A 126,458-nucleotide genomic window follows, 5' to 3' on the forward strand; every position below is an offset into this window, starting at 1 on the left:
TCTTTGGCTGTTACAAAGTTAATTTATTATCCCCTCCTGGTAAAAAAGTGAAAAGCTACACTCTGTTAGACCAGTAAGATACAGAATGACTCCAGCTCTTTGGAGGTTCTTAGATACAACTTTGAAGCACATTATTCCACAAAGGAACAGCAAGTACCTTTCTTAAGAAAGGAAACTCTATAATGGGTCAGCCTTCTCTTTAAAGCAGAAGATGTAGCCATTACAGGACTCCCTTTCTGTCCAGGTGACTCCTGTGAAACGCCCTAACATCCTCCAGCAGCACATACAGTATCCTAAGGAGAGAGGTATACCTTAAACAAGTGACTTCAAGGAAACAAGTGCAAGTTCCTTTTCCATCTGCTTTATAAGAAGGATACCAATGTACATTTTAAGAGTTTTATTTCCATCTTCCCCAAGGGGGAACCAAAGGCAGAGAGGTGTTGTGAGATACATCACGCTGTTTTTATGGGTAAATCAATCTGCAGAAGTTACTTTACCACTCTACAAAAATACACCCAGGAGTGTGAGGGAAGCAGAGTAGTTCAGAGTGGCTGCCATGGAACAAATATGTTAAACACAATCAGGTTGGGTTTCCCCTTCCCTCCCCTAAAAATTGTGGCTCTTTTGTGTTCCATAAAACCAAAGTCTTCAGTAGCCACATGCCACAGGAACAGAAATGTAAGTGGTAGCTTCCTTTGAGCATGTGTACACGAGAGGGTTAGTAAAGAACTGCACCCACGGGACCGGGCAGCAGACGGGAGCGACAAAGCCCCACCCACGGAAAGCAGATATGCATTCGGTTTTATTGTCTCAGCCTCCCATCCAAGCTCCTGTAAACTGGTTCCACACCACTCAGGCATCTCTGATAAAAGTCTGTAAGTTCTATAAAAAGAAGTCACGCTGTGAGATCAAGATATTTACCCTGTATGTGTTATGTGAGCACGGAGGGGAACAACCTTCCCATTTCTCAAGACACATCCAAGCAATCTGTCAGTGACCCAGTTACTTCCTCTGTCCATCTCTGCTGTGGGAAACTCAGTTAAGTGCCTCTTCACAGGTAGAGACAGTTTGCTTTTAAAAATATTAAGGACACATTTTGTTTTAATCTTTTAAGAACTTTCTGGAAAGTTACTGTGGAAAATGAAAGTGCTCCCGTGGTGAGACCAATGTGCAAAGCTCTACAGACTCCTGTCCTTGCTGCTTTCTCAGGATTCCTTCTCTCAGCAGAGTCGTGTTAAGATGAGGCTCAATACATTGCAACGAGACCATCACCCACCTGGAACAAGCAGGTAGACACTGGAAAATGTTTTATGCTTAATCATAAAACGTGGAATAAGCCAAAAAAAACCCAACTGTTCAGATATGAGAGGTATGGTCTCTTGAGGGGGATTATATACCAATGGCCTGTAAGACTCGCTTTTCATTCTCATTGAGATGGTCTGAAAACATTGCATAGCAGGGCTGCTGTGCAAACTGACAGAGGAAGTCAGTCAGATAGGCCTGAAAGGGAGACAGAAAGACCCAGTTAGTATCACATCCCTTTGCAAAAGCTGTTTCTTGCATGTATCCAAAGCTAAACCTCATGCACCAAATGAGACAGAAGGACTGCAGGGAACAGAGAGGGGATGCAGCAGTGGAGGGGAAGGGCTGCAGGTGGCAAAGAGCAGGAGCAAAGTGTCCTACAGGGACCAACTGGATGGCAGCATCTCCAATTGGGAATGACACTCCCTGTCACGTTCAGGCTCCAATCTACAGCAAATAGCTCTGAAACTCATGGGTAGAAGTTTTGTTCATTCACATTTCCAAGTTTCAGGTGTTGATTCAATAAAGGGAAAACAGCTCCAGGGCTCCTTGGGATACCCAGCACTTCTCAAAGTGATTTCAGTGAACTGAGTACCTCTGGATAACAAGCAATAACTGGTGTTCCCAGTGGCTTACAGTTTTGTTAAAGAACAATGCACAAAGATTTCAAGTTCATAAAGAATGATCAGAATTTGATTAAACACCCTCCCCCAACATTCTAGAGCATCACCTGGAGATCTATTTGGTAAAGAGGGTCCTTTAATGCATCTGGATCATCCTCTTCATCATCTTCATAGTAATCCTCATCTGTCAGAAGCAAATCAGCACATTTTAACATCTGAGCCAGATATCTCAGGAAGTATTCTATTAGACTATTGTTGATATTCAAGGACCCAAAGATAACCAGGTTCAGCACTGCTGGGTAAAAACCCCAGAACTGTATCCAGAATATTCACTCCTTAAGTTCACATGATGAGAAAACACTAAACCCTACAAGTTGACTGGCCATAGTGGGAGTCTCAAGGAGCAGGCAGGTGAGCTGAGCATGTGAGGATCCCAGACAAGCAGCTTTGGTAGCTGCTGTCTTACACCTTGATCTTATTTCAGTGACACATTTGCACCCACTCCACTTCCTTATTTCCCAAGGTCACTCCACAAACAAGCTCATCCACTTTCCAAGGTTACACCTACATCTTTGAACATCAATTTTCTCTTCAGAAGAAGAACCTGCACAGACCTCACAGCAGTGTGAAGTGTTAACACTTGACCTCTCAGGTGAAAAATGCAGGTTTTTAGTCATTGTATTACTCAGACACATCTCTCTTACAGAAAAAGGTCTTTATTCCAAATCCCTGTGTGCTATTTCCTTCCCCTTGCCTGCAGCCTCAGTTGATTAGGATGGTCATCTACTCTATTTTCACTTTGAGCAAGCACTTTTAAAGCTGTTGCTTACCATACTTGTTTGTGGAAAGAATATCTGATAACAACTGTCCTGCTAAGCCTTCATCTTCATCCTCATCCTCATCCTGATCCTCCCACATGTCATTTGAATCATCTGTTAAGAAAAACAAATTCTAGAAACAATCAAAATCCCAGAGGTCCCATCTGCTGATCACTCCCCAGGGGACTGGAGGCTTTAGGCAAACATCCCTGCTTGTACAAAGACATGAAGGGAAACATGTTTAAGATCCTTTTGGAACGAGTGACTTGAGAACCAGAGCTCAGCAAACAGCAGGAATGGATGCCTGAAGTAAGGAGCAAGAAAGGCAAAACCAGGTAACACCACGAGAGGACAACGTTACTGGCATATGGTCAGATCCCATCTTCCAAACTAATCCAAAATCATTTTCAGGTGTAAGGATACACAATGCTGATCTTATCCTTTGGATCCCTATTGAAGCCTTTGTAATTGCAGGTACACTGTTCTACTATTAGGAGTCTTTTTGGACTGTAACTGCCTCTGAAGAGATCACAAAGTAGATTGAAGCCATGCAAAAGGGGAAAAGCAAAGCCAGTGTTTTACCTTGGCTCCAGTCTGCAGCTGTCTGTCTAGATGCATTTGCTTCCATTGCATTAGAGAGTTCATTTATTATTAATTTTAAGATTTTGACTAACAAAGGAATGTTTGTCCAACGTTCAGGATCTGGAAGAGAAGAAAAAGAAATATTTACACTGTTTTTAATAAAATACTGTTTAAAAAAGGCCTTTTTGTTGTGGTGGGGTTTTGTTTGTTTGTTTTAAACTTTACCAGACATTTCAGAAGTTCAGATACAAGCAAAACTTCCAGGTTAGGAAGAAAATGGAACTGACAGAACCCCCCTGAATGTTCTTTCTGTACACCTTCACAGGTAGATTTCCAAAGATCTTAGCTGTAATATCAGAACTTGCACATTCTGAATGAAGGCATGGTTAAAATCCTCACAGTTGAATGAATCTGTGAGCCTGCTCAATGAAATCATAGTTACAGATGTCTTCATTAAGCATTCTTGTCCAAGTGCTTTCAATAAAACTCGACCCTGAGACACTGTAAGTTCCAACTTTTCCCCACCAGTGCTCCTGCAGGGTTAATTACCCCATAGGGATCAACAGACAGTATATTTGTCCTTAATTACAAATGATCCTATCAAATAAAAACCCTAGCAGCACAAGTTTTAACTCTTATTGATATTAGTATTCACCTTAGTTTAATACAGCAATCTCCAAATATGACAAGTGTTATGCAGGAGACTGGCTGAGCTTTCCCTAAAGGGCATCTCTGGCTTGCTGATGCCTGTGAAAGTCTGTCTCCTTGCAAAAAATACTTAAAAAGCAAACCTCTGCATTCACTAAACAGACTTTTCTCTCAGAGAAGCTTCTACACACTGTGAAATGAGCAATTCTATCTCAATTCTCTCAGGCTAACAGGGTGACACAAACCAGTAGTGAATAACTCCCTATCCCATAATCCCAAAGCAATCTTTGGAGAATTAAAGCAAATAATGGATACATTAAGTACAAGATGTATGGATTGGCTCTAGCAAACAAGAGGCAACTTCTGTAGGGAATGTCTCCCATGGCTTTGTGTGATCTGCAAGATCTATTTTAAGGCCTTTCATAGCATCTAACACCAGGCAAAACAAAAACCCAGTTAAAACCAGTAAAGCCATTCCTTACTTTTGGCCGACTTTGATCGTGTCCGTATTCCCTCCTCCATATTGAAGATTTCTTCTCCCTTTACCCTAATGTCCTGAAGTCTCTTGTCATCTGTGTTGATGCCATACTGAAGGAGTTTACACAATGCTACAGAGCTGGAGAGCAGGGAACAGGAAAATTACAGATCAGAATTTCCCTAAACTGTCTGGCTTTCCCAGGGAACTGTGGGAATACAGGGAGCACATCTCCAGTGCAGTCACTCCTCACTCACTCACAGCCCTCCACAGTGCCAGAAAGATCAAAGAAAGCAGCTGTGGCAAAATTGAAATGAATGCAGAGTAATTCACTCTTTGGAATAAAGTACTCTGTGCCTCCACTGGAACACAAATGTGCTCCCACAGAAAAAGGGAGAGAAAAGGGTTTCAGTTGATTTCTTTATTGACTTTTAAGAGGTCACTAAGTGACAAAGAAATCACCAGAAACCCTCTACAATGCCCTGAAACTCTTCAGTAGTCTACAGTGGCAATTTTATGTCTGGAAGCTGATCTCATCACATTCACATAAGTCCAATTTCTAAAGCAGTCCTGTGCTTGCAAGATACATCCCCTTCCCCCTTGGGTCACCCTGTTCCAGCACAGAAACACCAGGCAGTAAGAGAAGCACTTTGAGGAAGATGAGCGCTCGCTCCAATTACCCCAGCAATCCTGAGCCAAACTGACAGCGCAGGAAAACATTCACTCTGTCCAGGGCTGGCACACGCTGGCCCAAGTCTGAACCATCTTCCCTCTCCCTCACACCCAGCACACTTCACTGTAACAGGATGACCAGTCAGACAGCATAAATCCAACATCAGATCCTGCTTATCTAACCTCCTACCTGACTTTGCCTTCATATTGCCCATAGAACAAGTGCTGCCGGCTCATCCACTCGGCCATCACAAACTCCAGGGCAGGCTTGCCCGTTGGGCCAGGGAGGCTGCACAGGAACTCGAGGAGGGGTTCCAGTTGTGAGTGAACCAAGTGAGCAAACACCATAATCAAGGACTACAGGAGAAGAAAGGAAATGTTAGCTGTACATAATTTAAGAGCTGAAAATGTTTTATCAAATATTCAAGCCTGCAGCAGTGGAGACTGAGCTTACCAACCCCAGGAGGAAGAGAAAGTACAACCATCTGAAGACTCAGTGTGCTACAAAAGCAGGCACTAAACTACAGGTAACAGCAGTATTTAACCACCCCAAAACCACAGCAGGAATACATTTGCCCACACCCATGCCTCAAACTACCAAATCTTCCTAAAGCAAGGCTTAAAAAACTGGTTAAAAAATGCCAGAGCTTGCAGTTAACTTTTTACTAGCAAAAATGGCAACATTCAGACACTGCAAGTGCACTTGTTTAAGATGAAATCTGTGCTGTCATCTGAATGGTCTTGATTCACCATGTGCTGGCTTGGAAAATGCACATTAAAAAACTAGAAAAATACACTAAATAAAAGGGTTAGAGCAGGGTGAGCCTCAGTCAAGTGCTGCACTGAGGGCAAAGGTGGGATCTTGCTCAACAGTGCCTGCAAAATGCCTTTCCCTAGCTGCTGCTGAGGAACAGGGCAGCCACCACCAGATGTTTTACATTAAGGGCACAGACAAGAATGACAAGAGAGAATAAAGACCACTGTGATAAAATCATTCCATAAAACTGTGCCACTAGATGATGTCAAGGCTGGAGATCGTGATGCTCTTTGTCTGACCTCTCACCTGATGCAAGCCAACTATACTTCTCATCCACCAACAGTTCACCTTGTCTCAACTCCCAGGCATTTATCCTTCAAATACAGCATGAAACCACCTGAAAACATGTGCTGCCTTTGCTGTAGCACTCTAACTTCTGCAGCTCCTATCCCCTCTGAAGGGTTACTGCTTGCAAATACAAGGTCACGAGGGACTATTTAAGGGGCATTAAACCTTGTCCACAGCAACCTGGCTTAACTCGTAACCCAGATAACTCTGTATGAGCAGAGCAGACCCTCCAATTGCACCAGCCATCAGTAATCAGGCAGACAATTAAATAAATGATGATCATTTCTTTTCCTGACACTCCCCAGCCTGCTCACCTGCATCACATTCAGCGTCTCCGCTTGTTGCATTTTGCTCAGGATAGCTCTCAGGATCTGGTCCAGATTTTCTCCCAGCTCACTGCCTGCTTTTGAAATTAAAGTGGAAACCAGCCTGCCCACAAAGGCAGCAGTGAATTCTGAGGTCCTTGGATCTAGAAGCTGGCTCACCACCTGCATCACATACCACAGTCCATTGTGGCCTTGCTCGTCGTGCCATTGCGCAATCTGCTCCAGCGCCACCGAGACGTACGCACGCAGACACTCGCCACCATTCTGAACAGGAGAATCACTGAGTTACAATCTCCCCTTCTGGCTGAGGGAGCAGGGAGGCATGGGAAGATGGATAACCCTTTTCCTCATCCCCCAAAAAACCCCTTAACACTGATGAAAACAACATGCAAACTGGTGGCACCTGTAGAAGATCCAACCTCTCTGTGCAGTAAAACGAGTGCCTGTAATTAAGTTGATTTCTACAAACTTCAGGTCACTACCAAGGACAAAACTTTTCACTTCCCAGGCAGCTCTCAAGAAATCATCCAGTAAATGCAAAGACAATCTGAAGCAGCTGAAGTTCTGTGCCAATCTCATTACACTGAGAAACGTCAAGAGATTCTACCAAGTGAGAGATGAAGACAGCAAAGTGTAGCATGAACAAAATGCAACCCAGCAGCCAGGCTGCAGTCTTCTTGGATTCTTCTTACAACAAAGATCCAGCAGAACAAGCAGCATGCTGGTCTGCAAGCTCCAACCTGGTATGCTGCTTAGGAAAAGCCATTTCTATGGTCTGTATTCACATGGCAAAGGCATTATAAATCTCCTTACTTAAGCCTCTGCCATTCCTAGGTGTGATGAGAGTTATGGGGGAAGAAAAGCAAGAAGCTTTGGGTTGTGTTTTTTCTTCTTTGGGTCTTGATTATTTTTAAAATGTGCTGCTGCTTGACTCACTCCAGTCCCTCAAATCACAGAGAGGTCAGGAGAAGTCACTGCAAGCCCTTGAAGAACACTGTCTTCACGATAAACCAGAAACAGCAGAGACTCATGAGTTCCTGTGTGACCTACTCTAGGTGGTCCTGCTCTGGCAGGGGAGTTGGACTGGATGAGCTTTCGAGGTCCCTTCCAACCCCTAAGATTCTGTGATTCCCAAGGAGGTGCCAATATAGCTACTGGCAAGCAAAGCCTGGGCAGCCCTGAAGACTGTGTCACCATCCGTCCCCCTCCCCAGTGTTACCTGCATGGTAGCATTGTCATCTGTGTTCAGGCTGCACTGGGCCACTGCAGGGAATGCTTGGCAGATCAGGAGCTGGGACAGAGGAGGTTTTGTATTCCTCACAACTGTGGTCAATATATCAATAGAAGTCTGGAAGGAAAATACAAAGAAAAGCATTGTTACAGCAGCAGCAGCCACAGTGTGCTAAGCCTGCATCACCCACCACTGGTGCAAGTGGCACAGGTGTGCACAGGAGGGATGTCAGACACTGCTGCTGTCACATCCTGCTTTTATAGTCTGGAATACTTCCTAAATCACAGACCCTGGAAGTCAAGCACTCAGATATCACTGGATGTGACCCCAACACAAGGTGTGTGCTGGAAAAGTTCTCAAAGCTGTGTAACCACTAAAAGGCAACAAACAGCTTCAGGGTACCCTGATGCATGCCACAGCCTGAGAACTGGTCCAGCTGACTTGTTCCATTTTGTTTATACTGATTTAAATGTAATGATGCATAAGTGACTGTTACAGTCACACCAATCAATAGGCAAATGATAAGTATATTGATAAAGATGTTTATGGCTTTGATTCTGTATAGTAATTCCACACAGTCAATGATTCACCTTTTATAAGGGGACTTTTTATAGAAAAAACCAAGCCTGTATCATTTATCTCCAACAATTTATACATATGTCAGATATAAATCAGAAACAGCCTTAGAAAAGAATGCAAGGAATACTCGTGTAGCCTGCTGGAGAACATTCCACCAGAAAGAGGAGGCTGTTACTGGTGAAAGGTGACTTATGTCGAAGCAAAACGACCAGGGATATACTGTAGGGACTGGAAGAAGGCCAGAGGAGCAGTTTATAGACTTCTGGAAGTGCCACCCCCTCATCTGCAGTTTGCCTCTCTCCACAAAGAAACCTCTAGCAATAATCAATTGTTTCAAAGAAGTTTCAAAGGAACATTTCTACTCCCTGCAGACCAGTTAAAGAGAATCACCTCCACACCATGTACCCCTGTAGCACTTACTGCACAAAGCCCTGTTGGGATCTTGTCAGCAGGGGCCTGCATGATGCTGACAAGGGTTGGTATGAGCCTCATCTGCATTGGACCCTGGCAGGCTTCTATCTGAGCTAGTTCCTTAAAGATATCTTGAGCAAGAGAAGCAACAACAGGATCTAGAGAGAAAAAGCACCATTTACTAAAACATACTAACAAACACATCTCAGTTTTTGCTTCCACTGTTTTCAATAGGCAGAGCAGTAAGTTTCCCTTCCAGCATTACCACAGAAATCAACATTCACACAACTAGCATTGATTCAGTTTTCAGCACCAGGCATTCACTAGCAAAACCAACTGTACTCAGAATGGAACCTGAACACATACCATTGCTGTACTTCAAAAAGATTGCAATAGTGAAGGGGCAGATTTTGTTCTCCACGTTTGCTGTAAATGCTGAGTCTACTGTACAGACAATGCACAGAGTCTCCATCACCAGGTTCAGCACCTCTGAACTGAACTGAGTGGCCAAGTGGATCAGCCCATCGAGAATGCTGGGCAGGAAAGGCTGCAGCACGTGGGTGCTCTCTGAGATCTTCAGCTGGTCACAGTAGCTACACAAGAAATTTGTAACACAATAAGACATGACATATATTAAAGTGATTTATACACTGCACTAGATGATATGTATTTCACTCCACTCCTTCTTTAAGTTCACTCCTCTAGGACTTCTCCCCTTCAGTCTACTAATCCTTGGTCTCTCAGGAGCTGAGCTGATTCTGCTTTTCCCTTCTTGCAACTTATTTACAAAAACAGGCTTAAAAAATCCCCCAACAAATCCCAAACAGTCCTCAGTGCTGTGATCTGCACTACAAGCCCATATGATGTCATTCAGCCACCTCTGTGACTGAACAGGAGTCATCTGGCATTCACCTTTATGCTTTTCATCATTATCTTTGGGGCTGTATCCATTGTGATATTTTCCTGTAGCCAACCTGGAATCTCAATTTCATATTCCTCATTAGGATGACTCTGGTTTGAACCTGCTTGTTTACACTTTTTAAGTTGACATCTATTTCATTCAAAGCAAATACTTCCACAGCCTATACAGAAACATTATTGACATAGCAGCTTTACAAGTGTAATTTGTATCACCTGTCCCTGGGGGTTTGGAATAGCTGAGGGTTTACTCACCCCCAGATAGCTCGGACTGCAGAGATTCGGACAGAAGGGGGCTGGGTTTCGTGTAAACCACTGACAGTGGCCTGCAGGAACTGCTGGATTAGCTCTGGAGACATGGCCACTGTAAAGCGACTGGCAGCCCACAGGGCACGGCCCAGCAGAAAAGGAGACACTGCAACAAAACAAAAGAACCCCAGTGGTTTCAGAGCAAAGTTTTATGAGGTTAAAATGACAGCTGCTTCCATTCTTATCCAAAATCTTGTCATGCCAGTAGCAAGATGGTAAGATGTGACACAAGTACACAGGCATCCAAATCATTTCTGTCCACAGGTAGAACCCATTTCTGAGTCATTTCAAACAACAGTTTCTCATTTGTTTAAAAAAACCCTTCATCAGTTTCAGCTGAAAGCTGAAATGTTCCATACCATTAGACCTGGCAGCATGTGTGAACCCACAAGATATGATTTATGCCCTTTCTCACATAAAATGTGCATAACTGCCTTTCACAACACCACATGCATATAGCAACCTGATTCATCAGACAGTTCTGTCTGTAGATGTCCAGGGTCTGGCACTCAGCAGTTTCTCTGTGTAACAGCAAGGTCCAATATACCTGAAAGGTTGAGGTCTGCAAGAACAACGTTGGTGAGGAAGCCATGCATATCAAAATGTATTCTACCATTCTTCACACTGTCTGTAATAATAGACTTCACAGAGCCCAGGGCCAGCATACAAGCTTCATGGATTTTCCACCTGAAAAAGAATGCAGATGCCTTTAGGTTTCTCTACCATCATCACCTCAATAACAAACAAAAACAGTGAAGTGAAACCATTACAACTTCTTGGTCCAAGCTACCAGAACTATTTTCTTGATCTCAAAGCAGAGAATTTAAAAAGGCCCTAAAAGCAATGAACATCTGCAAAACTGCAAGTTGAGGCCTTGGAAACTCACCAGGACATGCAGCATTCTCAATCACCTTCTAAATTATGACTGAATAGTTTTTAATTCTTGTACCGATTTTGTTCCCATGAGAAAAAACTAAATGAGACTTTTCTATGGAGCTGTGCCTTGTCTGACTTCCCTGTGTGCAGAAACACTGTGACACTCAGCACACTTGAGGTTTAAAAATGCCAGTTTTTGCATTTGTTAATTGTGATGAAATAAGGTTACAGGCAAATACATCATCTCCTTGGTTTTATCTGTGAAGCAAATAACATGCTTCAAACCTTAGCACAGTTAAGGCAGACAGGGACTGAATGCTGCATTTCTCTGACACAGTTGCTGCTCATACAGAGGGGCTACTCTGACACTAATACTCCAAATAAACACAAACACAGAACTAATGCACCACAAAACCAGGAGAGAATAGTTAGTGAACAGCATCCAGGAACTCTTGCAGTTAGGATTTCTCCTCCTAACTCCAGGTAACATTACAAACTGCAACTCTGAAGTTCTAAAATTGAACACATCTGAGTACAGCACCTGTATCTCTTCTTTACATCAAAAAAAAACAGAGCCTGAGATTTGGAGCTCAATATAGTGAACACAAAGTTAAAGTTTTGGCAATATCTCTCCAGCCTGCATAGAACTAAATCTTGTTTCCAATGATATGTTTTAAGGAATAGTCAGGAGTATGGAGGGAGGGTGCTTGGGGCAACTAGGAATTGCTGAAAGCATTCCCCAGGAAGATGCTGTCATCTGGCTCAAGAACAGCTGCAACTTCCTCTCCTCCTTCTAGCTGGAGTTCTCAAATGTCACCCTTGTCCATCAGCAGCAATGTCATGAAGAAAAAGTGATCAAGTTGTGCTGCAGCCAGTGCTGCAGAAGAGCTTGCCACTGGTATTGGTGTCATTCCCTGCTGCCTTACCAGTGCTCAGCACCATTGTTTTTAGCCTGTTCAGCTTCTTGCAAATGCCTTGTAGCTGCTGCAGCCAAAGCAGTTGCACTCTCGTTCTGGAAATCAGCAGCCACAGCCTGTGCAGAAGGAAATGACAACACTTATTTGCACAGACTTTTCAAGAAGCGTCCTTTCCTTCAAACGCCCCTCACAATGCCCAGCCCAGGTTTATGATTTGTTGTTATCACTTTGGTTGCACCTAAATGTGGGACATCTTTCATACCAGCAACAGATCCTGTGCAGCAATCCTCACTGTATAGGAAAATGTATCATCATCTTCATCCTCCACAAACTGCTGTGGATTCGCCGTCCAAACTTTTATCTGAAACAGAAAGAAGACAAGAAGGACAAGGTGGATGACTGCCCCACAACACCAAGGGTTAATTTAAAGGGAGCTTTGCTGTTCCCAGCAACCTCAGCTTTGCAAAACTACTTTCAGAATTTTTCTCTGCTGGAAGTTGTCACCTTCAACTGATTTTTCTTACATTCTGTTGGAGAAACCTTTGAAAGGAAGAGATCTGAGCTCATCTTCCTCTTCTGCTCTTCACTGGAGGTTAGAATTTGACAGAACTAATGACTGACCTGGAATCAATGCTACACAGGTTTATTTATAGATGAGGAATGGGAGAAGCAGAGGAGTCTTTCACTGTGTGCCTGGTTTTTATGCATGCCTACCTAAACAAAAAGATGATGTCTGTCAGGCCTGGGAGGCCACGAGCTATGTAGCACTTCACAAATTATTCACACTACTAGCACAACCTTTTCACTACCACTGAGATCTGGCTGTCTCAGTGTGGTACTCTTTTCAGAGTATAATACTTCACAAAGAAATGAAGGAAGAAGGCTTGAGAGAGTTGGGGCTGTTCAGCCTGGAGAAGAGAAGGCTCTGGGAAGAACTGTCTACAGCCTTTCCAAATTTACAGGAAGATTATGAGAAAGATGGAGACTTTTTACAAGGGTCTTTGTGACAAGGGACAATGATTTTAAACTGAAAGAGGGTTGAGTTAGACCTATGGAAGAAATTCTTTACTGTGAGAGTGCTAAGACACTGGAATATGTTGTCTGGAGAAGCTACAGATGCCTCATTGTTCAAAGTGTTGGAGGTGAGGCTGGACACGGCTTTGTGGCTGCACTAGGTGATCTCAGAAGGTCTATTTATGAATCTGTGATTTGCTGTCCACATTACAGTCTTTCTTTGGAACATTTGGGTGCTGTTGCCCTCACTCCTGATACAGTAAAGGGACAAAACAGCTGACTAGATGACAGTAGTTTCCACACACTGAAACAGCTTCCTAGGACAGAGTTGGCTTAAATCTCTTATTTCACTGAGACGAACAAGACAAACGTGCTCACCTGCTCCTCTGTGATCTGCATGTAAAGGAGGATGTAGTAGATGAGCTCTGGCAAAGCCTTCTTCACTGTGCTCTTAAATTTGTTGTTTTCCAACAAGGCATGAACAAATTCAAATATGCTGAACACCAGATTTTCAAAGCCCAATACTTCACCTGACCAAAAAAGACAGTGAAAATAAAAGACCAGGAGTGAATATGTTAACATACAGAAAGGAAGAGGATAAACAAACCCCATGACTGTTAACATACAGGAAAGTACAAATGAGTGTCAAATGTAATTACAAACTGCTGGCTTGTCTGACAAGATAAATATTTACTCTTACTCCTGGACTAGCAGGGGCAGCAGAAGCCCCAGGAAGATGTCTGACCTCATCACTTTCTGCTCTCTTCCCACCTCACTGCACACCCTTCATTAAAACTGATCAAGCTCTACCTAAATCCTGTTTGGTTTGCTTTTGTCCCATTACTTTTACCTCAGAATTGTTGCAGAAGTCACTCCTCATTAGAAAACTTAAATGACACAGCTTTGTTGATCACAATCACATGTGACTTGTAAAGTGATGAACACTGTTCTAACACCATCAATATACCTTTAAGTGTTTCAGTCACTGTTTAGACAACAGTAGTATTAGATAAGTCCATCAGAAGAGAAGGCAGAAGTGCAGTTTAACAAGTTCTTACCATCAGAATCCACAGGGTCCTCTACCTCTTCTGTGTAGTTTACTTCTGTTCTTACATAAGTGGGACAGAGTTAAGTAAATGTGCATCCATTTGGGAATTAATCTGTTCCTATCTTAAAATTCCTGGCAATTAGGTAAGTTTTTTCACTCTACAAGAGCCTATCCCATAATACAGAGCAGGACTGTGAAACACAAGGCTACAGTGGGTGCTTTTATACAAATCTGGGTCTATGATCTCTAGAACAGACATTCCTGTTAAATTACTGAGGAGAAGCTCAGTCAGCCCTTATGCTGTTACCACAACACAGTGTCCAATTCTCATGTTGATACCAAAAATTGAGGAAAAGCTACAAGCAGGCTCAGTGTTCTGCAGTAACTGTCTCCTTATAAATGGCTAATGAAGACATGTGGACTTTTGAACTGACCTGTCACTTTGTAAGGACTGGGAAAACTACCAACAGAGAGTCTCCAACAGGGCCAATTGTGAAGTAATGACTAAGTTATACAATTCAAAAGGCAAATCAACTTCAGCAGCAAGTGTGACCAGCCATTAATACTGCTGGGGATACTGTACATTTTCCTTTACCTGAAGCCTTTACTTTGTGACTAGAAACCTTTTCAGCAAGACAATTTTCATGGAAGAGTAGCAGAAACGAGGCAGTTCTACAGCCAGTGTAACACAAGCACTTGCATCATTCATCAAATGTAACTTTAAAGCTAAAGGAAATGTAATGGAGTCTGCTGGAGTAACAGAAATACCCAGTACATCTACACCACAGGTGCCTATTTTCTGTCTCACAGTGGACTAATCCATGCACCATGCTCTTCAGGTTGGTACTGTGTATCAGGTGGAGTCTGTCTCTTGTTCTGTTCAAGGATATAAGGCAGCACTTTCTGTGAGAGTGTTCCAGACAATGGGCAGGATCTGCTGCATGGAGGAAACCATGTGCTTTGGATAGTTTTTCACAAGTGCTGTCACAGCCTGGAACAAAAAAAAAAAAAGGTATGTCAATTAGAAGCCAAAGCAGAGAAAATCATCAACAAACACTCAAATCATAGGGGTGTCACTTCATGAACAGTATCTTCCTGCCACCGAAGTCTCCTCCTCTCACTCCCTACCACAGTCCCCTCACTTGCTTACTTTTACTCATTAAACATCTGAATGTATGTATCTAGAATGAGAGTCAAACAGTCTTGAGCTGCAGCCTGCTCAAAAGGAGATTACACCCTGCAGAGCATCCTCTTCATGATGTGTTCCTACACATTACTGACTCAGCAACCCCAGCACACAGTCAATGGAAAGGGAGAAAACCCGCAAGAGACACCCTCTCAACAAGATTTGCCAACATCTTGCCTCAAACTCACACTTGGTGCTGCACAGCAAGAAACAAGCTCTTGCTGTTTCCAGTATATTACACCTTCAACTCCTTACTGGGAAGGGACTGGATGCTATCACCAGGGCACTGCTGCCTTGAACAGGTCTAAGAAGACAAGTTCCTCAACATAGAACTCAGCAGTTGCTCATTTGTATATGACAGAATCCTCCTTCCCCTCCCAGGATTTATTTTCATGGCTCCAGTGCAAAGCTGGTCATTATGAAAAACTTTGGATGCTTGTCTTTAATAACTCTTCCTTATTGTTTTCTTCAGGGAACGTGGGTGAACGAACCTCAGAAACCTGCTCACTGTGACCTAAGTCTTGCTTACCCCAGCACACATGACAGATCTAGATTGTGTTCTGCAACTTATGTTTTTGAGCTTGTCTCCCATGTTGAAGGCAATTCTTGTACAGATCCCTAAGGATCCCATCTTCAGTACAGGCAGAACAATTTCTTTCCAAGTTGTATGGTGCTAAGAGCCAAAAATCTTCACTATCCAGAATATGAGCAATACCAGGAGGTGACACGCACTCAAGTTTCTGTTTCCAGCACATCTGACAGTGTACTGGTACCAGTCTGTCTTTCTTTAATCAGTCTCCAGTGACTTACCTTTAAGACTTCCATCTTAAACCCACTGTCTGATGTTGGTCCATCAGGCATTTGCAGAGCCTGAACAAAGGCCTCTGTGAACTGCTGCACCACGGGGAAAATCAGGACTTTGGCCGCACCCTGGTTATAATCAATGCAAACACAGGTGAATACAAGCTGCAGACCCACTACATGTGGCAGTAAAGCAATACAGAAGCAGTGCAAATTGCACTTTCCTGCTACAAAAGCAGACAGGGACCCATGGCAATTGCAGAAATAGTTTCAAGCATCACTTTGGCACCCTTCTCATACCTACATCTAAGCTAATCACTCCAGACTCTGAATAAAGATCCAGACAATCCAGTCCAGAGCGTCTCAGGAGTAGCACATCCTGCCAGAAGCGCTTCCATTTGATTAGATGAATCATGGAACTCCACCTCCCCCTGCCTCTGGGCTACAAAAGAAACCTGGGGTGACTCCACCACAGACCAGCAATCACACTGAACCCTTCAGATGGCATTCATCTCCCTCCTGAGCCATCTCCCCAAAGCCAAACGAGCTCTTTGTGAGCTGAGTATCAACAGCTGGCCTGAAGATCACCATCATGATTCTTCCTAGGAAAATGCAGTGAGTATTTTTCCAGATGTCATAGCACTCCATAAGCTGTGCTTGGCAAAGCAAGTAATACTGGACAAAAATCATTCTACTGAGAACATTCCTCATAACTCCACAGCTAAGACAGCAAAGCTGGATGTTTAAATCAACTGTGAAACACCACTATGGCAGCTTATAAGAAGATTGGCTTTTGACTGAGTCAAGTTTCAATAGATAAAGTTTTGTATACAATGTAAAGGAGACTTTCAGCCCTCCTCCAGAATAAGACAGCAGGGAGATACTACTGTCTTTTGGATGCTGGTACCAGCTGCATGATATCATTGCCTGAGTAACCTTGTCAGTGCAGCACAGATAGGGTGTAACTATCACAACTTCCCAAAAGCCTGCACGGAACTGCTCCCTGTGTAAACAGAGAGGAAACAGAAGATACAGTCACCCAGCAACCATCCACTAGATTTAGAGTCACCTTTATCCATCTTCACCCCAAAAAAATAACTATTTGTTGTCTGAGAAGTGCTGGGAAACTCACTTGTCCAAGGCCACACGAAATGCAGATGTGCTCAGAGCCAGACAAGAGACTCCTGTTTTTCACTCAAGAGCTATTTTTCTAAATCTTTGTCCACCACCCCTTTGGGAACAAAAGTGTAACATGCATGCTAAAACAAATGAGGAACTTTCAGGAGCTTGCAAACAACACCTTGCCCAAGGGCCAGAAATCAGCTCATTGTAACCCAGCCCGGGCAGTTTATCAGGACACAGGGTTCACCTGGAGCCTGGAAGCTCTGACAAGGATTTCCAAACAAAGGAACAATACACTATCTCCTTCCTATGATGACTCCCCTTCCTCTGAGCTGTTGCAAGCACAGTCTGTTGGTACAAGTTAAACTTAATGACAGAAACCAAGGCATGCATGGAAAGGAGGGAGTTAGCCACAGGACATGTATTAAATTACACCCTCTGCCTCAAAATTACAGCTGACAGAGCACATCATTCTCCAACATCTCATTTCCATGTTCACAAATATTTAGAACCTCACTGAGCTGGAATTCATTGTATGATGTACAGGAAGTTAAACTCTTGCCTTTTCCAGTTCCTCCATGTTACAGATCATATGGGCACAGGTGGTAAATATCTCGACTGCACGCGACCTCGTGCGAATGCCGTACACCTAGAGGAGAGTTTAAATGACAGATCAGGAACACAAGATCAATATAATTAAAGGAAATGAATGTGTTTTTTTCCTTTAAGAATCACAGAAGCTTAAGGGTTGGAAACAACCTTGAGAGTGCAACCCCCCTGCCAGAGCAGGACCATCTAGAGTAGGTCACTTGACTCTTATCACTGGCTTTAATACTTCTGTTGAAACATTAACTGCCATCAACAATTAAGCAAATGCTTTTAGTTTAACTCATACTATAGTACTGCTGAACCAATGTGAAGTTTCTCTGCCCCAAAACATCCCCAACAATGCCACTCAGTACCAAGGTAATGGTGAAAATCACACCTCTGCCATTGTGAAAATCTTGTACATCTCTGGAAGAATGACAGGAGCAACAAGTGGCATCTGTGTGTCTGTCACTTCCCGAGTGAATTCTAGAAACCAGAAAAAGAAGGGAAGTTCTTGTTAGAAAACAAATGTGTAGCAACAACAACAACAGAATCTTTGGGATAAGCATATTAGAAACATGGTGATTGTGCTCGACTAGACCAGGGTCATCTGGGCTATCCCCAGTGATCCTTGGGCGCAAGCAGAAAAGTATCACACTAAAAACTGCAGGTATCTAGAAAACAGGGTGTAACAATCATAGTTCCTCCTGAGCTATAACCTGATGCACAGAACCTTCTGTCTCAGGTTTCATGACAACTACTGAGCATGCAATTCAGCAAGGACCAATAGGCATCACTCCCAGGAGAAGCATCAAACTCCAGTCTCTTCAATTTGGAGTGAAAAGTGACAGGATATTAAAGCAAGGAAAGCAAAGCTTGCCAAAGCTCTGGTGTACACGTACCTGTGAGCACTCTCATGGCTCCATGCACTGCATTCAAATCACCACTAACCAGCATGTCCATCAAGAGATTGAAAAGCTCAGGCCAGGCTTCAGGCCAGTCCCAGTGGGCTATTGCTGAGACTGCATATGCGACACTCGAGCGGACTTTGCTGATGGATTCTCTGAGCCCGTTGGGCAGCAGCTCCCTAATGGCAACTTTTGCCTGTAGAGAATAACATTATTTACCAAAAAACCATCCCCAGTCATTAAACAATGTAATAAAAATATATGTTTAGATCAATGACTGTGTCCTGATATGGATTCAACAGTGTTTATACACAACAAAGTCACAAGACAAAGAAATCATGCACACTGCACCCCATCACTTCTCTATGGAAAACTGCAGAGTGACTTTTAATGCAGCAACTCTTCTCACACAGAGCACTGGACCAAGCATGCAGTAAACAGCTCACAGCTGCAATTAAGATAGGCTCTAGCTATCCACATGGAAGACATCCAGGGTTAGCTGAGATAAATCCCAGCTCCAGTCAGAGACTATGTGGGCTTCCTTTGGAGGATTTTAGTAAATGAGAACTAACAATCCAGCCCTGAAGGGCCAGAGAAAAAAAGCCAGAATTTCTGGGGCATAATTCACAAGATTTGTTTCAAGCAGTTCTCTCTGGATGGGATGAGTCACACCCTAGATGTGAAAGATGGTCTGGTGAACAAAGTGGCAAAGGGATAGAATCTCTGGCCATTTTAGCTGGTTAGATCTTACAGCTGAACAGATTTTTAATGAAACCTAGCAGACCTTTAAACTGAAACTGTCATGGGAAAACAGCCTTTAAAGTCCCGAGCTGAAACCCACAAGATTTAGCAATCTCTGAGAAAAGGCTGTCAGAATTGGGATTTATAAACTTCACAAAGCAGCTTTTTCCTCTAGTCTTGCCTTCAGAGCAGCAGAAATACTATGGCTGAACTTTTCCTGCAGAAATTAGCACAAGCTTCTCAAGTCCAGCTTTAAGCAACTGAAACCAGATTTTTGAAGTGGTAAATGTCAGCAAACCTTCACTGAAGCCATTAATCCTCATAATACACAAGGGGACTGGCACTTTTAAAACCATCTACAAAATTAATACTCTTGATGGATAAAGTGTCTGGAAGTAGACAACATGAAACCAAATCTTACCCTTTCTGTAGTCTCTGGAGGTCTGAATTTTTCTGACTGAGAACACCAGTGAGTTTCCACATACTGTTTCAAAATGACAGATGCTAGCTGTATTAGAAGAGAGGTCAACAATCAGTAATAAACCTTGCAACCACAGCAGGCATCACCCCTGACCCATTTGCTCAGCCTCCTGTCCCACCATGTTGCTTATACACAGGCACAAGGCTTGCAAAAAATCTTTGTGAAAGGGAAAACCAACCCCACTGTAGTAAAAAGATGCATTTATGGCCATGCATTGAGCAATGATGGCCTGTAGAGAACTGACACATGGCTGTAGCTTTATTCCATCACTATCCAGCACAAGATAGAGGCCACATAGTAACTAAAGAAACATAGAACCTCAACTTCCTTTTCAAAGAGGAAAACACCTATAGAAAAAGCTGCTGCAAAGACAAGTCACGCTTGCGCATGCTGATGCTACCATCCACCAAACAAGTTGTGCTCATTCCCAGTGCAGTGCTGTCTCAGCACCAGCCTTATTAAGCCCAAAAAGCACTATTTTCAAAGAAGGTAAATGTATAACACCTGAATAGTGCTGAAAGAGAAAGCAATAACTCTAGAGACAGGCAAAAACCACCCGAATGGAGCAGCAGTGATAGAAAGCTACCTCCCATTTGTCACCTGGAAACATGAGAGGATGTTTTAAAAACTAAGGAAACTACCATGACAATCCTTTCTACAGTCCCAGGCCAACTCACCTGACGGATGGCCAGAGCTCCCTGGGGATCTACAGTCAGTTCTGCCAAATGAACACCAAATTCTGCAAGAAAAAGGAAAAAATATCAAAAACTAAAGGCTGGGATCGTGACTTTTATTCCCACACAGCAAAATTCATCAAGATTTTTGGAGAAAGCCATCATACCAATTGAATGACTCATATGTGGGAAGAAGACAATTCCAAAGCACAGCTACTCAAATGAATCATATGGATTAATTCTCCTTTGTGCTCTCTGCACAAACTTCATTCCATTTCTCAGCATCTTATTTCTTTCTCTTGTGGGCAAAAAATGTTGTGATGCAGGTTAATAAAAAGCAAATTATTTATAACCTCTCACATCTCACCTACACTGCAACATCATTCCATGCAACATCACTACATGAGGCATGCACAGATCAAGGATGGGGTTAAGACAGATGATTATTGGCCAGCAGTCCTTTTTCAGACAACACAGGTTCACCCAGAGAGTGATTTGGAAGCATCATTTCGGCTGCTCCAAAACACACGTGGCACATCCACACGCCAACCTTGCAGAAGATGCAATTTTAAGTTCCAAGTGGCTGATATTCTGGAGAGAGTTTAGCACAGAGCCACAAAGATGATTCAGGGAGTGGAGCATCTCCCTTATGATGAAAGGCTGAGGGAGCTGGGGCTCTGGAGCTTGGAGGAGCCTGAGGGGTGAGCTTATTAATGGTTACAAATCCATCAAGGGTGGGTGTGAGGAGGCTGGAGCCAGGCTGTGCTCAGGGATGGCCAATGACAGGACAAGGGGCAACGGGCACAAGCTGCAACAGAAGAGGTTCCAAAGAAACACAAGGAGGAATTTGTTCCCTGTCGAGGTGAGGGAGCACTGGCAGGGGCTGCCCACAGGGGCTGTGGAGTCTCCTTCTCTGGAAAGATTCCAAACCCACCTGGACAAGTTCCTGTGTGCCCTACTCTAGGTGGTGCTGCTCTCGCAGGGGGGTTGCACTGGATGAGCTCTGGAGGTCCCTTCCAACCCTCAAGACTCTGTGATAACTGTACTAGATACTTCATTTCGTTTCATTAGTCTGATTAAGAAATGCCTTTGGGAGGTTTTAAGTTCTAGGAACCATGGAGCAGAAGGTATGCACGAGATCCTGACAGCACAACTTGACTCCCTTGGACAGGTTAAGCACCCCTGACAAAAATGTCTTGAAAACTCTTCTCCAAAAGAGTTTTGCAATTTCCCTTAGCAATACCTGAGCATTTCACCAATGCAGTTATCTGAGTTTCTCCTAATACCCACCTCGCTTGTAAGAGGCTTTTCTACACTGGGAGGCGATTGCCTCTCACTTTTCTATCTTACACTGAACATGCCCAGTTGCTTCATCTTTGCTTCATAGATCATGTATTTAAAAGAGAAAAAAAATCTTCTTATCCCAGCTGCAACAGCAGGGAGACTCACTCTGAGCCCTACATAACATCATACTCCTCTTAACTAGCTGGAATTATTCTTCCAGCTGTCTGCAATACCCCAGACTTGGGCACAGCACTGCAGCCACATTTTTAAAGGGTATTAATGAACTAAGAAGCCAGAATAAACACAATGGCTCCACATGGTTGCAACTCATTACTGTGACTATCTTGCATTCTTTAAACCTGGGTTTTTTTCCTCCAGGAATGTGAAACCATTTTCAAACCATTCCCACCTCTAATACCGTTCCTTCTGCTGGTCTCAGACACATTCTCACTTGATCTTAGCTTCACTGGAAGTCTCAGATAACACTCCTCCCTCACTTTCTCTGTTGCCTATGATCTTAGAGCTTTCATCTCTGCTAATTCTATCCCAGGCACAGAAGTCAATGTATTTGCTCCTCTGAGAACAGAAGCTTTTCCCCACCTCTGTGAAGGTCTCTGTGCTGCATTTTTACTGCCTTGCTTTATCCCTCCCCAGAGCAGTGTGCCAGTAATGCATGCACTGCAGCAGCATGAGGAATTTATGTCGTGCTTTGTTCTCTGTTCCCTCCTTAACGGTCCATTTGGCTTTGGGAGCAGTGAATGGGTATGCTCAGGAAACTCTCCACATGGACAATGGGATTCTGTCTCCCAGTAACAATACTGAGGATAGCCTGTTACTTTTTAAGGTATCATCTGAACTGTCTCCTCCTTCCCCAGCATTACTTTACTGACCTACATTCACTGTTTGGTGGGATTTCCCCCTCTTGGGAAACCATGCCATAATCTTTGGCAATTCTCACTCTAGCTGGACACTGCAGCACTGTCAGCAACTTTGCCACACCACTGTTCACTCTCTTCCACCCCATTTAGGGATGTGCTGAGCAGCCCATGACTCTTGATTACCTCCCTGCAGTGTGAAACATGACCAGTCACTTCTACCTCTCGTCTTCAAGCTTTTAACCAGTTATTAATTCAAGAGCTGTCTGCAGCAGTTTAGTTTCGTCAAAAAGATTCAGCAAGGGAATTTTCTAAAAGCTTTTTGGCAGTCTCAGGACTCCTTCAAACAGCTCTCCTGTTAAACAAAGACCGACTCTGCCACAACAATCTCCTGTACCCTGTTCTCCTCACTCCAACTCTTGACATTTATTATTTCAAAAGTCACACCGACTCACCTGTAACAACCCCAATGTTTACCTCCCATCCCACAGTGTCTTGACAACCTCCTCATAGTTACCAGATGCTGCTGTCCCAAAACTCCCTTGTCTCCATGCTGGAAAACCTATTTGGTGTCACCTGCAAATCATCTTGAGGGGGTGTCCTGCAGCTTGACCCAGTTGCACCCTTACACCTTCCTCCTCCTCACTATAAACTTCCTTTGAGAGCATTTCTGAGCTTAAGTTCAGGAGCAGAAAGATTTTTAGACACCTTCAGAACAGCACAACCAGACAAAGGTAAGGCAAAATTTCCAGAAAGGTCCATGAACAATTAGCCCATCAAGCTGCCAGGCCACAGACACAACTTAAGGCCCATGGCTGCAGTGCTGCACTCTCCAGCACATGGCTTTCATTGCAGCAGACTAACTGCAAATCTTCCAGTGGTTCTCTGGGATGAGTTGTAACATTTAAGCTGAAGTGAAATCACAGAATCTCAAGGGCTGGAAGGGACCTCCAAAGATCATCCAGTGCAACCCCCCTGCCAGAGCAACACCACCTAGAGTAGGTCACACAGGAACTTGTCCAGGTGGGTTTGGAATGTCTCCAGAGAAGGACACTCCACAGCCCCTGTGGGCAGCCCCTGCCAGTGCTCCCTCACCTCAACAGGGAAGAAATTCCTCCTTGTGTGTCTTTGGAACCTCTTCTGTTCCAGCTTGTGCCTGTTGCCCCTTGTCCTGTTATTGGCCATCCCTGAGCACAGCCTGGCTCCTGACACCCTTGATGTATTTGTCAACATTGAGGTCACCTCTCACTCTCTCCTTCTCCAAGCTACAGAGCCCCAGCTCCCTCAGCCTTTCATCAGAAGGCAGATGCTCCACTCTTTGTGGCCCTGCACTGAACTCTCTCCAGCAGCTCCCTGTCCTTCTGGAACTGAGGGGCCCAGAACTAGCATTAACATCAATAAGTTTTTGAGTGTAGCTTCCATCCAGGAAAAGCAGCAAGTGTCCCCACGGAAAGGCCAGATGAGTAATGGGATAATCAGAGACACTGCTTTGGTGTGCTGGTTCTTTTAAGCTGTTTTCAAAGCCACAGGCTGCTTGCCATCCAGCTCCAGCGTCTTGCATGTCCTCAGCTCTCCACACCAGAGCCTTGGTGTAGGAGTTTCACACAAGACAAGGCAACAGCTACATCCTGACTACACTCAACCTCAGAAACGCCATGTATGAGTGACAGCCTGCAGAAGGTGGGCACACACAACGGCACACATCTGCAGAGGATCACTGTGGGGGCAGGCCAGGGCCTGCAGACAAACATGCAGCAGGACGGCTCTGCACAACCATCGTGTGAGCAACCCTGGAGACTTGGGCTCAGGTGGGAAGAGCTGCTCAAAGCGACGTGCCAGCTGCTTTGCCATCACACCTCCCCCTCCATACCCTACCACCGGTGAGTTCAGAGGGCTCCTTGCTCACTCCTCCACACAACAACCCGTCGTCCCACGTCCGTCTCCCTCAAGTCCCATCCACGGTGCCTGGAACAAACCTCGCTGCGGCTTTGCCTGGTGACCTCCAGCGCAGGCCGGAGACAGCCCAGCTCCCGAGGCGGGGCAGGGGCTGCCCGAGGGCCGCCGTGCAGACACCCACAGCCGCTGCCAAACCGGCCGGAGCCGCAAGTTTTGGCCGAGGCCAAGGCGCGGCCACGAGGCGCCGGTACCGGGAACCGCTCGGGGAAGGCCTCGGCGCCATCCCCCCACTTCCCCGGCCCCTCCCGCTCCGCTCCCCCTCAGCAACGATCCTCACTCACCTTCCGTCACCTCCAACACCTTCACCTGCTCCTCAGCGGCGGCTCGCACCGCCTGCACCGGGCACAGGATCCCCGTCAGCGTCTCCACCAGCGCTTCCTTCAACCCCTGCGCCACCGGTCCAGGTCCAGGTCCAGATCCCGGACCTCCTCCTCCTCCCCCGGCGCCACCTCCCCCACCAGCGGCCGCTGCACCCGCCATCGACTCCTCTCCCCAACCCTCCCCCCCCACCCCTCAGCCCGACCCCGGCTCCAGCTCCGCCGCCGCCACTCGCGGGCTACGGGGCCGCCGCGCGCGCGCCAAGCAGCACGGCCCGGCCCGGCCCGGCGCGCGCTCCGCCTCAGGGGCGGCTGCTCACAGCGGCCTCCAGCGGCGCGGCGGAACGCGGCGGGGCTCGGGAGGACACGGCGGCGGAAACATGGCGGCCGGGGCTCCCACAGCCACAACCGGGGCCGAGGCGCTCAGCGGGAGCCCGCGCCCTGCCAAAGATTGTCCCCTCGGCAGTCAGGGGTCAGTCAGAGCCCTTGGAACTGCATTTAGTCCCTCACACTGAGTTCACAACAGGGGAGGTTGAGGTTGGAGCTGAGGCAGAACTGTGTCCCTGAGAGGGGTGTCAGCCCTGTGCCAGGCTGCCCAGGGAGCTGGGGGAGTGCCCAGCCCCGGAGGGATCCCAGAGCCGTGGAGCTGAGGTGCTGAGGGCTGTGGGTCAGTGCTGGGCTGGGCAGGGTGAGGTGAAGGGATGAACTCGGTGATCTTAAGGATATTTTCTAACCACAAGAATTCTGCTATTCCCACCCTTTTCAGTCCCACCATAAGCCTGGAGGAGCCTTCAGGAGCAGACTGATGTTATTCAAGGCCCTGGCCAGATGGCAGGTACCTGGGCCAAAACAGCTTTGTGTTCATAGGGCCATAGAATGGTGGGGGTTGGAAGGGACCTTTAGAGCTCATCTAGTCCAACCCCTCTACCAAAGTGGGTCCACCTAGATCAGGTCACACAGAAACGTGTCCAGATGGGTCTTTAAGACCTCATGAGAAGGTGCCTCTGCACCCTCCCTGGGCAGCCTGGGCCAGGGCTCCCTCACCCTCACAGTAAAATAGTTCTTTCTTAGGTTTAAATGGAACTTTTTGTGTTCCAGCTTCATCCCATCACCCCTTGTCCTGTTGCTAGATACAACAGAAAAGAAAGGGATGTCCCAACCCTGACACCCACCATTTAAATATTTGGTGCAAGAGTCACCCTTGGGTGTGAGATTTCCCTGCAAAACAGGGAAAAAAACCCTCTTTGTCTCAGAAAGGTTTGAATCCTTCCCACACCACTTCTGTACATGATTTCTGTGCAGAAATTCTGGGCAGGGGCAGTGCTTCAAGTCAGCCCTGCCACAGGGAACCATGATGGCTACATGGTTCCAGGCTATAGGCATGCCTGAAGGTAAATTAAGCCTCAAGTCCTTGCCTCAGGTTTGAATGGTCCCAAACATGATGCTCAGGGAAAGCGAAAGTAGGTTACTGACACTCCATGTGAGTCAGGAACAAGGCAGCTGGCAGATGGTCTCAAGCTGTGGGCAAAACAAGAGCCACATGTTTGCAGAGGAGCAAAGTACTGCTCTGTTTCCATCTCTTTTCTGTAAGTGTTTATTTAGGAAGTTATAAGCAATTTTACAAATCATTACAGGTACCAAAAAGCAGTATTAACACATACAAAATGGGCTTCTTACAGGAAGGATGAGGATGGAGTTGCATTTTGGCATGGTGCTGGCAGTAGGTCCCAGCTGGTCTGGAGTGTGGGGCTCCTGGTGATTTTTCTGAACTGAGTGTCTCTTCAGTCATTAATGACCCCTGGCACTGTGACAGTGACTGATATATAAACACAGTCCAGTTCCAGGGCTCAGCCCAGGTAAATCCTGTGCTGGGTAACACATTTTTACTCCTACCTACAGGTCCCTACCTTGGGCACCTTCCAGCCTGTGAGAACTTTTCAGAGAAAGCCTGTCATTATCCAGGTCACCAACAAGGGACTGTTTTCCCTGCCCAGACCACTTTTTGCTCAAAAGCTACTTCAGAGTTATCAAGTGATTACCTGGAAATATATATGTGCTATCACAAGGAGTGTTTGGTTTTTAGTCTTGTCCTAAAGCTATCAAATAATTAAGAATACCTCATGAGTTGTGCACAAGTCACGTTCCTCTGCTGGAGACACCCTTTCCCCATCCACACATCACTTTTTTTGTGTATTTCATCATATTCCAAGCCAGCTCTGCTGACCTAAGCTGGAGGCCATTCTCTTGGAGAATGTGTCCAGTCACCACCAATATAGTTTTCACTGTTCTTGTCAAGGGAGATGCAGGCAAGTGCTCCTGTAATTCACACATGTAACTTTTGTGACTCAAGTTCAAGATTTTCTCTACAACTAGGAAGAACAACTCAAGATACCACAGAAATAGCAATGCTTATCTAGCCCCTCACCCTTCTTTTTTGCTCAAGTGACCCTATAACTGCTCTCAATGCTCCAAGCTGTCCTTCTGTAGGTGCAGAATTAGATGTATTTGAGTCTTCCAGGTGCTTTCATGTTTGAATTCCCTTCTGGTTTGCACACTGCACAGTCTCTTTGAACACTTTGTGTACAGATGCATCCTGCAAAGCCAGCAAACCCAGAGCTCACCTTGCCAGTGCCCTACATTCTGCCTCAAAGCTGAAGGGGTTCTGACATTCACCTTTTCTTTTGACATGCTTCACAGAAGAAAGTTAAGTCACCACAAAAAGATTATATTTCTTGGCAGGAAAAGATATTTCCTTATCAACTCCTTGTTTCCTCTTGTGATGTTTCCACTCGTGGGCAAGGCATGCTATCCCTTCAGCTCCCCTGCAGACCCTTGCCAAGGAACACCCCCAAGACAGAGGTGTAGCTGACATGGGACTGCTGTAACCAGCACAAATCTTCCAAGAGAAAATCAAGCCTGGCACAAGGAACAGATGCAGCATCAGCTGGAGATGTTACACGGTACGTGTCTGACCCATCCCCAACTTGGTTAAAATACAACTCCAGGCAGCAACAAGGTGAAACCCCCAAAGCCCAACAGACACCAAAGTAGCCCAAATACTCCCTAACACTGGGGTTGGCCTCAACAAACTCTGACTGATGGAGACACTCTTGGAGCAAACTGCATGTTCTGTCGACGGGCAGCTACTGGTTTTACTACATTTAATGAATTGCTTACATATTTTGATGCCCAGCTCATACAGATTTCAGGTGGCAAGCACACACACACATAAAATCATCTCAGTCCTTCATGATGCTCCCAGGTAGCTGCTGCCCATGTGTGTATTCTGGAGGCTTCCCCTTCCCAAATCCCATGTGTAGCCATGTCTTACAAACACATCTCCTACTGCAGATACAACAGCTGAAATGCTCATCCTTGCTCCTCTTATTGATCTGCTCTGGCAGGGATCTGCCCTACAGCTGGAGCCTCTTTTCCCTGTGAAGCGCACTAACACCTCAACAGCACTGCAGGCATCACACAGCTGTAACACAACAGCTTTGTGTCAAGCTGGAAAATTAACTGTGCTGTTACTGCATCATTTCCTTGAACATATGTGTATTTTGTCAGCACTGGATACCTCCCACACAGCCTTGAGGCTGAGCACCAAATGACCATCAAGTCCTACAATGCACAAAGATGACATTTGGGTTGGTTTTCTCCCCTCGGTGCTGCTTCACAAGGGAACACACAACTCCACAGCTGTGAAGGGAGCGTTGGCACTCCCTGAATCAGCAGTCTGTGTACCCAACTTCCAAATGTATATAAAATATTAGGGACTGATGTATTGCCCCTCAGAAATGACGTTCCTTTCTGAATCTGAACTCGTTTTAATCCCCTGATAGCATGACTTTTCCTGCCTTCTCACCCTGGCTGTCAGCAAAGACCACCACCTGGATGGTGCTGAGAAGGGAAGCACTGGGTTACTTTACTGTTTGAGACAGGAAGTTTAGACCAAATCCTCATCTTTTCTCCACTTTACACTGCACCTTTGTCTCTGCTGGTGGCTGCTGGGGCCAACCACCAACTGCACCAATGGCAGCAGCAGCTTCAGCCCGTGGACAAGAAGAACTGTGTATGTGTTGTCTGGGTGTGAAGGAGGAGAGTGTGAAGAAAACTAGCACCACTTCCAACCCCTTCCCTTAATGCTGACACAACTGCCTAAAAATATCTCTTTGGCCACCTTCAGAAGAAACCTTCTGCAGAGACCTAGGGCTGCAGATCCACACAGATACCTGACCACAAAATGACAACTTCCAGTGGTCCTACACTGAACCATCACACTGAACTTCATTGCACCCAGTTCCTCTGGCACTTTTTGGTGAACAGCTGTTTCTTCTATGGGACAAAAATAAAAGAGATGCTGTGAGAGCAACTTTAGGAACAATTCATCTGGGTCAAAACACTGTGCAAACTCTTTCTGTTTCAAGTTTGTTCGTCTGCTCCCTTTAAAAGGAAGTTAAAAGGTGTTTTCCATAGCTTGGACTGTTACCTGAGCATTGCACAAAGATTTCTTCCAACAAAAATAATCAAATCATAAACCATTCTTTTGGTGATTACAGTAAATAAGAGACAAGTCACACTACAGAAGCACACACTCCTTCAACTAATGTGCATGTGGTCAGGTTGTCTTCCCACCCTCCCATCACGTCAAACGCCGGGATGAAGATTCTCTTAAAAGTCAACATGAGAGTAAAAATCCTACTCAAGGTTCAGAAAAGATGCTGATCTCCTGGGAAATTGAGTTCCTGCCCAATTCTACTCCACAGAGATCCACCATGTCACACACGGTTTGAAGGCTTTGCCCTGTGCTCAGTGTCTCTGTGCACTTCTGCCCACAGGGAAAGGTCTGAGACCAGCAGGGACAAGTTTACCAGCAAATTCCTCTGGATAACAACCAGAGGGAATACCAGGGTTGCCACATCTTTGGTGAGGACTGGATGTTGTAAGGAGAGAGCTCTCTCTGACACACAGGTCTCCAGAAGTCTCACCTTGTGGGCTTTAAATGGTGTCTCCTTCTCAGAGGCACCACCTGTGCTGCCCCTTCTTACTCTGCAGTAAGGTCCCTAAACAGCCTTTGACAGAATCAAAACCACTCCAGGCATGTCCTCATTCCTCAGGATGTTACACTAAATGCAAGCAGAGGCAGCTGAAGGGATCTGTCCACGGCCAATGCTTCCCCTTTGCCGCCCCAGCTCCCTGTTCCTGCCCCTGCCCCACCACAAATCGTAGTTCAACCCTTTATTCACCCAACCTGCAGAGAGTTTCCCTTTGTGACTAACATTTTCATCTGCCTCTCACTCCAAACTCGAATGTACCAAGGCAATCAGTATTGATCCAGAGGAAATGAAACTGCATTCCAAGCTCTCTAAAAACACCAACATTTAATTTTATAACATAACCAGGGGTTTATTCCACAATATAAACTGCAACATTTGATACAAGCTACCCAAAAAAGGAGAAAGCCAAAATACAGCTGTGGCAATTACTTTACAGATTGGTTTTTTTGTTTCCTGTCTTCTACATCACTGGGCCATCAGTGACACTAGGCTCTAACATTTGCTTTCTGTACATCAACCAATGCTAGGAAGCAACACGCTCTTCAGAATTGTCATTCCAGTCACTGAAAAACCAGACATAGAAGTTATTGCTCAGATAAATAAACCTAACCTACGAAAAACAAAGTGGGGGAAAAACAAACCCAAACCCTAAAGTCTCCAAAGAGTTAAACAGAGTAAACAGGGATTTCCTCAAAAGAGGATTTATTGGGGAAAAAAAATATTCATGGTGCAGGCTTGTTTTGTTTTGTTTTTGCACCTAAACCAAGCTGAATTAAATACGCTGGTAAATCCCAGAGAGGTAATTTAATGCTGTACAAGAAAAGGTGCGTGTGTCAAATGCCTTCCAATTGGTGGAAACCCCTGCAAACAGTCAGCATCTCAAACCTCAACAACCACAAACAGCTCAAGGGAGAAAATACAAAAAGTGTCAAAAAAATTGTTTGTTTGAGTCTGGAAAATGATCCCATAAGGATAGGAGTAGCACCATTTGCAACCTGGTTCTTAAACCAGCCCCTGCGGCTTTATTGGAAAACTCAACCTTCTTTCCTCGAGTCCTCAAGGGTTTTACAGGGAGTTTTACTTCCGGTATTGCGAGTCCTTCCCAGAGCAGCTGGTGCAGATGTAGTCCTCCTTCTCTGCCATCTCTGGCGTGATGCCCACACACACCTGGTGGAACCACTGGTTGCAGCTGCCGTCGCACTGGACCCAATCCACCTATGGAGGCACAGACAGGGCGGTGTTCAGAGAGGGCTGGGCAAACACTCACAGTGCTCCGTGCCCACTTTGGGGCTCTTGAGCTATTTAAATGGGTGAGAAATATTCCCTTGTACAACTACAGTCGCTGTTCTCCAGACTGATGCTGGCAGGAGGGCAGGCATCCCTCGGCCCTCCTGCTGCTTTCCCACCCACAGCAAGACTACGGATGGCAACTGCCCTCCCAGGCCCTGGGGATGTCCCTCTTCTCATCTCCCAGCACAGATGGGCCGTGGAGAGCTCCGAGGTGCTGCCACTACCCTCAGGCTGCAGCCCACCATGTCTATTGACACCTGTGTTTCCAGAGCAGAGATGCACATGGTGTCTGCACCCCCACCTCCCCCTCCCCTCACTGGATGTCTCCCAGTGGCAGCAGACACTGTCTCACAGAATCACAGAACGATTAAGGGTTGGAAGGGACCTCCAAAGCTCATCCAGTGCAACCCCCTTGCCAGAGCAGCACTACCTAGAGTAGGGCACACAGGAACTAGTCCAGGTGGGTTTGGAATGTCTCCAGAGGAGACTCCACAGCCCATCTGGGCAGCCTGTTCCAATGCTTTGTTGCCAAGAGCCTCACGCTCACTCTCTAAGTCCTGTTTCTGCAGTCAGTCTGAGAGCAGCTGATTGTCCCAGGTCCCAGCACCCAGAGCACAGCAGTGCATCTGCCTCTACTGACCTCATCTCCCTCAGGCTGGAGGCAGTTCACAGCAGGGCAGATGGCATCCTCATCCTCAGAGTCCTCCTGCTCAGAGAATGACATGTCTGAGGGAAGCAGGTGGCTTTCGCTGGAACGCTGCACCTCAAAGAGACGCTCCCGCTCTCTCTCCAGTTTGTTAGTGCACAGATCCTTGGAGTGATTCAGTTTCAGTTTCTTCTTTTTGGGTGTTCTCATTTTTTTTACTCTTGCTCTCTTCTCATCACAGAAGCTCTCTCTCTCCAAACGCCGCTTTAGCTTTCTCTCCATGTAACTAATTCCATCCTTTTTCCCTCGGCAGCAGTCGTTCTGTTGCAAAGATATTTCAGCAAAACTGTGAACTCTGCAGCTACCACTCCTCATCCTCATACTGCAGCCCCTGCTTCTGGGAAGGGGCTGAAGGAAAAGCACAGCATTTGACAGAGTCACCTTTCCAGCAGCAGCAGGATGTGTGAGGGGATCAAAGGGCAGCTCACATCTCACTGGCACAATTTATTTAAAACAATATTCTCACTCCCTGTCCCTGAATCTGCTGCTTCAGAGGCAGCTCTCCCAGGAAACCTCCCAGCACGGGACAAGAGGCAAAGCTAGGACAGGGGTAATGAAAATACAGAGAGTGACCATAAAAACCCAGATTCGAATTGTAAAACTGCAACAGGCCACAAATCATATTGAACCAGTTTGTGACAAACTTGTTACCAATAACCTGACTCCTTTTGAACAAAACCCCCTATATTTTCATGGAATTACAGACACACATTCAAACCTCCCTGTGAAGTTGTGGGTTTGAGCCTCCACTCCACAGAGACCCAACCCCACTGCATGGTTGGACACTTGCCTTTTCACTTGTTGCTCCAGCAGCTGATCTCTGCTCTGCCTGTGGGACAGGGCTTTGCTTCATGAACAGGATCTGGTACAGCTCCTGAATTTCTGGCAGAGAAACCTGCAGGAGCTGCGCTTCCATCATCAGCTCATCCAGCTCTGTGCTAACGACTGTTAGGAAAGACAGGGAGGGGGGAGAGTGGGAATTCTTCAGTGTCAGCACAGAGGAGCAGCACACACAAAAATCCTTCTCTGGTAGCACATTAAGAAAAACTGTCAAAGACTTCTCAAGATCTGCAACTGTACAAATGAACTCTTATCTGTTCCATCTTCACTGCTCATTTTTAACAGCAGGATTAGAGACAGACAAAGGCTTGCACAGTTACTGCATTGTGGCTCAGCACCCTTCCATGCTGGCATTTCTTGCTGGTTCAAGGATAAGCAAATGCCATCATTTTTGGCAATTTCTCCTGCTGCTGAAGCTACATAAAGCATGATGATCCCCTCACTACATCACAAGTGGGTAAGGAGAACAAACAGAGTGAGATGCATAGGCAAAGCCAAAAGAGGTGGAAGGAAAGCCGAGAGGATGAACCCAGCAACCAAGTTCCTCTGCAGTCACCACTCTCTGCTGCTGTTGACTCTCAGAACTTGCAGTGGGCTTCTGACACAGCCACAGCCAGGGGAGGCCAAAATCACTGCACAAGTAACAGCTTTTTAACAGAGTACTTGGACAACTCAGTCAAGGCCTGAAAAGTAAACCTGGACTGCCTTGTTTGAACTGTAACATCCAACTGCTGTAACATCAAGTGTGGACTAAGCTGCATTGCCTTGAAAGCATGGAATCATAGAATTGTTTGGTTAGAAGAGTCCTTTAAGCTCATAAGTCCAATCCCTTCCCTCACCCTGCCAAGTCTGGCACTAATCCCTGGCCCTCAGCACCTCAGCTCCATGGCTTTGCGATCAAAGCTTTTGCCCAGCTCCCTGGGCAGCCTGGCACAGGGGCTGACACCCCTCTCAGGGAAACAGTTCTGCCTCAGCCTGAGGCAGAGAGAAGGCAGAACCTGCCCTGAGTGACCTGGCACAGCAGCCAAGAGAACTCAGTCCTCTGTGACACTGTGACAGCTGTGCTGCAGCACAACCTCCAAGGACTTATGTACCCTGTGGGCAATTAGCATCATTGAGAACTTTATCCCCTGCCAGAGCTGGACAAAGCAGCTGAGAGGACAAAGAAGCAACCAGTGTGAAGTCACATACCTCCCTGCCCCAGCCATCTGCTGCTGACCACCAAACAAGAGTGGAGAAAAAAAACAAAGAGAAGAAAAAAAGAGAAAGAAGTCAAAGTGAAGGCTACAAACCATGAAGTGGGATGCAGTGCTGTCCTGTAGAAAATGGAGAATGTAAATATATGGTTCTGTTATCCCAGTCATGAGGCATGGAGAATGACATTGCTCCAATTGTCTGGGAAACCTAGAAAACAAAACACAGAGACATTTTCACTGACTGAGTAGTTTTGAAGTGACAAATAACAGCTATAGAATCAATATTTGTTTCTCTTACAATAGCTGTTCAATCTGATCCACTTAAACCCTTCATCTTACACCTGGAAACAGGCAAAAGCAGCTTTATCATGCCAATTCTTAGCTGTGAGCTGTTGTTCTGAGATCAGAAAGCAGCAGGTGGGCAGTGGCACATGTGGCCAGTGGAGAGTAAGCCTGAGGGGCCACCCTGGCACAGGGAAGCAAGGCCTTCACTTCTGGAATCACCTCAAGTGAGGGAAGTGTTACAGTTTCTCACCATCTGATGAGACACCAACCTGTTTGGAAGCACTTCTCTGCCTCAGCAGCTCGAGGATGTGCTGAGGGCAAACACGTGCTGACCTGTGTGTGGTCCCTTTGGCAGCTCATGAGTGTCACACAGACACCTCACCAGGTGCCTTACAACGTCTTGTCTACCTCACTAATTCAAGTGTCTGGGTCCCTTTCAAAACCTGGCTCTCAGCTGAGCTGGTTTTCAAGTAATTTTTCAAGCTTAACTAAATGCTGCACATTCTGCCCAGTGCCAAAGGAGCCCAACTCCAACAGCTCCTGCTACAAGTACAAGCTCCTCTGAGGGAGTGAGCGGTGGATTACCCTAGGTATTATAGAAAATAGAGTTGCTACAGCACAGGACAGCAATTCTGAGACAATGGATTCACCAAAAAACACCTGAAATCAATTGAGAACAAAGTCTTAGCTCAGTGCCCATGCTGAGGTGGCTCCAGAGGCCACCTCAGACTCGCCCTCAGTACCACCATCTCCAGAAGGCTCCTTGGCTCAGGCACAGCTCATGCACATGGTCAGATGCTCTTGCACTGAGCTTCCCAGGGACGTCTGATTTGGGAAGTGCAGTCACAAGGACCTAACCAGCTCTGACAGGGTTATCTTGATTTAGGAGACTTACTGATTTAAGCTCTAGACCACATAAGAATGATCAAGAGCGCCTTCAGGTGGGAGGAACCTCATGGTACCACGCTGAGCTGGTACAACTGTGCCAATAAAACTGAGCTTAATGTTTCCATTTCTGGTCCAAATATCAACTTATACGCCCAAAACCTTGCCCAGTTTTTCTCAGCTATACTAGTTGGTCTACTAAGAAGATACTTTTATCTTAAATTATCATAAAATAAATCTCTTGGATGCCTGAATACAGTTTCAATTTCTAAGACTAGGCTTTGGTTAACTTGGAGTAGTTGGGTTCCTTCAGAAGCAGCTACGATACCTCTCTGAGCACGTGACACATTTTGTTTCAACATAACTGAGCACAAAAACTCAAACACACAGATGAATTGGGACAGGGTTGGACCTGCAAAACTAAGGTGTTTCCATCAAAAAGGTAAAAGCAACAGAGTGCAGTTCGTTTGAGGGTGGTTTATGTTCTTTATGCTGCACAGACATTATTTATTCTCTCAGGAAAACTAGAAATACATTACTGATTTCCCACTTTCCCTTTAAAAGATCTTTACTGGAGAAAGGTTGAAACTCCCTCATGACCTGAAACACTTGCTGTAGCTTAATTCAGTAATATTAGCAGAATATCCAGCTTGGGAGTTCTAGTAAGCAACATGGAGAAGAAGGAGCAGAAATGGACACAAAATACCACCCAGTTGAGAACAATCTCATCCAAGAGCTGTGCTGGTAGCACACTGGACAGTCTGTGCTTCTGTTACCAATTCCAAACACTTCAAACTATATTGAAATATTTGTAAAGAAGAGAATATAAAACCCAATTGAATGCTAAGCACTCTAGAAACAATAGCTTCAGCAACTCTGTCGTTCATGGTGTCACATTAGAGTGCAGGAGCTGGGAGGAGGAGAAAGATTCTTCAGGAGTAATTGTTCCCAGGACTCCAGCAGAAAAACATGAAGCTGTTGCTGGAGGCCACATGTGTCCTGGGTAACCATCAGGGCAGGACTCAAACTCCTTCCATCTGCAAAGCAACACATCAACCACATGCCTTGCCAGCGTGAACCCGGGACCCAGAGAGGTGCCACGGACAGCCCACACAGCAGCTCAGCCTCACCTTGTTTGTCTCTGGCAACTGGCCTGCTGTGGCTTGCCACCTGTTGTACAACAATCCTGAGCCCATTTTGTCTTGTATGAGTTTTAGATTCCCTGAATACAACATTTGTTGTGCTCTGTGCTGCCAGTTCACAGTTCTCTCGATCATGTAGCGCAGGGCGTCCCCCTCGGGGAGCCGCACGCGGATGCGCTGCAGGGCCGCCAGCAGCGGCAGGATCTTCTCTAGCGGCGGCTTCTCGGAGCGGCGGCAGTGTGGGCACAGCCACACGCGGGGCCCCTGCGGAGCGCTGGGCACCGACACGCAGCCCGTGTGGAAGAACCCTCTGCAGAGCTCACACTGGATCATGGGAGCTGCCGGCTCCTTCTGGCACAGGCAGACTTTCAGCTCGGCGTCCTCCTCCCCGGACAGCACCTTCACTTCGTTGGCTGCTCGCAGAGAACGCAAGGCCTCCATCTCCTTTAGGCGGGCTTCCCCCAGCGTGGCCATCTGAAAGGGAGTTCAAAGCAAGGGTTGGCATCTCCAAAGGAACAGTGCTCATGAGAAACAGGGTGACCTGTGCACAGCCACACTGCAGGTCGTGAAGAAGTTCCTCGCTCCCGCAGGCAAGGTGCTGAACCTTTGAAGGGAAACAGTTGTGAGGATGTGCAGTGATGTGACTTGAATTTCCTTCTGTTTTCTCATGGGGCCCAGAGACACAAAGCTTATTCCCTTACAGAAAATAACCTCCTACCTCCCTTCCTCTGTTCCAGATCCTTCATGTTTTGTGCTACAAAAACGATACCCTCAGTAAAGCAGCTTCAGTTGTGAAACAAGTGCAGATGTGGTGTGCAGCTACTGCTTCATGAACATCTCTCAAGTACATTTTCTGACTCTGTATAATCACAAAACCTACCTGGGCAGCTTTCAGAAACCCCTTGCACATGCTGTCAGGTGCACAGGGCCCTGACCCATGCACTTCAAGTGAAACCCAAGTATCTGCTTGATGCCCCAAATGAATGTGTTTCCCTGGGTGCAGTCCATGTGAGTGTCCCTCTCCTTCAATACCCTTCATTAATGAGATATTGTCTGTCCTTACAGCACTCACAGGATGCAGCCTCTAAGCCTGCATTTCCAGATGAGGGAGACCAAACCCTAAGCACTGAACCCAAGTAGTTGCCATAGGTTAAAACTTGAAGGGACTGTAGCTAAAGGGACAGTTACATTCCATCCCAACCAAACCTACTGCTCCTCACTCATCATGGGACATTTAGCATGACTGTGGTGGAGGCTCTGAAATAAGTCTTTTGGGATGAAGCCCCTTCCCTTGAGCAACCAAGTCAGTTCCATCCAGAACAAGAGTTTCATCAACTTCAGAACAGATGAAATTTTCCTTAATTATTTATGGTATTTGTTTTAAGGACAAACAGTGTTGGGTTACTGTTTTCTTTGAAAGGATCAGACTAGGGAAAACCCAGTCTTACCTTTGACAAGGTTTTGGTATGGTGAGGGGACAGTAGGTCTCATTTTCTCACGTTCCTGTGCTTTGTGAGGGTCTGGGCACTGCCTGGCAATCTCTGAGGCTACTTCATGCACTAAGACAACACACATTTTGTTTTTCCACTAAAAGGAATTTTGGAAAGCCTGAAGCAAGCACAGAGAAGTGCAGTCCTAGAAGTCCTTCTGCAGAACAGCACAGCAGGCAAGAAAGAATGGAAGACAACACTCCTGCCCAAGGGGCAGATGTAAATAAAGACTCAAAGGGCTTAGAAGAAACTTCAGTTCTAAAGGCTCTGAACCCACATACCGCAGAGGCAGTGTCTTTGCTCTCAGAGAGTGCTCTTTCTAAGTCACTCAGAGTCTCCAGCTTAGTGCTTTTCTTCTTTCCACTTGGCACTGGCTCCTTCAATTTCTTCTGTTTTCTCTTCAGATTCAGCATCCCGATATCACAGCGTGGACACAGCACCTGAGAGACAGAAGAGCAGCATTGTCTGCAATGGCTGAAGGCATTTGTCCTGCCTGAACACAGCCACAAGCGACTGTGGGTACAACAGGGACTCCTGCATCCTTCTCCTCCAAACATTTGGGGGACTAGGACAAAGTTATCTGTTAAATGGGGAGAGCTGGAAGGTTAAGAGTTCAATTCTATACAACAGGCAGATCACAAACACCTTCATGTTTCACTTGGATTGCAGGTACAGAGACAGCTGGCACACTGCAGGGTCTTCTTCCAGGGCTAAGATCTCTTACCTCCAACAGAGAATAAGGAGAGTTCTCACACAGGAAGGTGCCAGCAGCACACTCCTTCCAGGCCTGAACCTCTGACACCAAGGCCTCCAGCCGTGGCAGGTAGTCCAGGTGCACTGGGATGGATCGGCCTCTCGTGACAAGTTCCACCAGCGTGTCCAGGACGGGCACACGTCCTCCAACCTGTCAGAGTGTAGTTCAGAGATGCTGGATGTATGTAAGATGTACCACTTCTCAGAACCACAGAAAGGTAGGATGATCTCTAAAGAATTAGAGATCATCTAGTCCAACCCACTTCATGCATCTCAGCAAGTCATTTCAAGTAACTGAAGGTAGAGCCTGTAAAAATGAACTTACTGCTGAGACACTTCAGGCACTTCCACAGCTGTTATGCCAATATTTTTGCTTCTCATGCTCTAGTCAACAAGTACAGTAACACAGGGAAAGCTAATAAAATACTTGGGTGCAGAAGTGCACCCATGTCTATGGCAACAGATGGTACCAATGGCTCAAGAATTCATAACTCAGTGTGACACTGCAGCACCTAGCATGGGGCTGACGACCCAACAGCATCACAGTCACTCGCTGTGAAGCTGAGAGTACAGCTCATGTACCTGCAGAGCTTCCACCTCCTGCAGCCAGTCTTTGGCCTTCTGCACCGCGTCCTTCAGTGCAGCCCTGCTGGGGAGGTAGGCTGGGATCTCCTCCATCTCCTTCACTGCAGCCGCCAGACTGCTCAGGGACTGCCGTGGTCTGTGGAAACAAAGCACGATGAACAACAGAGAGCCCCTTCAGGAGCAAAGTCAACTGTTTCCATCTTAAGATGGAAAGCTCAGGGAAGTACAAATTGCAACACTAAGATTTAGCTTCTACCTGGCTTTTATCAGATTTCTGGCTTTGTCATCCCAGTGCTCAGACACGGTGAGGAGCTCCTGCAGCTTCGCCATTGCTTTCTCAACCGCCGGGTAGGGAGCGAGTCCGACACCTGAGTCTATGAGACGTCTCATATCATCTAGAGTGAGTGAGTTTTGGTCTGAGGAAGCCAGCTGCACGTCCTCGAGCCAGCGTGCCTGCTCCAGGCGTATCCGCAGCTCAGCCAGCTGGGGCAGGTCGACGTCGAAGTCAAAGCTGACGTCCAACAGCTCCTGAAGTTCTGCAGCACTCGGCATTTCCTCAGAAAGGAGTTTTTGGCTTTGCTGTTGAAAAGCTTCCACACGATCAAGAAGATCCTGAAATAGAGAATCACAGAATGGCTGAGGTTGGAAAAGACTTTTATGTTCATACAGTCCAGCCCTTCCCCCAGCACTGCCAAACCCACCACTAAACCACTAACCCATGGGCCTCAGCTACATGGCTTCGAGATCCCTCAGGGAAGGGGACTCCAACGTGGCCATCAGCAGCCTGTGCCAAGGCTGGAAAACCCTTCCAGGGAAGAAATTGTCTCTCATCTCCAATCTAAACCTCCCTTGGAGCAACAGTTTCCTCTTGCCCTGTTACTTGTAGCTTGGGAGCAGAGACCAAACCCCCCTCAGCCACCATCTCCTGTCAAGGAGTTTCCAAGAGCGAGATAGTCTCCCCTCAGCCTGCTCTTCTCCAGCCTCAACACCCCCATTCCCCCAGTCCCTCCCCAGTACCCTTGTGCTCCAGCCCCTTCCCCAGCTCTGTGCCCGACTCTGGCCACGCTGCAGCCCCTCAGTGTCCCTGTGGCAGTGAGTGAGGGGCCCAGCACTGAGCACAGCCCTGGAGCTGCAGCCTACCCAGGGCCCAGCACAGGGGGACAATCTCTTTTTAGAGATATATTAAATTGCAATCCCACCTCCAGTAACTGTTGGTCCTTTATATTAAGAGCCTAATTTGCATGAATATATATAATTTAGGATAGTTGAGAATGATATCAAAGAATACCCTGACCATATGTGTTTGATATTTCCCTGTTCAAGAAGACCAGATGGAGAACTGTTTGCATGTCTGCCATTTCTGAACTTCTGTTTTTTAAACAGTAAGAGCATTTCAGAGTTACCAATGCTATAAACAAATAACTGTAAACAGGATTAGAGAAAACTCTGACACTCCGTTCCAGACCTGATCAAGCTTCAAAACCAATAGCCAAAGCTGAGTTGAACTGTTTGATTCTGATTCAATAGTTACATGATACCATCTGGTCTCTCAGCATTGTGCAGACACTTTAAGAGACCATTTAGGAGCTGGACCCTGCACCTCCTGGTTCCAAGAGTCACAAACACACAAAGTCCTTCTTTAAGACAGGAATTGCTGCTGCCCAGTATTTATGTTCCTGATCTTTATTACCCCTCAGTGTGACGTGCAACATTCTGGCAAATTCTGAAACCAAATCTTGAATTTCTTTCAGTTCATCTGAGGGTTGATCATCTGGTGAGCAAATAATCAGCACGAGCTGATGGTTGTGGGAGACAAAGTGATCTGACTCACTGCCAGCAGCAGGTACTCTGCTAGAACAACTATTTAGGTAGCTTAGGCTGATAGCTTTGGCTGGGCTTGTCTTTACTTTTCCTGGAATGTGGGTTGACAGGGAGAGGAGGTATCTAATTACAGGACTATGAGAAAGCTGATTCTGGATTAACAAAGAGGGAAAGTGATATAAATGGGAAAAGTGTCACTCAGAGAATTATAAGTTTTAAGCATTCTCATGATAAACCTGGCTTCACTCCTAACAGAAGACTAGGCAACTGACCCCAAACACTTAACCTGTAGTTACCCAGGTCATCCTGCTGCTTTCCTTTGCATCACCTCCTACAACATTAACGTTTTGATTCCCATATGCTGTACAAAACCCTCCTGACCACAGACTCCAGCGGGCCAGAGAGCTCCGTTACGCAAACCGCCCCGGCCTGCCAGTTACCGTATTTATTCTTGGAGCAAACAGTAAGATGAGATTGATACAGTGCAAATACATCACTATGACAAACGCTTGTGTTCTTTCCTCTAGAACTTTCCAAGTTACCTTCAGTAATGGTGTCTGACTGAGGACACAGGGCAGAGCATAGAGCTGCCTCACGAAGAGCCGCAGCTCGTTCACAGTCAGTTGGTTTTGACACTTCCCCCCTCCAGAGCGGTACCTGCAATGACACACCAACCATTCAGCTTTGTTGGATGCCATTAAGGAAGAAAATCAAATCTACACTTCTCAAACATCTGCTGGTGATTTCTTGTGAGGCAAGCTTTACTCATAAATAATAGAATACTCAAAAGCATCCAAGGAGCCCAGGGCTTACATCCATGGGAAAACTTCACTTAGCTGCAGCAGAATAAGCCATTGTTGGAAGGACTCTTTCATATTAAATAGTATTCTGGAACAACTACTCAGCCTTGGAAGAGTGCTGCTTATTATGGAATAAAATTGGGCTTTTTTCCAGGACACAAAGGAATTGTGGACAAACCATTCAGTTATGTTGCAATAGCTATTGTAGTAGGCTCTGCCCATGCCCACACCAAAAGAGAACAAATCCCAGTTTTGAATGGGTTTTATATTTACAGGTCGTGTAGGCACTTCTGAACAATCCTCTTTACACTGAAATCATCATTTTCATTTGTATCTAAAAGCTTTGTATCAAATGAGTGGCTTATAAGCATTAACAATCTGGCCAATATTAAAAACCTCTCTAAACTCAAGCCAATACTAACTAGGCCTGAGAACCCTGAACAGAAAAGGAAAGAAATCTCTTACAATGCTGGCTCCAATTTAATTCACAATATGTCATTTAAACAAAAGAGGAAAACATCATCCCAGCAGGACATGCCAGCATGACTGGAATGTGAACACTATAAAATGCATTTTAATTTACCATTCTATGTTAAAAATAGATCTTTTTAAAGGATATGCAAGATCATATTGGGAGTTCCCCAAACCCACAGCAAGTCGAACAAGAAAACGAATTCAGGTACAACACAGGCTGCCTTACAGTCTACAGTATTTTACTATTTTGGATGGAAGTCCTGTAGTATCTTCCAGGGAAACACATAAGTTTTAACATAAATACTTCTGTGCATCCACACACACTCATATCCATGTGGGGTTATTAATCACAAACCCAAACCCAGTATATAAACCCAATATCCAAACTGGGGGGAGTTGAGGTAGGGGTGGATCACTGCTGAGGCATCAGTCAGCAGGTGGTGAGCAATTGTATTGGGCAACATTTGTCTGTCTTTGGTTTTATTTCTTTCTTTTGTTACTTTTTCATGAATACTCCCATCAGCTTCAGCTGAGGACATGAAGACACTTAATTTTTCCACAAGGCATTAAGTGTAATGAATCTAAGGACATATGCAGCACTGACAGAGTTCCAATCCCCCAGTACAACGACAAGTGGATTGTATCTTGTGGGGTGTTGCTATGTCTGGAAATGCCACACCAGTCTTCCCTTCTGGAGGGAATGAATCCACTGCCCAACTGTCAAACATAGAGGAAGAAGAGACTGAAAGCCTAGGATGTTTAACTTATTACATCCAGTAGAGGTGGATCCCCCTTAAACGATGGCTCTCTAGAGACAACAAAAAGATGACTTCCATCTTTAAGTCTTACAGAACACTGGCATCTGCATCTATCACTGGCATCTATCTTCAGTGACTCAGTGTTGTTGCAAACACAGAGTAACATTTACCTGGTTTGCCTTTTGCCATTAAGAAGCTGCTGTGCAACCGAGGCACATTTGTCTGCATCCTGTGTCACCAGTCTGAGGTGTCGCAGTAGATCGTTGTCTGGAAACTTTTTCATTTCTGATTCTTCTATCAAAGACTTGAAACTGATGAGACCTTTCAGGAAAGACACTAAGTTAATGAAACTTTCCCTTTGTGATAGATGTTAAATGGCAAGGGTGAGTAAGAGTTGCTTTAAATCATGAAACTGGGTAAGATCTCTTTTGATTGTCACAGAAGACAAAAGTTGCTGATGTTGTGAAACAAACAAAAAAAAATAGAAGAGAGAAAACCCAGCCATTTTAAATTATGTGTTGTGGGAAAAAGGTTAAGACACTTACTTTTTTTGTTGTTAATTTTGGCCTCCAGAGCCTCGCTGACGTTGGAAGCCCACTCGTTGTACGACTCCGCTCGCATCTTGAGCGCGTTCATCATCGGGTACAGCTCCTCCAGCGTGTAGCGGTACCTGCAAGTACCACAGAATGCAAAGCCCTCAGCAAAAGCTGGAGGAGGGGAGCAGCAGGGTGGAAAGGAGGGGCATCAAGATGTTGTTGATCTATACAACACAGAAATCATCCACTATGCATCCAGGGGTATATAATAGACCTAAAGCCACATTGTGTAGCTCCCAAGACAATATCAACATTGCAATTACTTCAAAAAGCAACTTTAACAAGCAGTTGGGAAATTGTCTTATGATAAATTGCATTCAAGTAGGACAAATACAACAAACAACAGGAAAGGAAAGATGACAATAGGAAGGCAAGCTAACAAAAGCAGAAAACCAGCACTCGGCAAGGACGACCCTGCTATAAAGGAAAAAGCAAACTAACTTATCCAGCAATTTTTTGCCATTATAGAGCAGAAGAGCTGACTGCTGAAAAGAAAGAGTCTTTGTATAGGAGCACAATAAAGGCACTTTGTTTGGGGGACACTATATTTGCAAAGGACTGAGGGAAACAGAGCACAGAGATGAGCAGTGCTAACGCAACAGAGCAAGCGCCAGATGATCTACACACACAAACATCACCAGCACACAGAATTATTCACTACCTAAAGCTTACCCAAGTTTATATTTGTAGGAGGGACAGGAACAGAGATCCTCGACGTGGTACAAGCACACCAGTAACCCAGGTTTACATGGACAATAAACAGCAGACATGAAGCAGGTGGTTTTACACTTCAAGCACTGTCGCTCGTCATCAGGAAACAGCTCAAAAGCCACTCTCTCTGCATCAGTCACTCCCTGCAAAAGAACGTGTTCCATCACTTCAAAGTGTAATGAAGGGGTGATTATTCCAAGCTAAAACATTAGAAGCTAAATTTATCAAAGGAATCATGAAGTTTAGAAGTAAGATATTAAATCCAGGTAGACAGAAACCACGGGTAATGAAAAATCACCTGTTCTGATTGAACTACTGAAAGGAAAATATGACTTCAAAAGAGACATTCTGAACATTAAGGGGCAGATGCTAAACCAAGATGCACAACAAATGATTCTTTAGCCAAGCAGTCCTCTGAAGTAAAAACTGCTGCTCAGGAAGGTACTAAGGCCCTTGCCAGCACAGTACAAGTCCCCACGTGCTTGCACACCACAGTTTCGACCGTTAGTTTGTTGGTTATAACGTGATTTCCTCCAACTCACCAGTTTATCAACCTTCTCACGTAACCTCTTCTCATCTTCAATCATAATAGCCATGTCTTTCTGAACAGTAGATGCTACCACAACGTCCAGGTCATCTGCTTTGGAAGCCATTTTACAGATCATCTCATCGTGAGAGAACACGCAGTAGCGGTGCAGCAGCCGGTAATGTTCCACACACTGGCGACCCAACGGCAGCTGTGTGGAAAAACACCCAGTGAATGAAGAGCTGCTTTGGGAAATTACATGAAGATAGTAACTTTTTATGCTACTGACCAAAAACTATCCAAGTGACAAGCCAAGACAAATCCTTCTAGTAACAATACTCCTAATTCAGAGTGTAAAACAAGAGAAAGCATAGACCCTGAGTTGTTGTAACCCAGGGCTGCTGACAGCTCTTTCACAGGGGCACTGTGGGTGCAAGTTTAGGTGCATTCAGCAGGACAACGAGCTACCTGGAGGAGACCATAATTATGGTAATGAAATCACTAGACCTCAGTAAGCTCAGGAAGACCCAAGCTAAAAGTACACAGAGGCTGAGGAAGTGTCAAAGGGCAGCAGACGAACACTCGCCCTGCTCCTGCCACTCGAGGGATGCCCCGTCACACGTGGGTTACAGGGCACACTGAACATTTTGCCCAGATGATACGGCTGGTTTGTGTAGGGTGAGAAATTGCTGACTCCATGAACCACTGAAGTCTCTAACTAACCCCAGGCAGAGTGAAAATTCATTAGGAGCTGGGCAGGGTACTCAGAGCTTTAAGGTTCTCACTTGCCAGGCCAAGAGGGATGCTCCAGTTACAGTGTTATGTATTAAGGGTCCAGTATGAAACTCACTGGAGGACAACAGAGAAAACAAACCCAAACCAACCAATATGCAAACACAGCCACAATGAATGAAGCTTTCTTCCAACTTTAGTCATCTCCTATGTCATCACTTCTACTTCAGAGATGTTTTTTAAACCTAGCATCATTTTAACACGAGTTGCATTCACAAATGCTCAGGTCTTTTTGGGGAAAAAATGATCAGAAGAGGAGTAATTCAAAATATCAGCAGCTTAAAAAAGGATCTTTCTGAGATCAGGCAACACTGTCTGAGAAGCCTGCTGGGAAGGAGAAATGATTACTTGTCACTTTGTAACAACTATCCTCCATTTAGTTTCATTTTCATTTAAATAAAAGATAAAAAACTTAATAAATGACTGTGACCTAATGACCTCAACCTTCTGGTTTTAACATTTAAAGCTTTCTGTTCCCTTCTTATTACTATATTTTTCCCTAAAAAACTGCAACAGCTCTGCTATCCAAGAGTTACTCATATCAGACGCAGTTCTTACTACTTTTCCACCCCAAGAGGACTACTGAAATCTTTAACTGTTCTTAATGTGTGTTAAATGCATAAGCTGACTTTGTCACAGAAACCAAAGCAGAAAAGAAGTCCAAGACAGCTTTGGTTTTCATCTGTAGAAAGCACAGCAACGAAGAGTAAATTTTCAATCCAGCTCTTGAGGATTTGAACAGAATTTGAGGCTACAGAAGGGGTAGGTTCTAGCAGCACTGGTGCTTCTCAGGTTTTAGGCCTTGCCTACCTCCTTGCTGTAAAAGGTACATCATCTGTAATGCATCATTCCAAAGGAACCAGAGCAAGTCCACAGTTCACTACATGAACAGAATACCTTCAGAAAGACATTGTTACGTTCCATAATGCTTGTCCATCAACAGTAAATTGGAGCTGTATGTCAGCTGGGAACAACTTTGGAACTGCACACTTCATGAAAAAACTGGGTTTGGAACATACCCAATCAACTGTGCAGAAGTTCACAGCTTCAGCAAAATTGAAACCCTGGTTGAAGCCACTGTGATAAGCTCTTGGAAAGGTGATCACAAACTCCCCAGCACACTGATTGGTTCGATAAACCTAGGAGAAAAGACAGACAAGCATTAGGTCAAACCTGTGCAGAGTGCAGGCTGTGAAGAGAATACGGATTTCCAGTTCCCAGTAACTTCTACCATGACTTTGGTTAGTTTTAAAAGGCAAGCCCAAGAACGACAACTGGCATTGAGAGAGCCATGGTTTCCTTCAGCCATACTTGCAGCCTGAGCCACTGAGGCAGCTCTGTGCCTCCTGCATGCAGTCACACAGGTGAAGCTGAAGGGGAAGGGAAATTTAGAACCTACTCAAAAGTTCATAGTGCTGTAAACCTAACACTTCTGGTGCTACACAGTCAGCATGAAAGCAGGCAGGTCTTCCTGCATCTTTCAGTTTTGGAGTCTCCCAAAGCATAGTGGACACCACAAATTTTGCTGCTTTTTCCAGATTTTCCTTTTAAGTCCCAAGGTCACTTGGTCAAATGCTAATTAAGTTGTAAAGGGACATAATTCCCATGAATAAGCTAGCATGGAATATAATGGAAACTGATGAAAAATGTTTAAAAATACCTAAGAACTTATCCATGAAAAATAAGAGGATGTGGATGACAAAGGAAGAATGGGGTTTGGCCCCTTGACAGGGACTCTATGCCAAAAACACCTGTCTGATTAGACAGACATATGAAGAGCTCCTGCCATTGTTTCAAAGGTCAAGACTATACTTCCCAGCTGAGATACAGAAATAGAAATACACTAAGGTGGATCTCTGGAGAAGAGGTTGCCAGGCAGTTCCAAAAGCAATGATTCCATTGCCCACCTGTTCATACCGGCACATTATACTAGACAAGGAAGATAAAACACACATGGAAACTATCACACCATCTCTGTAATAAAAGTGGCTTCAATTATCAGCTTTGAAGTAGAATTCAGTGCAAGTGAAAGAGGGTTGGGTCTGGGGGAGTAGCACAGGAGTCCAACAACATACAGGCACTCCGTGGGCCATCAAAGTATTCGGGTTCATTATGGTGACAAGTTGGTGCAAGAGATCTGGCTGAGATTCAAATAGCTCTGGAGCAAGCTTCTTCATTACATCCTCCAGCTGTTCAGCTGCATACCCTGGGGCTCCATACCACGTTTTAGGCTCCCCCCTGCAAGATTATTAAACAAAGTTAAATACAAGCAATCTTGTAAGTTACATTTTCAGTCTTCTGCTTTAAAACACACCATGTCAAAAGAAAGGGTATATCACCAGGAAGGAATGCAAAGATTATGCACCTTCCTGAATCTTCACATTTTGCACACGTCCCTCCTCCAGACCTAAGTTTGTAACTGCCTACATTTCTGAGCACATGCTTAAAATATTCTGGGGGAATAAAAAAGAGACTGAAGAAGTCCTCAGTGAAGTTCTGCTGATTCCAGCACAACCTCAAAACACGAGCTGTCTGTCTTTTACCATGACACAAGCTCCCTCTTGGATCTAACAACCAAAGCCAGTTCTTTCTGCCTTGTGCACAACTGCCATAAAATTAATTTATACTAAGTAGAAATTAAGCTTCTAAATTATGCAAAAAAGACATCAAGGAAAAAACAAGTCATCCATATCCAGAGCAAGAACAAAGAACTTTAAGAAACAGCTTAATCCAGTGAAAGTCAGTTGAGCAAAATTGTTATGCAGATGTGTTCCAGTAGATACTGTTTCAGGTTTAGAGTGGAGCTGTCTCACTGCAGCTCTAAGATGGCAAATGCCTTCCAATCCCTTCTAAAGACCTATGTTAGAAAAGGCATTTAGAAAAGATGATGATGGACAAATCACCTTCTCCCAAGATTCCTGAAGAGCTGGCAGAGAAAAGCTGACCCAAGGGTGTTCCTTTTCTCCACAAAGTATGAAGCAATTGGGAGGACTCCAGAAGATGAGAGTGAAGTATAAATCCAGAAGCATGTCCCTCATACCCAGGAGCTTATTCCTGTACTCAAACAGCACCTCTGTCACAGTGAAGAGGACAGCTAGCAGGAAGGACTGTGGAAGGGCAGTTCCACATCTATCACAAGGAGTAGCACCAGCTGAGCCACCATTATGCGTGTTAAATGACTGTGCAGCCTTGGACCTGGTCATCATCTTGGAACAATTTTATGAATTCATGAATACCAGCCACTAAAAACAAGATGCAACTAAAAAGTGTCCTGTGTCCTGACCCAGCACTGGGTTAGTCAAGAACTCTGCTCCTTGCTAAGTGTCAGTGCCAAGAAATGGATGGCAGCAGTCAAACTATGCTAAACTTGGACCGGGATACTGGTACCAGGGTGTCTGGACTCCAGGAGAACAGGTAATGGAGAAAGACACAATTCTAAGGGATGTGTTAAGATGCCAGCCTTATGAAGGCAGCACAGTGCTGAATGGGTGAAGGTGACAGTTCTCTCTGCACTGCTACCGATAGCTCCACGTGTCTGCCTTTAGAAATAACAACATCAATGACCACAACTCTTCCTCTGACTGTGACTGACATTTACTTGCAAACATCTTCAGAGGCAAATATTTGGGTTTTTCTCCTTCTACCATTTCAAGAACTACCACAGAATTTATAGTCACACAGGAGAACTACCTTCAACCCTATGAAAGGTCTGCTGCTGTAGCCTGGTTCATTTGGGGCCATCTGCTCAAAATACTGCAGCAGGATACAAGCTGCTTCAGGGCACACGGGAACACTGAAGAGGGATATGCCATGCCTGGTACTTCACAAGAATGAGTCCTGCCTCCTGAAGCCTCTCTGAGTTAGAAGCACTGTCTCTAGCAGCAAGCCAACAAGATTGACTCCTCTGGCCAAGTACACACTGCTCTGCAATAGGCTAAAACCCCCAAATTTAAATTTCTAAGCTGAAGGGAAATGTGGAAGAATACTTGCAAATGAAAATAAAAGATGTCAAGGGCTTTCATGCTGGAGGAGAAATAAATTAGAAGTAGGTAGAGCAACTTTCACATGTCTCTGAGTGTATGTACATGCATGCTCAAATGTACATGTGTCCACTTACACATCTTTCTGGCCTCGACTGCAAGTGCTAATGCAATTTGGGACAAGTTATGGAGGACATAATGCCATTCTGACAACAGTGAGGGAAGCTCTCCTAGAGGGAGTGAAGTTTCTACTGCAAATAAAAATCCTCTCCTTCCCAGTTTTCAGCCTGAGTTCAAAAAGCAATAAGTTACATGGAAGATCATTTTTACAATGCAATCCTGACCACTCACGTGCTTAGTTTCACTCTAACATTTGTTTTAATAATGTCAAGTACTAAGAAAGCAAGTGAATTAAGTCAGTCACTACTTGGACTGTGCTACAGCAGCAGCTATTTCAAGTAGCAGCAATTGAATAACCAACCAAAAAGACAAGCTACTGAATAGCAGCTGGGATTTGGTTTCATTAATTGTGCTGGAATACTTATGTGAACAACGAAAGGGAAAGAGCTTGACAGGTTTCAGAAAGCATGACAAGAACAATTCAAACTCTAGAAACACTGCTGTAAGGTGAGAGGTTTAAGAAGTTCAATCTGTTTAGAATATCAAAGAGATGGCAAAGACCTGTCCTGATTACAGTTGACAAGTGTTCACTTGATGAGAGGATTTATGACAGAATGATCTATCTGATAGACAGAAACGTATGCAGGATCCTAAGGTTGTTAGTTGAAGCTAGATGACTTGTAAAAAAAAAACTTGCATGGTTTTTAGTTTTACATCGAGCATAAAACATTTGATGGAATATCTGCTGCACCTCTCATGGATTTTTTTAAGCTGGGAATGGATGTCTCTTTCCAAAGTATGACCTCTTGTTCAAATCAACGCAGGAATCACATGGTGTCAAATTTAACCCTCCTGCAATCCTGCAAAGGATGTTCTGAACTCTATGAATCTGGTTTTAGTCCACTAATTAAAGTGAGGAAGGAGGAGTGAAAGGGAGATTGCTTCTTGGGCTGAGTTCATTCCTCAAACTCACCAATGCAGATAGTTAATCGAATAGCTCCAGTGGTCTTCTATGTGCCAACAAAATGAAGAAAAGCACATTCCTACATATAGCCAGGGTAATTTCATTCCACATATGTCTGCAGTGATGTGAGCAAGAACAGACTGCTCCATCACAGGCATGTTGTTTAAATTCCAGCCACTATCAAGGTATTCCTGAAAATTGAACAGAACAGTTGCAGGTTTATACAACAAAGGAGGTAAAACTGCCAAAAGAGCACCAGGAGAAAAGCACCTTTCCCAAATGAAAAACATACGAAACAGATCAATGAGTCAAAGAACAAAACATCCATTAATGGTCCTTTTTTCCTTTTTAACAAGCCTCACCAGAGCTGCTTGTTAAAACAAGACTTTTCTTTAGTTTGGAGGATAAATTTATTAAGTTACAGAACAAACCTGTGGCTTTTGTGTCTGACCACAGCAAGTTTACTATTTATTCCAAACTCTGATGTAATTTTCCTCTTCAAATAGTGTGCCAGATACACAGAACAAACACTTTGCAACCAGTTCCATTATAGTCCTTTGAACCAAAGAGACTAATGAAGAATGCAATACAAACATGACAGTGAACTAAAAGACTTACCTCTTCCTCTGGTCTAACTTTAAATTTCCCACCCCTAACTGGGAAGCCGCTGCCGAATTCCTTCGAAGCAATATCAGCTCCATATTCTACTGTCACATCCTCTTCAATGGTACTAACAAGTCTCCAGAATTCTTTTTCAACCAGCTCAGTGGGGACCATCTAAGTATGAGAAGAAATAAAGCTAAGGAGCACATACTGAGGAATCAGTGTATAAAAAGCATGTATCTAAAAGCTGTCTCAGGGAGAACCTTCAACAGATTGAAGTATTTTCCCATTGCAGCAGAAATGTGCTTCCACCCAGGACACGCTGCTGCTCTGGCTCTCTCAGAAATGGATAGCAGAGTACTCTCTGCCTTACAGACACTTCTTCAAAAGTGGGAAAAAACCAGAAAACCCCTCAAAACCCAAGAAGCTGATGGAACAAGGAACCATGACACCAGCAAGAACAAGGATTCACTGACATAAATGTGAACCTCTGCTTTGGGTTCTCCCATTCAATACTGGAATTCCCCTTCTCCCTCAGAAGTTCTATATTTCAACTAAGTGCAAAAAATGAAATCTGCATTACAGAATCAGGCTAAATACAGGAACATACATGTACTGGCATGTTAAAGTAGTCTGACTTGAATGCATCTGCCATTTCTCCAAACGTGCGAAGCGTGTAGTCTCTTGCTGCTTGTTCAAACCCAAATGCTTCTTGAGGCTTATTACACTCCTGCAATTGAAACAGATTATTTGTAGAATGTATTTGGAAAGACAACCTGTGCTCAGATTTTACACAAGTGGGCTACTATTACAGCATCTGATGGGTAACAAGGCAGGAGACCTGACTGACACAGAATGACTGCCCCAAGTCAGAAACTCTCAGCTTAACTCACTAAACCCCAATATTGATTTCTTTGGAAATGTGCACAAACATTAATGCAGTAACATGCCTAATTCCTCCTTCCTCTGGTAAAACTAAGCAAAAAAAAAGAAAGGTGCATAGACCTCCATGCTGAAGCATCCAGTGAGACTCTAATTTTAAATACAGAGGAAAGGTGCCAATTAAAATCAAATGCATTCTTTGAAGGCACATCAATTTTTGGCTCCCAACATATGAACTGATAGCTTTCCAATATGAAGCATGCCCAAACCTCATTTTAGCTTTACCTTCTATCACCTTTTTTGCACAGTCTTAATTAATAACAAGTCAGATTTTCAATCCCTAGGATCAAGTTGAAAACAAAACCCATAAAAAAAGAACCTTCAGAGCAATTTGGATGTGGTCAGATTACCTGAGCCAAACACTGGGGACACCTCCAGTCTCCTTTGGGAACATCATGAAGGGGTGGAATTAAACAAAAAGTGTGGTAACTGTCATCACAGCCATCACACAACAGGAGACGGTCCTCGTCGTTACCACTGCCACACAAGAGACACACATACAAATCCACCTGTAACGGAACAGAATTGCCACAGTGGGAATTTGAGCACTTCAGGTAACTCCCGGTGAACGAGCACTTTGGTAACTCAGTCACCTGTGACATTTCCCAGAGGTTACTTTTACTTTCTCTCCAAAATGGAAATGAGAAAAACACACAGGAAATACTGAAGTAAGAGTTTAAATAACCCAACTCTGTAATTTCAGGAAGGCCCACAAGAGCTGCAAGCCCTTCCCTGGATTTCCCCTCCCTCCAGTGACAGACAACTTGACTCAGTGGCCAGGACAGCTGAAATCAGCAGCACCATGGATTTGGCAGGTATGATCTAACAGCTGTCAGGGGCTCACAAATCCTGTTTCTTGCTGCTCTCATGTACAGTCTGTGCTCTCATGTACAGTCTGTGCACACAGATGTTTCACCCTCCTCTGAGACCAACTGTTTGGAGCCTCAGAAAAGAGAAAGGGGTTCCTGTTAATAGAAGCATTTCTCTTGTTTCCCAAAGATACTGACCAAGACCTTCTTGCTCATTTGGAAAGTCACCAGCTTCCCAGCAGAGCTTTGTGCTTTTGGATAGATGTTGCAGAAGTCTAATGGAGGTTTCACAGAAGGTACTAAGCCCCAAGGAAATGACACAGGCACTCCAAACATGAGAAGGGAAGTCTGCTGCCTGCTCTACACCACACCTTCATCAGCAACAGACTGGAAACCTCTTCTCAAATAGACTAGAGCTGTGAGGACCAGCAGATCTTGTTGTCTTATGTACTTAAGAAGATAAGCAGGATCTCCTGCTCCTCCCCACAAGCTTTTTTTGTTTGGGGGTGTGGTTGTCAGGCTTCTAGTATTTGAACAATTCTTTCTCAGGTATCTACCTACAGATGTAGATAAAACAATATTTTTGGTTTTAGGAAGGACCCAGCTACTGACATGGACAGAAAGAATCTCAGTATCACCTTCTCAAAAGTGAGACACATTACCATTGCTTTCAGTTTCAGGGTTTCTTTGGAGGGCTGGTGGTATGTGGAAAGTTGGAGCAGGAACAAGGTTGTTTTTTTTAAGAAGCATTTGAGTAACAAAGCTTCCAAGTTAGTGCTAAAATTGTGGAATAAGTGGCAAGTCTGCTGGAGAGACAGAGGCCAAAGCTCACAGTGAGCTCCCTTGAGGTTAAAGAGCAATGGGGAAAGAGATCAGTTCACAGAAAAAACACTTCTATTTGGACTCTTCTTTGCAAATGATTATTTTGAGACTGTACCTTGGTGACAGAAAAGTTACTTTAGTTATAGTGAAACTTAACTATCCTGTTATATTCAGCTTTGTAACAGCACAAAGCTTTATGACTAGATACACTCCAGCAGGTACAGATACTGCTTTGTTTCAACCACAAGGTTGCATGTAGAATATCAAAGAGTCCTTAAAGTGATATGAATAACATGAGGTTTCACTGCACACCCAAGAGAAAACCCAGAACCACCTGCACTGAGCATGAGGCAGCAGGAAGGCAGCGTGTACTCACAGCATTTGTGGGTTTCTTAGATCGGACTTTGGATTTGTCTTTCTCTGGCTCCCCAGCATGTTCTCTCTTCTCAGGAAGTTTCACTGTGCTGTGCATTTCCTTTTCTGGTGCAACAGAGAAGAAAAATGAGGGTAGGACAAAATGTTTTGATGCTCAGTATTACTTGTTATCACTTATTTGCTGCTACTTGTTAGACTGCAGTCCAAGTTATTTCTTAGATGACTTGTTATCCCATACAAACACTTGTCTCAGCTGAGGCAAGACTCAAATACCTGCAATGCCTACAGAAGCTGCTGTTATCAGAAAAACCAAGCATGCCAATCATGACCATCACAGCCCACATTTTTTCAGTAGGCATTTGAAATTCCATTTAAATTGAGTTAGGAGTCTCTTCATAAGCTAAGATTCTGTTTCCATGTGGTGTTAACACATGTGATTGAATTACTCCATCAGTTTTACAGCAGCCTGTCAGATGGAGACATGGAACAACACAACACTTTCCTCCAGCAATCTTCACACTTCAACTTCTAGTAGTGGTAGCTTTCCTGGAAACATTATCATCAAAGAGGAGCATGCAGAAGAAGTGGCCTGACAAAGCAGCAGTTCCGCTACATTCTTACACTCCTACCTAATTCGGGCATGTCACTACTCAAGTCTTCATTCCTGACACTATGAAAAACAAACCCCAACACCCAAATCCATACACCAGAATGTGGAGAATCCCAGGGCTCTGCTGCTGAAAACAAAGGGGCAATGAAGTTCTTAGCTAAAGTTACAAATGAGCTAGAGACATTTATACCTGGACATGAGAGAATCTGAAGTATTTCTTGGAGTCTGAGACCTAACAAAGCTAATAAGGAGAAGAATGTCTCCATCTGTCAGGAAGTTAAGCATTAAAAAAGTTTTTGCCTTGTACTCTTCAGGGGGAAAAAGAAAAAAGGTTCATGCTTATGAGGAGAGACTCTCCTTAAAGAAAGAAATCAAATTAAAAAAATATTACAATCTACCTGGATTCTTTAAAGAAAATGTTGAGTGAACAGAGGAGACTGAGATACTGCTCACTGTAATTATTAAGTAGTTAGAAATGGTTCCTATATTTGCTTTGCCAAATTATTTTGTCAACGAGCTTATTGTTCTGTTTGATGGCATTAAGCACTTCTCAGTCTGAGATGATGACTTCTTAAGGACAGATAACAACAGATTTAGGACTATTGATAGAACCAATTTTAAAATCATATGATGGGAAGTTGATAGATATAGTTCACAATAAAGTAGCTTTTGCCTCTGAGTTTCATTTCCTGATTTAAAATTCACATTGTTTCCTAAAAGTGTTGAAATCTGCCATATTCTTAAAAGAGTTTCCTCTATTTAAAGCTGGTGGATTGATGCTAGCTATTTAACACACAAAATAGAACTGTGGATCAAATCTCCCTTCTGGTTGCTCCCTAAGAGACTGAAAACACCATCTTCTCCAAGAAAACTCACTTACAAAGCACACAGAGAGGTTTCAAAGCCGTAAGAGAACTTCTGTGCTAAATTCCAATTGAAAAATGAAGTTAACAGAAGTGTTTTTTTAAAAAATACTTTGACTTGTTCCACCTGCTGAATTTAACTCTGGTCTTAAAATGAGTTTGTCCAAAGGAACATAAACAGCATTCACATTTGGTTTCCTCTCTACTTGCCACTCACCATTTTCACTCTTTGGAGGGGCACATCCCATTCTACGTCTCAGATTATGAGTTCTGGCTTCTGGAGGCTCAGATTCAGTTTTAATATTGGTTGCCTTAAAGAGAAGGAAAAAAAATCAGTAATGTTCTTAGATGGAACATTTGGGTTTTACACTTGTATTTGGGAAAGGATTCACTGTCATTTAAACCTTGGCTGCGTGCTCAAAGTACAGAGCAACGACTTCAGAACACATAGTCTGTGCTGTGGGAAAGGCTGCACACCTGAGGTGACCCAACCTGCACTCAGCTCCTCCACCCCTCAGAGCTGCTCTGGCTCTGAAGAAAGGAAAAAAGCTGGCTGTGTCCAACACACTAACAAGAGAGCATCTATTAACATCTAAATAATTCTCTGCAAGTCTCTACAGCTGAGTAACTTTGGAGGCAGGTTTTAAAATATACATTTCTGCATCCAGTTCTTCCCCTACTCTGACAAATGCCAGAGAGGACTGCAAAGGTTCAGAGAACAAGCTCACATGAGACAAAGACACTTTGTTATATCAGAGAAACAGCTAAGTATATAACATACATATGTGTATATATATATACTCTATATATAGTATATACATAATATATACTATATCTTAGTATCTATTTGCCTTGCTGTTCATCTTTACAGGATACCCAAGACCCAGCACCTCCCAATCACAGGCAGATACTCCAAAGGGAAAAAGCTTCAGATCAAACTACTGTAGTTTTGTCAGAACTATAAATCTACTTGTAACTTGGCAGTTGAGTGCAAAAGCTAGAAAACCTTAATTGTAACTTATTAGCTAAGAATAATTATAGGCAGAATTTGCAACAACTTAGCTGTACTACTTAGTCCTAATAAAGACCAAGACTTTAACAATGGGAGTTAAGAGTCTGAAATGAATTTAAATAGAAAACTGGATTATAAACAAAGAGACTCAGTCATGACCTTCCTAACTTATTATGTCACTACTAATAATACCATCTCCTGGGAATAAGCCTCCTCTACTCTTTATCTGCTCAAACAAAAGAAATAGTAAACTCTCTGAAGGCAGGAACATCAGTCCAGGAAGACTGCAGTCACAGTATTTCAGTTTTCCAGCAACAAAGGAGATAACGTCATGATCTCCTAAAATACATCTCCACGGGAGAACTCTATGCAGATATAATCAATCCATTTTATGCTTATCCAAATAATTAGTAACTGTTAAGCACATGTAAGATTAATCCTGTTTTATTGTACAAGGCTGTATTGATTTAACATTATGCAACTTTTCCCTTATGTTGCACGGTGAAAGTGTCACAAATTGACAGAACTCACTAAAAATGTGAAATGCAACAATGCTAATGCTGTAACAAAAACCTCCTCTGGTTTCAGCTCATGAAAGATACACAGAAACCTCCCAGCACATTTAAAAAATAACTACTGATCACTGTCTGTCCTCTGAGGAAACACCAGAGATCAAAGCTGCAAAAGACAAGCTCTGTTTCTAGAATTTATCACCTACTTGCATCTATTAGTTATCATCATGCCAAAACCACTACTGTAGCATAGACATAATAAATGGATCAATGGAAACAGCTTCAGCAGAAGGGCCTCTCAGATCTCCAAATCTCAGTAACACAAACTATCATCCAATCCTTACTGTATGACTTCTTTTTGAAGCATGTGTAAGTATTTGGGTATGTTTAACAACGCCAAAGTGAAGCAGCTGTTACTGTGCATATAGATTTAGTGATCTGATTGAAATAACACTTGTCTTGCAACTAAAAACCTCCTATGGCACCTGACAAGGAAACCATCCCTGTCTTATGATTTCAAGCATTTGCCCACATGAAGACAGATGATCTCACCTCTGCTCTCAGGCGTTTTGCTCGACGAGCAGGTGGACAAGTTTCTGATGGCTGAACCGACTGCCTCTGAGGAATATCGTGGGGCTTGTATTCCTTGTCTTTTGTGTCACTTGTGAGATCTGGTTTCTGCAAGCACTAAAGAGACACAATTTGATCACTTAATTTTTGCTTTCATTACCAATATAAACTTTGTGCAGAACAATTGCCTGGCTGATGTGAAACAATGCAGACAGGGCTTCAACAATTACAGTACTTAAACAACTGTAACGTTACCTATTTGAACAAGTCACAAAATCACTTCTTCCTGCCCTTTTACTGAATGGAAGAACCATAATAACAGATGATAAACAAAGCTGACATCGTCCTTTAAGTGTCTGAAACACCAAACGTTCCTTAATGGGAACAGCAATTCCAGTTCTTCTATTGGATGGTGCTTTCAGAGGCTGTATCAGCAGCGTTCTAGAAACTGCTGTAGTGTCCTCAGGCTGCATTGCTGTAACACTGACATACAGAGCAGTGGAAAAGTAAATTACAGCCTATCATACATCCTTGGCTTAACTGAATTACAGCTTTGTCTGAAGCACATTGCTGAAACTATGTTCTTTACATGTTTTGGAGAGGACAACTGTGCTGCATGAATTATGGGGAAATACGGTCAAATCTAAGCAGGAAGGATGAAGATTTAAGCTTGAAAAGAAGTCACAAGCCATACATACTGTTACCTACACTGCAATATCGATGAAGCACTCTAGAAATTGGGCACCTTTAGTGAAAGTTACTCTCACGGTTTGATGTAGTACCTCAGTCACTCTATGTACAAGTGATATAGACCAATAGCACTCTGGTTCTATCAGAGATGGGCCTATAATGACATGTGAATCAAGCAGGATTTTGCATTTGACAAAACAGTAGAAAAGAAATGGTTATAGGAAGCCCAAAAGTCTGTTATCATGAGGCTTCTGTACACTGCAGAGGGAAAATACAATGAAAAAGGTGGCATTCAAAGCAGTCATTAAGAGGTCACCTCTAAGAGTAACTCTAAAAACCTTGCTTTTGGTTCAAAGTTCGCCTATGCCTTTCTGAATTGCTTGCATCAACACTACAGACTGCATCTTGTCACCTGCAAGTTATAAAGCATCACATGTAGCCTTTGCAAATGTTCCATCAATAAAACACCCAACAAACTGGCTGCTAAGCTAAACAGACTTCAGTTGGCTTACCAATAGGCTTGCTCCAGACTGGAATAAGTTGTAAGGATAGAGAATGCGCTCGTAATGTGCACGGATGTGGGAACCCACAGCTTTGCCAGGAGCAAATCCCATCTTAGTGGCTATTTTGGTCCATTTTCTCTCCTTGCAAACTACATCAAATCCTCCTTCTTCTGCAACTAGCTAAAAAGTGGAAATAAAATGGTCATATATTTAGTACTAAAGTTACAAGTATTTAAAGGCAAGACAACACCAAAATTGCCATTTGAAACCAGAAAATACCATTTAAAACAAGTTTCAAACCAGACTTTTAAGCAACCACAAAACATGAGAAGTTATTTAAGAGCTGCAACTGGATATAACCTATCCAGGAATTGTAAACTTGTGGAATTACTTTACAAACAAGTCAACACCTGCATCAGATGACCAAACAGCCTACTTGAGCATTTGTCTGGCTGCAATTTGTCACACCTGCACTTTGTATTTCAAAGCAACTTTCTAGCACAGTACAGTCAGTTCTGCTCCCTGGAAGTAGTAGTATGAAATTGACTCAAAAGCAATCAAATAAAATTGACCATAAACATAAAGAAAACAGAGAGGACATATCCTTGAGGTCAGTGAATCCCATTCCTTTCTACCAGAGTACAGAAACATCTTCAGAAGTTTAACAGGCTTCATCCTAAAAGAGATTGTTTCTTTTTTTCCTCCTGTATTTCTCACAGAAAAATGTTCTTCTTATGACTGCTGTCATTGTTCAGAAGCTCTCCAGTTAAGCCTAAGTTTGTTCTTAACCACTTTATATCCAAATTTAACTTCAAAGAAAGGCTGTAAATTTAATTTGGTCCTCATGATCGTATATTTCTTACAGTTTCTCCCATCAGCTATGTTAGGTTAAACAAAGTAATACTTTTTTTCAGCTAGGCCCCACAATCTCCCTTGAACAACTGTGATGCCACATCAAAAACCAGAGATAACCCAGTATCTTTTTAGGATGAGTTCTCCCTTTTAACAGTCTTACTCTATTAAGCTGAAATAAATCCAAGATCTTCCTCTCCACATGTGGAATTTTTAGTGTACATCCTTGAAGCTCCCAAAACTTTGCAATCTGGTCCAGGAAATTCAGCTTTACACGAGTTTGGGCCTGAAAAGAAATAAACAAAAAACTTAGGTTCATGTTGAAGGCAGATAAAGCTTTTGTATCCCAGTGTTGATGAAGCTGCAGCCTCAGTTGCCTGCCTGGCTTTTCCCTCTGCAAGTGTAATTTTGCATTGTTCCCTCTCATCATATGCTGAAAAAACATTGCACACAGATCCCACTACCCTCCTCAAATCACTTTGTGTAACTTTTGTGTAGATTTCATTACATTTAGAAAAGTACTTTCTGAGAACAGACAAGCAATGAATTATTGCTGCTAAAAAACACCTAAATTAGCTGCATTGCTAGGATTTATTACATTAATAAATGCAATAGCTTATTACAATTTGGTTTAATTGTAATAAGCCATAAATATTGGTTTATTTTTGGTTTATTATAAAAACTTTTTTAAAGGGTTTTCCTGTTATCCCTTTTCAGTCCCAGACTCATTTGTTTCATTTTTATGGCTACACATCAGTCAGGGCAGGGAAAGCCAACTAGTCTGTTTGCACAGCAATTCACACAGATAATTGGACCATTATGTTAAAGAGCAGTAGCTTAGACTTCAATTTTAATACATTTAATTTTCATCATGTTTTCTATTCTTAAGGTATAAAATGGCCATGTTTATACAGATCAGCTTGTTCTTAAACTCCAGAGAGCTCTGAAGCAGCTTGTGCCCACACAAATCTCTCAGCCAGTGCTCAAGCTCTTAGCCTGGCATTTCACATAACCACATCAGGACTTTAGAAAGCAAGAACCATGAAAAAACCAGGCAGGGAAAGAGTCATCATCATTCCAATTCGTACCAGTAGTGTGCTAACCAGGGCTCCTTGCCACTCCCTCCTCCTTGTCTGAATTCATGAAAGCAGTGAATGAAAGTGCTTGTGAACAGCAAATTTCCACCAACTGAATCCAGATTTTGTAATTGTTTCTTCCAAATGGCTTGTTATTTTTAAAGTACTCTGTAAATCATCTGTACTTTTAAAAGATGATGTACATGTGCAAAATGCAGACACCAATCTATGGTACTCGAGAATTTGAGTTTAACCACTTATAAGCACCTCTGTGTAGAAAAGGGCTGAATTCTGTTCCTTTAACAAGCATTAACCTTACTTTTTGTGCCTGGCATGTTTTTAAACTGGTTTTGGAAAGGATGAATTTCTGTGCTAAATAAAACCTGACGTTCAGAAGTCCTGAGTGCTGCCAGCTCAAGTCAAACACAGCTCAGTGTCAACCTACTGCAAAACATCAGGTCTCAAAAAAAAAATTACAACATTTTGGAGCAGAAGCAATGTTGAGTTTTACAGTTTACCTCTAGTTCATTGAGCCTCTGGATCCTCGGTGTAAAGTGAAGCTTATCGACATCACATGCAAATGGAGGCTGCCAGTCCTGGGAAAACAAAAGAGCTTCATCAAAAGACCAGGAAAAGAAAGGAAATGTCTGAATATGACCAAGCCTCCCCAGCCCTGGGTGGCACAGCATGTGTCCCTGCAGCACAGGGCCTCCTCACAGGCACAGGCTGCACCCAAGCCATCAGCCACCACACCCCACTGCGCTCCCAGCCGTGCTCAGACCCACTTCTGCCTCCAGATCACATCCTGTTGAACAAGGCTGGACAGAGGGAAGAATGAGAAACACCAAGAAAGCTTCACTGTCTGTCCCTTCCTTAAAACATTTCATTGGGTCTGTAAAATAAGACAATGAAACCACCAAATAAATGTCCTCTGGGACTAAGGACCTGCCCTGAAAGATAAGTCTCTAGCTGCATATTGTGTCAGCCCACCTCCTCCCCACACATGTGGAGTGGCTCAGGAGCTGCACAAGCCATTTGCCCCAGCCCCTTTCCATGGGGGACCTGCACACCAGCCAAGGGCTGTGTCCCCCAAAAGTGCTGCCCCTGCACAAGTCAAACCCACTCCGAGCTCTGAGGTGGGAGGTCACCTACATTAACAAGTTCTGTATTGTTACCACACAAAACAAAGTGAAGTTTCAGAAACCATGCTCTGAATGGTAATGCCTGCCTCCATCAGGAAAGACTAACATTTGGTAGCAGAGACATTAAACATTTGTGAAGGACAAACGCAGCAGTTAGTGTTCAAATGCTGGTCTCCAAAACAAACAGCAGCTGCACTAAAAAGCAGGAATAAAAGCTCGTTTTCTTAATTCCTTGTCTGCAAACATTCAGAAACAGCTGGAATATGACCAATTAAAACCCCACTATTTCTACTTTGACAGGATACCTGTAACTGATAGTGGTGGTTCTAAAAACAACTAGAAAGCAATTTTACCTTTGAAATCTCTGACATCTGTCAGACAGAGCTGGTTTGGCAATACATAGTTTCACTAAACCAAATCAGACTTGATTAAAACTTGACAGTAATTTATGACATTTAAAGCTATTGTCACTAACTACAGAATGGAATCATAGAATCACAGAATCCCAAGGATTGGAAGAGACCTGGAAAGCTCATCCAGTGCAACCCCCCTGACAGAGCAGCACCACCTAGAGCAGGGCACACAGGAATTTGTCCAGCTTGGTTTGGGTGTCCCCAGAGAAGGAGACTCCACAGCCCCTGTGGGCAGCCCCTTCCAGTGCTCCCTAAACCTCAACAGGGAAGAAATTCCTCCTTGTATTTCTTTGGAACCTCTTATAAAAGCTACTGAGAGTGGAATAAGACAACATCTTCCTACCAGGAAAATGGGAATGTTCCCTCAACACCTGTGGAATAAGGCAACCAGCAGGACATGCTTCTCAATCACTTTCCTTCATGTAATCAGAAGACTAAGCCTGGGGTCCAACAGTAAGTTCAACTAGCAGTTCGTTGTTTAACTCAATAAAATTAACCCTACTTTTACTGACTCTACTTTGTTTGCAAGAACATCCAATGCCGTGAAAACAGCAAACCTGACAATGAAAACATGTTCTTTTGTAATATCCTGCTATCTAATGAATCATTTGTGGCCACCAAACTGTAAGAGGAGAAACAGGACTGGGAATATCTAGGGCAAGATTTGAAATGTACTTGAACATGACAAATCTGACTTTCAAGCTAAAACCAACTGGTTACATCATTAGTCACAAGTCTGGAGTTTGCTCTGCATGCAAAGGGAGAGAGAAGACAGGCAACCAAATCAGGAGAGGATATGCAATCGTAATGACACAACACCCTGGGGACAGGGACATACTGAGGACCAAATTAAATTGCCAAGGAGAGAGATGTAAGATCTTAAGTGCTTTACTTTGGCTGAGAAAGTAAATGAAGACGCAGAGGCATGTGCTGACTGACTGCTTAGCTAAGTAACAAGCCAAGGCTGCCTCCAGGTGGGCCAAGCTCAACCAGGATCCTGTAATAAGGATCTGCAGAGGAAAAAGACCATGAACAAGAGCGAGAATCCCAGCTCCATGAGGGATGCCACTACCTCTGACATTGTTACTGAGCCTGACCAGATAACAGACTGTCAGTAAAACCAAAGAAGAGAGGGGAGAATGCTGGAGACTTCTGGCAGGGCCACATGTTCCCTGGCACACAGTCTGCTGCCCTGGGGAAAAGCCCAGAACAACACCTACGTGGCCACAACAGAAGGAACAGGAGTCCTGCCTGTTCCTACAGGTTCCAGCTCATGCTCAATCTTAAAGAAATAAAGATACAAGGGTCCCCAAGACAGATACAGATTCAGAAGCCAGTGACAGAAAGCAGCTTGAATTCAGACAGGACAGATGTGAGCTCATCCTCTCCATTTATGAAAGCAAATGTGAAAGTTTACGTGCATTACCTTACAGAAATGCCTTGTTCACAGCATGGTGTACAAAAACACACTACTCCAGAATTAGCTCAGGACCTCCATATGTCACCTATTTCTCCCTGATTAGTGTACATTTTGGGAAATTCTCTCCCATTTGTATTCTGTTCTCTCTAATTCCTAAACAGGATGTTTTCAACCCTCCTTTAATAAATACATTATTTCCTCAGCAAAAAGCCTGCATTCATTTTGAAGCATAACCTAAAGACAAATGCAATGTTCATTGAGATGAGTATTAAGAAAGCTAAGTGTCCTGAAAGAAACTGCTTTATGCACCTTGGAAAAGCAGCAGCACCACAAGAGGGAGCGTGTTCCTGGCAACGTTCATGTGCAAAGCTGGTCTACACCAGGAGAGAAGAGCACACACAAAGCAACTCTGCAGGATCACTGCCCCTAAATTGGTGTCTGGGAAACTCGTGACACTAGCCATGTCCCTCCAGCATGCACTTGCAAGGTCCTCAAAAGCAACTGGTCTGGATTTCCACCCACTTTGAAACAGAAAAGCCAGACCAAGTTTAAAAAGATCAAATTCAGTTCTTTTCAAACACACTGAACACTGCAATTAAGGACATGGAATTTCTTAAAAATGCCAGGAGATTTTACACTGCCTGCCTGGACTCTTCATCTGAAATGACTCTGTTGCTTTCTGTTGTCCATACAGGATTGTTTATAGCCTGTAAGAGACACACAAAATCAGTTGCCTACATTAGCATGCACTTGTTAACTGGACCTAGCAGAAAAACTCTGAATACAAATCCATGCAAAATATGAGACTGGCAGCAACATTTCAAACTTTTAGCTGTGCTGAAGCCATCCGAAGAACGACATTAATATTTCAAGTAGTGATGTGAAACACAGAGGGTCAGAACTTTTCCTTGACTATTTCTATACTCCTCCTTCCAGATTTGTTGTTACAGGGATGGCAGGTCAGGTCCCCATTTCAGCTGGTAAACCTTGCACCCCATCCAAACTTACTCTCTAATTAAGATTTAACCATTCAGTTGAATTCAGGTGAACAAGAAATTACCAATGTCACTGGTAAGCTCTTCTACAAGTTAGTTAGCTCCGACTTTTCCCCTTACTTGCATCTCATTTTAAACCAAATATCTTGTTTGCTCACTAAGAAGCTCTCCATGAATGCTTCCTGGAAGCAATGGCTCAAGAGACTTTTTTCATTAAACAAATCTCTTTTTTCTTCTCTTTGCAGGACCAGCTTTCCAGCCTCACAAATAAAGATTTTCCTCAGGCTTTTCTTTTTTTTCCCCTGAAACCTCTCCTATTTTACCAACAGCTTTTGAAAATGCCAAGTACCATTTCGGTCGCATTCACTCCAATGTCAGACACAAAAAAGATGTCACTTTTGTTATTTTGCTAGACAGACTCTCATAGTAAGATCCAAAGGAATATCTTAGCAATTCTTGCCAGTGAAGCACATATCCATTCAGTGAGCTACAGCGATTCACTGCTTCCCAGGATGCCCACCCTGCGAGCGTGACCTACATTCTTTGTTCCCAGATCTATGATCTTGCCTTTGCAAAGGTGTTACACGATTGCTGCCTCTGAGAGGGAAGGAGCAGACTCAGTGACTCAGGAGGTCTCTTTCAGTCTCTTGGTTTCATGGCTCCATTAAAAACACACTCAAAAGAAACTCAGATGCTAGAATCTATGTGAAACTGATGCACGCCACCATTTATTGTCCCAGCAGTCTCAGTGGGTCATCCACAAAGCTTCCATTTGAATGGGAGCTAATCCCTCTGTGACCCTGTTAAAGGCTAACATTAGTTGGTAACTCCAATCACCAGCTAACGTAGTTTGTGGTGACACGGTCCTTGCCTGGTCATTTTGAGTGTAGGTGGTTTTTAAATCCATGCTCAGAAGGCACCCTGGGTGCAGTAACATCCCCTGCACACACAATTAATAATCTAAACTTGGGGTAGGATTTCCCATTTGAGACAAAACTGGGCTCTGTTATGTTCTGCAGACTAGCAAGGGAAACAAACACAATCACAAATCCTTCCCATCTGAGAACTGCAGCCAAAAACAAACTCACAATGGGATTCAACCCCCTAGATCCCTGTGCCAGCTCCAAACTTGGAGAGAAATAAAAGCTCAGGTAAGCTGGAGATGATTTTCAAGCATCAGGGATCCAAAGGCAGAGGATGGGAACTATACCTACAATTTGAACATCAAAACAAAATAGGTAGCAGGGTTTACATACAGGACATACCAGTTTTCCCTTCACAGAGGTGAAGAAAGAACAGGTACAGAGACTCTGGCAAAACCAGGCAAGCATCAGCAGTATACCAGCAGCACTACACAAACAGCTGGAGATGCCTGGGGCCTTGGAGTGGGTGCACTGACAGCAAACCCATGATCTCCAATTCACTTCAGAGGCATTGACCTAGACCTTGAAGCAGAGCATCCATCAGTACTGATGTCAGAATCATCTGTCAGCATTCAAGGGCACCAGGCTCCAAGAGCTACTGCCACCTTCCCTCAAGACACAGTATGCTGTAAAGGGACCTTTGGTCTGATCCCACAGCATGTTCCCAGAGGGGACTGAGACTGGTTAACAGCACAGACAGTGTAGATGACTGTTTTGGGCTTTTAGCTCATTGCCATTGCCTCAAGTCAAACAAAAAAACCTACCAAAACCCCCCAAAACCACAGTTGCTATCACCCCACTTAGAATGTTCAGGACTAAATTGTTTCATTTTAAAGTTTCAATGAGCTTAACAGGGTGAGTGCTGGAAACACCTCACTGGAAGAGATCAAGTCAAGAAAAGGATATTCTCATTGTCCTTTAAGCACACTCCAATGTTTCTGAAGTGCAGACAGCATGGCTCTGGTGCTTTTGGCAGTGCTGGGTGGCAGTACTTGCTAGCAAAATAATACCCCTTTTCCCTGTTTTTCTGATAATTGAAAATCAGAGGACAACAACAAACAATCTACTCTGAATTTACCCAATTTCACCATAGAAGCCCTGTATCCAACACAGCAAATTCTTCATCGAAAGCAAACATTCCCTTATGAGCTTCTGTGACTGAACTATCTGTCTTCACAAGAATTTGGCAGCTTATGAACAGGAACCTCAGCACTAAAATACCTCTTCCCAAAAACCTGCCCATTCTTAACACCAAAGTGCCAGAAAGTGGCAATTCTGCCACCATCCTTCATTTTTTTTCCCCTGATCACACAGTTGAAATGCATGCCCTGTTACCAAATTCAAGCCAACCTGGCTTGTGCCAAACAGGAACCCCCAGCTCAGTTGCATCCCCTCAAGCCTGTACCTAGGATTTTCTCCCCATGAAGCTCACAAATGTAATTGAGTTATCTCTCTGTTTTCTTTTTCATAAAATCAACTGCCTGAGCCTCTGTGTATTGTCAAATCAGAGGGATCATCACAATCAACTTCCCATTTAGGACAAAGCATGATAATTCTCTGCCTTCATGCCTCTCTTAGCAGTGGTATGTTTTACAACTCCAGGACTGGAAGATCACCAGAACCCACAGCCAAGTTGCTCTAAACGTGAATTGGTTTTAGTCTATAATTTAATGAAGAGGTTTGGGGTTGTTTTGTGTTTTCTTTTTCTCCATAAAAATGAAAATAAATCACACAAACAGTTGAATGAACATCCTGAACAGACATTGTTGAGGTCAATGTTTCTCCTCAAAACATGTCCCTGGAGCAGCAGCTTTAGCTCTCAGAAGCCCTGTGCTTTTAGATTTCACCCTTCAAACCTTATAGAATCACAGAATCATTTCAGCTGGAAAAGACCTTGAAGCTCATGGAGTGCAGCCTCTGTCCCAGCCCTGTCACCCACCAGCCCATTGCCCTCAGTGCAACATCCACCCGGCTCTGAAACCCCTCCAAGGACGGGGACTCCAGCAGCTCCCTGGGCAGCCCCTTCCAATGCCTGACAGCCCTGGCACCAAAGAGATTCCTCCTCACATCCAGCCTCAACCTCCCCCGGTGCAACTTGAGGCTTTTTCCTCTTGTTCTATTGCTTGTAACTAGGGAGATCAGACCAACTCCCACCTCGCTACAGCTTCCCTTCAGGTGGTTGTAGAGTGAGAAGGTCTCCCCTGAGCTTTCTTTCCTCTAGCCTGAACAGCCCCAAAATTCTTTCTTCACACCTCTCTGTATCCTCTGCCAATTGTCAAATCTTTCTAAAATCCTCCAATGAGTGCAATACTATGAATGCACTATTTTCTGATTTGATGCTACCAGAGAGGTAAAACAAGCCTACTTCTTCTACAGAGAAACTCAAGAGCTGCGCTCACTGATTTCACCAAAACACCCATTCTACCATTACATTGGTTTCCACAAGGACCCACAGTTATTTCTCTACAAACCTCCATCCTCTTAAGCCTAACTTATGCTCCTTTGTTCCTAAATGTAAAACCTCACGCTGAGTCCTACTTCAGTGATTACTGTTTCATAACATCCATTCTTTATTAGGCAATTGGGATCCCTCTGCAACAATGAGCCACCCGCCGTAAACCTTCCATCTAAATGGAATCATTTCTTTTGTTCTTCTGGACTTCTAATGAAAATGAGATACCCTTGGCTTGAGGTTCTGAAAGACCATTAGAAATGTACCCTTCATTACAAACTCTCATTAATAGGCAAAATAATTTGCCGTTCCTTCAGTGTGATATCAATCTTGCTCAGTAACAACTATTGTAATTAGAACACTGAAACACGCTCAGTTAACTTACAGATCTCAGATCATGACAACACAACTGGCTTAACCAAATATACAGTCTGATAGAAAACAATCAAACTAATTTGATGACATTAGTTTTCATGCAATCGTATTTCATAGTCTGAGCTCCTGTTCAGGACTGGATGAGCCATTTGTCTGTCTTCTGAGATGTGGTCAACAACTCTTGCACCCATAAAGAATTTAAACCCATAAGGAAGTTATTTCCTCCTGTTCTCTTCAACATTTCCCAGTATTTCAGGATTTATTGAAGAACATGAGTCAATCATTTAGAGAACTCCAGGGCCAACTGTGTCAAGACTTCAGCTGTATTAAATACAGACTTTCTTACCTTAAAACACTTTATCAGGGCAGACTGAAGGCTACTTGGAGGCCTTAACTGCACGTCTCCACATTCACATTATTTAAAACAACAACATTTACCCTAAATTTTCTCAGTTTTCATGTTTGGCCATGAGAAAACCACGATGTTTCTAGTATATTGTACAATATTGTATATTTTGAAATGCATTAATATGGTAAGTAAGGCTTAAGTAATTGTTGTTAGCTATTTCTTCATGGCAGCAAAGCACACAGCAAAGCAGGAGGAAGAGTCCGTTCTCAAGAAACACTCAGAGCGGGAACTGGATCTCTACCTTCTTTTAGTCTTGAAGCTAGACATCAAATTTGTTGGGCTGTTTGCTTTCATTAGTTACTATTAATTACCTACTTAAAATAGCAATGATACCATTCTGAAGTAACCCTCCATTTCACTCCTCCAGGAATTTGCACAGCTATCATAAAATCTTACAGAATTTAAGGCCTCTACTTGATGCGCCAAGTTTCATAAGAAATCCTCATAAAAGATGTTTTCAGTTCATAAAAGGAAGTCCTTACTACAGAAGAGCATGCAATGGACTGCCAACAAAGTGTGCACTATCCACTTCACTATCCAACTCCCCGTCTTCAGCTCAGCAGCAAGGGGCCAAAGCATCTCTAGTTTATGTAGGACGGTGACTCTCGGGAGCAATTGCCACTGGTAAAGCCTCGTGTCTCATCTGAACACTTTGCTGTCAAAGGGACTTGCAATGTATGCTCAAGACTGTTGACCAAAAGCTTTGCTGTTCCCCACAAAACACCATCAGTGAACATGGTTATTGTTGCTTCCTCTGCAAGACAGCCATTCCAGTATCCCCAAATCATCCCAAGTAAGAGCAAAAGCAAGTCATCGGTGATGACTGGAACAAACTGAACTGGAAAGGGAGGGAAAGCTTCTTTTGAGAGCTCAACTGGAAACTGCTACACTCAAATTACACCTCCCATTATATTCCTGGATGCTTTTTCATACTATGAACACACAACAATCATGTCCAATACACTATCTTCCACACAGATGTCTTGATATTCCCCTCACAAAACAGTTCAGTGTCCTCAAAACCTGCCACGGAAGCAAAGCCACCACAGATGTGGTTTTCTCCAAGCTTACCTGGTGCCCAGCTAATGCTAGCAGAGAAGTACCAGAGAAAAAGAGGATCCTGGTCTTTCAGAGAACAGGAAGCTCTCCTCTTCGTGGTTTGGTGCTGAAACATCAAAACTAGTTTAGGAGTAAGGATTTTTTCGTGAGTAAATTGTGAAGCTATAGCTGGGCACCACCAGCCTCACACAGCAGTACTCCACAGCACAGTCCAGCTACAAAAGCACAAATTCATCTGCTGATAACTATCCAGCAGAGTTTAAGGTTAAATATTGCAAGCCCAGCCAGGGCGTTTTTAATTCCTTTCTCAGCCCAGATCCTGATGACTCGTGGCCCCACATACGGGCACCTCAGCGGGTAACACCACAGGCAAAGCATTCACTTGGCTGCACGGGGATTTCAGGTCTCAGCCATCAGCACACAATGCAGTCAGTTGGAACATACAGAATCCTGTAAAAGGGTCAGTAATGTTTGTAGCTCACAGTACTACAAGCCACTTGATTACACCGAAAAAGAGCAATAACTGAATATTCACTGCATCTCCTGTTTTTCAGGAGGAAGGCCAGGAACTACGTCACCTCTAAGGCTTTTCTGGCAGATTTGGAAGAGCTCCCTCTATGCTCCAGGCCGGTGAAGGAACAACTGCGCCTGCACCAGTCAGCCAAGTAATTATCTTGGGTAGATAAGAGCCACAGTAGCTCAGCTCTCCTAAAAGCCAGGCCCCATACAACTATTAGGTATTCAGCCCTCTGCAGCTCCAACTATTTTCATCCTACTTCTAAATACATTCAGTGACACACATGATCATAAACACAGACCGATACGGGCTCTTTAGAAAGCGAAGATGAGAGTGTGCTGAGAACACTGTTCTAACAAGTAATTCATTCCCTAGGAGAGCTATTCATTTCTGAGTCTCTAACAGATAATACAGCTTAAAAGAAGCCTGTATTACGGGGGTTTTGGCTTTTCAGACAAGCAGCCAACAAACATAGATGAGATCTTTTCAAAAGAAATCACAAAAGAACAAACCTTCATAAGAATTCTGTTCTGCTCACAGCTGCTGAAATGCTGTTGACAACATACAACCCCAAAAGATTCTTCCACTCAAAAATATTACATAAGTTCTGTGTTGACTGTATGATGAAAACCATCTTAACCCCCTTAACTCTGTCTGTGCTGCATGGAAAGGGACACTGGCATATTCTACCTAGATACAAATTCAAGAGTGTTCTTGTATGCATTCATTCCACTGCAAACCAGGGCTCTTCCAGGGAGCGGAAACATCTTCTTCTCCAATGAGATTCACATGATTCAATCTGCTACAAACATTTCTATAATCTCAGACAGTTAACACAGCAAGTTCCTGCTATTTTAATTCAGAAGGAAAAGGATGGTTACCAACAGGAGTCCCGGCAATGATCAAAACATAAAACTGAGGAGCATGTGTTTCTGAACGTTATTTCTTTGAACTCAAAAGTCTCACTCGCAAAAACTTCAGCTTGCAGAAATGTTTTTTGTCAGTTTCACCTCTTACTGGAGGAGATTTAATGCTCTCAGGGGCCGTTGAGCATTCTAGTTATTGCCGTCATGTTAACTACCTCAAGCCAGCTGCACCACCCTCCACTTAGAGAAAGAGCAATTCACTCAAAATAAAGATGATTTACACGCGCTTGTAATTAGATTTTTTACTTCAAGAAGCCCCTCTCCTCACCAGGGCAGTTGTTTATCCCTTTAGACAAACTAACAATACGACTACACAAAGTAAGATCTTCACGGTATTTCTCAGTAAACTGAGCCGACCAACAAAAGGACGTCTCAGTTCCTACCCCAGTGTTGAGTCTACTACACCATTGGTCAAGGCAATGATGATGAAGATGAAGGCTTATTACTCTTCCCACTGTGTATTGCATTCTAAAATGGTGGCCATATCTGTCTAGGCTTCAGCTCGCAAAGACACCAGCCAAACTCACAGCTGCAGAGTTTGATGGTGTTCAACTTGGGGAAACAATCACCGGTATGAACCCCGAGCTAGACCCGGGGCAAGGCCGGAGGAAGGTGGTCGCCGAGCCAGGAGTGGGCGAGGAGAGCTCCCCTCAGCCCTACACCACCACAATGCCAACATGGAGGGCAACACCCAGGCAGCTGCCTCCTGAGGGGCTCGGCACGGGGCCGCTCGCCCCCAACAGCCGCCCCAGCCGCGGGGCTCCAGAATAACTTGTGACTTCGGGGACCGCCGAGCAGCGGGGGCAGGCGGGGAGGCCGAGCCCGGCGAGGCGAGGAGCGCGGCGCGGCCGGGTTAACCGCTCCCCTCGCTCGCACCCGGCGGCCGTTCCAGCTACTTTCAAGCCGGGCAACTCTGGCACTTTAGGAGAGACTTCGCGGGAGGGAACGGACGGGCTGGCGAGCGAATGCGGCGTCCAGCCGCGCGCCCCCGGCCCGGGGGCGTTGAAACTTCAGAGCAGCGAGAGGGCGGCCCCGCGTGCCCTCCCCTCCGGCCCAGGGGTCACCTGCGCGCCCGACGGGAGCGGAGCGGCCGCCGGCGTGAGGGGAAGGGACGGGGGAAAAGGGGCGGGCGGTCGCCGGTGCGGGCCGGGCCGGGCCGGGCCGGGCCACCACACAAAGGCCGTTCCCCGGCGGCGCCATGCGGGCACTCACCGGCGGCGGCCGCACCTTGCAGATGCCGGTCTGCTCGGCGATGGGCCGGATCTTGTGGATGAAGGCGAAGGGGTCGGCGAACTCCTCCCAGCTGGGCTCGAAGACGGGGCACTCGGGCGGGGGCAAGAACTCGGCCATGGCCCGGGCCGGGGGCCGCTCAGCCGCCGCTCCGAACAATCCTCCAACAGCCGCTGGGCCGCCGAGCGCCGCTGGAACGGGACGTGCGCCTCCGCCGGGAGGGGGGTGAGGTGGGGGGGGGGGAGCAAGGAGCTAGAGCGCGAGAGAAAAAGAGTCCGCCCCGGCCTGGGCGGGGGGAGGGGGGGGGGGCGGCGGCCGCCCCGCCCCGTCACGCGCCTTTGTGAGGGGGCGTCGGGGCCGGACCCCGGGGAGGGCCCAGTGACACCGGGGCGGCCGCTGGGGAACGGCCCGTCGCGGTTCTCCTCACCGCGGGCCAGAGTTCCGTCTGAGCCGCTCGGGGCCCCGCGCCGCTCGCAGGCCGCTGCCCGCGGGGGGGACCGAGGCGTCGAGAGCGGCGCTGAGCCGGGCGCCCCGGCAGCCGGCCCGGCCTCAGCCCGGCGCTTTCCCCCGCTCTTTGTGCGCGGCCCCTCGTCCCGGGCCTCAGGCCCGCGCGGCCTCTCTCGCGGCCGCTTCCCCCCAGCACCGCTGGTTGGGGGAGGCCGTTCAGCCCCGCGCCGCCCCGCTCCCAGCGCGGAGCCGCTCCGGCCTCAGCGCGCGGCACATGGGCCAGCGGCCCCTCACAGCTCTGTTTACATGCGCGGAGGGATCCGCCACAGCTGACAGCCACCGCCAGCCGGCGCTTCTTTTTTTAAAGAGCCTCTCCGGCCGTGGCCATTGGCAGCGCCGCGGCCGCGTCACGGGCGGGGCGGGCCCGCGCGGCCGCATTGTCTGTGCCCGGCCCCTGGCGGCCACCGCGCGCCCCCGCGGCCCCGGACCGGCCCCTTTGTTCCCGTCCCGCGGTGGGGGGGGGGACGCGGGTCCATTGTCCTGTGGCCGCCCGGGGGGGGGGGGGGGCACCGCCGAGCCCGTTCGTGGTCGCTACCGGGGATGAACGCTTTCCCCCGCCCCCGAGGGAGGGCGGTTGAGGTGCCCCGCGCACGGCGGTTAACGGCGCTCCCCTTCCTTCCCCCCCCGCCCCTCCGCCGTTAACGGTGCCGGGGGCGGAGGCTGCGGGCGGTGTGCGGGGCAGGGGGAGGGGCGGCCCCGCCGCAGCAGCCGCTGCCGCACGTAGCGCACGTGCGTGGCCCAGCGGCCCCGCCTCCCCTTCCACACTCGCCACCCCCCGCAGCCACTCGCCACTCCGCTCGCCCGGCCAGCCCGCGGTCACCCGCCGCCATTTACAGGCCGCCTCTGCAGCCCCCAGCCCCACTGAAGCAGCTTCATGCTTAAACTGCCTTATTTTTAGTCATTGCTCCAGCTAAAAGTGATGCTTTGTGCTGTGACAGCCCACGACACACACTTTCAGATGAGCACACAATGCTCAGGGTGGAATGTGTAATCAAACTTCACTTACTGACCTAAAACTTAAATATTTGCTAGTAATGGGGTGGTTGAAAAAGCAGCAGAGGATGAGTGAGGAGGCCGAGGCTACAGCTATTAATGGGCAGCTGCTCTCATTTGCAAACACAGCATAAACCTCCATCACCCGCCTGCAGAACCCTTTGTGGAGCAGATGACCCCGAGTGGACTGGAGAAAGGAAGAAATCAGCTGCCAGCTCTGAGCTCCCTTCACCACCCCTTTAAGATGAGCCTTGTTATCCTCCTGTGCAGCATGGGCCTGGGCCCCAACCCTGCATCAGTGCAGCACCCAGAGCCTCCCTCGAACAGGCCAGACTCAGGAGCCAGCCCCTGACAGGCTTTAGGGCCCCAGGCAGGCTCAGGTTGTCAGAGTCCTGGGGAGCCATGAGGAGCATCTTCCATTGCCACAAGCCCTGGGAAGAAGCTCCTGCCATTTCCTTTGCTGAAGTTTACTTGCCACTGACAGCAGCCAATAAACCCACTTCCTGCTTCAAGAGCAGGCTCAAGTGCAGACAGAAATCTTAAGCCTCATGTAAGATAGACCATATCTATTTTATACTTTCACACCAGAACCTCCTTGATAAATCACCAAATACATTATAAGCTGCTCCCTTACCTTCCAACAGCTGCTCCACATCCCATCCAGACCTCAAGGGTCTCTGGCACAGACTACTTGTGAGCAAACTCCACTTTTGTGACTCAGAGTATGAGTTTCCCCAGGAGTTTCAAGGATGCTTGAACACCAGTGGTTTCTGAGATACAGCAACGACAGTCTGTTTGGTGAGGACTCCCCGAGGAGCTGTTCCCTTACAGCTGGAAGGTCCATATTTAGCAGGATTGTTTCTGCTGATATTCACACACAAAGGGCTCCTGCAGGCCTCTGATGGGAACACACTCAAGATACAGGTGCTTTACCTGAGAAGTTATGATGGAAGAGCAAAAGCACTTGCTATAAAGCTCTGAAGGTGAGCAGAGCATGATCAGGAGGTGACCCAAGGATAAAAAGCAGGTGCCTTGAAATGCAAGGTGGCTCAGGCCAAGCTAGGATGGAGATTGAAGGGAAGCAGCAAGCCCTGGAGGGTCCATAGGCCACATTGGGCCTCTTATTATTCTACCTTGGTAGCTGCTAATGGAAACACTTCAACACAAATGTGTGCTTTTCCACACTGCCTCTTGTGTGCCTTGCTCCTGCTGTGGCAGCTGCAGCACAGGGGGTGTAGTTGGGGGATTAATATGGCACAGCACTGCCTGGCTTAGAAATCAGTGGCCCTGGATTCTGCATTAATTCCCCAAAGTATTACAGAAACACAAACTGTAGGAAGAAAAGCAGATTTGACTCAGTTGGAATGAGAATGCAGACATTCCTTCTTCATGGTTGAGCTGACTGTCATTAATTAAAGCCTTTTATTAGATAGGCTTTCTTCAAGCCTGTTACATTTGTTCCCAGCGAGCAGAACTTCCCCCTTTGGTGCAGCTCAGCATGAACACCCCAGAGACACAGCAGCTGTTGGCCCAGCAGTGACCTGGCAGAGACATCAATAAGGGCCCAAGGTGAGGCATCTCAAGGCTTCCAGATGAAGCTGAGCACTCTGTACTGGGTCAGGGAACCTTGCTTGGCAATTCCTCCATCCCCACACACGGGCAGAGTTGTGAGCTCCCAAGAGCACTTCTGTTCAGAGTCCTTCACACACTGCTTTAGCACAGCCGCCTTCGTGTACCATTTGTTTGCAGGAAGTCCCAACCACCTGTGGGGATATTTATCTGAGCCTACTTTGTGTTTTCTTGGCTGGGAACCATACTGTGAACTTTCCTACTAATGCAAGCCTCCCCTTTGCTCTTCTGCACCAGCCATCGTCTGTCTGGAGCACCTTCTTCACAAAGCCTGCATTGACTTGCTTGCGTTTAGATCTAACTGCAAAGAAAAGATTAAGCACATGTCCATGCTGTCCTACCTCACCTTTCCTTTCCAGACAAAGGCTGGGTACCAGTTCAAAGAGTGACTGCAGTTAAGACACCATTAATTCACATTGATACTCAGAAACTGTGAACCACATCCCATCTGTTTCCAGGCACACACGACAGAGCTGGTGGCTCTGAGGCTAAGAAGAAGCAGCCATGATGGGGAGCCTCAGTCAGGAGAAGGGCATCCATCCCAGCAGCCTGGAGTCTACCAGTTCCTCTGGCTGGTGACATCGGTCTAGGACAACAGGAACACTGAGAGGAGCTTTAGGAAAGATCCTGCACTCTGGGCCTCCAAGCTGACAGAAGGTATCTACACTGTGCAGACTGAAAAAGCTGACCAAACAGCTGCCAGAGGCAATTAGCAATCCTTAAAGGATGCTGCTAATATTACACAAGCTTAACTCCACAATTGCCTAAGAGCTGCAGGAGATCTTGCCCATGAGAGGGAAAGTTGTAGACTGTCACATCCAGGGATGGCCAGCAGCACATACAGAGTTTACAGTCAGGTTTTTTATAAGTCACAGAAAAGTGAAACTCCACTGAAATCAAAACACACTTTTAATGAGTTTGGCCTAATTAAACCACTCTGTGTTTAGATGATCACAATACTGGGTAGGGAGGGAAATATGCTGAGCCTCTCAGCTCTAAGAAAATAGGTTCCTGGGAACAGATTTGGTAAGCAGAATCTATGACAGATCAAACCCAACCAGTTTTCCTGGGCAAACCAGCAGCCTGTACAGACCTGCAAAGCAGTTTGTTTCATCATCAAGGCTAGAAAAGGGGTTTAACATTTCCCAAAGAGGTAGCTGCTCCCAGAGACTGATCCATGTCAGTCCTTCAGAACAAGAACTATTCATGTCAAGCTGCTGCAATCTCAGGATCACAGTTGGAAATAGAGTATCCTGGATGTACCAGGCTATGGACATTTTATATACATAGCTTCCAGCTCAGACATGACAGTGACTCCTGCTTTGATATGAAGTACCTCAACAGTCCATTAGCCAGGACGTGGTGTGAGTCTCAGCAGAAGCATTCTCAGATGGAGAATGACATACTTTAGTGGCAATCTTTGTTACAAGAGAAACACTGGTTTAGATACAGAGATGCTCTGGTACTTTTTGCCTCTCTCCTAGAAGCTGCACTCCACATCCCTGCACTCAGGGACCCTCCCACTCCCTGTCTCTGTGATGCCTTCTGTGCTCTGAGGAAGCCCAAACACCACCGCCAGCTCTTAACTCTTCTGACTGCAGGCTGAAGATGTCAAGTACAGGAAACCATGCAGAGAGGCCAGGCTGAAGGGGGAGGCAGGAAATCTGAGCCTCATTTGTGGGCTGGAACTGAGCTGGCTGAGGACGGAAGTCCCACAGCTGCACACAGCTCCTAGTGGGGACTATATCAACAGACAGGTAAAAACAGCTGGTAAGCATACAGAGCACTCAAATACCTCTACTTGAATATGGAAAGTTCTCTGCAGTTGTGCAACTGCCTTCAGCATTGCTTTTATTAATAAAAGTCTCAAAGTCCCTTACCCTGTCATTAGCAAGCATTAGAGGCTGAGCAATCACTGCAAATCCTTGGCTAGACTGCCACAAAGACAGGCCACAACCGTAGGAGGGGCTGGAAAGGCAGAGCTGAGGGGCTGCTTCACACGCCTCACGTTGCTCTCAGGCAGCTGCTGGCTCGTGCTCAAATGAGGGTTGGACTTCCTTGTTCTTCAGCATGCTAATGGCAAATGGCAGCAGCATGGGACAATCTGCAGACATGCAGAGGGTGGGATTCTTCTGGGTAAAGTGTGGAAGCTGACAAGGGACCAGTCATCAGTGGAGCACTCAGCAAGGGTGAGGCTTTAAGGTCTGTTACCTTAAAGCAAATGTCTAAAATAGGTCAGAGTAACCTCACCCTAAAACCTCCTTACTTCTCTGCATTGACTGTACAGGGAGCCCCAAGTGACTAGTTCAGCTTCAGACCTCAATGCTTGGGAAAGCAAACCCCACTATGAAATCCTGAGAGAGCAGCTTGGAAATGCTTGCTATGATGCATAAACACCAGAAAGTGTATATTTTTCCCCCAAAAATACTTAGAAATAAAGATGCAGCTTCTTCACTGCTCAGCTGCAGTGAAGCATAAAGTACCATCACAATGGTTACTTCAGAGTATCTGAACTCAGCTGTGGTTTCTGCACAGGGTGAGTAGAAGCAGCACTAAAAAAACCCTCAGAGAAAACTGTATCTGTTGCCAGCCTTGCAAAGCCCACTGTCACAAAGTGGTGATGCACTGCACCACCACAGATAAACCCACTGCCCTCATTTCCACAACTCAGTGATACCATACAGTCCAGGCAAGGAGAGAAGCTGGTTTTGTAGAAAATGTCTAACAATTCTTGTTCCTAGTCAAGCTTCCTGCCCCTGCTACAGCATAAATTCCCCTTGATTACCCAGACATGCTCCAGGATTCCCTTGCTTTAGACACATAAAGGGTAACATTAAAGAGGTAATAAGAAGACTTCATTAGCTTGTGCAGCAGCACAGGATTCAGGAGATCCTTGTGCTTAGGTAACCTGCAGCTGCATTCAGGATGGATTTACATGTCTAGTTCAAATATGTAGATACTATCCAAACCCTCAACCCTGCCCCCAACAAACTGCTAGCCAGGTTTCAAATGGCAACTATGCACAGAGTCATCTAAAGCCATGTGGGGCACTTTAAGATACACTAAAAATTTACAGTCAAGGCTGAACAGACAAGGAGTTGGAATGTAAGAAAGTTTCATTTCTAAACCACTGAAGTGGGATGAAAAAATTGCTTCTAGAAGGGATTTTAACATGCAGAAAGAATTGCAGATCACTCTAGTACATTGGAGAACATGTAAGAGAAATGAATTAAGGCAGAAAAAGTATTTCTGACAGTACTGATGACAAAGGCGATAACGTCAGCAAAGCAGAAGCGGTAAGAAACTGCATGAATCATACAAGGCACACTGATAACTGAACCTGGTAGGTGGCACACAGGTTTAAAACCAGCTGGGGAACCAGAAGACATTCAGAGGTGAAAGGATGTGATTAAATCACCTGGCAATGGAAAGAACTTTAAAGCTCTACAGTCAAACTATCAGAATAAACAAATTGGGCCCTTCAAATGCAGTTTTTATGAAAGCCCATCTTATCCCATTCATTTCTGGAACCAGACATATCTGATGATGTAAAAATCAAGGCCCTCAACAGAATTTAGAGCATCTTTCACAAAAGAACAAGACTGAACAAGAAAAGCTTTCAAGTGACCACAAGTGCAACAGTGAGGATTACCCTTAACCTGCCAGCAAAAAGAAATGGTGTCTCAGCAAATAGGTGCTTTAGAGAAATGTCTCTAAAAGTAAACAAGGTATAAATCAATATGCAGTCAAACTGCCCCACTCAGCCTCATCAGGCAAACCTAACACATGCAGATACAGTTACTAGACATTAAATACTTGTAGGCAGTGATGATAATGAAGCCAGTGCACATATGCTGTAATAGACAAAGCTGGAACTTAGACACGCTGTTGATATCTGCAACAGCAGTGAACAAGTAAAGAAACAGACATAGAATTTGAAAACAGAGAGAGGAAGATAAACACTAAACACAGCAAACAGTAAAACAAGAAACAGAAGAGTACTTTGCGTAGAACTGCCAGTAACTGTTGCCTGAATTATGAGGGAAGTCAGAGAAAAGGAACCCCTCCATTTCTGCATGCCATATGTGCTTACTGCAAGGCATTAACACCATTTTCAAAAGCATTTGTGGACCATGGCAGTAACTGTTCTATAATGTGCTGAGAGACGTGACTGGGACACTTCCATACATACATGCACATGCTTTTGCCTTCCACATAAACATCCCATACAGTTACAAAGAACAAAGGCAGAAACCATTTTGCCCCAGTCAGCAGAAAATAGTCAAGCTCATAGTTCGCCAGCAGCTGTAGCTGACCCATGGTGCCCCATGCTCCCCTGACACTCCCCAGCTGATCCTACACTGAGCTATCTTGGTTCATGACAACACAAGTCTAGGCCCTTCTTCCTGCAAGAAGGGATAAGGGTTATTTGCCCATTTAACACAAAGTTACACTGCCTCTGGCACTAAGAGCAGTAACACAATTGCATGGGTAAGAAGAGGGAGGACTGGGACAGCAATAGCCAGCAGTAAATGCTGGTTTAACAGCAGCTACAGGCATAAAACTGATAGTAACTCTCCGTGGGACACAGCTCTGACAACTTGGGCACAAGAATTGCACAAGATCAGGTCCAGAAGTGCTGGAAAACAATGCCAGGCTCAAAATGGTGCAGCAGCATCTCTTTGATAAAAACTGCATGCCATCATTCACCCAAGACAGGTTCTACAAAATGGATTTTGAAATAACTGAAAAGCCACAAACATCTCTTCTCTCAGTATAACTGACTGAAAAGTAGCTTTTGCAAGTGGTAATGATGTAAGACTATGAAATGCATTTGACAGTTGTAGCCATAGAGCTCTAACAAAAGAAAAAGTAACATGAAGATCCTTAAGGTCTTGGCAGCCCTTCCTGAAGGCTGCTAGGAATTCATCCACAAATCTGAAACACTGCAACAACAGCCAACCCTGAAAAAGGAACTGGAACACTGACAGTCAGTAACCTCATAAAGACCCTTGTCTTAGAGAAGTTCATAGAAATGACAGATTAAAACTGTAGAGTAAGAACAGATTCTCAAGACGTTGGAGCCCTTTTGGACAAAGGAATTTGTCCCAGTGTGAGCCTCCAGAAGTTAAATGCACACTTCTGGACTTGGCACCTCAGGCCTTCAACAGGTACTTAGGAAATCCAGTTAATTTGAACTTTACCATCTAGAATGGACAGAACTTCCCCCTTGTTCCTGCTGTCTCGGTCCCCCTCAATTCCCCTGATATTACATAGAAATCCCAGTACACCTGCCTCAGACTATGGGTAACTCACTTTCAGGCATCACGTTTGGAAAAGTGAATTTTACACAAACACAAGGCACACAGTTTGGGAGAGTTACGAACTGCCCAAGTACTTCACTGGTCTCTGTTCAGTGAGCTGCCCAAGTAGCAAGCTGACTGATGTTTAAGTAGCAGTATGAACATAGAGGCCAGCAACAGCATCTATTTCAATACTAAAATACTTCAGAGCTAAAAGAATGCAGCTCTTTAGGAAAGAGTTGCAGAGTGTCCCTTCAGCAGTGTAATAGCAGTTAAACATCACCCATCACCTCCAAAACATAACAAAGCTGAGGTGGGATAAATGCCTAACCAGTGTTAATACAACACATTTGGGACAGTCTTTCTGGAGCTCTGATTGAATCCATATGGACAGAAACTCAAACCTATATATAATGATCTTGAACATTTTTTCAACTTCTCCATGACCATCTGATCTCCAGTCTCCATCTTACACAGTGAATTTCAATATTCCTGCCTACAATAAGGACTCCCTTTCCCCTTTTTGAAACTCAAAAAGAAAGGCTTAAACCCCCTTGTTCTTCCCTCAGCCTCAAAAACTGCTCAATTTTGCAGCTCATGTAACAGCTACTGTTGCATGTATTGGAACAAAGTTCAGACCACTACACACCAACACTGGTGTCACTTAAGAAGCCTGGGGTAAACCTCAAAGCAGAACTGAGCTCAGCCAGTGGGTTGGATACTTCATTTTAAGAGGACTAGGATGTACTTTCTGAAAAGAGAACTCATTTAATACTTCCTAAGTCTTCCTACATTTCTAATGACCTGTGTTAAGTTAGAAACAAGTATTTCCTAAACCTTTCTGTAATGTTTTCTAGGCCAACTCTAAACTGCCCATGAGATACCATTCTCCAACTCCTCATTATTATGTGGTGAAGAAAAGGTAAAGCTGCAGAATCTTTACTACCAAGTCACTGTTATTCTTTTCTCCAGACAATACTTTGTATTTTCCTAAAACACTGCCAAAAGCAGGGTGATTTGCAATCTTACCTCTGCTTTTTCCACCAGAATGGAGTCACCTTATGGTTTCTTTACTTACTCACTTTTAATGAAAGCCTCACTCATTCTAACTCCAGACAGCTCTGCTCTCCAACAAGTTCATGCTTTTCATGCCTTTCAGCAGCAGGCTGCTCAGGCAAATGTTCTGTCTGACAGGGTTTGAAGAGGCACAAAAGCCCTTTCTGAATTTTATTTTGAGAAAAATATTCTCTGTAGGAAAAAGGTGGCAGCACATGCAGTGAAATGCTCATGTTATCTGTTACCTATACTGTCCACAAAGCTAAAACAAATTACCATACAATTACACTGTGGTATGCTTATTATGGAAGTTAGAAATGTACATAATCATATCTAATATAGGCATTAACACATTAAAAGGTATTCATCTTGCTTATTCAGAGGGTAGAGTGGGTGGAAATCAGATTCCACTGCAGTGCATTCCCCTGGAATGGCACCAGAACCATTTTAGAACAGATCTTCCAGATAAGACCAGCAATTTACAGCCAAATTCACAACCCAATCCACCCTGGGATCCAGCTCACTTCCTCTTCCTCCACTTAAGTCCCAGAAGTTATTCTGCATCAGGTGATAGCAACTCATTGCCAATCTCAATACCAGAGAAAGCCGTGTCACTATACAGGTAAAGATAAATTTAGTTACCCCTAGATAATGCCTCTTTCTGCTGCCAGAGCAAACAGGCACATGACTTTTCAAAGCACAAGTACAGGGATTTCGTATCGAAGAAAGCTGTCATTTCGAGTTCAGCATTAAAGAACAGCTTTCAAGAGAATGCAAAGAAAGCATTTTCTTTTAACTGACAGCTAAGCTAAACCTCTGCAGGTTTCAGGTATTCTCTTCTACACTTGAGTTTTTAATTCAGTGTAGGACCTCCTCTACATTTCAGGAAGTGGATGAACCATCTATTTGTTAATCCAACTATCCAGCTCCTAATTACAACATGCTGAATGACTTCTGCAGCTAGGTGAAGCAAGAGCAGTTTTAGCAGGATTTTCCTGCTGTAATTATCTTGGTTTCATATCTGAGAAAAAAAACACTCTTGCTCAGTATGCAGATGCCTACACTGAGAGCTAACTGCCCACTAGCTACTGCAACCGTGTTTAACACTAATATAAAGAAAATTTGAGTATGGTGTAGGCTGAGAACGTATAATGCATTTTGAGCATCAGTTCAATGGCTCATAAGTGACATATCTCTTCTCAAACCTTCCACCAGTAGATGCTTGTCATGCTTCAGTTTATCTTCTCAAAGTAGCATTACTTGTTATTTTTAAAAATTAAAAGCATAATGCATCTCAAATCCAAAGCCTACACTGAACAATATTCCTCAGTCAGTCCAGGTTTTTCAAAGAGCTCAACATTCAACATGTACAAGCTTTTTACACAGATGCTGTTCCCTGCACAGACCCATCACTGTACGTGCCCAGATAAAATCCTGACAGACTGCCATCCAGTTCTCATCACACAAGCAGCAGTGTCCTAAATACGGGTAATCCAAATGAACAGGAAAACAGACATTAGCAGGAAACAGAACATGTCAGGCTCAAATAGTGAAATGAAGAATTCCAGTTGGAAGAGCCAAAACATTGCTAGCAGATCACAGTGAAGGCCAGTTCAGGAATCCACTCCCATACAACCCCTGCTACACAACTCTTAAAGGAAATCATGGCCCTGGCACTTGTGGCTGCACAACATTCTTCATGATCTGCTAGTAGTAAGAGATTCCACACTGAACATCTAGACACCTGCAAGGCATGACAGAGTCCTTTGCATCCTCCTCTTGTCGGCACTGCCATTGCACTCAATCTAACTTGCAATGAATGCAGCTGTCTCTTGGGTTATGTCTAACATCTGCTTAATCATCCACCCAGGAAGTAGGAAACTAAGTCTATAGGACTTGAAACTCTCCTATGTCTACCTTGGAACATAAAAACAAGCAAAATCAAGTAAGAAACTCACCAAAGCTTCAGAGATGCTCATTTAACACTGAATAGCAGTAGGTATGATTTAACACAGCATGTGGATATTCTGCTTAAGACCATAGCTGACAAGACAGTGAAGCACTCAACTAGGTTAAAAAGCCTTAAGGTTGTTCTCCTCATCTATATAAAATTGGCAACTTCCACCTCCAATAAATTTCAAATCAGAATGACTCGACCCAGTGGCTGCAGGAGCAAAACAGTAATTCAGACCATCAGGGTTTCAGCCTAAGCAAACTACTGGTCAGCCCCTACAGACCAGGCTATTCTGTTAGACCTTCAGTCAACATCAGCAGCCTGTTCATTTAAATTAAAAGCAATACCCCCATCTAGAGGAACCCATACACCCAAGGCCGTTCAAACTCAGGGTAAGGGAAGGTTCCCACTTTGAACTGATGTTAAATGCTGCAGCATTACATGAGTACTATAGGTTTCCATACAAAAGGAAGCTATTGACAGTTTTCATATCACAGCTGTAGCTCCTGCCAAGCAAGTATGCATATTATCAGCTAACAGGGTATTAGATCAGAAGGAATACAAATAAGACAGGGAGGAATTCTCCACCTCAAATCTTGTCTGAGAGTCAGGCTTTGGTACCCTGTAATCAGTATTCAATCATCTTAACATATTTGACTACTCCACTTTTGCTACTGCTGTGGGAGAGATTCCTCAGACTCACCCAGCTTCAAGATAAAGTCAGAAATCGGCATGTTATCTGTTTTGTGGATCGCTGCCTGTGTCCAAGACCCTCCCCTAAAACCTTGTAGAAGTTGGTTTCAGATAACAGTTGTCCAACATCTGAAGATAACTTGATTAGCCCAATCTTCTCTTGTTGTGAGCTTACACAGAAGGATAGCAATTTCCATATTTGAACCCATGGACTAATTGCTTCTGTAAAATTATGTTTTAGGGAACATTAGTGTTTAATCCTGGCCAGCTAACACAGATCTTGCTCCAGACAGCTTCCTGCTGCCTCATCTGACATCAGCTTTAAAAGCCTTCAAAAAATGTAGCTAATTAATCTTCCAGCAAAAGCTCAAGCACATCCTAATCTCATATTCTGGGAGGAATATGCACTATTAGTTCTTCTAACAGCAACACCTGATGGACAAGAATTCATCTAGCTATAGCACTATTATTTCATTCAGCTCTCAAATTCCACCTCCTGGACTGACTGCTTGTATATAATAAATGTACATAGTCTTTGGACACTACCAAATGACTTGATTAAAAGAAGTTTATTCCAATTATTTGTCATAATTTACACTGCTACTGAAGAGGCAGTAAAATGGCAAAGATTTGCCATTCCCTTTTGTTGTGTTTAATATTCTTCACCTTCATCTTCTCCATCCATTGAGTCTGTGCCCACTTCTTCGTAATCTTTCTCAAGTGCAGCCAAATCTTCCCGAGCCTCTGAGAACTCCCCCTCCTCCATCCCTTCTCCAACATACCAGTGAACAAAGGCACGTTTGGCATACATCAGATCAAACTTGTGGTCCAGTCGAGCCCATGCCTCAGCAATGGCTGTAGTGTTGCTCAGCATGCACACTGCCCGCTGGACTTTGGCTAGGTCACCACCAGGAACCACTGTGGGTGGCTGGTAATTGATGCCAACCTACATGAAAAGCAGAACAGACCATGAGTTTCTGTGGTATTTTACAGTGGCTATAATCAAAGTTAGATAGTAATTGAATAAAAAGTTTCACTCCTAGTCTCTGTTGATCAAAATACAAATCAGGTACCTACAGAACACCCCAATGAGAAAATACACTTAAACCCATGACAGTGAATAAGAATTGTCAGAAAGTCACAATGTAACTGAAACTTACCTTAAAACCAGTAGGGCACCAGTCCACAAACTGGATGGTGCGCTTGGTTTTGATAGCAGCAATGGCAGCATTGACATCCTTGGGGACAACATCCCCACGATACAGCATACAACAGGCCATGTACTTGCCATGGCGAGGGTCACACTTCACCATCTGGTTGGATGGCTCGAAGCAAGCATTGGTTATCTCAGACACAGAGAGCTGCTCGTGATAGGCCTTCTCTGCCGAAATAATCGGGGAGTACGTTACCAGTGGGAAGTGGATACGAGGGTAAGGCACCAGGTTAGTTTGAAATTCAGTAAGATCCACATTTAAGGCACCATCGAATCTGAGGGAAGCAGTAATGGAAGAGACTATCTGACCAATGAGGCGATTGAGATTGGTGTAGGTCGGGCGTTCAATGTCCAGATTCCTACGGCAAATGTCATAGATGGCCTCATTGTCAACCATAAAGGCACAGTCGGAATGCTCCAGGGTGGTGTGGGTGGTCAGGATGGAGTTGTAGGGCTCAACAACAGCTGTTGAGACCTGTGGTGCAGGGTAGATGGCAAATTCCAACTTGGATTTTTTCCCATAGTCAACTGACAGGCGCTCCATCAGCAGAGAAGTAAAACCTGAGCCAGTGCCTCCCCCAAAGCTGTGGAAGATCAGGAAACCCTGCAAGCCAGTGCACTGATCAGCCTGAAAGAGAAAAGGTATGTGTTAATGTCTATACAGTTGCTTTAAGAACCCCAAAACAAGCTCAAGACCAGCAACTCTGAATTCTGACACATATGAATTGGACTCACCCAGGTGGTGTCCCACAAACCACTGTATTCCTGGCTATTCTAAGCCCGACACATTTTGGAGGGTGACCTCTTCAAATTACTACCTCAAGCTTCCCCTACCCCCAGTTTCCAGGCCAAGGCCTTCAATGACCAAGAAAAGCAGTAACATTCAAAGAACTACAGAGCACCTATCCTTACACACATTTACATGTTCTCTACCTGGATGGAAATGGAGAAATCTCCTGTCCCAGAACTACTGCTACAATCCTGTAAGAGTTGCAAGCATGTAACTCCGTTCAGGGAAGTGATCTGTCAATGTATTACACTGCCATTCCAGTTTAGTCTTCTCAGGTTGAAGAAACTAGACTGCCTCGTCCTCAGTAAGTGCCACATGGTGCTTATTTTGATTTCCAGGACTGACAGGGACTTCCATCAGCTTGTAAAAAGAAATTACAACCACATTTTTTTTCAGGTCAAAGTATAACTTGCTGCAAACTTAGCTTTAATTAGACAATGGCAGACAAGGGTTGAGCTTTACTGGTTTGATCAATACTAGTTTTCATCTGCAATGGTTGTATTTCTCAGTGAGACTCAGCAGTCCATATTAAAGCACCAGAGGTATACCCTGGATTTTTTTGTGCAAGAATTACCTTACCTTTGTGACAGAAATACCTGCTTAGCAGCCCTACAAAGGGAACTTGAACCCTCTAAGCTGTTCATAAATTTTCAACATGATCAAAGCACTGGGGAGCCTGAAACATCCCAGCTTACTGATATGTACTCCTTTTCTACTGTTACAACCATAAAATTAATTCAGAAATTTTAACAGCAGGAAATGCAAACAGAAGTTCAAACCACAGAAACAAACACTCCTATTTAAACTTCCTTGCAAAAGCCCCAGCCAGAGACCAATCCCTTTCAGCAGGAACTATGCAAATCATCCTGGCTTTCTGAAGTTGAACATTGAACTATCAGGTTTTGGGTGCTTCATCAGCATTTTAGGCCACTTGAAAGTTAGATATGACAGGAATAATCCAACCATTCTCAGCTGGCTAAAAATAAAACCAGATGCAGACTAAGTCCAAAGAATCTCATAAATTCAAGTACAATTTATAGGGCTATGTAATTTTTTTTAAAACCTAATTTCCAAATCCTGTGAAATAGGATAAAAAAAGATGTTTAAGAGCCTTCAGTGAAGAAAAGTCTTACCAGTTTCCTGATACGCTCTAGAACGAGATCAATTATCTCCTTCCCAACTGTGTAATGACCTCGAGCATAGTTATTCGCAGCATCTTCTTTACCAGATATCAGTTGTTCAGGGTGAAAGAGTTGCTTGTATGTCCCATTCCTAACTTCATCTGCAGAGGCAAGATGAATATTATTTAGACTGTTCAGAAAGCATGGAAGATGGTCTTGTAGAGATATTTGGTTATTCAAATGATGAACTGTACACTCCAGCACAAGTGGCTGTGTTAGAAAGAAACCAAGCAAACACACATAGCATCCCCCACCAGGTACAGATTTACAGGACGATCTAGAGTTATATCTCCACTAATTAACAGAAATCTGCACTTAGATCTAGCAGGCTAAAAGCTCTGTCCTACCACAAAGGTAAAGACACTCAAAGCTTTGTCTCTGGTTTAGCTCAGGCCATTCTTGAGTTGTATGCTAATGCAGGATTGCATCCTTTAATTAAAAACCAAGGGAAAAGCAAAAGCTTTACTAACTACAGATGAAGTTGCTGCTTGCATCTATGCTTTTTAACCTGAAAAAGCAAGCAAGATGAAGACAAGCAGTAGTTAAGATTTAAAAACACTGTTACTATTTGAAGGTTTAGACTGATCAGCTACCACTGTAGTTTGCAATCCAGTACTCCAAAATATTTCCAAGCTGCACCAAAATAAAACCTATCTGGAGCAGTCTACCATTCCAAAGACAAATATATTTAAGACTTTCTGCATTATAACTCCGAGATAAAGGAGAAATATGGGTAAAAAGGAAAAATGTACAACTTGAAGAAAACGATAGCTGGTAGGGTCAACATGAGTCAAGAAGTAAGAAAACTTGAAAAGTTAAGAATCCTTAGCCTACAAAAACATGCTGGAATGAAGAATGTAGAGTTCAGGAGACAGCTAAACCAAAGCTTTCCCAGACACTACTCTTCATGTTTAAGTCTGTCTGGGGTAGATTTTCAAAGACATTGTGTTGAATTCCCTGATGCATTACTGGCCTACTTCTTGGTAGAAGGTTTGATGGCATTTTATCACCTCATCCACAGAGCTGGTGTACACATACTGCTGTCCTGCTGCCCTCACCAAAAGCAGCACCAGTACAGTACATAGCTCCAAAAATCCCTGACACACTGCAGGAATGGGAAGAATTATGCTAGTCCTGCCCAGTCAAATAAGCAGGGCACGAATAAAGGCTATCCCCCAGCAAGGCACATGATGTAATCTTTAAAAAAAAGCCCTCACTTTTTTAGTATTAGCAAGCATTTCATAAGACAACCTTTTGCCCATCTCCTCATTAAGTGCTGGCACACTGCCTTTTGCCATTTGTCCCAAGACTCACCAGTTACTAACCCCCAGAGGCAAGGTGAAATCTTTGTCACCTGCTCTCACCTCATTTATCAGCCTTTTCTGGCTGCTTAGAGCCACCACCTGGCCAGCAGCAGGGAAGCAACAGCCACAGGGCTCAAGAAAACAAAGACAGACCTGCAACAGCTCCTGGGAATATTAGTGTATGGCCAAGGATGCCTTGGCTCATTTCTAAGTTGAGACCAGCACCCTCATCCTTGACCTGCCCAACAGCCTTCTGCTGTCCTGCAGATACTGTATTAGCCACAGAAAGTGGTTTGGGGTGTAGCAATGTAAGTCAGTCACAAAGACCCACAGTTCAGGTATACAAGAATAGCCTAAGACTATTCACTCATCACCTTTTCCCAGTTCTATGTATTGCAGAAATAAACAGCAACTGCAGGACACCACACAGCATATACCTCAAATCATTAAGCTCCTGAAACCAGCTCCAGCAGAATTACTTCAGGTACACACACTGGTGAGAGCAAAAACAAGATTCATGACAAAAGGAACAACTGTCTTGTGAAACTAGGGAACTCCCATTGAGCTGGCAGAGCAGGTAATGCCACAATATGGGATTGGTCAGTGCTTGATGCCTGGGATCACATCTGAATACTAGTGTTGCCAGAGCCTGGGATCCAGCTGATTTTCAGGATAAGAGTGGATTGTTATTCAAAGACAAGGCAGCAGGAAGTTAAAAGTGCACAGTTTAAGTCCCTGAACTTAGGCTAGTGATTGAGACTAATTTCTACAAGGACAATTCAAGCTACAGAGAGTAGAAGACTGTTTTGGGAAAGCACAGGAAACATTCCAATGTAAAAAAGGAAACTGCTTAATGATACATATCACCTTTTTAAAAGGTTCCTGTTGGCTGCTGTACACATTATGCCATGTTGTTTCAAGAGGTTGTAACTGCTTCCTTGCATGGCAAAAATATGAAGCATATTCAGAAGACTCATTTATTTCCACAGGCTGGCAGCAGGCAATATTTAACTTTAGCACTGTAGAGTGCCCATTTGCCAGTGTCAATGAATGGAAAGCCAAGTATTTTCCATCACTAGGAATATGTAAGCTTCACAAAGCAAAAGTTTAAAGCCCCAAAACCATTTTCAGAACTAGAGAAATGGAGCCCTTGGACTATAAAATGTGTAAGTTAAATCAAATCCTACAGCATGTTTTACAACCCCTTGCACAGGTCACTATTTACCTATAACTGCTGGTTCAAGGTCCACAAACACAGCACGAGGGACATGTTTTCCTGCCCCAGTTTCACTGAAGAAGGTGTTGAAGGAGTCATCCCCTCCACCCAGGGTTTTGTCACTGGGCATGGTGCCATTGGGCTGGATGCCGTGCTCCAGGCAGTACAGCTCCCAGCACGCATTGCCGATCTGCACGCCAGCCTGGCCAACGTGGACTGAGATGCACTCACGCTGCAAGGAGACAAAAAAATGGATTACTCAGCAGAAATAGCAGTTTCCTTGTTTAAAAAACATTTAGCACACAGTGCTTGAACTCCCATACTGCAAAGCTATGGAAACATTGGCCCCATTGTCTTGGTGTTAGGGGCATTTGGCACAAAATACAACAGAACACAAAAGCCTCTTTCAGTCATCATCCATCTCCACCTAGAAAGACCCTTTTAGACACTGGCATTTTTACAAACTCATTCCTCCTCCTTGTTCTGTCCTCAACCAGACAGGAAGAGCTTGATCAACTCTTCCAAGTCCTTCAGTCAACTTCTCTTCATAACAAGCACTGAATATTTAGAACAAGCTGCTGACTGCTGTCACTGCCCCAATTAAGTGTCTAGAAAATCTTCACTCCCAGAACTCCACCCACCAGATGGAGCAAAGCCATCTGCAAGATCCAGGGCCATTTTGTTTAATATACATAAAACCCAGAAGAATAATATTCCCTTGATCACTTCAAGGAGCTTTGTCATTCTGTAATAATGTCTCTGCCTCTAACACAATCCTTAGTATCACTTCAAAATGGAACATCAGGTCTCTTATCACAATGCTGTATGTAAAGTATTAACACACTGCAAAAAGGGTGACAGGCAAAGCAGCTTCAGCAGGCAGCCCAACAAGGCTGCACAGTCATCGAGAAGCCAGGCCATGGCAATTAATAAAGTCACACTATCTTTTTAGGCAAGCCAGAGAGCAACTTGTAACTCCTTTCTACAGCAAGAAGAGAAAGAGAACTATATCACCAGGTCCTGGCCAGTGATCCAGGCTTTGTTAGTGAAGCTTCAAAGCAGGTGGGGAAGGTCCCTGAAAAGAAGCATGGAGGGACTAGCATGCCCAAGCAAGTTGAATGCATGGAAGACAGACTATGAGCCTTCCAGCACCAAGTGAACTAGCACCACTACTTCCAACTACACAAAGCAACAACAATCATTCACATTCCAAAGAGAATATTTAAGTGTTTCAAAGTACAACTTGAGCAACAGAGCAACCTACAGGTGCCATGTGAAAAGCACAGATGTTTCATTTGACAAAGTACAAAGTTCAGCACTTGAGGCAGAGTTAACTCCCCAAATCAGTACAAAGAAGCAATTAACTGAGTGAGAAGCAGGCCTACTAAAAAGATCCTGAAGGTTACCAGAGAAACCATCCTGAGTGTTCAAAAGGGCTCTCACCCTCGATAAGACAAATCACATGCCAGACTACAAAAGGAGACACATGGGCCAGCACACTAAGAAGCCTTCCCCCTCACTCTATGGGAGGTCTCAGGTCAGATGTTAGGAGAGTGCTGGGAGATTTGGGTTGGGTGTGTGGAAAAGCTTCCCCTGCACAGCACTGCAGACCTGGAACAAGTCACCAGGGAGGTGGGAAATAATCTTCATCCTTGGAGGTTTGCAAAACTTGATGAGACAAAAACTAGTCACAAAAACCTGACCTGGTGCTACTGTTAGCCTTGCTCTGACAGGTCACTTCCAACTGCTGTCCCACAGCTCTACCAAGTACTATTAAGTATATGCAGCTATTTAATTAAACAAATCTTTGTTTGACACTAAAGACTCTGCCTATCTTCCTCTGCATAGCCTTGTAACAGTAGAAGTCTTACAGTACCAAGAATGCTAAAGATCAGCATGAAATCTGAATATCGAAAGTATAATCTCTAAGTTGTAAAGACAGACAAGAGACAAGCATCACACTCAAAACTCTGAGCCTTCACATATCACTAAAGGAAGTTTCATAGCTGATATGGTTTAAATATACACTACAGACAGTACTGTTAAGTGCTGTGCTCAAGCCACAACTCAGGACAGAATCCTTACTAAGCACTAAATGCCCTCCCTCACTTACATGCACTACTTTCAAGCATAGTACTAATTTCAGTGAAAAATCCCAGAGAATTTTCCCAGCCCAGTCTGAACCTTTCCAGTCTCTACTCATCCTTTTGCTACAGGATGTGCTCCAGCTTTAGAGCATCAGCTTGTCTTATAACTGCCTGTTCAGTAGCCATCGAAGGCTCCTAGGTGGTCCCTTGCTGTACTCCACCGGGCTGAGGAAGCCCAACTCTCTATAATCATACTTGGATCATGCTCCAGGTCCCTTGATCCTCCTGCACAGTATTTCAGGTACAGCTTCATCTGTTTGGAGCTGATGGAAAGCCAAGTTTCATGAGAGTATCTGTATCACCTCAGACCAAGTTCAACAACATACTGTAATGAAGAATGTGTTTCCCTATGACACATCCTTTGCAGAGGTGAGGGGCTGCATTCACACTCTTGATTTGGCTTAATTTAAAAATCATGACCATAAGAAGCCAAAGAAGGACTTTTTACAAGGACACATGGTAATGGGACAAGGAGTTATGGCCTCAAACTGAAAGAGAGGAGATTTAGGTGAGGTATTAAGAAGTTCTTCCCTGTGAGGGTGGTAAGACTGGATGATCTTTAAAGTCCCTTCCAACCCAAGCCATTCGATGACTCTTAAACAGGCCTCCATAGAAGGGAAAGAACAAGATAAAGACATCAACACATCCTCCAATGGTCTCCTATCTTCTAACTGCTTTCAGTTCAAGAAGTGTTTCCCATATGTTCATAAACCCTACAGAAGCTGCCTGTTATTAACAATGTCAGAAGACACCACAGACTCCCTTCAAAAGGGATGTTCAGGGGAAGTACCCACATAGAGAAAGACCTCATGCTTTTCGATAAAATGCCACTGACAGCTCCCACTTGTGCTGTACAACTCAACAGCTGATCTGTCCTCTTTATGATGTTCTAGACCTTTCAGGTATGCCCCTAAGGCGGACTCCTAACTTACAAGGTCATTGCAGCTCAGCTCTATTACCCAGCCAGTCTCAAAGTCCTTCAGGAAATCTCCCCCATCAGCCCCTTCCCTGAGCTCTCCAACCATTTCACACCGCAGCTGGCACCCGGCTCCGGTAGGGGCAAGCACCGGCAGAGAAGCAGCACCTCCAGAACAGCCGGCGCCATGACCTTTGTTACCCCTCCGGGTCTCACATGCCTCACAAGGGTTGTTCTCACTCCTTTTATATGTAACGTGCACCCATGAGAGGACGACAGCGGCTCACCCTCCCCTCACAGCAGTGGGCGGGACAGAGGTTCCGCCACATCCCGCTCCGGGGGCCTGAGGGCTGACTACGCCCAGGATGGAGGGGCCGCGGCTCCGCTCTGCTGCTGCCCGGGCCAGAAGCAGCTCTGAGGAAGGAGTTGCCTCAGAGCCGGCTGCCGGGCCGCCGGTCTCGCCGCCACAGGGGCGAGCCGCCATGTTCTCGGAGAAGCCGCCACCATTTTGGGACGCGGCCGCGCGGCGGGTCACGGTCCCGCAGAGGCCGGGCCGGGGAGGCGCGGGGCCCACTGGCGACCGCGCTCCGGCTGCCACCCGCTGCGGGGCCAGCGGCTCGGGGCGGACCCGCGCCTCTCGCCGCTCACGGGCGGGGCCACCCCGCCTTCCCGCCCCCGGGGTGCCTCGGCGAGCGGCGCGACGCCGCGACCCCCTCCCCAGGCCCCAGACTCACCATGGCTCAGGCGGTGGGGGGCAGCGCAAGGGCAGCAGACGCGCAACGGGTCTGGGCAGCGCCTCAGAAGCGGCCGCCCTTCCCGGGCCCAGCTTATACAGGGAAAAGGGCGGGGCGAGCGCCTGCCCGCGCCTCGCTCATTGGCTAGGCCTCCTTCGGAGGCGTGACCTCCTCGCGGCTCTATTGGGTGTCTCCGCGGCGGGAGCGTCCGCTCGTCCAATCGGAATCGCGAGGCGGCCGCGGGCTGTGCGTCCGGCTGCACGCCATTGGATCGCAGATATGAATCTCACCGTCCTGCGCTAACCATTGGCCGATTCGTACCCAGGGGTGGGGAGGGGGCGGGGATTGATCTTCCCGCCAAGGGAAGGCCGCTCCTCCTCCCGCCTCAGGCGCGGGCCGCCCTCAGCTCCCCTCAGGAGGATCCTCAGGAGCGCAGGCCATGCTGAGGGGCTCCCGGGCTTGTGAGTCCTTTCAGGTCCCTCAGTTAAAGCAGGTAGTGAAACGCGGCAAGGCAGGAGGTTGGATACCCAGAGAGAGGGGGAGTGTGTGTCCTGCTGAGGGTGCCCTCGTCTGTGAGGGCAGAAGAGTGTCCAAGGAGGCAGGAGGCAGCTCCACCACACTCTCACCAGGCAGGGCGGTTTCCACAGTGGAAAGAAAAGGATTTAAAGGCATGGAAATGGAAAGGATCGACTCTGGAAAGCCATGAAGGTACTAATGAAATCGGTACCTTTGGTGTTTAAATATCTCAGTTTAAGTTGGGTGTTCAAATAGGAAGTACAAAGCCTCTGTGGCGTGTGCCCTGAGGGTTAAGTTGACAGATATATTGATGAGATTGCCATACTGCTCCCTGGGTGGAAAGCTGCTGAGGTAGTATATGCACCTCAAGTTTGGAGAACCATCCTTTCACAGGCAGCAGGGGCATCTGCTTCAGGAAATTGCTTCCTCCTATTGCTGAGCTCTTGCTGCAGGATAGGTACGTGTTAGAATTTCTAACAATAAGAAAGAAGATCATGTTTTTGCTCTTCCTGTGTGGATCTCCAATCCCCTGAGCTGCCTGAACAAAAGTGATACATTTGAACAGAGTGTGGTGGTGTCACCTCAGGCTGGGCCTATAGTCAGCTGGAACAGCTGTTGGGAAGTGATGAACCCCCTCACACCTACAAGTCCCAAGGGCATGGTAACTGAAGCCTGCTAAGGATTGCGATCATCGAGTTCATTGTGATCATTTCAACACAGGGTATGGAAATGAAACCTGTGTGGGTGCACATACAGAATTACTGAAAGAAAAGAAAGGCAAAAGTCTTCTGGAAAGCAAGGAATGAGAGATGTGGTTTGGTGATGGGTTTGGCACTGTTGGGTTAGTGGTTGGACTTCATGATCTTAAAGGTCTTTTCCAACTGAAATAACTCTCATCAGAGTATTGAGAGAGAAGGACGGAGATGGAGAGAGAGGGGAAAAACCCACAAATAATATTGATATACTCTTGTTTCCAAAAAATTATGCTAAAGGTTGTGAGTAGCTGAAAAACAAGATCTAAAAAAGTAGTAAAGTGTCTGTATTAAGAGAATTTGGCTGTCTGCACACAAGAGGGAGGTTGCCTAGGGCTTCAGGAATCATACATATGAGTACCCATATCAAGAAGCAAGCTTCAGCAGGACCTAGGTCCTCCTGTTCAATAAGCACCCTGAAGCAAATGGGTTTGTGACCCATGGACCAGCTGACATCAGGGGAATATACCTAGCTTTAGAATTAGCTTTTTGAAAAATCTTCTCTGCTTTTATGTAACCTAATCATCGACAAGCAAAAATTATTTGCTTGGTGCTATCAAGTTGGGTATATATTTGAAGAATCCAATCAACATTAAACCTGCCCCCATTCCCACTAACCTCTTGTAATGCCCTCCAGCTCTGAGGCCTGAAAGAACTTGTCTTTCTGTTTTATCACCTCTTTTGTTTTATACTAATTGCTCAGCCTAACTTTGCTGGGGCATGACCTTGGCTGCAAAGTGCCCTTAGTTCAGACAGGTTTCTTAGTTAAGACCAGAATGGCTGTACTTGTCTGAGCCAGGTGAATCTGCAGCTGTAGGTGTTCACATTCAGATGAGAGGGATCATGTGCCATCACTCATCAAAATTAAAGAGGAAAACAGCTACAATATTTTAGTTTATTTTGTTCTTTCTGGAGTGGAAAAAAAAATGGGCAGTTAATGTCTGGTAATGCTATCAAGGCCCTCAGAGCACAGACTTTGGCTGTGTACCATGGATCTGGGGGTTGGACTAGATGATCTTTCAAGTTCCCTTCCAGCCCTTGTGATTCTGTAATATGACGCTTTCAGAAAATGATGGACTTGCAGTGTATTTATGATAAAGTCTGTGGAGCTGCACAGTGGGTCTGGGGATTCTCGAGGGTTTGGGATGAACCTTCTCTGAATGTAGAACTATGCAGCTCTTGTTTTCTGTTCTTTCTCAGAAGTGTTGGGCAAATACTGCATGCTTGTGGTCTTCTATCAGTGAATTCCTAAAAATGCAATAGCCTGAACCCCATATCTATCTGTGAAGTACCTGTCTGTGCTGGGTTTGAAACTACCTGGGATTTCTGTGCACCATTTTATAGCATTAACAACAACAACGTGCTGCATAGATTTCAGTGAGTACCAACTCCTCATTCCCAGGTCCAGAAAACTCCCCTGTGTATGTGGATGGATGAGTGCAGGTGTATAGCTACAGTAAAATGTTCAGATTTCATCACTATGGGAACAATGCTTTAACTCAAGACATTTTGAGTATTTTTTAGTACTGAGGTTTATCTCCTCCTTTCTCAGTGCAAATCCATTCTGTTTCAAATACCCATCCTCAATCCTCTGTCCTTCACCCCTAGCTTTACATTTGGCTCCTTCCAGAGGTGTACAGCCCCTCTGCCTTATTTTATGGGTGAGACACTTTCCCTCCCAAATGGTTCCTTTATGAAGGCCAGAAAACCAAATCCAGATGCCTGTTTATAAACAGAGCTGACACAGGGTGAGACTTGGCAAGGGCTCTGCATGTTCCTGGGCTGAGCAGTTTTTTCTGCTCTAGTTTAAGTCAGACTCCATGGCCTTGAGCCTTCCAGCACGAGATGTTTCAGCCCATTTCAGACCAGGGTTGGGAGGGTACCTCACCAGAGTGAAAGCCTTTCTCCCCAGTGACAGGTTTTATTCTGTAGCTTTGAATGATTATTCCAGTGTGTAATACAATTGATTTTCTTAATTAAATTCTAGAGGCAAGATCTGGAGCTGACCCGAGATGTTGGCTGGGAGCTGGTGAAGGGAAGCAGCATGTTGCAGTAGGGCAGCTCCTTCTCATTTGGTGAATTGCACAACGCAGGTGAGTGGGGTTGGATCTGGTTGCTTCTCTCACCTCCCTGCCATCACAGCAGAACACAGCTGTGGCCACTTCCTCATGACTCTCTGTGTTGTTGGCTGTCTAAAATCTTCTTTCTTAGCTCCCATATCCTTTCATTCTTTGTTCCCATTCTTTCCTCATCACTTTTCCCAAAATGAACACCCAGCTTTTCTCTTGGGTCAGATCAAACAGCATCAGGAAAACAACATGGTTTGGGTTGGGTCCAGGGCTGCATTTGGGAGCAAGAGAAGGTGTAACAGTTAATCATTCACAGACAGGGCCCCTGCCTGGCACAGAGTACTGATTTGTCAGCAGGCTGCAGGGCTCTGCTGAGGGTGAGATGGGGCCTTCCAGAGCAGGGACTGATGGCCTCAACGTGTGTGCACAACAAGAGGCTTGTTGCAAGCAAGGGCCCAGGTGTGTGTGGATCCTGGGTGCATCTGACACAGGCTGACAGAGCAGCAATTAGCCCTGGGCTGAATGTTTGTGCAGTTGTGGGATCCCTCTCTGCAGCCTGGCTGCAGTTGTGTCCTGCCTAAACTAGCTCATTTGGCCATTCAGGTCAGTCGGCCACAGCTGCATGCACGGACAGCACTGTGTCCTTTCCTGCCTGAATGTATTGATGTGAGCTAAATGAATCATGAAGGCAGCCAGGATGGAAGGCTCCATTTTGCTGGGTTGGTTTAAAATCAGAAGCCATTGTAACCCAATGTACACAGCACATTTGCATTTCCTTGGCAGGCTGAATATCAACAAGCCCTGCAAGGAAAGGGAGGCAAAGGCTGCCTGTCAGGGCAGGGTGTAAGGTTCTGCAGAGGAATGGGCTGTGCCCTGACCTGCAGGGATGGACAGGCCCAAGGAGGATGCTGTGGATCTTGCCAAACCACTCCATACGCTTTGACTGCAGTGTGAGATGTTTATCCCATCACATATACCTGCACATTTTATCTCAAGTGCTGTGCACAGCAAACAGAGGAACAATCTGGGGGGAATGCACACCAGGTGGAAATGTTTAATCCACCGATCTGAGGCCAAACCTCCATGGGAGGACATGGATTCTCCATGAGGGTTTTTGGAATGTTTGCTAGGTGCCAAGAAATATCTTTCATTTAGAGCTGAAAACTATCCAACCAGACAGGGCTGAATTAATATCTGACCTAAACACTCCTCCTTCCAGATGGGCTGAGAATCCTTAAATATGGGAACGATGAATGCAGAATACACAGCTAGAGCAGTTCATACAAGGGAAAGAATAATTCCTCTCTGAACATGTACAATAGGCATGTCTCTAATTATATGGTTATACTTAGTCCTCCCCCTCCAGGGAGTGTCAAAGTGGAAAGATGTGTGAGTTGCCAGGTTGGAACTCCAAAGGGCTGGGCTCTCCTTTTGTTTTCTGAGATTTCTGAGGTGATAGTCAGCAGAGCTGCTGCAGAATGTACATGCACAGGAGATTAACATTTCACAACTTTAGCATCAGCTTTCTCTACCTTGATCCTTTGCCTTTGTAACCTTAATGTGCTATTAGTGTGGCTTCCTATAGGTAATCCTAAGTAAGATTCTGTTTTTAATGACCTTAAATACATTACCTGGTTTAAAATCTTACATTTTTTTGTTTTTCCAACTGTTTTAATCCTACTCCTGCAAGCATGGACTTGACTCCTTGCTCTATTTTTTTGTTCTCCATATTACAGGGGCTTATTTTAAATGCTACTCCAGCCCTGACTTTCACACAGTACTTCTTCCCCACAGGTCTGTGGTAACAAACCACCATCTGACATTTGTTGAAGCTGAAAGAGCTTCTCCATCAAGTCCATGTATTTTTTCTTTACAATTAACAGGCTTTCTGAGTTACCCATTTTCAGTGCCATCTTGTACTGTGAGTTTCATGTTGCCCTGCTGCTTGGTGCTCCTTCATTTCCAATTATGTCAGACTTTGGTAACTATATTGCTTGTGTTGGTTGAACTTCTTAGCCCAGGTTTTGTTTGTTACCTAAAAGTAAATTACTGACCCCAGCCTAGACATTCTGTTGTGTTCTCTACCACTGACTTTGGTTTAGATACTGCAAATGTACCTTGTCCCATCCTTCTACAGTAATTGGCCTATTTTTTTGTGGGTAACTAAAATCACACATTTGAAGAGATCTCTCCCACTGTGAAGTTAATCTTCTTTCCCTCATCAAGCAGTAGCACCATCTACCAATTTATTCCTATTTCCAGTGTTTTAATATCCCTGTCTGCACTGATTCTGTGCTGTGGGGTCTTTTTGACCAAGAAACCACTCAGCTGTTAGTGTGGTTAGCAAATGAGGCCAACAGTTTACTTCCTGTGCTGGCATTGGCTGGGAGAGATACGGTTCTTCCTCTCTCTTGGTTGCTTTTCTTTCCTTACTTTAAAAAAAACCCATATATTTTCATTATTAAAGTGTCCTTATCTCAACCCATGAGTTTTTCTCACTTTTACCCTTCCAATTCCTCCCCCATCCCACTGTGAGGGGAGTTAACAAGTAGCTATGTGGGGCTTACTTGCCTGTGGAGGGCACTGAGCCTCTGAATTGCTGCTGACACCTGTAGCTACATCTCTCATTCCTGGTTATTCCTTATGAATGGAGGATCCTCCCACCAAGGTCTAAAACTTCTCATTTCTCCAAGCATTTTGCTCCCCAGCACTTGGGTCCTGTGTTTGCTGAGTCAAAGCATTTCTGACCTCCTGACTACTGGCACTTTTTGGTGCTGGCCCCTTGGACCTGCCACTGTGTGACACACAGAACTGAGTCCTTCTGCCTGTTTTATTAGAGGACAGGAGCCACAGAGTGCTCCCTCACCAGGAAAGCACAAAGCAGCAAGTCCTTGAAGCCACGTCCTCATGCTCTGCTGCCAGAGATTCCAAATTAACCAAGGATTCTGCAATGAGCTGCTATCTGGATGTCTGCCATGGAAAGAGCATGTTGCTAAGTGTTCCAGGCAGTGTGCAGAGCTAGCTGCTCAAGGGAGGGGAGGATACCTGTGCTGACATGGCTTTGCTTATTTTCCCTTGCTCTCAGGGCATCTGAGTTTGAACTGCTGCAGAAGGTGACTCCTGGCAGCACTCAGCCAAGAGCACTTTGCACGCACAGCACAGCAATTCAGGGAGGAACTGTCTGCCTTCCTCCAGGGGAATTCAGAGACTCCTGGAAGATAAGGAAGATGTAAGGGGGGAGCAGAAATACAGCTGAGTATACACACACACTCGCTGCTGCTTCCTCAGCCAGGAGAAGCCATGATAAACACAGTCAGGCAGGGAATTCTCCTACCACAGCTTCTTGCCCCAGGGTCATGTGGCTCCTATCGATGCCACAAATTACCCTGAAAGACTTTTCAAGGATAGACTTTGCCTGCAGTTCTGACCTGTCCTGACCAACATGTCCATGAAAGCAGGCTGCTGGAAAATCTGTCTGCTTTGCTCTGACCTCCTCTGGCGGCTGCACAGCGGCTGCTTTGGCCAGAACACGCCCCGCTCTCAGGCCCAACTGCTACTTGAAAAGCTGAATTGCAACAACCCCCTACATTGGACCATGCCCCTCCAAATCAAGTTTTAGGAAAGATGCAAGCAACAATTTTTACAGAGCCTGCTTCCCCCTCTCAAAAGTGTTATCTCAGTACCCAAGGAACCTGCTTGCTTTTCCTCAGTGATTGCTTATAGGGAGCAAGGCACTTGATTTTCTGTCTGTGCGTGGTCAGCTCATTTTCAGATGCCAGTGGACTTTCCCCAAAGCACATTCCTGCAGCCTTGGCTTCTCACTCCCTGGGAGATGCAGCCCCACAGCTCAGGAACTCTCATCTGCATTGCTAAGCTACCACCTCCCTCTTCTCTAGCCTCACCCACACAGAAAGGTACAGCTCCACTTGTAAGAAAGCTGCACTTTTAAGAACCTGGTTGACTTGCAGTTCAGTATAAAAGTTTTTATGCTGAAAAGCACAACAGCAATTATTGGTTAAAGGAGCAGAAAGCTGGCTTTTATCAAAGCCCTCATTTTCTCTTTGCACTTTTATGGCATATTCCACTCATCTGCTGTGGTTTCCTTCCGTGTCCCCCAGCAGCTGCAACATACTTTGTGGTTTTAGGCAAAATATTTGGTGGTTTAGTGTTCCTTTGATTTTACGGCTTGGCCTTTATTAACCTGGCTTTGCAGGAGGCAGGGAAGCATCTCCATGCATCATTTGTTGAAGGACCCTGAAGCTATTTCCTCTCTATTGTTTCCTTTCCTCCTACTTTTCTTGTTCCTGCCAGGGAGTGTAATGTCAGACGCATAAAATGACCTTCAGAGAATATTAATAACACATCTCAGCTATCCCTCTTCTCCCAAACACCCACATGTACAAGCTGCCTGTGCTGATACGGCAGGATCTGCTCACATGGGGCAATAATTCTGCTCTGTAGTGCTGGTGATTTAGGGAAATAAGCAAGGCAAGATACGTAGGGAGATGTAATGCCAAAAATCTCTCTCCTAGCAAAACTGGCCTTGTTTTTAGCAATCCACAGCTCTTTTCTGAACTCTGCTGAGCTCCTCATCTCCACATGCTATCACAACGGGTTCTGCAGACACTGGGAGCTGCAGGTATTGCAAAGATTGAAGCTTAATACAGGAGGAGCAGCTGAACAGCAGAGCCTAAGATCCTAGTAAGGAGGCAAACAGCAAAGTCCTCCTCAGAGCTGTTACTTTAAAGTCCATGTTGTAACTGCTCTACTAAAGATTTCTGTGAAGAAATGGGCAGTCACGGAGGGACCCTGGGTGTTGTCAGGCCCAGAAACCAAAACCTTTTTGCTGATTTGCAGAGCTGGAGAAAGAGGGCACCTTCAATTTCAGTCTCTGTTTCAAGCACCATGTACCCGTAGCAGTGAAATGCACTTAATTTACGAGAGGAAGAGTGTAACTGTGGCCTCTTGGCCAGGGATGACTTGTGGCAGTTACCTGGGACAGCTCAGCTGATCTCACAGCCTCCTGCTGCCAAGAATGGCTAGACCTTCATCCTGCTATTGCCTCCCAATTATCTCATGCAGGCTGCAGAGTTCCAACTCCCATGTTTTAACCCAGCAGCCTCCCAAAAAGCAGCTTTCAACTAAGTTAGCAACTTTACCAGTCTCAGCAAAGGGCTCAGCAGCTGGTTTGAGGGAGTCATTGGTGGCATCAGCCAGTGCCAGGGCTGTGGGTTCCTCACCCCTCAGCAGTGCTCCAGCCTCACACAAAATGGGTCTTATGCAGCTATTTGTGTAGAAGAATCCTTTTTCCAAATGAATTTTTAAGCCACCTGCATGTGGAAATAAGGGTTTCTATTCTGTCTTGTTCACGATGAAGACGGGCTTCAGGATGAGCATTAACAGGTATTATGTAGGTGTTTCCCATATGTGGAAGGTTGGATCTTGTCTATTTCTGGAAGTTCCTGCAGGCAACTGGAAAGGTTTTTCAATGTGCTACATAAAAAGCAGTGAAAATACTGTGTTTACTTGTGGGACTATCCAAACTTTTATTAGCTTTCATTAACACAAAAACTGTTCAGCGCTTCATTAGATGCTCCCAAACCTGATGTTGCTGTCTTGCACACACACAGCAGAGGTTTGCTGACTGCAGACATTCTTCCTCTAAAGCTCCATTAACACCACAGTGGAACTGTCTGGGCTCAGATTCCACAGTGTGAAGCTGCCTTTTCCCTCTTCACCAATTTTTCTCACATCACCTCTCCAGATATGAATTAGCCCTTGTGATGGGCACCCAGGCATCAGCAGTCAAACTCTGCTGCATGGCTGCCCCTTCACCAGCACCAGGTCTCTGCCTGTGCTACCTGGACTTCAAGGGCATCTCTCACAGCTCCTCCAGGCTGCAGGAAGCCAAGGTCCTACCTGAGACTGAAAGATCCCAAGATCTTGTGGTACAAAAGTCTCCTCCCATGAACTCCTGAAGAACTATATGTGTCTGTCTGTGTGACCCTCCTTAAGAGTCAGCAGGAACCCAACCTGCATCCTGTGGAAGATGTATCCACTCAGCACATCTCTTGCACTGAAAGGCAGGAGCAGCTTTCATTGCTCACCAGCACAGGGCAATACTGTACTGATGTGACAAAGGCCTTTCTCTAGGAAGTTTTCCATTGTCTGGGTGAGGCTGCTGCCTCCACCTCAGCTTCATCCCAGTGCCACTCACTGACTGTTCCCCAGTATCAGGAATCCACAGGTACCATTTCTTGGAGGAGTGCCATTTACTCAGTGTTAATGAAGCTGATACCCACAAGCCTGATCAGCACAGTGGCCTCTCTGAAATGAAACCACTGTGCAGCACATTTCATGTTTTAGTACCAGGGACTACAGTCTAAGTATTACAGGTCAAAACACATTCCACAACAGACAATGATCTAAGTGAAAGTGTGACATTAAAGTGATGTGATCCCACCATTTCAGTGCCTGTGCAGAACCCAAATGAAGCTCTTCTGCCCTTCTAGGTACACTCCCTTGATGAGTCTGTCCAGTTGCTGGGCTCAGGGCTAAAAGACAAGGGCAGGAGGAAAGAAGCAGCTGTCACATCAACGGGGCACCTGACACAGCAAGGACATAGCACAAGCCTCACCTCCTACCTTAATCACTAGACTATGGAGTTATGCTTCTCTCCTGCCCATTCATAAATCCTGACTGCTCACAGAGGGAGCTGTCAGAATGCCTCTGGAAAAGCTACCTGAGGCTCTTCCTGCCTTACAGGCTTCCTGCCAGCAAACCTGCAAGGAAATGTCTCTCCCACAGCCTTGTGGCATCAACACTGCTAGTCTTTTAAGTACAATTGATCCTGATGTTGGTGGCAGATACAGCTTCATCATCCCAGCATAAGGACAGTCGTGCCTTTCCAGCTACATGGGCACCACGGGTTTATTAGCAGTGAGGTATGTCCTCTGTGAGCCAGGACGATCACTGCAGAGCTGCTGTATTGTTCATACAGGGGTCTGCACATGGACAATGCAAACTGGACAATTACCAGGAGATAAACACAGCGAGAGTCATGACATGAGCAATTTCAGTCAACTTTGTGCCCATCTTTTGTAAGGCAGAGACCAAAACTAGACACAATATTCCATCTCTGCTCCCATCAGCTGCTTTCACAGAGGGGAAATTCCTCCCTGACTTTCATACACAAGCAGCTGCTCTGACATTCAGCTTTGAGACTGGCAGTCGCTGGACAGTGCTTGTCCAATGATTCAAATCCTTTTCAGGTTGGATTCTCTTCATTCCTGCTGCCTGGAAAGAGGATGATCTTGCACACTTTCTATATTTGCTGCTCTAGCAGCCTATGCTGTCTGCAGACTCTACTTGTATCTTATTTTGTTTCTGAGAACTCAGTTAGTAAAGCTGCACACAAAGTTCATTCAAAGGCCTTACACACATTCTAAGAGCCATATACTCTTACAGGATACAGTTGTCAGGTTGGATGAGGTTTTAAGACGACCTAAATGTTAAGGTTTGAGGCAGGGAACGTTTCTTCTGAAAATCAACAGAAGATACATCCTTAAACCCTGTAACTGCTTTGGCTGTGGTTCAGACAATTTAAGTTGCCATGATGGTTCAATGCAGCAGTCTTCTCCTCCCCTTGCCCTCGTGCCAGCACCCACATTTACACGGCTGTGTCACAAACCAAGCAGCCTGAAAGACATCTGAGCACGTTTGGAACCATCAGCCTCACGGGAAGCAGTGACAGGGAGCAGCCAGGCAGTGGGGGCTGTCAGAGCCGTCCCTGGAGGCGCCGCACGGACCCGACGTCCCCTCGCGCGGGCTCCTGTGAGGCGCTGGCTGTGCCGATGCCGGTCAGTCCGTGGCTCTGGGTTGTGGCGTGGCCGGTGGGGCTGTCGGTGAGGCGAGCCGTGGGGCAGCCAGACAGGGTCGGGCCGAGTCCGTGGCTGTCGGGCGCGGGGCAGGCGCGGTTCCCGGCCGTGGAGCCCGGCTCCCCGCGCGGCTACCCCCGAGCCCATCGCCGCGGTCACTCGTGCGCCACGCGCTCCAGCGCCACGTAGAAGCTGTCCTTGTCATCCAGGCAGTGCCAGCCGATGGGCCCCGCCTCGCAGTCGGCGCACACCAGGAACTTGACGTTGCCCACGTCGCGAGTGAAGCCCACGTTCTCGAAGGAGAACATGTCGCGCACCAGCCAGTGCTCCCGCACCAGGTCCCCGCCGCCGCCCGCCGCCGCCGCCGCCTTCTTCCGCATGGCGGGCAGGAGCAGCTGCGGGAGACACAGCGTCACCGCCGCGCCCGCACCCGGCCCGGCCCGGCCCTCCCGCCGCCTCCACCCCGCAGCCCACACCCGCCGTCCCCATCCCGGTACCTCGCGGAGGGCGAAGGTGGCTGCGCCGGGCAGCAACACGCGGGACCCGCAGCGCAGGCACAGAACCGCCTTCAGGTTCCGTCCTTGGGCGCACACCAGCTCGGCCGAGCGCGGCTCGGCGGCGGCGGGGGCGGGAGGAGCGGCGGCGGGAGGAGGCGCCGGCTCCATCTCGGAGCAGAAGGCCGCGGCCGCCGCCATGGCCGCGCACGCGCGCTGCGGGCGCCACCGCCCCGGGGTGACGTCAGACGGCGCCGCGCGCACGCGCAGGGCTGCGGGGGGTGTGTTTTGGGGGGGGGTGTCCGCGGGCCAAGGTCTCTCACACCACCCCCAAACCTCAGCTCTGCTGCTCTCCTCACACCCAGCTGCCAACAACTACACCCCAGCCAGCACATCCCCCAGGCCGGGTCGGCGTTTGTGCCATGGCTGGATCCCTCACCGATGGATGCAGCGGTGAAGCAGCCACCGCTCGCACAGGGGTCTGCACAACCCCCCTAGTGCTGACACAAACGTGTGGAGGGCTGAGAACAAACACTCAACCCTCACTGGCTCAGGAAATACTTTATTCTTTATATTTTCATTAAAAAATAAACATAGGAAACGAAACCACAGAACACTCGTGTGATAGAAACAAACGCGGAAGGTCAGAGCGTTGGCTGAAAGTGCATCATTGCAGTCATGCGACCACGTCCCTGATCCCACCCTGTCCCCACAAAGCACGGAGCCAGCAGTAAGCCCAACGAGCAGCACGACACGAACCCAGGCACTGCGGGGGCCAAGCTGGAGGCGGCAGCAGAGAGCCCGTGCTCCCAGAAACGCAGCAAGGCAGAGACATGCTGAGGAGAGAGTGCTCCAGTGAGCTGGCGATGAAGCTCTCACCTGGGGTTCATGGGGCAGGCGAAGGAGAGCTAGTGTGTAAGAGGAGGTGGGGTTACAAACGAGGCAGGGGAATAAACAGCTGAGAACAAAGGGCAAAACAGAATCCTGGATGTCACTCCAAAACAGCCCTGGAAGCAGAAAAATCCTAGAGAAAAGGAAAATCATCACAATGAACTTGACTGAAAGGCTGACAGAGGTCTGTCCAGGGACGGACCCCAGTCACTCACAAGCAAGATCTATGTGGAGAGTAGCAACTGTGTCCCTGCTTCCAGGGCCTCAGCCTCTGCAAGGTGACCTCCCCACAGGGCTGGGAGCAAAGGCATGGCCGCACTGCAGCAAGGCTCCTGCTGCCAGAAAACACAGCGCTCTGCCGCTGCCTCTGACAAGCTTTTTGAGGGAAATAACGATGGGATGAACCTTGCTCAGCCCAACTGGAGCACAAACCGTACACCTGCTTCTACACCTGGCAATGAGCTTGTCCCCCTGCCCCTGCAGCCTCAGGCTGTTGGGTCTCAGTAGTTGGCAGCTTTGCTCTGCATCTCCTTTTGCGTGCGGAGCTGTGAGGCAGCGCAGGCCCCTTCCGCACACTCGCTCAGTTTGGCTCTGCACTGATGTGCACTTGAGGAGCACATTGAAACATTCAGTATGTACAAGATGATTTGAAGCCGGAACATTAAGAGCAGCTGGATTCACCCTCACACGTCCAGGTGGCTGAGAGCAACCAGAGGACCTGCATGGTCCTGTGTGGCCAAAGAGACCACCAATGTATGTACATGTCCTTGGCAGTTCCCCCACGGCTGCGGCGCCTCAGCTCTGCCGACAGACTTAGCCACAGGAACAGCAGAGAGTGCAGCTTCTCCTGACCTACTTCCCCACCTTTCTCCAGCTCCACACAGAGCCCCCGATTTCAAATGACTGCCGAGATAACACGTTTATGCACATGCTCTAGTCAAAAGCAGCACAGAAAGCTGCTGTTCTGGTGCCTATTTCCACCGCATCCACAACTCTTGAGAACAGTCACTGCAAATCACTTGGGACTCTTCCTCCAGCTGAGATTTTTTAGGCTGTTCTTTGTCAGTTCCCTCCAGCTCATTTCTCCCGAAGGACGCAGACTCCAGCGTCGCAGCGCTGCATCCCCAGGGAGGTCACCACTTCCCAGTTGTCAATGATGGGATCATAGCACTCGATGCTGCTCAGCAGTGAGTTGCCATCGTATCTGCAAGGACAGAAAGTTACAGATGAGGGATGTTGGTGAAGGCTGAGGTGCTCAGAGCCCTTCCTGAGAGGCTGCACAGCTGTAATCAGCAGGGATGGCCTGAAACAAACCCACTGCATTAGGCTCCCTGTTGCTGCTCACCTGCCTGGCTTTGCCCTTCACCATCATGCTGCCTATTCAGGTGGCTCTTGGGCCATCTCCTCTCATAAAGCTTGGAATGTAAATGTGAGGAGAAGCCACCTGCATCAGGGCAGTGGGCTGGGGCACCTCAGCTTGCTTGTTCCACCGAGCCCAGGCAGCCTCTTACCCAGCGATTGCGTACAGCCTTCCCCGCAGCACTGTGGCCCCCACGTAGCAGCGAGGCGTTGTCATGCTTGTTACAGTTGTCCAGGAATCAGTGCGGATGTTGTAGGCTTCCACGGAAGAGAGATGTGCTGTCCCATCAAAGCCACCAACTACATAAATATGGTCATTCAGCAGAGCCACTCCAGCCCCTGCAGAGAGAAAATATCACAGTGACAGCCACAAGCAACATGGTCAGCCCCATGCCCAGGGCTTGCTGCTACAAGCCTTAACTGGATCAGTTTCTCCCTCTTTAGAGGACATTTTGTTATGCTTCTGTCTCTCACAAGAGAGCTGTCACAACCCAGTGTCTTCTGTTGTTGTCTCCAATACAACCCATAGACACCCGTAACTCCACAAAATGTTGCTGCACCTCTGGCATAAGGATTGAATCACACTGCAGCCAGGGCACTACTTGCAAGAGGAGATATTCACTTGGGCTGGAAGACACCATGACCCCTGAGCAGACCAGCCCCAGGTTGGGACTCTTCTCACCACAGAGACCAGTTTCTCTGGTGGTTCTGGTTCCCCGGCGTCACTCAGCCCCTGGCTGTAGCAAGAACAACACTGCTCCATGTGAAGCTGGAGGAGGGATTTCTCTGACCAAACCACCCACTGAGGCATGGCAACATCTTCCAGGACAGCAGGACAAGTGTTTACTGCTTCCTCACTGCAGCACAAGCCATTTTGACTTCAGGCACCATGGGCTCTTACCTGAGCGTTTAGTGGCCATTGGGGTGACATTTGTCCAGTGTCCAGTGTGGGGATCATACCTCTCTACAGAATTTAGTATATTCAGCCCATCATAGCCACCTGAAACAAAATACATCAGCAAACCTGTGAAGTTTTTCACTGTGAGGGTGAGGGAGCAGTGGCACAGGCTGCCCAGAGGGGTTGTGGAGGCTCCTTCCTTGGAGGGCTTCAAGACCCGCCTGGACACGTTCCTATGTGACCTGATCTAGGTGACCCTGCTTCTGCAGGGGGGTTGGACTAGATGATCTCTAAAGGTCCCTTCCAACCCCTATCATTCTATAATTCTATGAAACCATGGGTCTGACTTCTGGAAAACATTTTCTGTGTAGAGAGAAGTAACATGCCTGGCTCCTGCTTAGCAGCATCATACTCTACTCAGCACCTCTCACAGCACCCCAGGGTGCCAGAGCCCAGGGGGGTCTCTACAGCTTCCAGTTCCAGTGTAGGACCTGAGCCTGTTTAGTCTGGATAAAAGGAGCCTGTGGGGAGATCTCATTAATTGAAGGGTGGGTGTCAGGAGGTTGGGGCATCACTTTTTTCTGTTGTATCTAGTGACAGGACAAGGAGTAATGGAAAGAAGCTGGAACACAAAAAGTTCCATTTAAATATAAGGAAAAACTCTTTCACTGTTGAGGTGAGGGAGCCCTGGCCCAGGCTGCCCAGGGAGGGTGTGGAGGAGGTTTCCAAACCCATCTGGACATGTTCCTGTGCCCCCTGAGTGAGGGGAACCTGCTTTAGCAGGGGGTTGTGATGGAGCAGCTCTGCAGGGCTCTTCCAACTCCCACCATTCCACGATTCTATGATTCTACCTACCGAGGCAGTAGATAACTCCATTGGCTACAACGAGCCCAGCTCCTTCCCGTGCTGTCTGCATGTCTCCCAGCATGCTCCACTGGTCGATGTTGGGGTCGTACCGCTCCATACTGGTGTGACGCCGGCTGCCATCGAACCCGCCGGATACATAGATCATGTCTGCAAGGTGAGACAGGCTGGACTCAGCAAGTATCAGGTATGCAAAGGGAGCAAGAAGGGCCCTCAGAGATGGACAGGCTGCAAAATACAGGAATAACCACAGGCCTTGGCACACTGGGAGCCAAGACAAACCCTCACTGCAGCAGCCTGCTTGCAGACCTCACCAATGAACATAACACCCACCTGACCCTTAAATCTGCGTCTTGCTGATGGATGAGAGAGAACATGCACACTACAGCTATTGATTTTCATGCTGCAGAACTGACTCAAACGCTGCCATGGCCAAACCCTGCCTATCACTAGCATCATGTCAGCACCTCCCCACAGTAAATGCTTACAAGGCAGTAAACACACAGGCAGCAAAAGGAAGATCCAAAAGATGTGTCTGGATCATCAAGATCAGTCCCTTATACCTAATTCATGCAACGCTTCCACAAAATTGGTCATCTTTGAAGCTGCTGCATTTCTAACAGAATTTTCATTATAGTAGAATATTAACAATTAAAGTGAAGAACACCTAACCAACATTGATTAAGAAGATATTCCAATATATGCATTAAAGGGTAAAATATTCATCCAGGTGACTGCTGTTGAAACAACTAGAAAACTTCCTCCCATTTCCAGACCAACTTTGTCCTGGCCTTTTTATAACTGTTTGTTCTTATTCAGTTCTTTCATTGCCCGTTTTCCCCTTGTGCCAAGTTACACTCACAGAGGACAATCACGTCTCCTCTTAGCCTTTGCTTTGCCAGCATAAACAAGCTGAACTGTTCTGCTTTGCTCACTAAAGCAGTTTTCTTCTTCCAAGTCTATCCTTCTCTGCACGTTGCAGCCTCTCCCCAGTGCTGATGGTTGTTGCTGTACTGGGTTCCTGCGCTCGGCAATATGCAACACTGTCACCACAAGCCCTCCGAGCTCCTTTCCCTCCAGGCACAGCCACATGCCATGAGGATGATGTGGAGGCAGAGCTCCTCTCGGGACACGCTGCCAGCTTTGCCATTTCTGCACCCACACGATGAGAAGGCAGAATTTCAGCCTCACCTCTTCCCTCGCAGCCATCCCACTCTGCGCATACCAGCTCAGGGCATTTCAGGATGCGGGCTGAGCAGGCTGCTCTCTCCTGTCAGACCAGGACATACCTCCAAGGGTGGTGGCTCCTGCCAGGCCTCGCCGAACATTCATGGGAGCCACAGAGTACCAGATGCCATCCTCGTCTGACGTGTAATCCAGGCACTCCACGGAGCTGAGGCGCGAGCGGCCATCGTAGCCCCCGATCACATAGATCCGGTCGTGCAGGGACACCGTGGCCACGTAACGTCTCTTACGGGTGATGCTCTAAAACAGGGACAAGAACAAAGAGATGGAGGAGAGGAAATAATACTGGTGCATGGAGACCAAGCACTGTTCTCCCATCTTTTTTCAGAAAACAGCCCACTACAAACAGCACCATGGACTTACAGGACACAGCTTCAATGACTGCATCTGCCTTGCTCTGCCTGTGCTCTGCCTCTGCCAGGCTCTTCTCATGGCCAGGCCTCTTTGCACTAAAACATTTTGCATCAAGTGTCATTTATCTCATGTTGCTCCTGAATCTTTAGTGCATCTGAGAGGCTTGTGCCTCCCACTGGCTCCCTGCAGAGACTGGTAAGGAGAAACTGTGGACACTCAGAATATTTGATGAAAGGACCTGCAGCATTTAGCCTCCAAATGTATCAGAGTTTTGGGACAGCAGGTGACACTGGGTCTTGTGTGATTAGTGATGTTAAAGAAGAGGCAGTTACCTACCATCTCACACAGATAAGGATTTGTGTGGAAATAGTCCTCAGTGCAGGAATTCTCTCTCCCTTACTATCTCCTGTTAATGCTCACAAACAATGAAACCAGGGAGATGATGCAGCCTGCCTGACTACACTATTCCTATTGACATTTCAATTATCATCACTAACCTTAAAGCTTAACACCACTTCAGTATGAAACATGATAGCTCTCACTCCCACAACAAAGATGTGTGTCCCTGTAGGCTCATCTCATTAGAGATGACAACCACCTCTTACACAAACCTTACTTAGCAAATCTGCCACTAGGAAGCGGTTTCAGCATTCACTGTGTAAACCTCAGCAACTCTGAAGGATTTATGGGAGAAAGTCTAAGCAGAGTCACAGAATGGTTGAGGTTGGAAAGGACCTTTGAGCTCACTGAGTCAACCTGCTCCCCCCTGCACTGCCACCATTAAACCACGTTCCAAAGCCACACAGCTTTTGTGTCCTTCCAGGGATGGGGACTCCAACTCTGTGGGCAGCCTGTGCAAGGGCTGAACAACCCTTCTAGAGAAGAAATTCTTCCCAATCTCCAGTCTAACCTCCCCTGGAGCAACTTGAGACTATTTCCTCTCATTCTGTTGCTTGTAGCTTGGGAGTAGAGAGTGCTCCTGTCTCCCCTCAGCCTCCTCTTCTCCAGGCTCAACACCCTCATTCCCTCAGCCCCTCCCCAGCACCCTTGTGCTCCAGCCCCTTCCCCAGCTCTGGCCACGCTGCAGCCCCTCAGTGTCCCTCTGGCAGTGAGTGAGGGGCTCAACACTGAACGCAGCCCTGGAGCTGCAGCCTCCCCAGGGCCCAGCACAGGGTGATATGCAAAGGATGGCTCAACAGCCCAGCTGATGCTATAGGTTCAGTGTTTGATCACAGCCATTTCAACCCAGGGGTGGACAAAAGCGATCCCTTACTGGGAGGAAACTCCACTCCTGAGTCTTCGGGTCATATTTCTCCACAACATCAATTGGCGACTGCTGGCTGCCAAAGCCACCGATCACAAGCAGGACTTCATTAGCTCCTAGAACAAAAATGAAGAGCAAAGTCAAGTCAGTTTCTTCAGAATAAAAGAGTAATCTCAAGGGAATCAGCTGAAGAAACACTGAGCCTTCCTTGGTGCAACAGGCTGCTTCTAAATCTCTGTTTTCATCAATGCTTTGAAGCAGGCACCTAACCTGGGTACAGGCCCTTGGATTCTCCTTGTTCTCAGTGGGGAAGAAAGAGAGAAACTCTTCCAGGGTGTGTGGCACTGAGTAACTCAGGAGCTGTTTGCTGGAGGGCTGCTCCTCCTAACATTAGAGGCACTTTGAGAAGACAAGCTGCCTGAGTTAGGTCCTGAAGGCTACCAATTTATATCTTCCACTGCATCACTTCCAAACTTTTTTCCCCAACCTCTTGACATCCCCTGAAAGCTGAAGGAGGATGGCTGCTTCCCTGCAGCCATTTCCCAAGGAGGATGGCTGCTTCCCTGCAGCCACTTCCCAAAACAAAGCCCTTTCCCCTTGCTCTCGAGTAACATCCAAACCAGATGGCACCTTTGTTCACCACTTCACTCAGGAGCAAGTCAGGCTGACTGAAACCTGAAAAATTAATGAAATGTCCCTGAATTTTTCTTTTCTCCCTGAGTTCAGTGAGACTGGTGAATGGAGAGTTTTAACTTCTGTGTTTTGCTCCAGCCCCCTCTGTACCACTGGGGACTGTGGATTGACAAGTTACTGCTGTGAAGCCCTTCAGCACAATTACAAGGCACAAGACATGGTGCATGATACAATACCTGCCAATGCCCCAGACCTTCTCAGTGTCCCTTCCTCTGCTGCTCACCTAAACGTGCTCGTGTCCTGGGGCCCTGCATCTGACTCCGGAGCTCGGGACGAAGATGAAATTTCTTTGCTTCATCTACGAGGTCTCTGCACTGCAGGCTGCATCGTATAAAAGGCTGAGGAAAAACATGAGTCACTGGTACATGCAAAGTATTTTAAGCTTCCTCAGAAGAACTGTCCTAAAGCCAACTCTCATGATCAAAATGACTTTTGTGCAGCCTGTGGCTAGCGGTGTCACGGCGCAAATGCTGCACGCGAGGAAATGCAAGGACAACTCCAGACTGGATTGCAGCTCTAAAGATATGGCTCAGTTCTCATGCAGCCTGGCACTGCAGGTTCCATAATAACTGTATTGGAAAAGTAAGGAAAAGCCACTTCTGCTACTTTTACACCAGCAGAAGTATGTGTGAGAAGGGGGACTGGCAGTGCAATAGTTCAGCTGGATCTGCCCCACAAAACCAACCCTCAGCATGCACCTGCCATCAGAGAAGAAACAAGGAGCACAGCACAACAAAGCAGGTTTTCTGGATCTATTATCTTGAGCCCTGTGCACAAAGGACAGGAAGCTATGTAAAGACTAAAGAAGCAGTAAAGTCTTCTCTAGAAGAGGTGGGGGAGCACTGCAGCTCAAGGACAGTCTCACCTCCTCCTCCGTGCACAGTGCCGTGTACTTCCCCTCCCTGGCTGAGGCCTGGGCCAGCCTCCCCTGAACCTTCAGCGTTCAGTTCCCTTTGGGCATTCGCTGCTATAAGCTGCTGCAATAAGTTGAGACTTATTTTTACAAGTTCTTGGTGCTTGTGCAAGGCCAATGTGTTCAGAGCAGATGATGCCACACAGAGCCAACACTCTCCACACTGCCCTGAATCAATGATGTCCCAGCAGTGTGTGTGACACAGACTGGAGCGTGTCACACAGCAACCTCCCATCGCTGTCAAACCAGAATGCTGCTTTGAACTTCTCTGTTGCCTTCCTGTTGAACCTTGCATGGGGTCAGCATTGCTTCCTGCTTGGAATTAAACTTCCATTGCAAAAGCTTAATTAACTTTTATCACTGTCCACAGTCTGGTTTTTGTCTGCAATGCCTCGGCCACTGCATTTGGCTTTTAGCTGTGTGCTGGCCCTGGACCTACACAGCTGCTGTCCTTCCCATTCCAAAGGTCTGTGCTTGCCATCTGCACCTAAAACAACCTCTGAGGAGCCATTTCCTCCTCAGGATGCATGCCAGCAGCCTTCAGCCTAGAGAAGGAGACCTGCTAGTTCTTATGAATAAAATGCAAAAAGCACTTGCTTAGAAACTATAACAGATGACAACAGAAAGGTGCTACATGTATCAGAGGAGACAACTGACTAATGGCTCTGATGGGATGCCCTCCCAGCTAACAGCAGGATACTCTACATGCTGGCACAGCAAACTACTCCTGAGTGAAAACATCCAGCTGTACAGGGATAACTCCATCCTATTGGTGTCAAGATGAATCATCAGAGGAAGCAGCTTTGAACAGGTTCTGTCAGGACAGCAGCCTCTGGTCAGGGAAGACAGCATTGCCCTGGCTGCCCGCAGCCCTGTGCTGCCATACCTCGGTGTCACTGTACCAGGGTGTCACCATGCCTGGGTGTCACTGTACCAGGATGTCACCGTGCCTGGGTGTCACCGTACCTCGGTGTCGATGACGTCGGTGATGTAGCGGGGGGTGAGCAGCGGCATCCTCACGTACTGCAGCAGCTCTGGCAGCGACGCCTCCCGCTCCTTTTTCGAGTGCTTTACCCAGTTTATAACAGCCTCAAAAACCGGCTCTTCAGAGTCCACCTGGAAAGAGGAGGCACACACCCATCGGGCTGCAGGACAGTGTTTTGGCCTCTGCCATGGAACAGACAACTCCCAGGCTCTCAGCGCTGCTTCCCAGCTAGCACGAGAGCAGGACAGCTCGAGTAAGGGTTTGGTGGCAATTCCCATGAGCTGTATTTACAAGGACTATGAAATTCCCTCATTTTCTTTTCATTAAAACTGCATTTGTTTTTTTTTGCCTTACAGCCAAGTGAACAGCTGTCAGTAGGAGTGCCAGAGGAGTGAGCTTATGGTAGGGGCAGAGCCCAGAGCTGCAGCCAGCCCTGTGAGGGCACAGGGCCACACAGTACATTGCAGGGCAGCTGTGCTGCAGGAGTTACAGTGCTGCAAAGTGCCATCACAAAGCTGCTCAGAACCACGATGGAACAGTGTCTCACTTAACCCCCTGCAGCCCTGTGCCCACACACTGCCCCTTTAACACCCAAACCACACCAGGTACACTTAAGAGGTTTTTTTAATTTCAATCTGTATTTAAGGAACTATAAATGTCTGGATTTCAGAATGGAGAACCCCAGGGCATGAATGTTACCCTTTAGGACTAGCACATCCTGCTTCTTACACCACTTCCAGAGAGCACACTGATGAAACCATCTAAACTTGATTCTTTTAGAGAACCTCAGGTGCTTTGGACATCTGTGATTACCCAAAGTGAAAGAAGTGTAAAAAGCTCTACAGTACGTTATGTAGGCTTGGTTTTCCTTTTGCATGTCTTCAGATCATCCAACATAAAAGCAAATCAGACCTGAATTTATTACTGGGAGGTCTGTTAACTGTTACTAAGTACGAAGCTAAAAGGAGATACTGTAATAAGACTGAGCCTTCCCACCAGTGGTCCACTTTGAAGCTCTCTGGAGCCCCAGAGGTTAATTATGTAAGGCAATTCTTCCAAGTCATTGATTTATATTTCTTACAGTGTCATTTGAAATTGCCTCTTTCTATTTGAATTACAGGGAAAGGACAATGAGAGCTCACAAAAGGAGAGCAGAGTACTTCACTGTTTCCAGTTCTCCCCATCTCCTCCTTAAATGCAATAATCCCACATCAGTTTATTCCCTCCTGAACTGATTATCCTCTGATGTATTTCACAGGCTCATTGTTCATGAAATTGTTTCTGTTTGCTGCTGCTGAATGACACCAATCATAGCAGCACAGGGAGGAGCTGCCACTGCGTGTCACCAACAGCCGAGGGATGTTCTGGAGGTGCTCCCTCAGATGCAGCACGTCCCCTCTGCGCTGGCACAGCCACAGCTGGACCTGCTCCATTCACCTTCCTCAGGTATCACAATGCATGCAGACCTCACCATGTGTCTGCAGGGCCTGACTCAGTCCTTCCAGTCCACACTGAATTTTACTTTTCCTGTGTGGATCATCTGATCAGTGTGTCTGGGTCGTTCTCCAGTTCCTCTTCCCTGTCCAGTAGCATTATGTCAGTGCTCACCACAACCCACATGGGCTCCAACCCTCACAGCATCAAACCTGTGGCTTCTTAATCACAGAATCTCAAGGGCTGGAAGGGACCTCCAAAGCTCATCCACTGCAACCCCCCTGCCAGAGCAGGACCACCTAGAGTAGGGCACACAGGAACTCATCCAGCTGGGTTTGGGATGTCTCCAGAAGAGCCTCCACAGCCCCTCTGGGCAGCCCCTGCCAGTGCTCCCTCACCTCAACAGGGAACAAATTCCTCCTGGTGTTTCTTTGGAACCTCTTCTGTCCAGCTTGTGCCCGTTGCCCCTTGTCCTGTCATTGGCCATCACTGAGCACAGCCTGGCTCCAGCCTCCTGACACCTAAACACCAACAACACTCAGCCTTTCTCCACTGCTGACCTTGGCATGTGCCAGCATCTTTCACTCCTATCTCACATGCTCTCTCTCCAGCAGGCTCACTAACAAGAGGGTGGCAGCTTGGCTGAAGGCCACCTTCAAGGCACACTTCAAGAATTCTCTGGCTATGCCTGGATTGGCTTTTCAGCATTTCCACCAAAGATGCCACTTACATTGTGGTGCTTCTAGGAGTCACATCACAGTGAGCTCTGAACAGTCATTGTTTCAATCACTTTTTAGAACTGAAGCAAACATCAACTCTTGTCAGAGTCCATCTCAAGAAAAGAAATCAAGTCCCCTGCCCATTACCAACATATTCACACCAACTTTGGAAAAAAACTGTTTGGCTGAAACCTGCCAAATATAAATCCTCCAGACACCAACCTTCAGTGACCTAAACCTGCACGTGACTCCCTGAAGGGTCAGACTACACTGCACCACTCTGTATTGTGCTGCTTGTAAAAGCAGAGGATACCTGAATGCCTGGGATGACATGTGCATTCCTTGTGCTGCCCACGAGCGTGCAAAGGGCTACAAATAGAAGTTCAAAGTTCTAGGGGTATTTCTGAAATGTAGCCATTGAGACAACTTGTCTTTGTAACCCCTGAAAGTTCCTCCAGGGAAAGGAGCCATCAAAGGAACAAGAACTCTGCAGAAGTAACCAACTGTGACTGCACCACTTGCAAGAAACAGTGACAACAAATTGTAATGCAGAAGCTACCTCTGATTGATTTGAGATTAAGTGGCTTAAAAATTAGAAGAAGCTTCTTGGAAATGATATTTCAACTTCAGGAACTGTGTGAGAAGTTCACCCTGGAAGTATGGACTAACTTTTGACTAGTTTCAATGTTTTACTCCATCGCTTTGCACAGTAATGATACTTTTCAGGTTTTACCTGAATTTCATCACACTTGATGAGCTTTTCAACCTCTTCTTGATTTAAGAGGATAAACTCTTCATGCTGAACCACCTCTGGAAAATGTTTCTGGCTGAAGACCTCTGCAGCTTGCATTAGATCAACACAATTGTGTGTCTCAGCAAAATCCCGAATGCCCAAACAATTTGATGGATCCAGCTGGCTTTCTAGAAACTCACAGCAAGCTTGTTTCACACCTACGGAAAATCGGAGGGGTGAATGAGCACTGCATGCTTACTGTCAATCCACTGCTTTGGAAAGGGCATCAGAAAAGAAAGTTCTAAACAATAATGAAAAGCCAACTCAAATAACAAGCTTAAAAAACCACCACAGAAACACACACATGCAAACATTTATTTGCAGGGATGTGAAAGCACTAAGCAGTGGGCCACGGGTTTGGGCTGTTCTCATCTTTGGCTATTCTGTTTAAAAGCAAAAATGTAAATGAATCTGATACTAGGAAAAGACTCAAATGTGAGTTTTCACCAATGTCTTTTTGATAATTGCCTGAAGCTTGGGATAACTGCCTGGGATAGCTCCAAAAATGCACGTGCAGTGACATCAACCAGTTTGTTAGTGACCCAGACATACAATGATGGCAGGTGAATGACATCTAGGATTTGCTTGTTATTATAAGTTGACTGAGCTGTAACATTTATGTGCTCTACAGCCCACAATTCCTCTCAGGAATATCTTGGAGAAATACAGCAGCCCAAAGCATGGAACAATAACCTGTTTTTTCCACCCAAGTCAGCTCCTTGAGAGCTGACTTCAATGAGACCACAGTGCTCAAGATAACAGGAGAAGTTTGACAGAAGTACTTATAAATACCATGCCTCCCACAATCTGTCTTCTGCTGACAGAAGGTCAGACAACCCAAATCCCTGAAGGCAGAGCCTGTGCAGTTTGTGCTGATAGTTGGCAATTACCTTTCAGCTGAAGCAGACACGCCGCTGGGAGCAATTCTTGGACGTTTTCGACTGTCACGTGCACAGTTTCTGTGTACACAAAGTCTAGCAGGATTTCCATGGTGGAGGCTGTCAGTCCCTGGATATCTACATAGGGTTTGTCTTTCTCTGAGAGCTGTAAATTAGAAAGGAGATGAAGGTTTATTTTCTAGCGATGCGATGAAAAAGCCAACAACGCTCAGCAGTGTTTTAAAATGTGATCTGGCAGAGAGGTTTCAGCAGACATTTGTCCTTTCTCTTCTTGTAGTGACTGAAAGAATAAGGGGAAGGTGGAAATTTCTCTTCAGAATTCACTTACAGATGAGTAAAATAGACCAAGTTCATTATGGATCAGGAGGACAGTTAAATGAGCAAACTGAGATCAGAGAGAGCAGAAATTACATGTCACCTGTGTGAGACAGCTGAACTCTCTCCTCTGTGCACTAATCCCAAGCTCCACTGCAAGAACAGTCCAGGGGCACTCCCTGGGCTGGGTGTGCATGACATACTGCAGCTCACATGGATCCCTCACCTCACCATTCTGCTCTAAAACCAAACTGAATACAAATCTTTCCTAACTGTTCAACTCCAGATCCATCTGTAAGCTTATGGTGAGGATTCCTAAAAGGCGTGATTCTTCATAGGCCTGAATGTTCAGAGCTAAAGGCTAAGTGTAGGTTTAGCTTAAACATTTGAAAGTAAAATGTTAGCACACACAGTGAACTCTTTACTATTTTACAAGACAACAGTCTTGGTGCTACACTGACCACACATGAATGACAGTGGGTAGAACCAGGGATCAGTTCTAAGCCAAGCCTTGTGTGGCCCAGGGCTGATACACCACAGCTGGCCCAGTAGCCCCCAAGCTCACAGAGGCAGCCTGGCAGAGGCTGTGGGCCCATACAGTTCCCTCAAGTTCCAAACATGGCCAAAACACACTGAACCCACAAGTGTTTGGAGAGTGACCAGCTGCTGCCCCGCTGCCCTCCCCAGCACCGACGCTGACACACAGAGGCAGCAGCAACGCTTTGAAGCTGCCCAAGCTGTCATTTCCTGGAGAGAATACTCTCCCACAAACACTCCCTAACAGTGTGTGCTACTTGCAGGTTGGTCATGTTGGGGTTTCCTCATGAAAAAGCAAGTCTGGAAGAAATACAAAGCAAGCAAAAGAAACCCTGAAAGCAATGGCAGATTGGGAGCCCGAGCCTGGGATCGCTCGAGTGAGATGGAATGACCACTCTGACTGGGCACACTTTTTCTAGGAAGAAATCTATGAATTAAGGTCACTGCAACGTTTCAGTTAAAAGGAGAATATACAGGAGGAAGAGGATATGATCTCAGCTTAGATCTGAAGTATCCCAGCCCTCAGCCTTTGTTAGCAGCCACAAAGCACGTTGTGTGGCACACCGAGCGATCAGATCTCCGCAGGCTGCCTAAAGTCAGAAGCATTGACAGAACATAGAGGTAAACACAAAGAAAGCTGAGGCAGTCTGCTATACTGCCCTGCACCTTGAAGCTATTGGTAAACAGAGGGTTTCAGCCCCCAGGGACCGAATTTGCTTTGTGTATTTTTGTTTTTAAAAGTATGTTTCCTTTTTGCAGACAAATCTACAAGTTTCATGAAGAAACGGGCAGGAAAGCTCTCGGTATGTGGCCAGGGCACATGTGTCTTATCTTGGTTGCTATAAAAACCCAAGACACCTGCTCAGCCAACACAGCACTGAAAGCAGCAGGCACACAGGCAGCTCTGCCAACAGTGTTCACTGCTGGGCAAAACAAAGAAGAAAACGATTCTCTCCTGGAAGGAATATTGGGCTAGCAGGGAGGGCTTTAAGACATTTGAGCTTCTTAGTAATTTCTCTCCCTGCTAATGGGGAAGTTGGCTAGATAAGGAAAACATCTTCTGAAAGAAAAAGCCACAAAGATGGATTCAAACTTAGAAAAGACAAAGCCAGGCAAAGCATCTCATGTTTAACAATATGAATAGCACCTTGCAATGATTCAGAAACCCAGCATGCAGGTAGTGTGAGTCACAGTAACTCCTGGAAGAGCAAAGGTCCCCACGAGTCAGATTTACTAAGTACAGCAACTGGGGCTCCCAGTCACACTCCCAACCCCAGCACTAGAGCTGACCTCTTCACAAAAGCAGCAGCACAACCCAACATATACCAGCTGTCCCAGAAACAGAGACCAGAGTATGAGTCAAACACCTTCCATTTCAGCTTTAGACGAAATTCACCACCCAGCCTAAGGTGCACACCATGGCTCACGCAGCTTTCCACCAGAAAGGCAAGAGAGACGCCCAGAAGCACCAAGACCATAAACCACCATCAGAAAAATCAGCACATTTACCAGAATGTTACGGTTTGGCAGCTCAGCCTGGCAGGTCTGGTGCACAGCCTGGTCACACAGCACACAATGATTCAGGACCATGGTCCCAAATGCAGCCTCTCAATCCCACCATGCCAAGATTATGGGCATTGGGGCCACCATGAATCACCTTGAGAGGATCCAGGGCCACCATGAGAGGATCCAGAGCGCTCCAGGGCCACCATGAAGGGATCCAAGGGCTCGAGAATCACCTCGAGGGGATCCAGGGCCACCGTGAGGAGCTCCAGAGAGACCCAAGACCACCAGGGTGGAAACTAGAGCCACCATGGCGGGATCCAGATCCATAGGACTCCAGGATCACCACGAGCAGATCCAGGCCCAGCTGCTGAGCAGCTTGATAGCCAGCACCCTGAGCACTGGGCGGCCCTGCCTCCTCCACCCACAGAGCACCCAGGGCCGGCGCAGCCCGCGGCCTCGGGGCGCACCGACCTCGCTGGTGAACATGGCGCAGAAGTAGTCGCTGCAGGCGGCCAGGACGATGCGGTGGGCCGGGAAATCCTTGTGCTCCACGCGGAGGGTGACGTCGCAGAGCGTGTTGCTCTTCCGCAGGGCGTTCATGGCGTTGAGGATGGACTTGGCGTGCGAGTTGGTCATGATGTCCTTGGGGGGGGCCATGGCGCCCGGCACCTGCGGGCACAGCCAGCACGGCCACATGTCACGGCCCGCCCGCCCGCCCGCCGCGCCGCCAGGGGGCGCGCTCCCGCCGCGCCGCTGCGCCCCGCCCCGCCCGCCCTCCTCCTTCTCCCCCCCGCCGGCCCCGCCCGGGCCGCCCCCGCCCCGCGGCCGCCTCGGCGGACACAGGCCACCCGCAGCCCCGGGGCCCCGCCGCCCGGCCGCCCCGCCGCCGCCCGGCGCCGCCCGCCCGCCCGGGGAGGGGAGGAGTGGCCGCACTCACCGCCGCGGGGAGAGGTCCCGGCCCGCGCACCTCGCCACCCCCCCCGGCCCTCTCCCCGCGCGTCGCGCTCTGATGGCGTCACGACGCCTCGCCGCCCCGCCCCGGGAGCCTGGCGGTTGCCGGGCAACGGGCTCCTCCCGCCACCCCCGCGGCGCCCCCCCGCGGCCGGGCCGGGCCGAGCGTCCCCTGCGGGGCCCACTGCGTCCCTGAGGACAATGTGTGTCTCCCGCACGAAGGGCCGGGGCCGGGGCACGCTCTGCCCTATCGTTCTGCCGCTCCTCGAGGGCGGGCACCGCGGCATGGCGGCGCCGGGGGACGCGCGTCCGTGGAGGTTAAGGGTTGGACTCGGTGCTTGTGAAGGCCCTTTCCAACAGAAACCATGCTGTGATCCTTGAACGGCCTCTGGCACGACTGCTGCAGCCACACCGGGAGTGAGGCTTCAGAAAGCTGCTTTCAGATCCCCACAATTTGAAGCGAGTGCTATTTTTGAGCTCTGCCCACACGCGCAACGGCATCTCCGGCAGATCGCCTGCCCCTGACAGCCCTCAGCTCAGATCGCCTCCCCCTGACAGCCCCGAGCTCAGATCACCTCCCCCGGACAGCCCTCAGCTCAGATCGCCTCCCCCTGACAGCCCCGAGCTCAGATCGCCTCCCCCGGACAGCCCCGAGCTCAGATCGCCTCCCCCTGACAGCCCTCAGCTCAGATCGCCTCCCCCGGACAGCCCTCAGCTCAGATCGCCTCCCCCGGACAGCCCCGAGCTCAGATCACCTCCCCCTGACAGCCCTCAGCTCAGATCGCCTCCCCCGGACAGCCCCGAGCTCAGATCGCCTCCCCCGGACAGCCCTCAGCTCATGGCTGCCGCCTCCGCTCGCCTCCAGCCCTCCAGCTCCTTCCCATCTTGCCAGGAGGCTGAGGATGCGTTTTGAAACCTGCAGTGATGCTTATAGTCAAGTAATCAGAATAGGGTCCTTGTTAGTGACTTGAGATAAATTCTCAGCTAAATGGAGAACAAATTCTGAGTAAAGAGCTCTGTATGTGGAGGTTAAGGTGTTATCCTGGCCCGGAGGCTGATCATTAATTCATCAGCTTCCTCCACAGAGGGGTAGGATCAGTCTGGAGGCTGGATGTAGAACGAGTTTGGAGGATTTGTTAGACCTTAGTCATACTAATCTTGCAAGCAAAGGATTGGCAAGATCCAGCAGTTGGAGATGAGAAATCAGTGTTTAGCCAGGAGGGCAGTTAACCACTGCCTTCAGAGCTGGCAGATGCTCGGTTGGGTAGGATGTTTAAATCTGTATGCAGTGTCTCTTTCTCCAGATCCAGTTCAAGCAGAAATTATTGTGCTGGAGGCAGGGAGCAGTGGGTGAAACTTGGTGTCAGGCTACATCATCATACAGTCCTCTTGGAGCTTAAAATTCAGAGGGATGTTTGACAAGAGTGTCAGAACAGACTTATCAGTCCACAAGAGATGCAGCCTGGAGTAGTGCAGATAATAAATCAGCATATGCCTGCATAGTGATTACTTTCATATTACATGCTCCTCATTTCCTGACAGACCCATCAAATCAGTCTCTGCATCCACCTTGTGTTGATTTTCCAGGGATAGATATGAAATCTCTGACAGTATTGAAGACCTCTTTAAAACAATTCATGATGCCTTGGAGTGCCCTCTGGGATTGTGTGAAGAGGTCCCAGTTAGTATTGTACAAGGGAGAACCTTATCTATAGGCTTTTTATCCCAGGTTGCTCTCTCAGCAATTGTGGGGCAAGCCAAGTGCATCACTGGGTGACAAACTTATGCTTACTGTCAGGAGAGTCCTGCAAGAGGGAACCAGCCTGGGCTCTGTCCTCAAGAAGCAGGACTGTGACTGTCACTGTTGTGATCCATATTCACTCATAACTGAACTTTTCCAATAAGGACATGCTGAGGTGTGGGAGGAGTGGCTGTGTGTAGGCACTAACAGCATGAACAGAGAGGGCAGAGGTCAAGGAAACATGTCTCAGTCTAGGGCAGGTGTGCTGTTGGAGGTGATGATCACTGTCTGCAGCCCAGAGAAGGAGTCAGAAGGATGCATTCCTCTGAATGAGCAGAGATCCCACTCTGTCATCTCAGAGCTTTGCCTTCTCTGGTCAGAGAAGCAACAAATCTGAGCAAGGCCCATGTCATGGACACTTCTGGCTCACTGATGGACCATCACAGATGGTCAGTTTGGGATTGCTGCAGTCTGTAAGCATGGAAAGGTTCATATCAGATTCATTTTTTCCCTCCATGAAAGGAAATGGTGTTATTTTAACTGCCTGCAAGATGGCTGCTCTGGCCCTTCCCCTGCAACTGGAGTCAGCAGTGGAAATCCTGTGGTTATGGTTGTGTTCTCTTTGCTCTTCATGACATAAAAAGTGGGCTGTGGTCCAATGAATGTAGACTTAACAGAGAAAATACTCCAAATCCAATATCATTCAGTGTAAATGAGATCTCTGATCCTCCCCCAAGACACCATTACATAACCATTACGTAAACGCTCTCAAAAAACCCATGGCATGCCTCTTGTAAAAATACCCACCTCCATCATGCAGCTATTGTGAAAACACACTGAAGAGACCAAAAATACTGCCAAGGAGCTATCAAGAGTAAGCCCAAATCCCCACAGAGGAGCCATTGTAAATAGGACCATAAAAAATTGAGGGATCATTGTATAAATCCAATCAAAAGGCCCTCATGAGAATGCTTCCAAAACTCACACAAAAGGTTTTTAATGCTGGATGTTTTGTGGGATTGGCCTTCTTTTTTTTCTGGTGGTCCTTTTAATGGGGTGTTTATGGATATGCTTTGACATTACAGATCACTTCTATGTGCTGGTGTTTGGAGCAACTTTAGAATCACCAAGATGTTCACAGTAAATTCAGATGGTTTGACTCTAGGGCAGCTTCACAGCTGCCTTGATGATGTTCACAATTGTTTTGTCAGTGATGTCCTACAGGCATTTTCTAACCATCCCTTCGGTGGGACTACTGAGACATTTGATAAATTGCTTTGTTGGGGCCTCAGATCCACAGATTTTCAAAATTGCCTTTGGCTGTGGCTTCTGGTGTGCTGGATCTGTAGCTCACAAGCTTTTCTGAGGAGTCACAGAATGCTTCCTGGGCTGGGACTTTGGCTGACTTTTGAAATTCTTCAGTGGGGTCTTTGAGTCAATTTAAAATGACTTTTAGATGTCAAAGTTCCAGAGCTGGGGAGCATCTTCAGGGATATTGTAAGAAGGGGCTCACAAGTGTGATGAGAGAAACACTTCAAAAAGCACCCTGTGATATCATGTGTTCATCTCGTGTCTCTGGGGTGTGATTTAGATATTTATTGGATGTGATTTGTCAAGTACTTTCAGAATGGTCCCTGAGGCCATGTGCAAACGAGTACAGCATCTTCTACAGATGTTGGTAAGGATGAGACGGTGAGGTTACAAGGATGAGATACAGTGGTATCCATAAAGGTGCTGCCAGATGCTTTACTGCAGAAGTGGCCACACACCACGTGAGGGCACAGCAGCTCCAAGTCTGCTCTAGCAGCTCTACGAGGAAAGGATCTTCCCAGCATCGCTGCTGGAAGAACTGAATAAACTCTGTGCATATGAGTGTGTGAGAGTGGCTGCAAAGACCCCTGGTATCTCTTCTGAAGCAACCAAGCAGGAGCTAATGGTCCCTCTTTGCTTACCAGGCATCCAGACAGGGCACCATGTATCAGCATGTTGTGTTCACTACAAGGTAATTCAGCACTTTATCCAGTTTGGATCTGAAACATCAGCCCAGGGCTGAATCTCCAAGCACTGGCACTGCAAAATGGAGATCCCTGTGCCC

The 126,458-nt window shown here is 46.2% G+C and overlaps 5 protein-coding genes across 6 annotated transcripts; all 5 read right to left on the reverse strand.

Moving 5' to 3' along the window:
• Positions 1 to 382: 382 nt before the first annotated feature.
• Positions 383 to 24,940, reverse strand: IPO9 (importin 9). The gene is made up of 24 exons (XM_062013488.1): positions 24,752 to 24,940; positions 20,359 to 20,420; positions 19,622 to 19,708; positions 18,454 to 18,655; positions 17,949 to 18,037; positions 17,526 to 17,612; positions 15,851 to 15,970; positions 14,745 to 14,845; positions 13,865 to 13,923; positions 13,185 to 13,336; positions 12,055 to 12,153; positions 11,802 to 11,908; positions 10,547 to 10,686; positions 9,946 to 10,105; positions 9,139 to 9,365; positions 8,782 to 8,930; positions 7,771 to 7,899; positions 6,540 to 6,815; positions 5,311 to 5,477; positions 4,456 to 4,589; positions 3,326 to 3,445; positions 2,756 to 2,857; positions 2,033 to 2,109; positions 383 to 1,500 (listed from the first exon to the last, which is right to left on the reverse strand). The coding sequence occupies exons 4-24, from the start codon at positions 18,512 to 18,514 to the stop codon at positions 1,390 to 1,392; spliced, it is 2,667 nt and encodes an 888-aa protein (XP_061869472.1). The 5' UTR covers positions 18,515 to 18,655; positions 19,622 to 19,708; positions 20,359 to 20,420; positions 24,752 to 24,940; the 3' UTR covers positions 383 to 1,389.
• A 1,470-nt stretch (positions 24,941 to 26,410) lies between these two features.
• On the reverse strand, positions 26,411 to 73,422 carry KDM5B (lysine demethylase 5B). Its single transcript, XM_062013370.1, has 27 exons — positions 72,641 to 73,422; positions 61,316 to 61,393; positions 59,885 to 60,007; positions 58,879 to 59,049; positions 57,659 to 57,793; positions 55,800 to 55,893; positions 54,111 to 54,214; positions 52,454 to 52,612; positions 51,772 to 51,891; positions 51,177 to 51,335; positions 50,568 to 50,749; positions 47,570 to 47,732; positions 46,514 to 46,633; positions 44,719 to 44,913; positions 44,138 to 44,319; positions 43,415 to 43,539; positions 43,040 to 43,190; positions 41,380 to 41,494; positions 39,273 to 39,628; positions 39,014 to 39,152; positions 38,403 to 38,582; positions 37,960 to 38,118; positions 36,177 to 36,662; positions 33,973 to 34,084; positions 32,631 to 32,785; positions 31,775 to 32,101; positions 26,411 to 31,059 (listed from the first exon to the last, which is right to left on the reverse strand). The coding sequence occupies exons 1-27, from the start codon at positions 72,776 to 72,778 to the stop codon at positions 30,922 to 30,924; spliced, it is 4,566 nt and encodes a 1,521-aa protein (XP_061869354.1). The 5' UTR covers positions 72,779 to 73,422; the 3' UTR covers positions 26,411 to 30,921.
• An 11,921-nt stretch (positions 73,423 to 85,343) lies between these two features.
• Positions 85,344 to 94,390, reverse strand: LOC104554357 (tubulin alpha-8 chain). Its single transcript, XM_062013458.1, has 5 exons — positions 94,295 to 94,390; positions 90,507 to 90,729; positions 87,930 to 88,078; positions 85,954 to 86,634; positions 85,344 to 85,739 (listed from the first exon to the last, which is right to left on the reverse strand). Exons 1-5 carry the CDS (start codon positions 94,295 to 94,297, stop codon positions 85,446 to 85,448), a joined length of 1,350 nt encoding a protein of 449 aa, XP_061869442.1. The 5' UTR covers positions 94,298 to 94,390; the 3' UTR covers positions 85,344 to 85,445.
• Positions 94,391 to 103,152: 8,762 nt separating this feature from the next.
• RABIF (RAB interacting factor) lies at positions 103,153 to 106,213 on the reverse strand. Its single transcript, XM_062013440.1, has 2 exons — positions 106,006 to 106,213; positions 103,153 to 105,903 (listed from the first exon to the last, which is right to left on the reverse strand). The coding sequence occupies exons 1-2, from the start codon at positions 106,201 to 106,203 to the stop codon at positions 105,664 to 105,666; spliced, it is 438 nt and encodes a 145-aa protein (XP_061869424.1). The 5' UTR covers positions 106,204 to 106,213; the 3' UTR covers positions 103,153 to 105,663.
• Positions 106,214 to 106,548: 335 nt separating this feature from the next.
• KLHL12 (kelch like family member 12) lies at positions 106,549 to 122,682 on the reverse strand. 2 transcript variants are annotated; one of them, XM_062013438.1, is made up of 12 exons: positions 122,609 to 122,682; positions 122,143 to 122,340; positions 119,305 to 119,458; positions 118,355 to 118,572; positions 115,450 to 115,599; positions 113,794 to 113,908; positions 112,887 to 112,993; positions 111,304 to 111,499; positions 110,006 to 110,164; positions 109,154 to 109,252; positions 108,405 to 108,591; positions 106,549 to 108,097 (listed from the first exon to the last, which is right to left on the reverse strand). In XM_062013438.1, the coding sequence occupies exons 2-12, from the start codon at positions 122,326 to 122,328 to the stop codon at positions 107,971 to 107,973; spliced, it is 1,698 nt and encodes a 565-aa protein (XP_061869422.1). In that variant the 5' UTR covers positions 122,329 to 122,340; positions 122,609 to 122,682; the 3' UTR covers positions 106,549 to 107,970. The 2 variants fall into 2 exon arrangements, with proteins under 2 accessions (XP_061869422.1, XP_061869423.1); XM_062013439.1 differs by lacking the exons at positions 122,143 to 122,340; positions 122,609 to 122,682 and adding an exon at positions 121,823 to 121,912.
• Between the last annotated feature and the right edge of the window lie 3,776 nt (positions 122,683 to 126,458).

This window comes from Colius striatus, chromosome 22, assembly GCF_028858725.1.
Source record: "Colius striatus isolate bColStr4 chromosome 22, bColStr4.1.hap1, whole genome shotgun sequence".
In the NCBI taxonomy this organism is placed as follows: Eukaryota; Metazoa; Chordata; class Aves; order Coliiformes; family Coliidae; genus Colius; species Colius striatus.

Excerpts from the sequence above, each read along its gene's own strand:
- IPO9 (XM_062013488.1), bottom strand. The coding sequence starts at position 18,514 with ATGGACATGCTGGTTAGTGGTGATTTGAATGCAGTGCATGGAGCCATG. Across the intron at positions 7,900-8,781 it reads TCCCAACAGGGCTTTGTGCA|ACTTCTATTGATATATTGAC; the intron begins GTAAGTGCTACA and ends TTTTCCTTCCAG. Across the intron at positions 5,478-6,539 it reads AGACGCTGAATGTGATGCAG|TCCTTGATTATGGTGTTTGC; the intron begins GTGAGCAGGCTG and ends CTTCTCCTGTAG.
- KDM5B (XM_062013370.1), bottom strand. The coding sequence starts at position 72,778 with ATGGCCGAGTTCTTGCCCCCGCCCGAGTGCCCCGTCTTCGAGCCCAGC. Across the intron at positions 46,634-47,569 it reads TGATGGCCCACGGAGTGCCT|GTTTATCGAACCAATCAGTG; the intron begins GTATGTTGTTGG and ends CTTTTCTCCTAG. Across the intron at positions 39,629-41,379 it reads GTCAGACACCATTACTGAAG|GATCTTCTTGATCGTGTGGA; the intron begins GTAACTTGGAAA and ends TCTCTATTTCAG.
- LOC104554357 (XM_062013458.1), bottom strand. Across the intron at positions 88,079-90,506 it reads CCTTGAACCAGCAGTTATAG|ATGAAGTTAGGAATGGGACA; the intron begins GTAAATAGTGAC and ends TTGCCTCTGCAG. Across the intron at positions 86,635-87,929 it reads TAGAGCGTATCAGGAAACTG|GCTGATCAGTGCACTGGCTT; the intron begins GTAAGACTTTTC and ends TTTCTCTTTCAG.
- RABIF (XM_062013440.1), bottom strand. The coding sequence starts at position 106,203 with ATGGCGGCGGCCGCGGCCTTCTGCTCCGAGATGGAGCCGGCGCCTCCT. Across the intron at positions 105,904-106,005 it reads CCACCTTCGCCCTCCGCGAG|CTGCTCCTGCCCGCCATGCG; the intron begins GTACCGGGATGG and ends TGTCTCCCGCAG.
- KLHL12 (XM_062013438.1), bottom strand. The coding sequence starts at position 122,328 with ATGGCCCCCCCCAAGGACATCATGACCAACTCGCACGCCAAGTCCATC. Across the intron at positions 119,459-122,142 it reads GCGCCATGTTCACCAGCGAG|CTCTCAGAGAAAGACAAACC; the intron begins GTCGGTGCGCCC and ends TCTAATTTACAG. Across the intron at positions 108,592-109,153 it reads AATGGCCACTAAACGCTCAG|GGGCTGGAGTGGCTCTGCTG; the intron begins GTAAGAGCCCAT and ends TTCTCTCTGCAG.